General features: G+C 49.4%; 1 protein-coding gene across 2 annotated transcripts; it reads right to left on the reverse strand.

Annotated features, from left to right (window-relative positions):
- Window positions 1-48,445: 48,445 nt before the first annotated feature.
- LOC138498720 (prostate stem cell antigen-like) lies at window positions 48,446-118,055 on the reverse strand. Of its 2 annotated transcripts, none has more exons than XM_069622361.1 (4): window positions 117,916-118,055; window positions 62,103-62,222; window positions 55,875-56,066; window positions 48,446-48,796 (listed from the first exon to the last, which is right to left on the reverse strand). In XM_069622361.1, exons 1-3 carry the CDS (start codon window positions 117,965-117,967, stop codon window positions 55,876-55,878), a joined length of 363 nt encoding a protein of 120 aa, XP_069478462.1. In that variant the 5' UTR covers window positions 117,968-118,055; the 3' UTR covers window positions 48,446-48,796; window position 55,875. The 2 variants fall into 2 exon arrangements, with proteins under 2 accessions (XP_069478462.1, XP_069478463.1); XM_069622362.1 differs by having other exon boundaries at window positions 48,446-48,831.
- Window positions 118,056-144,179: the final 26,124 nt, after the last annotated feature.

Below are 144,179 nucleotides of genomic sequence, written 5' to 3' on the forward strand. Positions count from 1 at the left end.
CACATCACCTTTGAAGATACGGTAGTCGCCCAGTCAAGACCGGCGCCTCTGCGAGAATCAGGTGAGCGTTACAGAACTCAAAGACTACCGCAAAACTCTCGCCCAGGTGCTATGGAAACCTCGGATACTGACCCCCTAGCCCGGTTACTTGGGGAACTAAGGGCAGAAGTGCATGCAGCTCGTCAGGAAACGAATGCTCTAAGAAGGGAACTAATTATTTCCAAGGAGAGAACAGACAATCTTGCTAGACAAGTGCTACAGTCACAAGCCGGACAGACCCCGTTACCCGCATCAGGGGCAAATCTTCCTTCAACATCCTCTATGAATCCAGTGCAGATCAACCTACCTGGGAATGTACCTCTGGCTCCGCCCGAACGATTTTCTGGTGACCCAAAGAGGTTTGCAGTATTTATCAATCAGTGCCGGTTGCACTTCTTATGCCGGCCAGCAGCCTTTCCAACTGATCAAGCAAAAGTAGCTTTTGTACTTTCGTACCTTAGTGGCAATGCGGCAGACTGGTCGATCCCTCTAGTTAATCAAGATGATCCGGTTCTCCATGATTTTCAAGCCTTTCAGCTTAGTATGGAAAAACTGTTCGCAAGACATTCACAGGGGCAGGCCTTGGACAATGAGCTTCTTTCGTTGCGACAGGGTAATCAAGACCTTTTGGCTTATATTGCATCTTTCAATAGACTAATAGTGGAAACTCAATGGCCTGAGGACAAAAGGATTACGCTGTTTTATAGAGGTCTAAGTGGAGAGCTCAAAGACGTTTTAGCCCAAGTAGTGAATCCCCCACAAGACTGTTCGGATTATATAGACTTGGTCGTTCAAATAGATCACAGGCTGCAGAACAGGAAGGCCGATCGTTCCAAGTTTGATGCTCGAGTATTTTCCAAACCGCCAACTCCTTCCAAAGGAGTAGACTCCGGGGAACCCATGCAAATAGGGGGTCTGAAAGGTCCTCTAACACAAAGGGAGCGGGAAAGGAGGAAACAGTTGCAATTATGCCTATATTGCGGAAACTCAGGGCACTTTCTTCGAGACTGTCCGGTGAAACCTGCCAAGAAGGCAGTAGGAGCTGCAGTTACCAAAGTTACAAACTCTGAGCAGGGAAACGACCTCGCCCGACAAGAATAGAGGTCCTCTTGCCGAGCGTGAAAACCAGTTCCGTGACCTCGCATTTCGTGATACCTATGGTCCTCATTAGCCCTGATAATCCAGATTGATTACATGCAATTGAAGCTTACGTCGACAGCGGTGCCATCGGCAATTATGTGGATCATGAAATGGTTTTGAGGATGAATCTAACTCTTTGTCCCAAGGCTGTAAAGGACGTCATTACTACGGTGGATGGTACGGAGATAGCCTCCGGGCCAGTAACGCATACCACTCAAGAGGTGACGCTAGTAAGTCAAGATGGACACCATGAGAAGATCGTGTTCGATGTGATCAAGGCCCCTCAGTTTCAGATTATTCTAGGAATACCTTGGTTAGAGAAACACAATCCTCTGATCGATTGGCGAGCAAGAACGGTCCAGTTTCCAGAATGTGTCTCTACTTGTCACCCTTCACCTGGTGTTGCACTGGCCGCAATTTCTTCAGAGACTCCCCAGTTACCTCCCGAATACCTAGAATACCAAGATGTTTTCCGGAAGGATCAGGCTAACTCTCTACCTCCTCATAGGTCTTATGACTGCCAGATAGACCTGATACCTGGATCTACTCCTCCTTGTAGTAGAATTTATGCCCTCACCGAGCCTGAGAACCTTCACCTTCGACAATACCTGGATCAATACCTGGCAAATGGGTTTATTCGTCCTTCCAAGTCCCCTGCTTCTTCAGCTTTGTTCTTCGTTCCAAAAAAGGAAGGAGACCTTAGAACTTGTATCGATTATCGCTCCCTGAACCAGATCACCGTTAAGAATAGATATCCGTTACCTTTGATCCCTGAACTCCTGGACCAAGTCAGAAAAGCATGCATATATACAAAGCTGGATCTTAGAGGAGCTTACCACTTGGTACGAGTAAAAGAGGGCGATGAATGGAAGACGGCCTTCCGCACCAAGTATGGGCTATTTGAATATCAGGTCATGCCCTTCGGACTTTGCAATGCCCCGGCCGCCTTTCAATATTTTATGAACGATGTCCTCAGAGAGCTCATAGATGTATGTGTTGTTGTTTACATTGACGACATCCTCGTTTATTCTTCATCGGAATCTGAACATCGGAAACACGTGAAAATGGTCCTCGAAAGATTGCGTCAACACAAACTTTTCGCTAAGTTGGAAAAATGTGTTTTCAACGTGACTGAAGTTGAATTCTTGGGATTCATATTATCCCCTGGCGGAGTGCGTATGGATTCAAAGAAGGTCGATGCAGTTCTCAAATGGCCATCACCATCCTCCGTAAAAGGTGTGCAAAGCATGTTAGGCTTCGCTAACTTTTACCGCATGTTTATCCCCGAATTCTCTCGAATAGTCCAGCCCATCACTGCCTTGTTAAAGAAAAACAAACGTTTTGAATGGTCTACCGAGGCGGAACAAGCTTTCCAGGATTTGAAGACTAAATTTATCTCTGCACCAATCTTAAAACACCCTCGCCCCGAACTCCCCTACATCGTGGAAACTGATGCTTCAAGCCTTGCCATGGGGGCAGTTCTATCACAAAAGGACCCGGTAACCAATCAGTTGCATCCCGTGGCATTTTGGTCCCGCAAATTCTCGCCTCCTGAAATCAATTACACGATTACTGACAAGGAACTTCTGGCTATCAAGTCTGCCTTTAAGGCTTGGCGGCATTATCTGCTGGGGGCCCGACACACCGTTACTGTGATTACGGATCACCGAAACCTGCAATATTTGAAGACCGCAAAAGCCCAATCCTCTAGACAACTCCGTTGGGCATTATTCTTTGCCGAGTTTGACTTCATAATTACCTATCGACCTGGTACAAAGAACGGTAAAGCCGATGCCCTTTCTTGGATGGGAGTGGAAGAACACTTGGTCAACCCTAAACCTGTACCAATCATTCCCGAACAAAGAATTCTGGGTGTAATCGCCACAGAATCCATAGAGGAAGTTAAGGATAAAGCCAGGCAACTTGTAACTCCAGCAGACATACAGAATTGGCATCTGCAGGGAAAGGACTTTGCAGTAAAGGACAACTTATTGTATTTCCAAGAACGATTATACCTACCCAGCACAGATTTACAGAAAAAAGTAATCTCTTGTTATCACGACTCTTTAATGGAAGGTCATCCCGGTATAGCCAAGACCTCAGAAAAGATCAAGCGCTACTTCTGGTGGCCGTCTTGGAAAAAAGATATCAGAGACTTTATAATGTCCTGTGGAGTATGCGCCCAAAACAAGAGTCAAAAGGAAAGACCAGCAGGCCTCTTACGCCCTATTGACATCCCACCTCGCCCTTGGCATACGCTTTCTATGGACTTCATCACCGATCTACCTCCATGCTCCGGATACAATACGATTCTAGTAATCGTGGACTTATTCTCCAAGATGGCGCATTTCATTCCGCTCAAAGGCTTGCCAACAGCAGCAACTCTGGCCCGAGAATTTCTCGAAAACATCGTCCGACTGCACGGTTTTCCTTCGGTTCTAATTTCGGATCGAGGTAGTCAATTTATTTCTCATTTTTGGCGAAGTTGCTGTCGGTCGGCTCAAATTGATGTGAGACTATCGACCAGTCACCACCCTCAGACCGACGGACAAACCGAGAGGACCAATCAAACTCTGGAACAGTATTTACGGTGCATGCTGCAACAAACTGAAAAAACTTGGAAAGATATCCTTTGGATAGCCGAGTATGCCTACAATAACTCTGTCCATTCGGGAACTGGGAAAACCCCGTTCTTTCTTTTGTACGGCAGTCACCCTCGCACCTCGGAGTTGGATCCCCTCCAAGATCTTGAAACACCAGCAGTAGACTACCTGCATTCTACAATCACCCAAGCCTTTAAGGAAGCTGTTTCTCACCTTCAAAGGGCTAAAGAACAATACAAGAAAGGAGCAGCTCAACATCGGAAGGAAGCCCCTCACTATCAAGTAGGGGATCAAGTCTGGTTATCCACCAAATATCTATCTCTAAAAGGGCCACGCACATTCAACCCAAGATACCTTGGTCCCTATTCCATCACTACCATAGTAAACCCAGTAGCGGTCAAGTTGGACTTGCCCCCGCACATGAAGATACATCCGGTCTTCCACGTCTCTCTATTAAAACCCGTGCAACCTCAAACCCGACTAACCAAATCTCCAAAATCTATCCTAGTGGATGGAGAACTCGAGTTTGAAGTCAAAAGCATTCTGGACTCCAAGATCTCCAAATCTAAACTATTCTACCTAATTGACTGGAAAGGCTACGGCCCCCAAGAGAGATCCTGGGAACCTGCTGAATATGTCCACGCTCCTCGCCTAATCAAAAGATTTCACCGAACATTTCCTGACAAGCCAAAACCCCCGGAGAAGCCCGGTTTGGGAGGGGCCTTGAGGGGGGGTACTGTCATGATCTCTGCTTCCAAAAGGTCAGGGTTTTCCCAACTCCCTTGGAAGCAGATCCATAACCCAGGTTCCGAGTGCCAACCAGTCCCAATTGGGACCTTTTGGACCCAGTCCTGGCGCCAGTGGCACCAGGCTCATAAATATGCCCAGTCCCAGCGCTGGAAGCGCCGGGCTCATAATGCTTGGGTGGACTTACCTTCAGCAGACCATGCTGCTTACTTGCCTGCCAGTTGAGCCTCTGATCCTCTTCTGTTTGGAACTACTTTTCCTGTTGGGTGGGGCTGGAGCCACTCCCTAGATTCAGAACACTGGAACTCTTCTGGAAGGCAGGAACTCTTTTCTTACCAGGAACTCTTTTCTTACTTAGGCGTGGCTGTGGAAGGAGACACGTAAGCACTACAGGAGGCTATTTAAACCACACCCGGTGGATGAATCTTGCTTTGCGTTATTCTGCAACCTCTGCAGCAGAACGCTCATCGTGTCTTCTGCATCCGGTCCTGGGCCTAAGGAAAAAGGCTTACCTTCCTGAATCCAGTCTTCAGCAACACCTATAAAGACAAGAAAGAACAGGTTAGCATTCCGGCATCTGAAAGGCAAAGGCTTACCATCCTGAATCCAGTCTTCAGCAACACCTATAAAGACAAGAAAGAACAGGTTAGCATTCCGGCATCTGAAAGGCAAAGGCTTACCTACTCTTCGTGCGCTCCGGAGGTCTTCACACTGCATTCCGGCATCTGAAAGACAAAAGTTTACCAACTCTTCGCACGCTCCGGAGGCCTTCAGCGCTGCATCCCGCATCTGAAAGACAAAACAAGGTGCGTTTAAAGACATTGGGGAACTTTAATACTCACGTGCCATTACTCCTTTCCACATCTAATCCAGTGGGTATTCCGGCACCCTGCAGCCGCTCCGAACTCGTACCTGCAAAATAAAAAGACAGTTAGAGCGCATAGTGAAGCAGGCAACAAGCGCTTACTTACGTGCTCCCAGGCGCTTCTATTCATCACACGGGCTCCATCTTCAACTCACTTCAGCCCGCCATCGCCGGAACCCTGCAAAACAAGAGACATCATTACTAAAGACTTTAAAGACATTTGAATGACTCGAAACTTACGGTTCGTGCAGTAAACGACGGACAGCAGTCCTCTGAAGTCAAGAGGCCTGCGCTACCTATCCAGTGAAGAAACTGGTTACAGCACCCTGCCCCGAGGCAGATGGAGAGCTCGGCATTCACTTACCTAAGGTGAGAGCGTTAACCTTTGGGGGTCTACAGGAGAGGAGAAGAGGAAAGAGATAGGGACACCCCAATAACCCCAGTTCATTAACCCCATATTTTCTATCTGCAGACATCTTACTCTACACGTCAGGCATACAGTGCACAGAGGTCCAGCCCAAAGAGCCAACCGGGTGCTACACATCACCTTTGAAGATACGGTAGTCGCCCAGTCAAAACCGGCGCCTCTGCGAGAATCAGGTGAGCGTTACACCAATGGAGATTTTTAGCAAGCAGGAGATGTTTGGAATTTGGTGTTTCCAGGCCCATTTCCCATTTATCAATAAACCTAAATGTGGGAATGCTCTGATCTTTTGGGAGTTTCTTGAATAATGATACCCTGATGAAGCTTCTTCTGTTATTCAGGCATACTATGGCGAGAACAGGCTCCCCTCCTAATTAACATTAAATGGGAAAAACAGCTGTTCACCCTTTCTCTGGATGTTGGTCAAAGTTTGAGCTGGTTTTTTATCATCTTTTATCATGGGATTTGGGTTTCCTTCAGATTGTGTATTGGTATAACATGTTAGAGTATTTCCTTCCAGTGTGGAATGCCACTTAAAACTGGGAGGAATGTAATTTTCAAAAATGGAGAACGGTTCCCATCACCAGTTATTTCTCCTGCAGAGAGGACAGTGATGTCTTGTTTCACCCTATGTCGCCCAATTTTGATCTCCAGATCCGCAGTCCCTTCAATGTGTCAGTCCAGAAATACTAAACACCCCTTGGGTGGAAGGAAATGCATGATTAATTGGTTGGCCGAAGACCAATCGCCTCATTTACAGTGTTAAGAATATATACTCATTAGTTATCACGTAGCTATCAGTTCAACTAGAGTGAGGCCATTTTAAGATGACCAGATTCGCCATTTTGTTTTCTCTCTGCTCTCTCTAACGTTGCCACTTTGCCTCAAGTAAAACTGCTTTGCTGTAGATATTATTTCGCTTCAATGATCCAAGGCTAAGAAACATGTTGAAACATTACACTGGAAAGCCAGACAGAAATGCCCGATTCCCTCCCTCACATATCCTTGAAGGCAGGGAGAAAGGCACTTAATCAGTACACGAATGCCAGCGAGTCTCCTGAAAGAATAGCAATGTATGAAACTAGCATTTGAAGAGTTGAATTATGTTCTTCTTTACGGCCCCCCTTTCTGAGCACAGTGAGGCCCGGAGAGCGGGCTGACCTCTAGAGCGAGAATCAAAACTAAGAGATAGTGAGGCCTGGTATGTGCCAGTCTCGTATGTGCAGCTTGCCCATGAAAACAGAAACGCTGTGTTCTCGCAAATAAAGAATGGTGTCTGTAAAATTGGTGATTGCAAACCGTTACTAAATATGGTGGTCTAAGGTGTCATATTTGTCACAATGGTCAATCATCGCCTCTAATTCAAAGGGAAATGAATTGGGGGCAGCATCGAATGTGTCATACTGTGTCATTGCTGATTGTAATGTGCTCATTTTGTATATATGTAACTGATGTACGTCTCTCACTCTCTTGCGTCCCCCGAGGTCTGTTAGACACACGTCGCGGGGTGTGTGTCATGTCCTCTCGACATACCCATCACCCACACCAACGGGGAAGACACAGCAGGCGGGTTGTACGAGGGGGCAGTTCCACCCCTTTTCGCCCGTTTCCTTGTTGGCGTCTGCCATGGCGCCTCATTCATGCCCGACGGCACTGTGGTCGTCGACTCTGCTCCCGCGTACGGGAGCGATCACGTGATTAGTCATGGGAACTGCTATAGCCAACGCTGACGTCTATGTGTTGTCATCCAGGATGTCCGATATCACGTGACGCCTTTTTTCGGTCATGTGACCAGTCATGTGATTTTGACTCCTTTAAAAGGAACCGAGGAGAAACATTCAGTGCTTCACAGCTGTTTCAACCAGAGAGACCTGTTTGGCCTTACTCCTTGTATTTCTTGCTACCTTTTGGATTTTGACCACGGAACGTTATTTGGATTTGTACTGGATTACCCTTGGATTCGACACATTCTTCTGGAACTTTGGAACTCTTGACCCCCCATCTGATCTTGGATCTTGCTCTGGTTTATTCCTTCTGTTTTGGCGAACTTTTGTGAACCACAAACTTTTTACCATCACGTTCTGGCTTCAGGTATGAGTCGGAGGAACTACAGTATTTTCCAGCCTGCTGTTGGTCTTCCCTTGTCGTCCGTTCAGGTTTCCCACCTGTTCCATCATTCCCCGGGTAAGCTGTATTGGTTATTCTTGATTGCTTACACTGCCATTATTGATCATAGCAATTCTGAACCTAACCTTTGCCTTACAGCACTCAGGGGTCCTTCCGGTGTTCCCGGTATCCAACAGACGACATCACTCATCACCTGTGGCCTCAAAGATTGCTCGGGCAGTGTATTTTATCTGCTCGAGCGGTACTTGGGGACGGAGGTATTCTATAGCTGCACGACCATCAAGGTGGACATCAGGATCAGATCAGAATAGACTGTGAAGCCTATTGGTCGTCCAGCAATGGATACCTCCCCCGGGGACCCCGTGACGGCTTTAATGCAGGCAGTGTCAGCACTCAGGACCGATATGGCAACCGCTACTGCAACACTTCGAGCGGACTTGACCGCAGCCACCACAACTTTACATCATCGTCTCGACACGGTATTAAGTGCACGTCAGCCCCTGCCTGCAGAAGCTGCATTTGATGAAGTTAGTCCTCCTCCTGCTATACCCCCTTCCTTCCCGGCCGCTCCTGTGGTAATTCAAAACCCTTTTCCTTTGGCTGCTCCCGAGAGATACCAGGGCGACCCCAAGAAATATCGCACTTTCATCAATCACTGTAAACTACATTTCATGTGTCGTCCTCAGGCCTTCCCCGATCCTGTGTCAAAGGCAGCATTCCTTCTCTCCCATTTATCCGGGGTAGCCGCCACATGGGCCAATCCATTATTAGAAAACAATCATCCTGCGCTTTATGATTTTGAGTTACTGACCCAAGAGATGGCGAAAGTATTTGATACCAGACACAAAGCACAGTCCAGAGACATGGAACTACTGGATCTCACGCAGGGTCGATCAAGCCTAATAGAGTACATCACCAGATTCAACCAGTTGTCTGCTGAGACTTCCTGGCCGGAAAGTAAAAAGGCTGTGGTATATTACCGGGGTTTGTCCGGGGTCATGAAAGATGCCTTGTCTGTTGTACCTACGCTTCCCACTGTATATACTGATTTGGTAGACCTAACGTTACAACTCGACGCCAGACGAATGGAACGACGCGGGGATGTGTCCTCCTCACTGTCTCTACCATCCACTACCACTACCACTGTCACTCCCGAACCCATGCAGATAGGCGGGATCCGCAGCCCCATCTCACATGTTGAGCGAGAACGCAGGCGAACAGACAATGCCTGTTTTTACTGCGGTCTCCCCGGGCATTTTGTCAAAGAATGTCCTCGCCGTCCAAAGAATAGACAGCAGGGTTTTCAGAAGACTCGCCCCTAAGATCAGAGGGGGGAGCGAGTATTATCCGGAATACCTCTGAACCCACCTTAGGTCCTGTACGTCCCATCATAGTTCAGGCCATTCTGAAACATGCCACAGATTCCCACGCAGTGTCAATAGTAATAGACTCAGGTGCTACAGGCTGCTTCATTGATATAGCACTGGCCCGTTCATTGAACCTTCCTTTGGTCACGAAGAACTGTCCTGAACCAGTCCAGGCGGTAGATGGTTCTTCGCTTACATCTGGTCCGATACTGCAACAGACAGCACCCTTAGAGGTGATTGTCCAGGAAAATCACAAAGAAACAATGTCCTTTGACCTCATTGCCACTCCTCAGTTCGGTGTGATTTTAGGCATTCCTTGGCTAAAACTACACAATCCTCTCATCAATTGGGGGACGGGTCAGGTATCGTTTGAGTCCGAAATATGTCAATACTATTGCCTACTGGCAACACCCCAGTCTTCCAGTCCCGCGGGAATCTTGGGTAGTCTAAATTCCATGGCAATAAGAGACAACGATCATCATGATACACACACGGTAGGGGCTGTCACGGATGGGATACCTGCTGTTTATCACGATTTTTTGGCGGTATTTGATAAGAAGTCTGCAGAAGGCCTGCCACCGCATAGACCTTACGATTGTCCCATCGATCTGGTCCCTGGTGCGTCTATTCCAAAGGGCCGGATCTACTCCCTGACACAAGTAGAAGAGCAATCCTTGCAGGACTATATCCAGCAGGCTTTAAGGTTAGGTCATATTCGTCCATCTACCTCTCCGGCTGCAAGCCCTATTTTTTTTGTTCCGAAAAAAGAAGGGGACCTCCGTCCCTGTGTCGATTATAGGCGCCTGAATGCCGTTACGGTGAAGAACCGTTATCCCATACCACTGATCACTCCTTTACTGGACAAACTCACCCATGCTACCATTTATACCAAACTCGACCTTCGTGGGGCATACAATCTCATCCGCATACGTGACGGTGACGAATGGAAGACTGCATTCTGCTCACGACAAGGTCTATTTGAGTATATGGTCATGCCTTTTGGTCTTTGTAATGCTCCGGCTACTTTTCAACACTTCATGGACGATATTTTCAATGATATACTGAACACTTATGTAGTTGTTTATTTAGACGACATACTGGTGTTCTCCACCTCCCTTGAGGAACACACAAAACATGTCAGGGAAGTACTGTTGCGTTTGCAAAACAACGCTCTTTATGCCAAGCCTGAGAAATGTCTGTTCCACACCAATCAAGTCGAATTCCTGGGGTTTCATATCTCGCCCAAAGGACTTTCCATGAATCAAACCAAGGTTCGGGCGATTGATGACTGGCCGGTTCCGACCAATCTAAAGCAGTTGCAATCGTTCCTGGGGTTTGCGAACTTCTATCGGAGATTCATATCAGGGTTTTCTTCGGTTGTGGCTCCACTCACGGCACTCACTAGTCCTTCTGTTCCTTATGTATGGTCCACGGCACAACAATCTGCTTTTGTTCTATTGAAAACCCTGTTCACCACCGCTCCGGTATTACAGCACCCTGACCCCGACCTTCCTTATATTCTAGAAGCAGACGCTTCATCTTTTGCTTTGGGTGCAGTATTATCACAGATCTGTCCCACCACCAACCGTTTGCATCCAGTAGCGTTCCATTCCCGCAAATTTACGACCACCGAATCCCATTATACGGTCACAGAAAAAGAACTGCTGGCTATTAAGGATGCACTACAGGTCTGGAGACATCACCTTTTAGGTGCCAAACATCAAACCACGGTGTATACTGACCATAAGAATCTCCAAGACCTTGCTTCCTTAAAATGCACAAACAGTCGACAGGTTAGGTGGCATTTGTTCTTTGCCGCATATGATTTTGTGGTCAAACATAGGCCCGGTGTTGGTCACGGTAAAGCCGATGCCCTGTCCCGTTCACCTGGGGGGGAGACACTTCCTTGTTTTCCGGACACCCTGTTAGGAAACAACCATGTAATCTGTCTATGCACACCGACTCCTTCTTTGCTGTCTGATATTCGCCAATGGGTCTCTCAGTATCCACAATCATTGGCAGAGTGGGATCCGGTTATACAAGATGGGCTGCCTTTTGTTCATGGTGGTAAACTTTTTCTACCCACAAGTGAGACCCAAAACCAGGCGCTGACCTGGTCCCACGACGCTGCCATCAACGGCCACCCCGGTCAACTACGCACTTTGGACCTTCTTAAGCGATGGTGCTGGTGGCCCACGATGAAGCGTGACGTGTGTGACTATGTCAATACTTGTGCCGTGTGTGCCCAGGGTAAATCGCGCAGGGGGCGGCCCTTGGGTCTTCTTCATCCTCTCCCCATTCCTCCACGACCTTGGCATACGGTCTCCATGGACTTAGTCACTGATCTTCCTCGCACCCAGGGGTTTGACACTATTTGGGTCGTAGTCGACTCGTATACCAAGTTTGCACGTTTCATACCTTGTAAAGGGATTCCTTCTGCCCCAGTCCTGGCCAAACATTTTTTCAAACATGTATTCTGTCTTTTTGGTTTACCCCATGTGTTGGTCTCTGATCGTGGGTCCCAGTTCACTTCCCGTTTTTGGAGGGCCCTTACCACTCTGTTGGGCATTGATGCCCGGTTTTCCTCTTCGTACCACCCAGAGAGTGATGGGCAGACGGAAAGGGCCAACCAAACGCTGGAGCAGTATCTACGTTGCTTGACGCTGCAATATCAGGATACATGGCTCAATTTACTACAGCTTGCGGAGTTTGCCTACAACAATGCTCTGCACTCCTCTACTGGTCACTCCCCGTTTTTTTCCCTTTACGGTCAACATCCACGTACCCTTCCCATTCCCGATTTTTCCTCTTCCAGCACCCCCGCCGCATCTGCTTGTGCCCGAGACATTGTTTCTGTTCACGCTCAGACTTTGGTCCATTTACAGGAGGCTCAAGCTTCCATGAAGGCGGCTGCCGATAAAAAGAGAGCGATTCCACCCGTTTACAAAGTAGGGGATAGGGTGTGGCTTTCCACTCGTCATCTACATATCCCTGGCTGCCGCAAACTGTTGCCACGTTTTGTGGGTCCTTATAGGGTGGTCAAGGTGCTGAACCCGGTGGCGTTGCGTCTGGCGGTGCCATCTGCCTGGCGGATCCACCCGGTTTTCCATATTTCCCTTCTTAAACCTTGCCCTGGTTCCACTCGCTTGGGTTCGCCTCCTGCTCCTGTTTCTGTCTCTTCACCCGATGTTTATGAGGTCCGGGCTATCTTGGGTTCCCGTATCCACAGGGGTGTTCTGCAGTATTTAGTGGACTGGTTGGGTTATGGCCCTGAAGATCGGTCATGGGTTGCTTCCCGGGATGTACATGCTCCCCGTTTGTTGGCCCGTTTTCATAGTGACAATCCTACGAGCCCACGTGGTCGTGGGCCTTTGGGGGGGGGCTCTGTCATGTCCTCTCGACATACCCATCACCCACACCAACGGGGAAGACACAGCAGGCGGGTTGTACGAGGGGGCAGTTCCACCCCTTTTCGCCCGTTTCCTTGTTGGCGTCTGCCATGGCGCCTCATTCATGCCCGACGGCACTGTGGTCGTCGACTCTGCTCCCGCGTACGGGAGCGATCACGTGATTAGTCATGGGAACTGCTATAGCCAACGCTGACGTCTATGTGTTGTCATCCAGGATGTCCGATATCACGTGACGCCTTTTTTCGGTCATGTGACCAGTCATGTGATTTTGACTCCTTTAAAAGGAACCGAGGAGAAACATTCAGTGCTTCACAGCTGTTTCAACCAGAGAGACCTGTTTGGCCTTACTCCTTGTATTTCTTGCTACCTTTTGGATTTTGACCACGGAACGTTATTTGGATTTGTACTGGATTACCCTTGGATTCGACACATTCTTCTGGAACTTTGGAACTCTTGACCCCCCATCTGATCTTGGATCTTGCTCTGGTTTATTCCTTCTGTTTTGGCGAACTTTTGTGAACCACGAACTTTTTACCATCACGTTCTGGCTTCAGGTATGAGTCGGAGGAACTACAGTATTTTCCAGCCTGCTGTTGGTCTTCCCTTGTCGTCCGTTCAGGTTTCCCACCTGTTCCATCATTCCCCGGGTAAGCTGTATTGGTTATTCTTGATTGCTTACACTGCCATTATTGATCATAGCAATTCTGAACCTAACCTTTGCCTTACAGCACTCAGGGGTCCTTCCGGTGTTCCCGGTATCCAACAGACGACATCACTCATCACCTGTGGCCTCAAAGATTGCTCGGGCAGTGTATTTTATCTGCTCGAGCGGTACTTGGGGACGGAGGTATTCTATAGCTGCACGACCATCAAGGTGGACATCAGGATCAGATCAGAATAGTGTGGGACCATTTGGCCAACTGGGACTATTTTATATTGCAATAAACCCTAGATTTTGGGTACAGAACCTTGTGTCTGGCGTATCCATTCGTGTGTGGTGATTGTGTCTTGTTGCCACATCCGAGGGTCCCTCAGGGGCCCTTCAATATGGCGCCCGAATAGGGACCCTCCCCCACTTGTTCTATCATGTACATTGGAAAATAAGGAAGGCGGTAAGAACGGTGAGGACGGGAGTGATCGAGCCGGGATCAAGAGGTGTTCGGGGTGCCCCTGCGAAAGCAATGAGAGACTCCTTTGCAGATCTGCACACAGCTGATCCCTGATCGACGTCCCTGGCCAGCGAACAAGGGGGCGAGGGTCCCGAAACGAGGCATAGCCGAGATACGCAGACACAACGTCATTGGTTGCGTCAGTATACGGACGAATTGTGTCTTGAAAAGACAAATTGACTAATCAGGTGAGTCGTGCCCCGATTCGTAAGTAATCCTGATATTGGTTGAGAGTTGATTTTGCAAAATCAAACACCCAGAGTAAGTTTGATTAGCCAAGGATAAGGTTAAAACATGCCTGGGGTATTGTCCACCTTAGCAGGATTTTTCCGCTGCGGCGAAAAATCTTTGGAAACTGGCCAAGTAGCGCCTCCGGGGGGGAACGCCGGCTTATGATATGTATATAAAGTATGGTATGGGAGCGATAATGTTTTGTGAAACTTGGCATAAGCAAACCAGAAAGCAGACAGACCTTCAGTGGCCGAGGAATGGGAGTTTTGAGATGGACCGGATAGATAACCTGGGGCACTCGATATCCTTAGGGACCGGAGGAGGGAAGCAATGCTCCAATTTAGAAGTAGAGAGAAACATGCGCGCAGGCATAAGTCAAAAACAGAGAAAGCTGAGTAGAAGGAGGAGGAGGAGTGGAGTAATAGTTTGAGAAAGACAAGGCAGCGCGATGAATTAAACATAGAAAAAATATATCCACAAAGAGAGCTACACTCATCAGACGAATTAATATACAAAGTTTTAACTGAAACAAAACAGGGCCCGAGGAGTGAGACTAAAAAGACTACGTCAGTAGCTGCCGCTCAACCCCCTCCCGTTGCTCAGCCCCTCCCAACCCCAGCACAGCCACAGGCTACATCAGTAACTGCACTGCCTATTAGCCAGCCAGCCCCAAGTGTTTTGCAATTACCACAGCCCCAACAGATATCTCCCACTCTCACTGCCCCCTCCGCACTTCCCCACCAAGAGGGTGCTACTGTTCTGACCATCCCTCCCATGAGTGGAATTGAGCAAAATGAATGCATGAGAGTGACTCACAGCGCGATCAGCAAGGAGAGAAAGCGTGAGCTGCAAGAACAGGCAGAAATGTATATAGACGAGAATGATGGGGCATCCACGCTAGCGTCACTATATGACTTCAGAAGGAACAATGAAAGACAGGTATTGTTGGAATGCATGGGGGAATATTTGTCGGGACAATGGAAAAAATCAATTGGGAAGTTACCACCGCAACGACTGTTGGATTTAAATGCATTAGCCCGTTGTAGAGGGAGAGATGAGGAAGTAGAAGAACATGTGAAGTGACTGTTTGAAATAAAGAATGAACTGGATGAAGAATATTCTGAAGTATTCGCCTCACCGGGGAATAGGAGAAAATATATTGAGAGAGACAGGAAGAGAGCGTCAGGACTGTATATGCAGAAATCCTTGCCGCCACCGGGACAGATAGGTGATAGACAAAGACTGCAGGTGTGTGTGCAGGAAACAATGAGATGGATGTCAAGCCCTAGGACTTCGGTAGGGGAAATAAATGAGATATGTAATGAGTACCCTTTGCAAATAAGAAGAGAAGCCCTGCGAACGATAGTAGGGGTGTTACTCCAGCAGGTAGCAGGACACAACAGGGGAATGGGAAATGCACAAAGCAGGGGAAATTCGAATATGCATGGAGGACCTTTGGGATTAAACCAATGTGCATATTGCAGATAGGAAGGACACTGGCAGGCACAATGTCCGCATTTGCAAATTAGAGGCAGATATAGTCAGAGAAGGCCTCACAGAGGGCACATGCGAACAAATGGTCACAACAGAAATCAGATGTAACAACACCAAAGTAATCAAGAGAATGGTGCACAGAATCAAGGTCAGGCTCTGAATCAAATTACTCCTACTCAAAGTCAAAATCAGCAGAGTATACAAACTGGAAATAGAGGAAGAGGGGGGAACATTTTTGATACTCAGACAGGTGCATACTATAATAACAGTGGTGATTACACATCAGATGATGTGTTGTTACCCCAATAGGACAGCCCAGGACAGGGGTCGGAACCAGTGTCAATTCCTGTGAATCAGAAAGGACCCTACGTAGAGATGAAAATCGGGAATGAAGAGCATAGATTCCTCATAGACACGGGGGCACAAAAGTGCTCGATAGATCATCATATGGTTCCAGACATAACTCTGTCAGGGCGACAGAATATCTCAGTAGGGTTTGCAGGTACCCCAGTAATAAACCCCGAGTCCAAATCAGTAGCAGTGACAATAGGGCCTTTTACTGAACATTGTCCATTTCTTTTAACAGAGCATTGTGGGGAAAATCTTTTATGATTAAATCTATTGAAAAAGCTAAGCACAGTTATCCATTGTACACCAGATGGGGTATTTTTGACTATTTCTCCCCAGACTAGGCCGACTTCTGAATTTGTGACGAAACCTTTAACAGGGGAATTGAGTGAGGTACCAACTTGCATTTGGGCCGTGAATGACAATGATGTGGGATGCTTGAAAATAGAGCCAGTACAAATTGCGTTAAAAGAAGGAGTAACGCTACCGCGTATTCCGCAGTATAAAATTTCAGCAGAAGGAGAAAAAGGATTGAAAAGTATTGTTTCTGATTTGGTAAAATTGGGAGTGATTGAAGAAATTACAGGTAGTGTATGTAACAGCCCCATTCTTCCAATGTACAAGAAAGGGGGTAATGAGGTACCGTACCATTTCATAATTGATCTCCGTGCACTGAACAAAGTAGTAGATCCCCAATTCCCATTAGTGCCAGACGTCACTACGATTTTGACAATGATCCCTGCTTCGGCAGAATACTTTAGTGTTATCGATTTGAAGAATGCTTTCTTCAGCATTCCAGTAAATAAAGAAAGCAGGTATTTATTTGCTTTCACTCTAGGAGGACGATCATTCACATTTACACGCATTCCACAAGGCTATACTGAAAGTTCGAGCATATACAGTAGGGCATTGAAAGAACAGCTAGACATGTTAGAATTACCAGCAGACTGTGTGTTGTTACAATACATTGACAATTTACTAATCGCTGCTGACACGGAAGAGATATGTAAAAAAGGTACTGTTCTATTATTGACTCATCTGGCTACGCATGGACATAAAGCAAGCCTAAAGAAATTCCAGTACTGTCAGAAGGAAGTAGCTTATTTGGCTTACCTACTTTCAAAGGAAGGGAGAAGATTAACACCAGAGAGGATAGAGAGCATTTCTGGTATGCCTATTCCAACGACACAAAAAGGAGTGAGAGATAGGTATGGCTTCATATTGCCGTCAATGGATTATAAACTTCGCTTTGATTGTGAAACCAATGGTGGAATTGACAAAAAAGGATGCTGTGATGCCTTTGCAGTGAAATGAAGAATGTCAGAAAGCATTTGATTCGCTAAAAACCCTTTTGGGTTCTGCTCCAGTTTTGGGCACACCGAATTATGAAAAGGTTTTTAGGCTATTTGTGCATGAGAACGAAGGATGCGCGTTGTCTGTTTTAACACAGGAACAAGGTGGAAGAAATAGGCTGTGCGGTTATTTTTCTTCTGCGCTGGACCCTGTAGCGCGCGCACTACCACAAAGTTTACGAGCTGTTGCAGCGGCTGCTGAGTCAGTAAAACAAACAGAAGGGATGGTATTGGGGCACACTTTCATTTTAATGGTGCCACATGCCATAGATGTTCTACTCAATAGAACGCAGACGCAACACCTCACTTCTGCTAGATTGACTAGATGTGAAATTGTATTGTTCGCGCCCCACATCCAAATTATGAGGTGTAGCGCTTTGAATCCAGAAGAATTAATGCCAACGCCAGGGGAAAACATTGGTGGGACTGAATTGCCTCCCCATGATTGCTTAATGGTTACTAAGAAAGAAACAAAAGGGAGAATTGATCTAAGTGATATACCCCTAAAAGAACCAGAAGGGGAACTCTTTTGTGACGGCTCCTGTTTTAAACTACCTGACGGCACATCAACTGCCGCATACGCTGTTACGACATTAAAAAGTGTTGTGCAGAGTAAAAGAATTCCTTATAACTCTGCCCAAGCAGCAGAGATAATTGCTTTAACAAGAGCTTGTGAAATTTCGGAGAACTTGAGCGTGAATATCTATACTGATAGCCAGTACGCCTTTGGCCTATTTAATAATTTTGGCCGATTATGGGCCGAGAGAGGTTTCTTAACATCCCATGGGGCTAGAATTCAACATGGCCCTCTGATTATATGATTACTCTCTGCACTTACGTGTGCAAAGCACCTGGCAATTGTGAAATGCGAGGCACATAAAAAGGTGACATGTAAAGTGGGAGAAGGAAACACATTTGCAGACAAAATTTCGAAACAGACTGCCACTGATTTGAATACAAAAATGTTGACAGTACAATCGGAGGAAGTGCCCTGCATGATAGAGAATGGAATTTTAACTGTTAAAGAGATGCAGGCGAAAGCTACCGCCGATGACATACAGGGATGGGCCAAGGGCTCTGCAGAACTGGACTTGGAGGGTTGTTGGGTGGACAAGAAAAGCGGGAATTGGATGCTGCCAAATGCTTATGTAAATGCAATGGTTACAATGCCCTCATTCTGACTCAGGCGCGGACCTTTAACGCCTGATTACAAGGTTCCCTTTGCGGGATGGCTTTTAACGGCTGCTTTTTTGCAGCCGTTAAAATCTATGCCGCAAAGGGACCTTGGCGATAATTACGGCACTGTAATTTACGGTGCCGTAATTATCGCATTTCCCCATTCCCATTATGCCCTATGGAGCGAAAATGGTAATGGGAAGGGTAAAATGGGAAATGGGGATTTACCGCCCCACTCACCTTGGAATGGGGCGGTAATCCGCCAACCACCATGGCGTAAACATAGTTTACGCCATGGTGGTAAGGGTACGACCAAGGCGGTAACTTACCGCCTGGGTCGTAATGAGGGCCAATGGCTCACAGTCCCACACACATCTGTGCGAAGAAAATAGTCCAACATTTAGCCACAGTCTGGGAAAGTCCACTCATAAAAAAGAATGCCGAGAGGCAAGTACAAAACTGCATTTCATGCCTACAGCACAATGTGGGAAAGGGAATGGTGACTCCAACAGGACGTTTTGAACCTCCCTCTATGCCATTCGAAGTGATTCACTTTGACTTCATAGAAATGGAGAGATGACAAAATCTGAAGTATGTTTTGGTGATCATATGTGCATTCAGCAAATAGGTGGAAGCATATCCATTGAAAGACTGCACAGCCATGAGCACGGCGAAAGTAATGCTAAAAGAGCATTTCTCTCGCTTCGGTCTGCCCCGTTTCATATGGTCAGACAATTGTCCGCATTTTGTAGGTGCAGTGATAATGCAGATTTGTGCAGGATTACAGATCGATAAACGATTCCATTGTTCGAGACATCCCATGTCGGACAGTCTTATTGAACACCACAACGGAATCTTGAAGTCCAAAATCAGTAAGATCTGTGCAGGCAGCAAATTAAGTTGGGTAGATGCATTACCAATAGCGTTACTGTGTATGCGAACATCAGTGCAGGCCAAAACTGGGCTCTCCCCATATGAAATCATAATGGGGAGACCAGCGAATGTGTGGTGCACACCTCAGCCGAAGAGAATGAGAGAGCATTTATTGTAATCTGTTAGTAAAAAAACTGTGTTTGATTCATCAGCAGGTGCAGGAGGCATTACCGGTGTGTCTGGCCCAGGACATGCATTGGGGCCAGGAACCTGGGTGCTGATCAGAAACTACGAACGGAAAACTTTGCTGGCACCCAGGTGGTGTGGGCAATACCAAATACTCCTGACCACGCAGACAGCGATACGCGTGGGTGGACGGAAGGCGTGGATTCATGCCACGGACGACAAGAAAGTCCCATCGCCATTTGACACGTCAACTGATCGGGACAAAGACCAGAAAGAGACAGCAGCAGTTCCAGAAACGAAAAATGCCATTGCCAGTCCCTTGCCACAGAAGCTGCCTAATCCTGAAACAAAGCCTGATGAGATTGCCATAAAAGCGGAAGGGCAAAGAGTGCCTCAACGTTGTCCAGCAGATGCTGCACCCCTGCTAGCGGACATCAAGCGCATACCTCTGTGGCGCCCACCATCTTCTGTTGCGCCACAGCCTGCATTGTCGCCTGGGCACCCATCATCATCTGCCATTGTGCCGCAGGCTGACTCCAAGCTTGAGACGGGAATTGCACCCGCACTATTTTTCGATCACACAATACCAGGAGCAAATCGGTACAACCTGCGGAACAGAAAAAAGGAGTGATCACATTTTCATCTCTTTGTGATTTTCTTGCCTCTGTTTCCTATTTTCGGATGAAGTGGGAACCGGAAGCCTAGAGGAGGGTGGCATAAGAGTTGTGCAAGTCAGACAGCTCACCAAACGGAACTCCTCGGTGCTAAATCCATGTGTCAGGAACCCGAGCGAACAAGCGGGGCGCACGTGGTACAAAGGCAGCTGCTCTGAAATTTTAGAGCAATGAGCCAAAAAAATGCACGGAGGCCTTGCCAAATGAATTAGCAATCCAGGCAGATAGCAAACTGGCATAGAAAGACTGTAGACATTGACTGAACTCTTTCAACATCCTGAGAAGCACATGAACATAAGATATTCACGACGAGCACAGCAGAAGAAGAAGGACGAGAGAAGAATGTCGGAACCAGCAAATGCCCCCTCCTGCACCAATGCTGATAGCGAGTTAAACGCAGTACATAGTAAGGTTAAAAAAGGACATGGTCGAAAGAATTGTATGTTGGGTCTAACCATAATAATGTGCATAATGAATATATTATCCCCAATATTGACCATATCAGTATTATGGTACCTAGAAGAAACGCACCCTCTTGAAGTACTTTTGCCTATTGTGAACATTTCCACAACGGAAAGCCCAGTCCATGTGATTTCCTATACCTTGTCACCAATGGAAGAGAAACATAGGGAAGGATATGGGAACAACACATTGCTATTAATAATGAATATGACACACTCAATCCTAAGAAAAAACAATTGTTGGGTTGTGCCCACGTGTCGCAGCATGGTGGTCAGGGAATAGGATGGTATGTACAGCCCCTGCCCTTAACTTCTGCATGTTATGCTTCTCTAAGTGCCTTATGCTATGGGAAATGGAACGAAAGTGAAACTGGTCAACTAGATAAAACAAACATGAATGAATTTGAGGAAGTGATTATGAAACCGGTGGGTTGCTCCATATTCCATAAAAGACGATTAATTACACCAGCAATAATGCCACAGGATAGATTGTCTGTACCTTATAAAACTTCTGTGATCACGTTCCACATGAAACCACAGGGGAATAAGGATGCGGAACCCCCTTCATATACAGTGAATTATAACCCTCATTCTGTCCCATTCTGTTTAAAGAAAAAGGGTCCTTTCCAGGTAGGAACATTTACCAGATGCAGGACATAGCATTCCTTGATAAAGAAGTGGAACCAATATATGTGGGAGATCCTGTGTATTTCATATGTGGAGAAAAAGCATATCCTTGGTTACCTAGGAACTGGGGAGGCACGTGTTATATGGGATTTCTGTTTCCTGGGGTGTTTCTTTTAAAAACATCAGATATAACCAGATTGACCAGGTCATGACCTCGCCGCAAAATTGAAGACGGGTTGATTGTAGGGGACCTAGAAAAATCATTCATACCATTTTGGGGCCAGGCGATAAACTCTTATAACATAAGACTACTGTCTAGGATATTGGAAGAAACAATAAATGGAACCACTGATATATTATATAATATGACTCTTGAAGAGAAAGGAATTAGATTGATGCCACTGCAAAATAGAATGGCCCTTGATATAATCTTAGTTGATCGCAGTGGTGTTTGCAAAATCGTGGGATCAGCGCGTTGCGTATTTGTAAGTGACTCCTCCCCCACGATTTTTGAGGCGATAAGAAAATTGCATCTATTAAGCTTGGATCTCCGCCCCCCTGAAGGAGGCTGGGGATTGAACATAAGCTCCTGGTTTTGGGAAGTGTTACGATCCTGGGGATGGAAGCTATTTGCAATCCTAGTAGCAATCCTAGGAATATTTGTGACATGTTGTTGTTGCATACATTGTCTCCCTATAGTATGTACTGAAATTAGTGAAGAATGTGTACAAATGATGGAACGAAAAAACATTACTAAATCAAGCACTCACAATAGTAATGAATTTGAAACCATTAAATAATTCATGGCAATCGACATTGATAATAATAAGGAGGAGACAACAAGTGTATATGAGTCAGAATTTGAATCAGATTCCGAATCTGATCCAAATACTTGGTCGGAGGAGGATGCAATGTATGGATGAGGCATTTGGCACACGGCCAAGAGGAGGGTTTGTCAGTCCAGAAATACTAAACACCCCTTGGGCAGAAGGAAATACATGATTAATTGGTTGGCCGAAAACCAATCACCTCATTTACAGTGTTAAGAATATATACTCATTAGTTATCACGTAGCTGTCAGTTCAACTAGAGTGAGGCCATTTTAAGATAACCAGAATCGCCATTTTGTTTTCTCTCTGCTCTCTCTAACGTTGCCACTTTGCCTCATGTAAAACTGCTTTGCTGTAGATATTATTTTGCTTAAATGATCCAAGGCTAAGAAACATGTTGAAACATTACACTGGAAAGCCAGACAGAAATGCCCATTTCCCTCCCTCACATATCCTTGAAGGCAGGGAGAAAGGCATTTTAATCAGTACGCGAATGCCAGCGAGTCTCCTGAAAGAATAGCAATGTATGAAACTAGCATTTGAAGAGTTGAATTATGTTCTTCTTTACGGCCCCCCTTTCTGAGCACAGTGAGGCCCCAGAGAGCAGGCTGACCTCTAGAGCGAGAATTGAAACTAAGAGATAGTGAGGCCAGCGAGTCTCCTGAAAGAATAGCAATGTATGAAACTAGCATTTGAAGAGTTGAATTATGTTCTTCTTTACGGCCCCCCTTTCTGAGCACAGTGAGGCCCCAGAGAGCAGGCTGACCTCTAGAGCGAGAATTGAAACTAAGAGATAGTGAGGCCTGGTATGTGCCAGTCTCGTATGCGCAGCTTGCCCATGAAAACAGAAACGCTGTGTTCTTGCAAATAAAGAATGGTGTCTGTAAAATTGGAGATTGCAAACCGTTACTAAATATGGTGGTCTAAGGTGTCATATTTGTCACAATGGTCAATCATCGCCTCTAATTCAAAGGGAAATGAATTGGGGGCGGCATCGAATGTATCATACTGTGTCATTGCTGATTGTAAGGTGCTCCTTTTGTATATATGTAACTGATGTACGTCTCTCAATCTCTTGCGTCCCCCGAGGTCTGGTAGACACACGTTGTCGGGGTGGTTATCCCGGGGTCGGCTGAGCCGTCTGCGGACCTCCGGGCTGGGAGGTCCCAACTCCTCCCGTGTTCCCCAAAAATGAGTATGAGACACACACAAGAAGCAAGGCGGTTCTGCTGTTTATTAAAACAACGGCAGGGGTGGGTCTAGGATCGTACGCGTCCGTCCAGACTCTCAAAATTCATTGGGCTCGCAGGCCCTTTATGCCGCAGTATGACGCGCTACTTGCGTCACCTGGGAAAGTTAGCGAAAAAACTATTGCCACTCCGGATTGGTCCCTTGAGTGGTAGTGTTAGTATAGTATACATATAGAGAGCAATATTAGTGGTTAAGGATGAGTCAGGTGGTATACTTGGGTTGTCCCTTCTATTAGATAGTTGAAAATTGTTACACAAAGACCCCTAATGATTGGCTAATGTTAGTGGGGTCAGTGATGAGTGCCCCCAGGTTCTGATTGGTCCTCCCACGAGCCCCCCAGTCTGGGACCATCGTTGTTCTCAGCTCGCGGTGTACCTGTCACTAGCAACAATGTGTAACTATGTGTTTGTGCAGACAATGTGCGGGTTTGCTGATAGGCCTGAGAGCAGGCCATTCCCATCGCTGTAGGTGTCCATCTAGTCATATCACTGTTGCAACCTGTGTCCCAGACGTGGGATCCAGGCAACTTCTTCCTCGTGGGTCTGGCACTTTGTCAGGTCGGCTTGGTCACGTGTGGAGAGACCGTAGCTGGGGCTGAATTCTGTACATTTAAAGTTGTATTTTGCTTCTGTGTGCTTGGCTTTGCTTACAGGTGTGACCTTGGCACCGGCTGGTAGCATACGAGTTGCAACATCGCCCCCTTGGCTGTGAGCTCTCGCTGGGCTCGTTCTGCATGATCAGCACTTGTACTCTCGCTCATACAGTGTTCATGGCGGTTCTTGCTTGCGGCCTACTTGGGCCTGGTTCATGGGTGGGGATGTGTAATGCACAGCACCTGTGTTGTGGTTTGACATGGCTTCATAGGCAGTATTACGTCTTCTTTATATTCTCATCACGATGCGAGGGGTGGGAGATGCATCAGCAAGCGTATACGCGAGTGCTTTATGCGTCTTGCGTTTCTGCATTACTAAAAAACCCATGTGAAAAATAATAAAGATGCGCGTCAGTGGGTGTATCCGTCACCTACGTCATAGCACTGAATATATTCTTCGTGTAGGTTGGTGCGTGAGTGACCAGTGTGCATGGTGGCACGTGTGTTCTTGGCAGTTGGCTAGGTCGTTTTGGCATCTCTAACGATGTGGGTGCTTGTTGTTAAGATCTTAGTCGAGTTCATCCATGCCGCAGGTGTCGGCTTGAGTAGGTCAGGCTGGTGGGCATATCCTTATGTTCTTGAACCAGGGTATTATGTCATTTGGTAGATAGACAAATTCATCTCGTGGTGGGTGTCTGGGCCGCGATCCTCGAGGCCATGGTCGCGAGGAGATTGGGGGGAGCTTTTTCTCCCATTCTCACACTTCAGTCCCCCCTCTGGTCAACTTGTCGACCACAAACATATCCTTTTCTTTATCTCCTCTAACTCTCCATATTTTAGTTACTTCTCCCAGGTGTCCATAGTAGTTGACATGGTCTCAAATGACTAGTACATATAGACACAGCTCCCTCCCGGTTTGTAGTATACCCATCTTCCAATATAGCTCCTCGGGTTTCTTGGGTTCTCAAGCTTTACAGATGGTGGGTCTAAGTGATTGGTGATGATCTGTTTGTGCAGTTTCTCTCTTTCCTTTATTATCACGTCGGTGTGCTGGTCATCATCAGTTGGCATCAAGGGGTGCATGCCAACCATTTCGATCATTTCGTCTGTAGTGCGTGCCTTCCTGGCCTTCCAGAACCTTATTACAATCAATACAGCTGCAGCCAGTATTATGCATCCAACTATTACCTTCAGCCCGTCTGACAGCCATAATGGCATCCATGACCATAATAATGAAAAACAGCTATTATCCTTCTTTACTCCTTTACTTTCTCCCATCATCTTTGAGTGCATCTGGGCCAGTTGTGATACTGCTTCAGTAAGTGTACCATTATCTGCATCGTTAGCAGGAATAAATGTGCAGCATTATTGTCCTATTTTTGCACAAACTCCTCCTTCCATTGCTGTGAGAAGATCCAGTACATATCTGTTCTGTAGTGCTACCATTCTTACCGCTCGCAGCTCCTCTTTTATGGCATTGAATCCGTTTACTGTTGAATTAATCGTCATCATTAGTTCCCATCGGGTGATCTGGAGCCATTTAGCGTTTGCATAAGCTTGTAGTGCTGGGTGTATTATTGACGAGAAGAACATTGCAGCCCTGCTGAATAAACTATGTTCTGGTGGAATAGAAGTGAGTGCTGTTTCCGACCTTCCCGACAGGTAGTTTCCTGCCAGGGGTTCTCCTTGTCTCTTTATCCTTGTTAGGACGTTATTGTTGTTGTTGTTCTCTCCCTCCTGTGATTGTACGGATCTCCTCTTTCTCTTGTTTCCTTCATCCATTTTGTGGAAATTGGCCATGTTCACATGTTTTTGGGGCACCACTAGTGATGGTACGTGGATGTGTACCATTGTGCATATACCATTCCACAACGGAGGCAAGGTGTGATATGCCTTATCTCTGCAGGCCCAATAGTGATCCATTATTACTGCCGTTCCAGCACCCCCCTCTGGTAGCTCTAACACGCTTCCACAGTTGGTGTTATATCCCACCTCCACATCTCCTCTGTGTTGGTAGCATAACTTGGGCGCGGTCAGCGGTAGTATGCTTATTGGGTCTTCATCCTTCTCCATCCATGTCAGCATGGGTACGTATTTGCCCCATGTCGTCCAACATCTGTCGTTGTGTTCCTGTATGGTGGTAATATTTTCTCTTGTTATCATGTTGCTACCGACCACTCCAATTTCCCATTCATTGTTCATGTATACCTTCCCTGTTATTGTTGTCAGTGGCCTTTCCCAACATCCTTGTATACCAGGGACTTCAGTGGCGTACCAATCACATGGTAGGTATTGTAGTGTTATCTTCTTCGTTTCTCCCTTTTCAGGGCCACTCGTCATGTATCTGAATGCTTCAGCGTGTAAGCTGCTTTATGGTAACTCAAATATGACTTGAGGAAATTGTTTTCGTATGGGTATGTGTCTCTTGTTTCCCACTGCATTCTCACCACCGTTCCTTGAAATCGTCCTCTCGTTTGAAATTGTACCAGATATACTATACATCGGGCCGTCTTTTCCTGTATTTCTGTGGCGACGAATGTCCGTGAAGCGCTCATGGCGTATGGGATCAATGAGCACACATAACAGCTATCTTCTGTTGTCTGCTTACCAATTTGGGTCATGTGCTGGTACCACGTGTTGTTTGAGACGTGTGCTGAATCTGTTATGTAATTATCAATACCCTTGTTATCAGTATATGTGCTGCGTTTAACTCTACTTCCCTTATCCGTAGGGTTGCTAGTACCACCTGACGTCATACCTGTTGCAGCCGTGGAAGGGGGCATGTTAGTTTTGGGTGCAGCCATAATATTGATAGCATAACTTTTCTGCCATACAGAGGCAGCCAGCAGACCAGTGATGACCAATACTCCTATCATTTTTATTACAAGAGCTAGTCTCACCGGCATTTTGCTCTTACCTTGCTGCAGTCCGGCAGCTTATTCTTGAGACGTTAAAGGTGCCCGCCTGAAAATCCTCAATACGCTTGTTATTATTGTTAGTCGTTGTTATTAAGCTCTCCCTAACAAGTAATCATTCAGTGCCCAGGCGAAGAGCTGTTCCCACGCTAATCTTAGTGATCTATCTCTTAGAGCCGGTAAGTGCTCGTGAAGATGGGGAAATTATTGTTCTATGGCCAAAACAAATGCGGTGTAATACACGCGTACCCTTCTTCTTTTTAGGTACTTTGGTCTTCTTATATGATATACAAATTGGTGTGATAGGGCTTCAGGGGTGTTACCATCCGTGGGCAGCATCTACTCCTGGGCAGAGCACACTGTTAGTTACTTATTTTCTAAACAATACAATTATACACAGTACCTGCATGTGCGAGAGAAAAAATAGAGAAAACATACAAGTGTTTTATATGTGTGTGCAATACCCAAGTTTGTTTTACAACGTCCTTCAATCGGGGGTGACCTTATAGGGGAGGGGGCTGGGGCTCAATCGGGCAGAAGTGTGTTTACTTTGAGATCTCGTGACCATGGGATGGGCTGTGGGCAAGCGTCCAATGTCTATGGCAGTAGTTGCTTCTGGGGAATCTGGGGGGTGATCAGGTGTAGTGACACTATTGTCATTAGCTGTGGTCGATGTCTCCTTCTCTGTAGCCGATGCTGTTGATGTCGTTGTTCTTCCAATGGCCCTGTCGTTAACGCTAGGGCGGGTCTGGAGTTTGCAGATCTTTACGTCGTGTAGGTGATTGCAGGCACGCTTATCCTGCAATTTCACCGCTCTGGTAGCTACCTCTTCTACCAAATGAGGACCAGTAAAGCATGGGCCGTTCCACTTTCTATTAAAGTTGCGGAGTAGCACATGGTCACCTTTAGCAATAGTGCATAGTCCTTCCTTTCCCAGTTCCCTGTTGGTGTCTTCATGTGGAGAACTCTTCGACCCGCCCCGCGTGCGCTCGAGCTGTTGAGATACAAACGCTACACTAGTAATCAAAGAAGACACATATTGATGCATTTCGTCACCAAGAACAGTTGCAGTGTTTTCATGGTCCGTGAATGCTCTTGATGTAGGCGTTAGAGGAAGGCGCATTTGACGTCCTGTCACCACCTCGTGGGGAGTGAGGTGGTGGTCAGACCCTGGCCTATTCCTTAGCTCAAATAGAGCCAGCGGAAGACAGTACAACCAGCTCTTCTTGGTTGTCTGCTGAATTTTTGCGATTTCTTCTTTCAATAGGCCATTCAGGCGTTCACATAAACCGTTGGCCTGCGGGTGGTATGCACATGCACATTTATGTTTAATACCCAGCAAGGATGTGATGTGCTGAAACATTTCATTAGCAAAGTGTGGGCCGTTATCTGACCGCAGCACTTCGCACACACCCCACCTGGGGAAGACCTCTCTCACTAAAAATGTAGCTGCTCTGAACGCATCCGCGTGTGAGCAGGGTCCGGCCTCGATCCACCTGGAGAATGGACATACCACTACAATCATATACCTATGTCCTTGACATACATTGATCATATCAACATAGTCAATATGAATGTGTAGGAAGGGTCCCTCTGGCCGGGGTATAGTACCTTTTATCACTTGCAGCGTTTGACCGGCCGTAAACTGTTGGCATGTGAGGCAATTGCTGATGAAATTTGTTACATGAGAATTTAACTTGGGGCAGAACCATTCGTCCCTAATTCATGCTGCAATTACTTCCTTTCCTGTATGTGCTGTTGGAGTTGGGCCAGGGCGGTGTTCAACAGTGCCAATGACATGACCACCTTTCCGGTGTTATTTTGACGCCACAGTGTGTCAGTTGGGGACATCGTACATCCTCTTTATACCCATAGTTCCTTTTCTGTCATTGGTGCGGCTGCCTGTAATCCCATTATCTGTGTTGCGGGGAGATGGGTGTACCCTTCTTTCATCATCATCTGTTTTGCCATTCCCCCCCTCTCCCTCTCTCTGACTCTGGGGGGTTCCATATTTCCCCAAAGTATGCCGCATGCTTGGCATGGCGTCTGCTGTTTCATTCCCTTTCGAGATATGGTGGTCTCCATTAGTGTGTGACGGGCATTTAACAAAAGCTATCTCTTGGGGATCATTAATTACCTCAATTAATTCTGCTAACAAAAGAGCATGTTGCACTGGGGTGCCATCAGCTCTCCTAAACCCTCTTCTCTGCCATTTTATCAGCCCCGAGTGGACGGTTGACCTGACATATGCGCTATCAGAATATATAGTAACTCTTTTGTCAACGCTTTCCTTCAACGCCAAGATCAGTGCAACCAATTCCGCTGCTTGAGCCGAATAATGCTGTGGTAACTGCACGCATTTCACCGGGACATACATCAAATCTTCTGTCATTTTTACAACTGCTGCCCCAGTTCTCCTTATCCCATCACTTTGGTCTATTGTTGATGACCCATCAATGTACAAAATCTCTCCACCCTTAAGTGCATCTTCTTTAACTTTTCTAGTGCATGAGTACGTTTCGATAGTCTGTGTACAATCGTGAGCACAATCACCTTCCGCTATAAATCTGGCTGGGTTAACTGTACTGCATCTGACAATTGACAATTCGGGTCTACACAAGATGATCTCATAACCTGACGCCCTCTGTGTGGTTAGTGCAAATAGCGCATGTTCCACAAATAGTGTGGTGGGGCACCCCATTGTAATCGATAATGATTTCTCCACCTCAAATGCAGCTGCGGTGAGACTCTGTTCGCAAGGGAAATGTCCTAGCATGACAGGGTCCAAGTGACCGCTGTAGAATGCTATTGGCTTGTGTGCCATGCCGGTTTTCTGAGTCAATACTGCTTTCATTACTGCTGAGTCGCAATGCAAAAAGATAAAGAACTGTCGTTCATAATCTGGGGTGGCTAGTACCGGAGCAGTGGATATGGCGTGTTTCAACTCGTCAAATGCCTCCTTCATTTCCCTTGTCCATCCCAATGTTTTGTCCCCTTTGTGTGCTTCTCTTTGTGTGCTTCTCTCAATGCCTCAAGTAGGGGTCCTATGTATGAGCTGTAGTCAAAAACCCATGCTCTACAGTAGTTGCATAATCCCAGGAACTGCTGCAGCTCCCTCACCGTTTGTGGTTGTGGCGTGTTGGATATAGCTTGTGCTCTTTGTGGTGCAATCTTTCTTCCGTGCTGGGATATTAGTTGACCAATGTATAGTACCTGTTCCTGACAGTACTGTAACTTTTCTTTGTCTACCTTGTAACCCTTTTCAGCCAACACTGTCAGCATTTTCATTGAGTCCTCCCTGCACCTTTTCTCGGTTGTGCTGCAAATTATTATATCGTCAACATATTGCAGCACCGTACTTTCTAATTCAATGTTTCCCAAGTCCATCTGTATTATGAAAATTGAGGGTGACTCGCGGTACCCTTGTGGTAACCTGGTGTGTTTCCATTTTGTGTTCCTGTATGTGAAGCTTGTCAAGTCTTGTGAATCTGGGTTCAGGGGCATTGAGAAAAAGGCATTTTTGAGGTCAATCACGGTGAACCGTGAGGCCTCTGTCAGAATTCCACATAATATTGTGGCTGGGTTTGCTGCTATGGGGTATTCTGCCTCTACAATGTTATTCAAGGGTCTGAGGTCCTGGATAAAACGCCAAGACCCTCCTTTAGCTTTGCGCACTGGGTACACGGCCGTGTTACATGGTGATTCTGATGGTACCAATATGCCATTATTTATCAGGGCCGTTATGGTTTCGTATATGCCCTCATCTGCCTCTTTTGATAGTGGGTATTGTTTCACTCTAGGTAGTATTGCACCCTTTTTCAGCTTTATTCTTACTCCTCCGATATTCTTTATGCAGCCCACGTCATAGGGACTGGTGGTCCACAGTGATGCTGGAACCTTAGCCATATCTTCCTCGTAGAATGGAACTGGGGTAGATGCGGGTGCCTCGAGTGCCCTGGCCATTTTCTGTGCCACTTGCTTATATGTCACTCTTAGCTATATATCTACACTCATCATAAATACCATCTCACCTTCTTCCCTGTCTTCTGAAAAGAGCTCTTCATCGGACACCTGGGTGAGCCTGCATCCCTCAGCCAGTGTTATCACTGCCCTCCATGCTCTCCCTTCCCGGTCTTGGGCATGTACTGTGATATAATCAGCAGTTGCTATAATACTCTCGATGCTCACCGAAATCACTTTCCCTTCTGGTTCATTGGCTGGTGTCTCAGGCCTGAACAAATATGCTACTGGCCTCCTCCAGATCTTTCCTTCTATTCCTGGCATCCAGGCAAATGCCATGTCTGTTCCCTACTGGAACAGTTCGCCATCCACCGGCTCGGCTCAAGCTACTGTCTGGCCACAGTACGCTTGCAGTATGTGTCGTGCAGTAAGCATGTTTATTCCTGGTGTGGAGCAAATTATGCCATTCTCCATGAAGGAGATTGTCATATTTAATCTGCTCATTATGTCCCTCCCAAGTATGTTCACTGGCGACTCCCTTGAATACAGGAGAGGGACAGACATGTCATAATCTCCAATAGATAAGGAGATGTTATCAGTAAAGGGAACCAACCCCCTAGCCCCAGAAAATCCTTGGGTGTTCATGGCCTCACCTGACATTTTGAATCTACCCTCCCTTATGCAAGACCTGGTTGCCCCAGTGTCAACAAGGAATGATAATTCTTTGTCACCTATCGTTACCTCAATGTCTGGTTCCTCCGCACTGTTAGATGTTATCGACAGGATGGGACACACCAAGGACGTCTGTGGGCTGTCCTATTGTGGGTATAATGACTGACCGCTTCCTGTGTAAGGGTTGTGTCCCAGGATAGTCACCCTTCCCAACTGTGTTTGTTGTAGCTGTGTATCGGTGGGGGTTAACTTATGGTCCTGTATTTGAGTGAGCTGTTGCAGTGGCTGCACTTGGTGTTGTTGTGTTAGTGCCACCTGTTGTTGCGGTAGTGAATATGTCTGCAACTATTGTTGTGTTGCTAATTGCTGCTGTGTGATGCTCTGTTGTAGTCCCTGTGGTTGTTGGTATCCCTGGTGCTCCCTCAAAGGCCCTTGTTGTCCTTGTTCCCCCCATGCTGGTGGGGAGGGTCTCATTCTACACGTACGCGACATGTGTCCTAACATCCCACAAACCCAACATACAGGTGGTTCCCTGGTCTGCCAGGTGAAACTTCCTGCATTATCTTGGTACCCTGGTTGCCCATTGGGGTAGAAACTCCGTAATCCTCCCCCTTGCTGTTGTGCAGGTTGGCCATATCCCCTCCCCCTCATCATTCCTCCCCTTCCCCTGATGTTGTTATAATGTCCATTTCCTGGTACCATATACCCTCCTCCTATGTTAGCCGTGTATGGTGGGGGTGGTGGCATCTGTTGTGTTATAAGTCGTGGTGATTGTGGTAGTGGTGCTATTTGTAGTTGTGAGGGATCCTGTGTGGCCACTACTTGCGTGGGGTTTGGTGTCACTGTTGTTGGTGTAGTTATTAGTGCTCCTTCCATGGTGTACTTAGTCAGTTTTTTCTGCACTAATTTAGCCTCTTCCGCTTTTCTATCTTCTTCTTTTTGTTTCATCTTTTCTTGCCACATCCTACAATGGTTTACTATTGTTAATTGTATTTCCGGCCAGGCCTTGGCTTCCATCCCCACTATCTTCTTCAATTGTTTTTGTACTGTCTCCGGAAGCCCTTGTATTAGTATGTGGTAAAATATTGCCGGTGTCTTGTCCCATTGCTCTCTAGTTTCCATGCGCCACTTCTCCTGAATCTCCTGGATATAATCAACAGGATCTTCGTTCTCACGCATCTTGCGTGATGTTATTGCTCCTATATCTGCGGTGTCTGGGTATTGTACCCTCAGAGCTTGCCATAATGCATGCCTGCAATTTGCAAATGACGCCCCGTCATGTGATGTGTTCGTTATTGTAACCCCGGGGAATCCCACCCTCTTCCAGATGTCATCTGTCGCATCCCGTAATATTGATATTAATAGGCCCTTCACGTCTCCTACTGCTAGTTTCTGTCCTGCAGTGTGCTTTTCCATCTCGTATATCCATTTTCCCGCTCCTCCACTTAGTGATGGGAGCCTGCACTTTATATTTTCCTTATCGGCATGCTTCCAAGGGACGTATTGTGGTCTAACCCCCCCTCTCCAATAGCGGCATTAGATTGTGCCCCATCTGTCCCCCCAGTTGTCGCGGTGTGGAGTCCGTATACCCCTCCTCTTCTTCTGTGTCAACTAGATCATCTGTCATGTCCATATTACCGCTGCTTGTTGTAGCTTCCCCTTCATTTCTTCCCCTTCTCTTATTATTTTCTTTATTTAATGCAGGTGTGTGTGTCCGTTCTTCCTGCCTACGTCCGGGGAGATCTCTAAGCCTGCCGGCATAGGGGGTGTGTTCAGGAGCGGGTGTGGGCGGGCATGTTGGGCGGAATGATGCGGGTGTAACTGTACGCGTTTGCCCTCCTGCCACTTCTCGTTCTTTCTCCTCACTTCCCTCCATTTCTTCCTTCTTTCTGCATGCCCATGGTGATTTCCGGTTGGTGCGGGTGATGTACAATTTGTCTAAGCTTTCCCTACCGCCCCTTCTTCCTTCTCCCCCCATTCCTTCTTCTTCTTCGCTGCAGAATTCATCCAGGAGCGACAACCCCCAATCTGTCCTTTTCCCCCTAATCGTCACCGTTTTTAAGTCTATTAAATCCGTTCCTTCCTCTTCTCCTTTACCAATTGCTCCCCTTTGCGCTGATGTTGTGGCTACTTCTGCATCCCGACGTACATATGTCCTTACCCCACTCCCCCATTTCCTCTCTCTTCTTTCCTCTTCCCTCTTCTCCACTATTTCCCCACCTATTTCCTCTCTTCTTTTTCAATTCCTCCATCACCTCATTACTCACCTTCTCTAATATCCTTTCTTCCTCTCTCCTCCTTTCCCATCTCTCTCTCTCCCTTTCTAATGTGCTTTCTATTACTTTACCTTCCTCGTATTTCCTGGTGCTCTCGGAGAGTATTTTCTTCTTCCATATTTCCATTTCCTTTTCTTTCTCTTCTTCCTCTCTTTTCCTGTCACGCTGCGCTGCTCGAGATACCCTTTCTGCTATTGCCTTCATTCTCTCAGCTTCCCTCTTCCGTTCTACAGTTTGTTCCCTCATTTTCTCTAACTCATCCTTACTTTCCTTCCTTTCCCGCCTTCTTCCTCGTTCCTCTTTCTCGAGCTGTTTGATCAGTGCATTTTGCTCATTCCTTAATTCTGCCAATCGTTCCTCCAACCTCTCCTCCTCTTCTCGTGACAGCTCCCCTTCTCTCCTTTTAGCTTCCTCCCCTCTTATTATACTGCTACCCTCATCGTCCTTGTTCATTCTCCGTACTACCTCCTTTTCTTCTCCCGTTAGTGTCCCTCGCAATTTTAACAGCACCTGCGCTGCTACCCACTCGTCGTGTCCTATGTTTGGGATGGGTTCTTCACTGTTCTTCCCTTCCTTTGCGTGCACCTTCGTACAAGTTGGGCCTACCGTACTTATCAACTCCTCCCTCCCCTGTGTAGCTACCTGTAGCTGTATATGGTGGTGGGCTGTACGCGGGGTTTGAATATCCCTCAGCTGCCGTTAGTTGTTGCCTTACTGCTTCTCGTAGTTCCGTCACAGGATATAGCCCCCCTACTTCCTTCTTCACTACTTTCGCTAGGGGCATGTCGTCGGTCCTTTCCTTCTTTACTTCTATTTCATTTGCGATGCCAAGCTTTTCGTCCCCCTCTCGGTCTCTTCCCGCGCACTGTGCGCTATCAACCTCCTTTTCCCCGTTTCCCTCTTCCTCCTTAATCTTCTTCCCCTCCTTCGTTTCCTCCACAGTGAACATCCCGGTTGGTCCTGGTCGGGACCCCTGGAACATCCTCCATAAGTTAAACACCTCAACGTGATGTGCCAACTTCTTCCCCTTGTACGTGTTATGTATGTGTGTCAGTAGTGAGTGTTGGACGTACGGGTCGAAACTGCCGTTAGGCGGCCAGGGTGTCGTCATTTTGTTGTCTGTCCCTTGTGCCCATTCTATGATGTATTTGATCAGTTTTTCCCTATGGGGCGATAGTGTTTTACACATATGCTGGAGTGGGGGAGTGAGGGTATTCCCCCACCCTCCCAATTCTAACCCGTATGACATGGTTACACTGTGTTTTTAGCTCCCTTCAGTATAGTTGTCGTTACCTGGCCCCGTAGTTTGGGGACTTGCGACCGTCCGCTAAAAGAAAACAGCCAAATATAACAATTGAAAATATACTGTCTTTTCCGGTGTTTGTTTTTCTTCCTTAATACTGTTACGGCCCCCCGGGGCCACGTCGCACGAAGCCCCCTGCGGCTGCTTGTCCTGTGTGACATGCTTATACAGCCGTCCCACTTTTCTTCTCCCCTCCTCCTTCCACCTCACTCGGCGTGGCCGGCGTTCTCCGTGCATGGTCACTTCCCCCTCTCCACCTGTCCCGTATTTGGTGTGGCCGGTGACCTCCGTGCTCACCCCCTGCCCTCTATTCACTTCCCTATCACCCTTCAACAATGCTGTGTGGTCAAGGTATCCTATGAAAGCCCTACGGGTGACGTCAACAACCTCTTCCAACAACTACCGTTAAGATATTTACACTTCAAGAGAGCGCGTAATAAGTTTTAACTGTTTGTCCCCATTATCCCAATAGCTGCCTGGAACAAGGTAACCAACAATACACTCGTATAATCGGACTGCGCACGCTGCATCGCCTCACGTGTGACACGCCCCTCAACGGGAGGGCTTAACCAGCCAATTATCTTCTGTACTAGGCAACAAGCTAGCTACCACCTACAGGAAAACGTCATCTATTTATCGAGCTTCATTGCTCGATCAATAGGGATCCTCATCTACTCATTGATCAACAACCGACAATTCGTAGGAAACCCACACACACACCCCCCTTACAGGTGGCCACGACCTAGGCCAATCAGTGTCTATGAACAACCGCACGTGGTGCTTTCTTGCTCCACCCACCCTTTTCCGTGACGTGGTAGCAGACGGCTCTAGCGCCTGTCCCGCTACCACTCACTTCACCGTCAACACTAATTGATCAAATCTTTGCCGCACACCTTAGTAACACCTCCCGCCGCCCTTATTACAACTCCTCCCCCCTCCCTCACAATCTCAAATTGCTTGTTGGGTGTGACATACTCACCAAGTTCTCTTGATGCGGGGCCCCACGACTGCGTGCACCCCTCCAAGCGGCTCTCCACCTCCCCTCGTCTGGACCATGTCTGGACACTCGCCAACCGCGGGCGGGATACTTCTCAACCGGCTCCCGAGGGCCAATATCCGGATTGCGCTGTCCGGTCTTCTCGCAGTTCTGCGATGGTCCTGTAGTCCTCAAAAAGGGGGCAGCGGCAGAGGGGGCCCGCACTGCTGGGGCTCCTCGCAACGAGAGGCCTTGGAAAAATAAAAAAAATAAAAAGAAATGAAAGGGTAGATCGTAAACAGATCTCAGCAGTGCCTCCAACTTGTCGGGGTGGTTATCCCGGGGTCGGCTGAGCCGTCTGCGGACCTCCGGGCTGGGAGGCCCCAACTCCTCCCGTGTTCCCCAAAAATGAGTATGAGACACACACAAGAAGCAAGGCGGTTCTGCTGTTTATTAAAACAACGGCAGGGGTGGGTCTAGGATCATACACGTCCGTCCAGACTCTCAAAATTCGTGGGGCTCGCAGGCCCTTTTTGCCACAGTATGACGCGCTACTTGCGTCACCTGGGAAAGTTAGCGAAAAAACCTATTGCCACTCTGGATTGGTCCCTCGAGTGGTAGGGTTAGTATAGTATACATATTGAGAGCAATATTAGTGGTTAAGGATGAGTCAGGTGGTATACTTGGGTTGTCCCTTCTATTAGATAGTTGAAAATTGTTACACGAAGACCTCAAATGATTGGCCAATGTTAGTGGCGTCAGTGATGAGTGCCCCCAGGTTTTCATTGGGCCTCCCGCGAGCCCCCCAGTCTGGGACCATCGTTGTTCCCAGCTCGCGGTGTACCTGTCACTAGCAACAATGTGTAACTATGTGTTTGTGCAGACAATGTGCGGGTTTGCTCATAGGCCTGAGAGCAGGCCATTCCAATTGCTGTAGGTGTCCGTCTAGTCATTTCACTGTTGCAACCTGTGTCCCAGACGTGGGATCCAGGAGACTTCTTCCTTGTGGGTCTGGCACTTTGTCAGGTCGGCTTGGCCATGTGTGGAGAGACCGTAGCTGGGGCGGAATTCTGCACATTTAAAGTTGTATTTTGCTTCTCTGTGCTTGGCTTTGCTTACAGGTGTGACCTTGGAGCCGGCTGGTAGCATACGTGTTGCAACATCGCCCCCTTGGCTGTGAGCTCTCGCTGGGCTTGTTCTGCGTGATCAGCACTTGTACTCTCGCTCATACAGTGTTCATGGCGGTTCTTGCTTGCGGCTTCTTGGGCCTGGTTCATGGGTGGGGATGTGTAATGCACAGTACATGTGTTGCTGTTTGACATGGCTTCATAGGCAGTATTACGTCTTCTTTATATTCTCATCACGATGCGAGGGGTGGGGGAAGCGTCAGCAAGCATATATGCGAGTGCTTTATGCGTCTTGCGTTTCTGCATTACTAAAAAACCTATGTGAAAAATAATAAAGATGCGCGTCAGTGGGTGTATCCGTCACCTATGTCATAGCACTGAATATATTCTTCGTGTAGGTTGGTGCGCGAGTGACCAGTGTGCATGGTGGCACGTGTGTTCTTGGCAATTGGCTAGGTCGTTATGGCATCTCTAACGATGTGGGTGCTTGTTGTTAAGGTCTTAGTCGAGTTCATCCATGCCGCAGGTGTCGGCTTGAGTAGGACAGGCTGGTGGGCATATCCTTATGTTCTTGTACCAGGTATTTTGTCATCTGGTAGATAGACAAATTAATCTCGTGGTGGGTGTCTGGGCTGCGATCCTCTAGGCCATGGTCGCGAGGAGATTGGGGGAGCTTTTTCTCCCATTCTCCCACTTCAACATCACGGGGCGTGGGACCATTTGGCCAACTGGGACTATTTTGTATTGCAATAAACCCTAGATTTTGGGAACAGAACCTCGTGTCTGGCGTATCCATTTGTGTGTGGTGAGTGTGCCTTGTTTCCACATCCGAGGGTCCCTCAGGGGCCCATTCAGATGGAAAAATCCTTTCCATTGAAGTTTTGGAGTTGTCCAGGAAGTGGTGTGAGGGGAATTTGGTGGCTCTCCCCCCTTCATGAATTTATTTGATCAAAGGCCTTTTTGTACAGGAGGGTTGTTTGGCATCCAGTATCCACCGGCGCTGATAATGCACATTGACTCTGCACCTTGACGGAGGCTAACAATCTTCCTTTTCTCTCCTGAAGGGGACAAAGCAAAATCTGCATTTTGTGCCAGTTTGGCAGTTAATTATTTTATATTAAACTCTGCCACTGTGTGATCTGGGACAGTTTTCAGTGTCCGGGAATCTGTAAACATTATTTTGCACCCAGCAAAAAGCGGGCTGGAGAAGTACCTTTTTTTCCTCTGATTCTTTGCTACCCCCCTTTTCCTGGAGACAGTTACCCAAACCTATTTTGGGGGGAGGATCCCTCATTGCTTTCAGGGTCATCTGGGTGACACTGTTGGGGTTTAAGAATGTATTGTTCGGGGTCAGTCTGTATACATACCCAGTCTAAATGAGGGTCTTTTGGGACCAACTATTCCTCGGGAGGGATCCCTCCATCCCTGAAAGAGACGATTTGCTTCCCTGAATTCTCCAGGGATTCTACCCCTTCAAACAGGATGATGCAGACTTCCTCCCCAAAGCGGGTTCTCTTTTGCTCTTGATTTCTCCTATGTACCCTCTGTTCACTAGGTTCCAGGTTGTCAGGGGTAGAAGATTTGTGTTCAGGTTCAGAGTTTTCCTCGGGTTTTGTTCTGGTGAGAAAGGAAGCTTTCTCTAGCCGCCTTATAGGTGGACCATCTTTGGTGATCTTGATCCCCCAGCCCTGCAAAGAAGCTGTAGAATTTCGGGGAGAATGACCATTTGATGAACTCCATGGAATTTTGATAATTCTTGATACCAAATGAAGTCATCATTTGGTCATACAGTTCTGGCATTCTTGTGGTAGGGAGTCATAACACTCTTTATGCCCTTTATCTGCTGAATTGGGTCATTTACAAGGATTCTCTTCTGTTTGGCAGACTTTCTTTTCCGCTGCACCTGAGCCCACTCGCCCTCTGACTCAAAGCTGCTAATATTGGTGGTCCAATCCCTGTCCTCTGTGCGCTCTCTACCTCTCTGAGACTGGGAATCCCTCCCAGAATGACGGGGTTTGGTCTCTTCTTCCCTGTGGTGCTGTGGGCTCTCAGGGTCACTTTGCTTGTGCTCCCCTTTTCGCACAGAGGAGTTCTCATCTTCCTCATCCCTTCTTATGGGTAAGGTGGAGAATTCCCCCCCTCCTCCCTGAATGTGTGAAGGTTTTTAAAATACTCTTTTGACTCCTGGACTTTTCTGTCTGCAAAGTAGACCAAGCGGTCCCATTGTAACTTTAGTTTCTACCAGTCTAACTCCCTGATCTTTTTTCATCATAGGAGCCCTCCTGGTCAGAAGTTCATCCTATGGTATTTTTAAATTTGGGTAGAGATGAATACCCATCAATATCTGATAAGGACTGGCCTTCCGGCTCATTTGGACAAGGGCCTGGGTGAGTCCAGCTGCCTCATGTTTCCCTGTTCTTGAAAACTGGCAGGCATCACGTTTGGAGGACCCTGTGCATATAAGGTGGTGAGATGGCTTGAGGTCCCTGGAAAAGAGGTCATCACTCAGTGATCGGGGGATGCCTTTCCAAACTCTAACTGGTTGGAGTACCTTAAAGCCTGTTTGTATTTGGCTATTTCCTTTTCCAATCTCTCAGATTTGTTTTTCTCCCAGCCCCTATCTCTTGGTGATATAGAGAGGCCTTCGTTTTCAACTCTGATACCAGTGCTTGAGTAGCTTCTAGCACTTTAATTTGTGCCAATACTTGGTCAATGAGTCCCTTGTTCTCCTCACAAAGGGACTCATTTTCCTTTTGTGAGGCTTTTATTGTGGGTCATTTACAAACATCTTCTTTTGCAGGAGACTAATCTGCTACCTTTGTGCACTTTGGCCTGTGAATCGCCTTTCCAAATAGTGCATTTTTATCAGAACCACAAACATCGATTTTCCCAATGTGTTCCCACTCTCTGCCACTGGCCTTGAATTCAGAGGTGCCAAGTCTAATTGATGTTTGGAGGGTGGGGGTTGCTGGGAGAAAAAGTATTATAACCAGATCAGCAATCACTGTGTGTCTTGAATTGTTCATTTTATGTATTGGTGGGTGATTTGAAAAGGAAGCTGTGGGAAACTGTGACTGTATATCTCAGTATTATTTCTGTGTTGGTGCTATTACAAAGTCATTTTTGTTCTTGTGTTCCCACAGCATTGGTGGCTGATATTAGTCAGTCATATTTGGTTTAAATAAATGTATAAATATATATTCTTACTACACACCGGCCTGGTTCCTAGTTCATTTTGGCACGGGTATTTCTTGGGTTGGGTGCGAGATGGATTGGAGGCCTTAAAGTGAACCTTACCAAACTAATAGTGATTTATTGTGTGCCACATTCATTGGGGGGGAGGAACTCCCAGAGTTGAGTGTGACCACGTAATAAACTGCAAACCAAGATACTGGCTAAAATCCTTTCGAAGATAGCACTTCTGGTTCATGGACATCAAGTTGGCTTTGTCCCTAGGAGGTTTGTAGCAGATACTATGAGAAAACCATTGCTAACGTAAGAACGAGGATGTCGGGGTGCCGATCCAGTGGATGCTGTCTCCCTCAATGCCAAAAAGGCTTTTCATAGTATTGAGTAAGGATATTTATTCGCTACCATGAAGATGATGGGATTAAGACCACATTTCATACAGTGGTTGAAATTGATTTATGTGGATCCTACTGCCAGTGCCCTCACCCGCTGCTTTGTATCAGAAAAATGTGAGCTTCATGGGGGGCCAGACAAGACTGTCCACTTTCTCGGTTGTTGTTTATTATTGCTTTGGAGCCCTGGCTATCTTGCTGAGGAAGAGCAGTGACATTTGAGAAGTTAGATATGGAGGGCATTTGGGCAAGTTCTCTCTATACAGGGATGACCTTTCAGCAGTTTTGCAAGATTCTGAATCAAGCATTGCTTCTCTAATGGATGTGATTGAATCTTTCTCCAAAATCTCAGTTTATAAAGTAAATTGGAGTGAATTGGACATTTGGCCTGTCTCTTCTTCCTGAATGAAACACATGTTTGATATATTGAACTTTATATGGGGTCCCACTAAGATGAAACACCTTGGAATGTGGATCTCCTCAGGGGTGAATGAACTGATGCAGATGAATGTTTCCATACTGTTACCCAATAATAAGACAGACTTGGATCGATGGTCCCTTTTAAAACTCTCATTGTAGGGGAATCAACTGCATGTTGACTTGAATGTGAAACCCACAGTGATTTATATCCTCTCTATGCTCCCTCTCAGAATAGATGCCTTGATGCAAAGATTCTTGTTGGATGGTAAACTCCTAGATTAGTACTTTGGAAGCGACAACGGCCAATGCGATTGTGAGGCATGAACGTACCGAACATTTCAAATTAATACTTGCCATTTTCTGTGAGGCATTTACACAGGATAACAAGATCTGAAACCGACCTGTGGGTAGAAACTTAATTGAAAGTACACAACCCAAGGCGTTGATAACCACAATGTTTAAGAACACATGAAACAGAAACCCCATCACAGAATTCTTACATGATTGCTGGTGTGTGCTATTGCACTATGCCCCCACATAGTCCCAGAAGCGTCGATATGGCATAACCCCATCTTTACAATGAATGGAAGAAGTATATTTTGGCTGAATTGGTACTTGTTTGGAATCCGTCATATGAAAGATCGACTTGAAGATGATAGACAGATCCCTTATGCATAATTGTGTGGACAACACGACTGGCAGGACTGCACCTACACAGAATACTGTCGATTAAGAGGAATTCTAGTAGATCAAATTGGTCAGACACCCAATCTGTTTCACCGGAATGAATCTGTGTAACGAATGATCTTTGTGCGACCGCTATCCATCCAGCGGCTTCATTTTATAGGATGTCAGTGGCCACTATAAGAAAGATACAGAACTTCTAATGATTGGGGCTAGAAAATTGGGAGAAAACCTGGGTCCCGGATGCCAGAAGAGGTGTTACAACAACACACGACTGTCATCTATGGATTGGGGCCTGATAGCCTCTCAGATTAAGCTGTTATACACGGCATACTGGACACTGGAACGGATGCATGAAAAACACCTCAGTGATAATTACACACGTTGGAAATGTAAACAAAATGAGGAAATCTGAGACACATGATCTGGTGTTGTTGTAAGACTAAAGAGTTCTAGACAGGGGGGTCGGCAGACGCAGAGCCAGGCTTAACATTTTGTGGGTGCTGGATGGCAGTTTTGAAAGCTGGTATTGAGTGGGGCCACTAAAGAAATTGTGCTGTTGATCCCCTCTTCCTTTGAGCCCAGGAGACTGAATAGCTATTTCAACTTCCTTTGGCCCATTCTATGCATCTTTCACACCAATCCAGAGGCTTATTAGTTTCACAAAAAGGCTAATCATTGGGGGTGAGGGTCATCTAAAAGCTGAGCCCAGCAGATAAGCCTTCAGCTTCATGATAGGGCAGTGGTCTTCAAAGGTGTCCGGACATTTCGTCGAAAAAAAAAGGTCGACAGGACAAATGGTCGACACCATTTGGTCGAAAACCAAATGGTCGAATTTTTTTTTAATTTTTTATTTATATATATATTTTTTAGGTTTTCGTTTAGGAAGAAAAGGGTTTTTTAGAAAAAAAAGGGGTTGGGGGAACCCCCCCCAAAAAAAAGTGAAAATACAAAAAAAAAAAAAATTCGACCATTTGGTTTTCGACCAAATGGTGTCGACCATTTGTCCTGTCCACCTTTTTTTTCGACCAAATGTCTGGTAACCGTCTTCAAACATGTGTATGCCAACCGTCCCTTGAAGAAACATTTTTACAGGTGCCCCACCCACCCATCTCTGGTCATGGGGATAGCAGGCATGTGGTAAGGGAGGCAAGTGGTATTTCAAGCAACCCATTACCCAGGGATTGGATGTGGGGGACGGCATGCCAAGATGCACCTTCACCTGCTCTAATGCATACCACTAAACCTATTTAGTCTTGAAGGGGAGGAAAAGCTTGGATGTTTTTGAGCGGTATTCTATTGAGGTCCAAATAACATTTGTTTTAATAGAAGGGTGGAAATGCGTACCAAGATGGACAACACCACGACAAGTGAATAGTATACTTCTGCGGCAGGAGGCTTGAGGAGTGGTCGAAGCCAGCTCTTCCAACCAGTTGTCTCAGATTGTTTAATTGCACAGCAGGGAACAGGCTCACTCTGAACATGTCTTTTTCGTTTTGGATTCTTAACTTGCACTGCCTTCTTTTCTTCATCACTCGTTTTCACATGTTCACACTCTCCACTATCTGTAAATTCTTCACACTCCCTCCTCTTTTCTTTCAGTCCCTCCCCTGTTCTGTCACCCTTACCTCTCTCCCTCCTTCGGATGTCCTGTGTGTACTCACTCCTTCACACTCCCTTTTAGGTGTTCTCATATTCCCTCTTGCATCTATAATCAATGTAATCCTTCATTCCCTTATTATTTTGTGTCCTCTGTATTTGTCCCTCATTTGTGTTCGTTCTATATCACTTCTTTTCCTCCGTCCTGACTTTACATTGTGTTCAGTTTCTTCCCTTTATGCCTACTATTCTCTTTGCTCTCCCTCTCATTCAGGGTCCCGGTTCCCCCTCACTTCCATTCTGTCTCTTCAAACACTCTTTCTTTGGTTCAGCACTGAAGTTGCCTCATGGCCATGTCATCCAAGAGTAGGTTATCCAGTCCTGGTGTATCCTTCTCAGAAAGCCAAACTCCCAGTATGCAAAAGCCTAGACTGGATGACTGTAAAGGACCAGAGGGCAGTGTCTGTACCTCTGCTCTCCGTTTGGTAGAGGAGAGGAATGGAGGACCCCAGCCAAGATTCTCTATTGTGGTAGCAATGGACGAGCAATCAAGGCCTAGCTTCTGAGGAGGTGATGCAGGCTGGTTCTTCAGTACAGTTTAGTCCCCGAACCCCCACAAAGGAATGTCCATACACTCTATTACTGAAAACACAGTCTTTATATAATTAATATTCAAAGGAATGTACACTATCACAAAAAAGCACTTTGTACTCAGAAATCAACAATGGTAAATATATACAATTCTAAAGTGGTACCACCAATATTATCAGATCTCATTAAAGTGCATCAACTATACTATTAGAATGTCACACAGATCAATAACAAGGAAACCAGTGATAGAGATAGGAAGGGAAGCAAGATGGTTGACACATTTGGCAGAATACTGGCCCTGTTACCTAGACACAGTTCTGTGTGGAGATCCCCCCACCTGGGCAACCTATAAAATAAAGATATAGCACAAGCCCAGTCCATATATTGCTTAATAGTCTTATTCTCTCCTATAATGTTTTTACCCCCCAATGTACCTGGTGGAGTAGAGTTCTTTGAAGATGCATCGAGGGATCCTTCTTGAGTGACTCCCTTTAAAGAAGGAGCCACGGATCGCCGAGAGGCGTCGAAGAATGTAAACTTGGCATCGACGACGTTGATGAGAGGTTTGAGGGTGCCGAGACCACGACGTCGATCCAGGCGGTGCTCGTTGGCGGCGTCCTGCGAGGATGAGGTGTGCGGGGCACCTCAGCAATTGATTGTTCAGGACCGCAAAGAGTTTCTGAAGAACTGTGGCCCAGCAAGGGCATCGAGTCTTTGAAGTCTTTGTGGCCTCCAGGTGGTGGGAAACCCACCGGCGGATTCTCCTCGGCGCGTCTGCGGCCTTGACTTTCTCTGGCAGGACAAAGCGGTCGACGTTGCAGACAAGGGAGTCCTTCGATTCAAATGTTCTTAGGCAAAGGAGCGGGCGGCTCCGGTCGTCGGCGGCACGGCGTCAAGCGGTCCCCTCTTCTGGGGCAACACAACTTCGACGGGCCTCCAGAAGTTACACAACCTTGCGAACCCTGGTCGACGGCAATGGACTTCGACAGTGGCGAAGTCCGGGTGCTTCACTTCGTTCTCCTCAGCGGTCCCGTCTTGGGTCGGCAGTCTTTCGAGGGTCTGACTTCCAGGGATCTTCGGCGAAATTCAGTGGTGCTCGATGGTCCCTCGGAGCACGGGAAGAGGGCGCCTTACCAGGTCCTCTCTCGGATCAGTCTTTGACGAATTCGGCAGCTTTCAGATCAGGTCGAAGCAAATGCAACAGCAAGTTTTCTTCTTCCAGTTGGCCATCGAGGATCAGCAGTTCCAGTTACTCTTCAAGTGTAGACACAGCTTCCGAACAATTTCCAGTGGTGAGAGGTCCCCAGATATACTATTGTGTCTCTCATCCACACTGCTGGGTCACACTCAGCAGCCAATCATCCAGAAGGGCATTCATGCAGTCAGTCAGCCAATCAGGCACAAAGTGCATTCAGGCCATCCTCCTCCCTCTCAGACACTGACAACAAGAAATGTGGATTGGGACAAGTATCCAGCCATTCAACACTACACGCTGCATTCAGGCCAGTTTCAGGCAGGGCTGTCTCAGTCTTTGTCTCTCATACCAGAAACCAGACAGCCACAACAAGAAGTGCATATTGGTCACACACTCCATTCACCCAGGTCCCACCCACAGGGCGTACCCACAACATACAGTCACTGGGAAGGCTCCAGCCAGTCTGGACTGGACTTCACAACAACACCATATATGGAACGTCCACCCAACAGCCAGTCAGGGGAAAGGGACAGAGTCAGGGTTTCCCGGGACTTTGGGAAAAAAAGCTAACAGGCAATAGAAAGCAAGAGACCACAGGGGCCATCTTGTTTTCCATCAGGAATCAACTGATTCCAATGGCAGGGCCTGGGTATCCCAAAATGGAGGATACTCGGAGCACCTTTCAATTCAGCATGGAGCTGCCACCAGCCCATACCCTGCTCTGCGGGCCACCCACAGGTGCCCAAAAACATACACTAGGAGCACAGGGTTGTACCCCCACCCATGGGTGCCATACGGGTATCCCATGGGTCTGTACACCAAACCAAAAATAGGAAGAGCTGCACTGCCAGGAGTCCCACATGGACTCCTGGGCAGAAACCAATACAGAACACAATGAAAAATGACTACATGACAAGGACAGGGAGGCCATGTTCCTCCAATGCATTTCCAGCATCACAATGACCCAGTTATATAGCACATGTGTACATTCTATAGCTCTGTGCCTCTCCTTCTCTCTCTCTCTCTCCCTCTCTAGCATATCTGTCCTGCTATATGCCTCTTTCTCTCTTTCCCTTCCCCTCTATCTCCCCCTCGCCCTTCCCTCCACTCAACCTCTTGGTTCCCTCACACTCACATTCTCTTGCTGTGTGTGCACTCTTACTCATTTCCCACCTTTTTAGTTTCACGTGTCCCTCTGTGCTTCTCTCTCTCTGTCTCTCTCAGTCCTTTCTTAGTCTGGCTCTATGTATCCCATGATCTCTCGTCCTGTCTCTCTTTCCCTCTGTCTCGATCTCTCTCGCCCCTTACATGCATGTGGTTGTTGCGCTTCTCTCTTTTGGATCTGTTTCTCCCTTCAGCGCTGTATGTGCTACTGATTCATATATGGTGCCTCTGTCCTTTAGCTGTTATCCTACTCTGCTCTTTCACCTCCTCCCATCCCCTTTCCAGTTTGCTTTCTCTGCCTTCGTTTTTTTGTTCTCTGTGTAATAGCCACAGATGTCCCAGCACACCCCTTTCCGGGGACTCTGCTGTGGACTTCAGTAACCAAGAAATAAACACAGCCTTAAACTTTCTTTTAGGCTATGCTTACTTCCATTCTTGTGCCCATTCACTGGAGGTAATGTGCTCAGAGCCTCAGTTGAAATGCAGATAGGCCTAAATGGTTTAGGTGGTGCTTCATGCTGTGGGATTTGTGCCCCCTTGAGAAGGTGCCATCCTGAGCCACCCAGGGGAGCGAGCCCCATACTTCGAAGACCACTGGGGGGTCTATTGATGCCCAGAAAGCTTCTGTCCTCTGCCACTGTGTTTGCTGCTGCCACAGGGCTGTCACATTAATGATGAAGTTCTCAAAGGTGAGATATTTGATAATCTCTTGCTGTCGGAGCGGGCTACGCATCACATCAGAGTGACCCATTCTGCCTCAAAGTGGGAGGGCTTCAGCCCTTCGAAGCCTAACACTGGTACTGCCCGTGGGTGTTGGAGAAGCTGAATTTGGTAATGGTATTGCGCTTAATACGCAGAGGTTTCTAAGCACAGACACAGGGATCAAACCTGAGTTGCTCCATGTCGTCATGCTTCCAAGGTGAGCACGTTGTCCCTGAGCTATCCTTCCGAGACTTAATGTATCACTGAATGCTTCCCTATTCATTCTAGATGATGACAAACCAATGCAGGGTTTCAGTCATGCTGGTAAATCTTGGATGCGCGCTGGTGAAGAAAATGATCCTATGTGCCTGGAAATCACCACATTGCTTGTGCATAGAGGAGTGGATCAAGGATTTACTGACCCTTTCAGACTTCAAGAGGGTCATTTACGAGAATAGAGATGAGTTGGAGAAGTTTCAGGAGATCTGGGGTCCTTTTCTGGATCTATATGGATAATCCCGATGCAGACAAGTCCCATGTACTATACACCCCTCATGACATGCATGTCCTAAATGAAATGATTGTTAGTTTGAGATCTATGTCGGATGCAATGCACCCTTTCTTATCAGTGCCTTCCCCCCCCTTTTCCCCTTTCACTTCTTCAGAGAAAACATGGATTTCTGACGCTTGCTTTAGAGTTAGCTTTTGATGTAGGATACTAATTAGTGTATCTACTGTTTTGGTCATTGAGTTGTTATACTTGAGTATTGAGATTATGTACAATATTTTTTGTTGTTAAATTTCGAAAAAAGAAGACTTATGGAAAAAAAAACAATAGTCTGTCTTGCATTTACCTCGACTGGAACCTATAGAAACTCACTCACACTTGTATATAAATGACTGCATAGAATTTCTTTTTTCAAACTTTAGAAAACATATGCCCAGTTAAGTGTTTGCAGACTATAGTTTCTACAGGTGTGTAAGTGACAGGGTTAGAAGATTAAGACATCCCAAGGCTGCAGGACTCCACTTCTTCCGTGGGTGCATCTAAGAGGCCCTGCAGAGAAAGTGATATTTGGAGTTGGAGCCTCCACTTCTTGCGGGTGTATAAAGTAGTCGAGCTCAATACCTTTAGAAAGCACCAGTGGATGGCTGCAAACCTTAATTCATAGCTGTTATTCTGGCGATGTGATATGACACCCCCCCATTGCACCCAAGCATTGAGGCACAGAACATCACCAGTAATTTATTGCAGGCATTCTTGAGATAGAATAAGAGACATACAGAGAGAAGAAACGTATTACGTGTTTTTATTTAACAGTCATTGAATGACAGCAATTATTTATCAATCTGTATATACGATGCCAGTAGAGTGAGAGGAAGACAGTGATTATTTAATATCTTAATAACAGGCCGTCTTTACTTATCTACATTGATTGATTTAATAAATAATATACAGCCACACATTATGTACCATTATTCATTCTATCGCTGAGTCAGGAGCGATATTTCTAGGCTCAGGAAATCACGGTCGAGTTATGCATCCAGTGTTTCCTTCTTGGAGGCTCCATCTAGTGGGTGGTATTCCTAAGAACGTGTGGGGGTCTTGGAAGGAGCAGGGGTGACTGAAACGCTTCATCCACCGCTAGAAAGAGAACACAACAGAGACACGTTGTCCCACTGCAGAGGATGACAATAGCAAACATAGGCAGAGTCACGTGGCTGCAACTAATGGCACATTGAGAGTCTTCTGCCCAATAACAGACATCCACATCCCACCCTCTGTCATAGCTAAGCCACTGTATTTATCCCCCATCCACCCGCTGTTCCCCCCACACATACATATGATCTGTCATTCCCACCAACCAACCTTCTGTTGTTGTGCACCCCCACCAATACACTCACTGACCTACAACATGGCATTCCCACAACCACTGACATACCCCAACCCACCCTCAGTTATTCTCCTGGTTGAGGAGGTAAACATCCACCATAGTAGTGGAGGAAGACCACAAGGATGAAGATGAGAGAGCGCTATGTGACGTGGGTCTGTGGAAGAACCCAAAGGTGTTCCCTTGAGTCCCTGAGGTAAAAGGGAGTCTTCAAGGAGAGGTTGACCTCTGTGGAAGTCAGGTGTGTGTATCCGGCAAAGAGGGTGAAAGGCTTTGAGATGTACAATCACACCGCTTTGGAGGGGGGCTGAACACGATGCACCTGGGGGGTCATTGGATAGGAGCTGTGAGTGCAACACAAGCAGCAATGTTCATAGAAGTGTGAAAAGATGTGTCCTTAATGAAGCCTCTGTGAGGGCATGCTTAGTGTAAGTTTGTTACTCAAGTCCGGATGATGAGAATACAAGCTGCAGGTAAGTTCTCACTTAAGTTCTTAGAAAGACCTAGAAGACATCCACTGGCTCCCACTCTCACAGGCAATCAGCTCTCAACTGACATTCAGAAAACACACAGGGTACTCACACATGAACTTTCCACACATTCGACCCGGGCGGTACGGGATTACCGGTACCGGTAAGGGCACCGGTACCGGTAATCCCTTACCGCCCTATTACGAGTTCATTTTGCGGGTCCTCCCTTAACGCCTTTTGGTAGACAAAGGACCAGAGGTGCTTAGGAAAAAAAGGGTGTTAGAGCACGCAGAGGAAGATGCTGTGTGGTTCGATAGCAAAATCTTCCTCATAGAGAAGGGAAGGGAATGAGGCCAGTGATAAACGTGAGGGAACTCAACAAGTGGGTGATGTGCCACAATTCCAGAATGGAAGGGGTGCACCTGCAGTGAGATAGGCATCAGAGAGGAGATTGGATGGCAAGACTGGATCTAGAGGATGAACACGTGACAGCACCAATGTGTGTGCGAGACAGAGACTTCCAGAAGTTCAAGTGGGTAGGATAGATGCAGCACTTCACGTGCCTCCCGCATGGGCGCACAGGGGCTGTGTGGGGTTTCACGAAGATCATGCGGCTCACAGTGATATGGTCGGGGTCGAGAGGTGCCAGACTACTTTATCGGGATGACCGTTTGTTCATGGTGGAAAGTAGGGAGTTGGTTCTGAGAACGTGTTAAAGGAGATGAACATCCAACAACGCAGCGGAATCCCATGATGGAGGCAAATGCGCAGTTAGTGTTGCAAGAGGACGGCTCAGTGGTGGGTGGGAGAGGATTGGAGTAGCATTCGGAAACAGCTGATATGAGAAGCCAAATGAATAGGTCAGTTTGCCAAGTTATAAGGTGTGTGAAGAGTAAAATAAAATGAAAGGGGCAAAAACAGGCCATTGTGGACCCCCATTGGGAGAGAGGCGGCCACACCCAGCCTATCGAGATGATCAGATGGCCAGCATTGTGGTAGAAGCCTCTGGGCTTAATTCAACAACCAGCCCTAGTTTTTACCATCTTCCCGGACTAGCCTGTAAGCACACATGTGACCCCAAACCCAGAGGAAGGGGTCTAGTGCGTTAAGAAGTAGAAGAGTGGAGACTATGGAACCTAGAGCAAGAATGAAGTATGAGGACACTTAAATCCCCAGACTGTGAGTGACTGAGAATTGATGGTGTCTTGGAAAGGGATTCAAGATTGAAAATATCAAAACGCAGTGGCTTTCTCGTTGGAACTACAACACAAGGCCATCCTGACTGTGTTAACACTTTTTGGAATTGACATCTGATTGTGGGGTGCATTTAAAGGCCCCAAACAGAAGTCCCTTTCACATGACTAAAAAAGATTTTAAACACTGGAACAAAAACGGCCTTGCCTTTGTTGTTGTTTTTCAAGTAAAATTAAAGAGCCATTTGGAAAGGGGCCTACCTGTCATTACCAATGGATAAGCAGCATTTTAATTTACAAAAAATTGCAGATTCAAATATCCCTGTCACATGGAAAACAGGATTTTTACATATTGAAAACAAAAATGGCCTGCACAGGTGTGTGCAAATAAAAACGGTATTAAAAAGTAAAAGTGAAAAAAATATCACTGCTCACAGAAAAATGTCAGGAAAACAAAACATGATGTGCGGGTTGACCAAAAGAAATGCATATTATGTTTCACCTACAAAACTCCAGGTACATTTGAAGAACCACTTTGTCTTTATGGTAAATATCAGCCCAAGGCAGTCCCTTTTGCTGGCTGTGGGCAAAACATCACAAGGAAAACTCCCACTCTCAGCCTGGATGTCACATCTCCCATCTTATGACAAACCGCAATAAAATGTCCTGCTAAAGGTGTCGAAAATCAGTGTTCTCCAGACCTGCCGGTTCTGAAAGCATTGACTTCAAGAAAAAGACAACCTTGGCTGGAGCATGTCTTATATGTGTGAAAGTGGGGGCACTCACTTCAAAGAGCAAGCTTCCAACACAAAGGAGACTGATAAAGGCACAGGCTGACACAGTGAAAACAAATGGCTGGAAGGCAGGAGTCAGGGCCATTTGTCCCACATGAAGATTCACAATTCATTTAAAAGGACTATTATCATTTAGGCCTTTTTCTCAGCCATCATAAGGCGGATGGATTTAATCTATGTACCATTTGTTTAATGTAATTTCCAGGCGATTTTGGTGATATAAAATGCATCTTTATTCCTGTGACTCCTGGAACTGTAATGGGCAGTTAAACTAGGTTTCTGGCTGATCTGAACATGTTCCAAATGTGAGAGTTGGTGAGGGGGTGGAAAATGAAATTAGGGATATGCATATTAAAGTACATATGCATAACTGTTGTGCTTTTTATGGAAAGGGCAGAAAGGTGCCACATGGCCGTGCTACATGATACGGATTTGGTGGTCGGCTTATCTATGATTAGCTGAAACATAAAATATGTTTACTATGGTAGTTCCTAGTAAAATTATGAAGTTGTGATATATAACTAGTTTGTGCCAAAAAGTTGAAAGGCGAACAAAGGGGCGATTACAAATGGGAATTGCCATATGTTGCTCCAGACCCTCCTCACTTGGATGCTGGGTTTGGGAGGAGAGAGAAGGGTAAGTGTCCAATCCTAGTGACAGCAATTATTGCAGGGAACTTCCCCAAGATTGTAAAATTGGTGGTCATCGCTGCTATATAAGGGGACTGCAGTAGGACAGGGTACAGAAAAAAGGAGACACACAGGGACAGACAGAGAGGAGAGACAGACCATCGGGAAGGCTGAAACATACCATCTGACAGCTGTAAGGAGACGCCAGAGGAGATTGCTGAGAGCACATCTGGGTGGAGCTGTCTTTTCCTAGGATGGCCTCAAAGCTGACTGGGTCCTATGGTGGAGAGGGGCGGCCATCTTTGAGAGTGGAGTGACCAGACCCCTGCCCTATCTTTCCAGACATTTCTGAGATGCAGCCGGCTTTCTTGAACCTTAAACAGAGGCTTGCTATGTAAGTAGAACTGAGCTCTGGGAAACCAAAAGGTGGTGGAGTCTGCTTGCCTTGAATCCTTTCACTTCAGAGTGGTTGGGAAAAAATGTGTAGATTCTTAGCTTATTTAACCAGTAATATTAATTTAATTAATTCTCCATTTGGCAGAACACTACAGGGTGAATTTTGTTAAAATTAGAAATTAACAAAGCTCACTTTCCAGTGTGCGCTGATAAGTATAGCCTATGAATTAATTGGGTAATCCTCGTTGTCCAGCTGAACCCGACTTCTTAAGGAAGGGGCATGTCTTTGTTCTTAAATCATTCCAACCTTTTTATCTAACTTTCCCCAACAAAGGTCTTTCAGTAAGGGGGGGGTCTGAAATCCAAAATCCCCCAAATAATTCCAATTTTTCTGACTTCTCAACATAGACATAAGCAAGGGGCGGGGGGTCTGAAAAACAAAGCGATAAATCACCCTGTGTTTATTTTAAACCAAAAGTGTGGACAAAATCATCATTACCAAGCTTGAAATTCTACTGCTCGCCTTTTAAGCCTGCAGGAAAATTACAATCACACAACATTGCACAATAATTGCCTTTGTGACTGATCAGTGTAATTATTTTGTGAATTGAAATTTGCAGAAAGGGAAGACTTGTGATTGTGTTCTTTTTAATTTCACTTTTGTGATTTATTTATGCTGAGAGAAGTTGATTGTGTTGTGCCACGGATAAAGTGTTTTTTGACATTTTCGTGCTAATTTCTGTTACTTTTAATTTAAATAAATACCAATATATTTCCCGTACACCGACCTGGTTCTTGGCTCATTGTTAGCTCAGGGGTGAGGGATCCAAGGGGAATGATATGTGTCTGAGATAGGGCTAGAAAAAGAATCTGTTAAACAGTTTGTTGCATAACCACGTATGTGGTGGGGACGCCCCGTGTTCATGGTGGCTTCTCAATAAACTGAAAAAGATCTATAATTTGTTATGAATTACTGACTGGTTTATCCAGTAACTGTGACATGCAGGGCACAGGGGTATCTGATGAAAGATACCACAATTGATTGCTTTATAACTTTATGCCCTATTTGTTAGGGGTGTTTAGACTGACCCCACATCCCATTTTGAATACATTTGGAAAAATACACTTAGGGAATAGATTATAATATGTATATATAATGTTGGTGTGCAAGGGAGCTGGAATTTCTATTAACCATGTTGTAATTCCTCTAATACCTATGTTGAACCTATATACATTTCTATATGGTGCTGATCCTACATGGCTCCTCAATATGGCCCAGATGATAGGTCCCAGCTCAGCCCAGGTGGTAAATTGAATATTGAGGTAGAGAGAGGAAAACAAAGAGAGGGGGCAGTCAGGCTTCCCGCATCTTAGAGATTGCGGAGAAGTAGCTGAGAGTGAGAAGGAGAAAGAGCAGGGTCAAGCGGGTGCAAATATGGATTGGAGGGACATGCATAGATTGTGAGGATGAGAGCAGAGGACGAGAGGAGGAGAGTTTTCAAGTTTGAGTTTTTCATTTCAAACCACCTTCTCATGGGTACTCTTTGTGGTCATTTTAAGCACGCCTTACCATCAAACGTTGCACTTGAAGTGCATGGCAGTGTTTTACCAAAGCAGTCTTCCGAGAAATAATAACTTAATTGGGGCTGTAAATTCACTGCTGGTGTAATAAAAATGTCATAACCAGGTTTGCCTTCAGCAACTCAGATTATAAGCACTATGCGTGTCTTTCACTGAAGTCATGTAAAAAACAAGCACTGGCAAAGCCAACAGTTTTGGGTTGTGTATAAGTATTAGGCATATGCCAGGTATAGCTATTAAATGTCCAGGTAATTGCACCATTTTGCACCTGTTACCATCAATGCCTAGTTAATACTATTACGGCAATACCTGGCAAGTACCTTTTCCATGCCTACACAAAAGCCCAATTTCATGGTGTTGCCAATGCTTCTTTTCACTCAGCAAGTATCACTGCTACAGCAAATTGCTCTATGCTGCTACTCCCCCTTCCGAATCTGAGCCGTGTATGGCCGAATACCTCTGGACCATATTACCTTATTATAGGAAAAACGTGTTTCCCACTTCATTGAATTGTTTACCATGAGAATACTCAAAGTAAAATGGACTTCCGTGAATGTGCTTCTAATGCACACTTTCTCTCTGTGCAATGCCACGGGTGCCGCTGTAACATGCCATGCCTAGCAGTAAAAGTGGAGAGGGGAGTAGGTCTGCCACCATCGCCATACCTTACAACACTACTTTCAGTGGGAGATTGTTTACTTCTGATGCCAGGGGAGACTTTCTCTCTGTTCAATGCCACGGGTGCCGCTGTAACATGCCATGCCTAGCAGTAAAAGTGGAGAGGGGAGTAGGTCTGCCACCATCGCCATACCTTACAACACTACTTTCAGTGGGAGATTGTTTACTTCTGATGCCAGGGGAGACTTTCTCTCTGTTCAATGCCACGGGTGCCGCTGTAACATGCCATGCCTAGCAGTAAAAGTGGAGAGGGGAGTAGGTCTGCCACCATCGCCATACCTTACAACACTACTTTCAGTGGGAGATTGTTTACTTCTGATGCCAGGGGAGACTTTCTCTCTGTGCAATGCCACGGTTGCCGCTGTAACATCCCATGCCTAGCAGGAAAAGTGGAGAGGGGAGTAGGTCTGCCACCCTCGCCATACCTTACAACACTACTTTCAGTGGGAGATTGTTTACTTCTGATGCCAGGGGAGACTTTCTCTCTGTGCAATGCCACGGTTGCCGCTGTAACATGCCATGCCTAGCAGTAAAAGTGGAGAGGGGAGTAGGTCTGCCACCCTCGCCATACCTTACAACACTACTTTGAGTGGGAAATTGCTTACTTCTGATGCCAGGGGGACCCCTACTTGCTGTGAGACGCAGAGGTGCTGCAATGGACCAGTGGCGGGGGCAGCTTTTGGTGCCAGGAAGGAGTTGTGGGGGCGGATAAGAAGGTGCCAGAGGGAGGCTGTCTGCCATGCCGCCTCTGACTCCACCACTGAGTGGCACCCCATGAGCGCCATGCCTCTGCCCCCGCCCGTCAGGAAATGGGGGGGCAGGGTTTCCCTATTCCCTAGAGTACAGCCCTGAGCAGGATGAGTCCTGATCACTGTGAGACTCCGAGCTGTAGATCTTATTGTCCGGCTTGTATCCTATGGCCATCAGTGATAGTGGAGCAGGTCCTACCATCCCATCCTTACCTTATAGGCCGGCCCTGAGCAGGATGGGTCCTGGTCACTGTGAGACTCACAGCTCTACGTGTGATTGTCCGGCGTGTACCCTAGGGCCATCAGTGAGAGTGGAGCAAGTCCTACGAGCCCCTCCTTACCTTATAGGCCGGCCCTGAGCAGGAGGGCGCAGGCCCCCGCTGCCAGGGTGAGCATGGTGTAGCTGACCCTTGCACTGGTCCCACCGTTGCACAGGTCTGTGCTGCAGCAGTGGATAGAGGTCGGGACACCTGACACCGTGCCCGTGCTTTCCTTACAGGCCACTTTGCAGTTCTTGGCGACGGCTGTTACTCCTGTAAATGAAGACATGAAGGGTTAAAGGCGAGTGCTTGCAGACTCCATGGATCACAGCCCTCTATGCCGCAAAGATGCGCAGGAACCTAGACTTTCATGTCAGACGAGGCCACCTCTCTATCACAGAATGTATTTCAGAGGTTTCCCTTTCCTGCCCTGACCACGTCTCCTGGTTCTGTGTATTTTCTTGCATAATTTGAGAGAGGAAAGCTCCCCCATGTGCCCTCATTGTGTAAGGATGTGATCTGAGAGGGAACCCATTCAGACAGATCTGTGGAAGGCCACAGAGTCTAAATGCTGCCATCCATGTGCTGGCTGATAGGTTTAATTGGATTGTTTATCAAAATAGTGGATACAAAGTTTTAAATGTGCACTTACACACCCTATGTTATACTGTTACAAATATAATGCTTTTTTGTATTCACATGAAGAAGCAGGAATACATGGTTTCAAAATGCTGCCATAATTACACAGTGGGGAACATGTTGAGAATGATAGCTCCTAGTAACTGGGATGTGGCATGTTAGCACTTTATGAACCTTAGAAAATCTGCTTGCATGAGTTCCTTTGTATTCTCTGGAAGGGCAGAAAACCAAATAGTTTCTAGTTTCACATAAATCAACAGCGGTGACTGGTGAATTTTGAAAGTGGGAGAGTGGGGAGGGGAGGAATATTTTCTGAAATTGGTGCAGGCAAACACAGCGGGAGAGCCCATAACTCAATGTTATTTATTTATTTATTTATTTATTAATAATATACTTTCAGCCAGTGGCTTTGTATATACTACATAAAATTGCAAACATACACATCAACATGATAAAATTCCATGTCAAACTAATAAAATCCTTTGACAATTTACATACGGATTATCATGCAATTTAAGTAACTCATAAACTATTAGCAGCGCCTACTTACACATTTAAAATCAAGGTGACAATACTAAAACATAATTCAATCTTTCTATTTTATCCTAAAATTTAAAAACCATCTGCATATTCAAATAAAATGTCACCATATGGTACATAAAATTGGTGTCGTCGCCTTTCATAAAAGTTGACCATTTTTCAAAACTATCATCGCAATCAATTGCATTATCTTAAGATTTTAAGCACATTGTGCACATCTTGTTTAAACGTTCACAGCAAGCGGGTGTTTCAAAGTCTCTATCACATTACACCCACATAAACGACAACGTTTATCAGTGCCTGATCTCCCGTGCCTTCCACCTATTTCTTCCAATGTGTCAGTCACAAACGTTGAATTTCAATAATAGATCATTTCCAAATATATATGCATTAGGGTAAGCTACAATATACTTAGGATTAGTCGGCCGGGACAGCCAGTATTGACAATATGAACCACTAACTTTCTTAGTCGATAATTCGACACTATGGGACTCACGGCTGTACTCTTGCATCTTCTTTTGAAGCCAGAATTTCAACTTATTTTGTGATGCATTATTTAGACATCTATCATACCGGATGTCCATTTGTTATGCTGTTTAATACTTTTCCCCATTATTCCAATAGTGGCATACCTATTCAGTTTTAGATATGCTTGAATATAGGTCACAATAACTGTATCGTTATCTAGCAGCATCATGCTTTTTAGGTACGTAACCATTTCCTTCCTACATTCTAAAACAGCGCCTCTCCGTTCAAATTCAAGATAGATATACTAAATTGTTAAGTTCAGAGGCCTTCTGAAGAGTTTCCTCCTAAGCAACTACTACCTCAAATAACTCATTTTTAGGAGGACTTGCTGGATCTCCAGCCAAGAAGTCAGTTACAAAAAATTGGGTAAAATCCTTGTTTTCCGGTGCAGTTTCATGCAGGCGTAAAGCTATGGAATCAGCCTTCTTTCATTCCTGTGTTAAAGCAGGCGTGGTTATATGGGCTACCATAATAAATGCTCTCTACAAAGCATAACTTTCAGCCAGCATTTTTATTTGTATTCAAAACTGAGACATCAATGAAAGACTAAAGGCAATTTCACACATTCTTACTCATTCATTTTCCAATCCTTTTTGTAAAAGTCATAAAGTGCATGCAAGGGTCCAACAGCACGTATGTGCTAACATTGGGGTCCCCTGGGACAGTTACCACTATTAACAAAATGACCCCTCTGTACTTTCATCAATACTCAACTTGCACAGGCCGCCACCTGTCGGCAAGTTCCTACCCTGGATGTTATTCTTACGACTACTTCCTCCGTCAGTGGACTGATCACATGGGTACCCTTCGAACTATATTGGTAGCCCCATGCAGCCTGGGAGATAGTCCCGAATTCCATTTGCTTGTTTATCTCCATGATACTTTTATAGACTCATTGATTTATTAATAATAATAATAATGCATTTCTTATATAACGCTACAGACCGATATGTCTCAGAGCGCTGAAATAACAGAAGACATTATCCTCCAACAGAGTGGTACTCTTTCAGATGACATCGAAGCCTGTCAAGTGCCCAATGCCCTTCTGAAACGTAGCACCACCAAGAACCTTACTAGCAGAAAATACTGGAAACAAGCAACCATGGTAATTTAGAGATTTATCTGTAGTGGAATGTATTTGGCTTCTTTCAAAATCACCCAAACAAAATTCTCAACAATATAAACAAAAAATAGTTAACAGACTGAAAGAGGTTACATGGCAGGTAGGAACTTCTCTTTAGGTAAGAACTTCTCTTTAGGTAATGACCGTCTGAATGAGCTTACATGGCAGATAGGAACTTCTCTTTAGGTAAGAACTTCTCTTTAGGTAATGACCGACTGAATGAGCTTACATGGCAGGTAGGATCTTCTCTTTAGGTAATGACCGACTGAAAGAGCTTACATGGCAGATAGGAACTTCTCTTTAGGTAGGAACTTCTCTTTAGGTAATGACCGACTGAAAGAGCTTACATGGCAGGTAGGATCTTCTCTTTAGGTAGGAACTTCTCTTTAGGTAATGACCGTCTGAATGAGCTTACATGGCAGATAGGAACTTCTCTTTAGGTAATGACCGTCTGAATGAGCTTACATGGCAGATAGGAACTTCTCTTTAGGTAATGACCGACTGAAAGAGCTTACATGGCAGATAGGAACTTCTCTTTAGGTAATGACCGTCTGAATGAGCTTACATGGCAGATAGGAACTTCTCTTTAGGTAATGACCGACTGAAAGAGCTTACAAGGCAGATAGGATCTTCTCTTTAGGTAATGACCGACTGAAAGACCTTACATGGCAGGTAGGAACTTCTCTTTAGGTAGGAATTTCTCTTTAGGTAATGACAGACTGAAAGAGCTTACAAGGCAGATAGGATCTTCTCTTTAGGTAATGACCGACTCAAAGACATTACATGGCAGGTAGGAACTTCTCTTTAGGTAGCAACTTCTCTTTAGGTAATGACCGACTGAAACAGCTTACATGTCAGGTAGGATCTTCTCTTTATTTAATGACCGACTGAAAGAGCTTCTATGGCAGGTAGGATCTTCTCTTTAGGTAATGAGAGATTGAAAGAGCTTATATGTCAGGTAGGATCTTCTCTTTAGGTAATGGCCGACTGAAAGAGCTTACATGGCAGGTAGGATCTTCTCTTTAGGTAATGACCGACTGAAAGAGCTTACATGGCAGGTAGGATCTTCTCTTTAGGTAATGACCGACTGAAAGAGCTTACAGAAGCAGAGATATGTATCTTAATTAGCGGGGTCTCAGTTGGTATGGCAGTGTGTACTTGCTCTCCGCAACAGCCGATAGAAGGAGCCCTGTGAATCATTTTGCTGCTTCTAGACAGTTGTTTAAGGTGTTGGGTGTTAGAAGTCTTGTACTCGACGTCTGTTTCTTGCATTATTTCAGGACCTTTGGGTTTGCATGTGTGTGTGTGTGCGTGCTGTAGGGAGGGAGACTGGGAGTTGGGTTGCACGCTTCAGTGTATAACTTACAGCCAAAGGCATGCTGTTTGTCCCCAATGTGTGTGCTGTGGCACTGCTGTTACACCCACATCTTTGTTGGTTAGGTGGTGGCTGCTATTTGAGGTTAACTTTAAGGTACCTTAATAAAAATACAAAATAAGGTTCTATCCTGTGTGTCTATGTGGTGGATTTTTCAAGGTAATGCTATAAGCTAGTGTTATGCTTGCAGATGGCTGCTGTTCTGAGACTGTGTGTCTGTGGTTAGCTACTCAGCTGATGGCTGTTTAGGTGGCTCGGTTGATAGCATAATTGCATAGACTGTTAATTTAAATGCCTATATGTGTGCTTTACGTATTGTAGTTGCTGGTTATTGTGTGTGTAACTTGTAGGGGCTGCTTTTTGTGGACCTGCAGTTGTGCACCATCCTGTGTTGCGTATAGTTATTTATTGCTGTCACTTTTGTTTGTTTTCAATGCATTATCACAGATTTGCATTTATCTTAGGGTTGCTTCTGCTTGTATGTACTTGTGCTTTCGGGTTAACTACTGTTGAATCCTCTTTGTATGCCGATGATGTAGGGGGATTCAGTCATGGCTTGTGTATTCTATGAAGTAGGGTGTTGTTGCTGTCATGTTTGTAACATGGCTCTTGTTCATGAGGTTGGATTTTGAGAGTGGCATACTGGCATTGCCCTTTGGCCGGATGAAGTGACACCAACACATACTCTATCCGTACTGATAATGTGTGTTAATAGGAATTGCAGATCCACAGGCTGCACCCTGCTCCACCTTCTGACAAGCAATACAGAAAAGCGGCATGGGCAGGGCTCCTGTAAACTCTGGTTTGGACTGACTGGTGTTTCCCAGCGGCCCTGTTCACTGTGGGCCTGGTGGAACTGGACGGGAAAGCACTGTTTGGTGCAGGCAGCTGAGGCTTTTAAAAGTCCATTGGCATAGGGGCTGCATCAGATAATGGACTCATATTGCTGGGATGTTTCTGAAATCTACCTCTTTGGCCTTTGCAATGCAAATCGAGGTTTCAATGTCATGAGTACTTTACAGCTGGGATGGGGGACTTGGATGTATTTGCAGGCTGTAGACATCTGGGAGCACTGGATCCAAATGTGTTCTTTGATATGTTTCTTACTGTTCTTCAGATATTACACTCATGTTTTGTCCCACTATGATTGAAGATCTGCTTTGAGAGATCATGAACTTATTTAAAACATTCCTTTTTAATCCATATATATTTACAAAATGCTTAATATACACGAACTTTGGTTAATGGTATTCAACTTTTCCTTTGGGGGACTCGCCCAATCCCCTTATAGAAGGGTTAGGATCACACGCTCCGCTCTCCCGATTGGAGAAATATGGGGCTGCTTTGACAACATTTTCCAGGGCCACTTTTGGTTCCCAGTCCACCCCTGATTACATTGGGCCCTGGAAACACCCAGGAAATCATGCTGGTGTGCTAATAGCTAGACTTGAGAGTTGTTGCTTAATTAGAAGAAGTTACAAATATATTCTTGTAAGACAATCCAGAGAATGGGTAAATCTTTGCATGATTGCAGGAACATACACATATGTCCCATTAAGAATTCAGGGGATGACTTCTCGAGCAGTAAAACAGTCTCTTTGCTCTGACGTCATGCTGGATGCAACATGTCTTCTATGTTATGTACATCTGAAACCCATGTTGTGTTATACATGTGCTGGTTCCTTCAGGATGTGCAGAAGGTCGACTATGGGCTGGGGGGGTAATTCTTGGGTAGGGCGTTGCATTCCATCATGACCTGAAGGTGAGCGTGAACTATTCAAATGTGTTGACATTGAACCTGACGTCAATATCATGGTAGATAGCATTAGCCAGTGAGTTGCATTATAGCACCCCCGCCCCTTCCCCCCACCCTCCGATCGATCCCAATTTGGGCCAGGTTTTAGATTTAGTTGTACAGTCTTTCTGACCAAGGATGTTCAGCCTTTGGGTCTCGCCATTTGAAAGAATAGAGTGTGCCATCTTCAGCCCGTCACAAATATGGTGAGAAGTGGGTGCCTACATACCTATCCTCAAGTATAGCGCTTAGAAATGCAGACATTGTTAATGATAAAGACTGTGTGCACCATTGTTAGTGATCTCTTACCTACTGAAGTAGCTTGCACTGTCATACAGTAGGCACTTGCTGATGAGCAGTTGGTGGTTGTGGTCCTACAGTTAGCAAGGTTAGTTGTTGCTTCACATGTGTAGCACTTCAACGAATGTGCTGTGAAGGAAAAGAAAAAGAAACAGATTGTAAGAAATCCTCTTTGGTCCATGAGCTGAATTGTAAAACGCCTGCATAGGCAGCTACCCCAGCAGCTACCCTGGCATCTACCCGACAGCTATCCCGGCAACTAGCCGGGCCACTAGCCCAGCATCTAGCCCGACACTTAGCCCGGCAGCTACCCCAGTAGCTACCCCGGCATCTAGCTTGCAGCTAGCCCGGTTTCTAGCCCAGCAGAATGCCCGGCAGGCCTGCACGGCATCTAGCCTGGCATCTAGCCCAGCAGCTGACCCAGCAGCTATCCCAGATTCTAGTTTGGTAGCTAGCTCGGCAGCTAGTCCGGCAGCTAGCCCGGCATCCCAGAATGCGAGATCCGGCTCCCTTCATGGCTCTCATTTGCTAATCGATTTCAATGAGAGACCTGGCCAATATTTGAATTTGATGAGAAACACAAATGTCTACTCAGTTTGAAAAGAGGTTTGTGGGTGAAAATCTAATAGCAAGGAAAGCTAAGCCAGCAGACCCTACAACCTCAAGAGGGGCCGACACACACAAGATTTCCCCCATGTTGGCAAAGGACGTGGGTGAGATGAAAACCACCCTGGATGACCTCCCAATAGAGAGAGCGGGGTATTAAGAGTCGCATCTATAACCTACACATCTTGGGAGTCAGTGAGAGACTTGTATGGCTGATATGAATCAAGCATTCCATCCGGATGGGTGATAAGACCAGACAGATAACTGAAAATAACTACAAAAAAGTGGAAGGTCTCATGTCAACCACAGAAGATATGCTTGGGGAGGCAAGGTGGAAGGGGAGGGTCTCAGGTGGAAGGGGAAGGTGTCATGTCAACCAGAGTAGATACCCTTGGGGAGGCCAGGTGGAAGGGGAAGGTGTCATGACAACCAGAGAAGATATCCTTGGGGAGGCCAGGTGGGGGGGGGGCTCATGTCAACCACAGAAGATATCCTTGGGGAGGCCAGGTGGAAGGGGAAGGGCTCATGTCAACCACAGAAGATATCCTTGGGGAGGCCAGGTGGAAGGGGAAGGTCTCATGTCAACCACAGAAGATATCCTTGGGGAAGCCAGGTGGAAAGGGAAGGGCTCATGTCAACCACAGAAGATATCCTTGGGGATGGCAGGTGGAGGGGGAAGGTCTCATGTCAACCACAGAAGATATCCTTGGGGAGGCCAGGTGGAAGGGGAAGGTCCCATGTCAACCACAGAAGATTTCCTTGGGGAGGCCAGGTGGAAGGGGAAGGTCTCATGTCATCCACAGAAGATATCCTTGAGGAGGCCAGGTGGAAGGGGAAGGTCTCATGTCAACCACAGAAGATATGCTTGGGGAGGCCAGGTGGAGGGGGGAGGTCCCATGTCAACCACAGACGATATGCTTGGGGATGGCAGGTGGAAGGGGAAGGGCTCATGTCAACCACAGAAGATATCCTTGGGGAAGCCAGGTGGAGGGGGAAGGGCTCATGTCAACCACAGAAGATATCCTTGGGGAGGCCAGGTGGAGGGGGAGGGTCTCATGTCAACCACAGAAGATATCCTTGGGGAAGCCAGGTGGAAGGGGAAGGTCTCATGTCAACCACAGAAGATATCCTTGGGGAGGTCAGGTGGTAGGGAAAGGTCCCATGTCAACCACAGAAGATATGCGTGGGGAGGCCAGGTGGAAGGGGAAGGTCTCATGTCAACCACAGAAGATATCCTTGGGGAAGCCAGGTGGAAAGGGAAGGGCTCATGTCAACCACAGAAGATATCCTTGGGGATGGCAGGTGGAGGGGGAAGGTCTCATGTCAACCACAGAAGATATCCTTGGGGAGGCCAGGTGGAAGGGGAAGGTCCCATGTCAACCACAGAAGATTTCCTTGGGGAGGCCAGGTGGAAGGGGAAGGTCTCATGTCATCCACAGAAGATATCCTTGAGGAGGCCAGGTGGAAGGGGAAGGTCTCATGTCAACCACAGAAGATATGCTTGGGGAGGCCAGGTGGAGGGGGGAGGTCCCATGTCAACCACAGACGATATGCTTGGGGATGGCAGGTGGAAGGGGAAGGGCTCATGTCAACCACAGAAGATATCCTTGGGGAAGCCAGGTGGAGGGGGAAGGGCTCATGTCAACCACAGAAGATATCCTTGGGGAGGCCAGGTGGAGGGGGAGGGTCTCATGTCAACCACAGAAGATATGCGTGGGGAGGCCAGGTGGAGGGGGAAGGTCTCATGTCAACCACAGAAGATATCCTTGGGGAGGTCAGGTGGTAGGGAAAGGTCCCATGTCAACCACAGAAGATATGCGTGGGGAGGCCAGGTGGAAGGGGAAGGTGTCATGTCAACCACAGAAGATATGCGTGGGGAGGCCAGGTGGAAGGGGAAGGTGTCATGTCAACCACAGAAGATATGCGTGAGGAGGCCAGGTGGAAGGGGAAGGGCTCATGTCAACCACAGAAGATATCCTTGGGGAAGCCAGGTGGAAGGGGAAGGTGTCATGTCAACCACAGAAGATATGCGTGGGGACGCCAGGTGGAGGGGGAAGGTCTCATGTCAACCACAGAAGATATCCTTGGGGAGGTCAGGCGGTAGGGAAAGGTCCCATGTCAACCACAGAAGATATCCTTGGGGAGGCCAGGTGGAAGGGGAAGGGCTCATGTCAACCACAGAAGATATCCTTGAGGAGGCCAGGTGGAAGGGGAAGGTCTCATGTCAACCACAGAAGATATGCTTGGGAGGCCAGGTGGAGGGGGGAGGTCCCATGTCAACCACAGACAATATGCTTGGGGATGGCAGGTGGAAGGGGAAGGGCTCATGTCAACCACAGAAGATATCCTTGGGGAAGCCAGGTGGAGGGGGAAGGGCTCATGTCAACCACAGAAGATATGCTTGGGGAGGCCAGGTGGAGGGGGAAGGTCTCATGTCAACCACAGAAGATATCCTTGGGGAGGCCAGGTGGAAGGGGAAGGTGTCATGTCAACCAAAGAGGATATCCTTGGGGAGGCCAGGTGGAAGGGGAAAGGCTCATGTCAACCACAGAAGATATCCTTGGGGAGGCCAGGTGGAGGGGGAAGGTGTCATGTCAACCACAGAAGATATCCTTGGGGAGGCCAGGTGGAGGGGGAAGGTCCCACGTCAACCACTGAAGATATCCTTGGGGAGGCCAGGTGGAGGGGGAAGGTCTCATGTCATCCACAGAAGATATGCTTGGGGCGGCCAGGTGGAGGGGGAAGGTCCCACGTCAACCACAGAAGATATCCTTGGGGAGGCCAGGTGGAGGGGGAAGGTCTCATGTCATCCACAGAAGATATCCTTGGGGAGGCCAGGTGGAGGGGGAAGGGCTCATGTCAACCACAGAAGATATCCTTGGGGAGGCTAGGTGGAAGGGGAAGGTCTCATGTCAACCACAGAAGATATCCTTGGGGAGGCCAGGTGGAGGGGGAAGGTCTCATGTCAACCACAGAAGATATCCTTGGGGAGGCCAGGTGGAGGGGGAAGGTCCCACGTCAATCACAGAAGATATCCTTGGGGAGGCCAGGTGGAGGGGGAAGGTCTCATGTCATCCACAGAAGATATCCTTGGGGAGGCCAGGTGGAGGGGGAATGGCTCATGTCAACCACAGAAGATATCCTTGGGGAGGCCAGGTGGAGGGGGAAGGTCCCATGTCAACCACAGAAGATATCCTTGGGGAGGCCAGGTGGAAGGGGAAAGGCTCATGTCAACCACAGAAGATATCCTTGGGGAGGCCAGGTGGAGGGGGAAGGTCTCATGTCAACCACAGAAGATATCCTTGGGGAGGCCAGGTAGAAGGGGAGGATCTCATGGCCAACAGCTTCTTCTTTACAGGGACGTCCTCAAGAATGTGGGTGAGAAGAGTAGGCGTCTGGAGAGGGGGGGTGTTGCAAGGGAGCTGAACTTGAGAGGCGCCTCAGTTAAGCTCACGGCTCCAAAGCTATTCTAGCTTGGGGGTGCGGGGCATCAGCTGGTGATAAACAAGCCGTAGAGTGGGGTGCGATGCTGGAGGGACACAGGCTGACCAGTCACCCGCAGCATTAGATGCCCTGCCTTTGTGATATTATTTCATGCTTGCACATTATAAGTGAGTGACATTTGGTAAGTGGCGGGCATCGTGCTAGCTCTACGTCCACTGTGGCCAAGTAATTTGCTACAGCACTGTGGGAAGGGGTGGTGCAGTGTGACAGGGGATGCAGGCCTTTAGCACCCCCATCTTTCTATACCGCAGACTCCAGTATTGATGCCTCATGTGCCTCACCCCGTCTGTGTATTGGGGTTCAAACTCAGCTGAGATGTGACTTTTGGGTTACTCCGTCCCTCTTGGGAGCTGCAATGTTTGACATGCGGTGCCCTTTTGTTTATTGAGGTTGGAGATCTCAACACATGTTGGCAGTTAATATGGTGCCAGACCCCAGGATGTGTGTAAGAGTTAGTGGCACACGGTCTGTAGCTCATGGCGGGGCTTGAGGTGGGACTGTCATGTTGGCAGATAGGGTACACTGGCATCACTGTGATAGGGACCTCCTCAGACTCGTGCCACGCTATTAAAAGGGGTGCCACACTGGGGCTGGGAACATGAGGTCAAACTGAACTGCATGGGTGAGGCCTCTGCAGGGGATACGGCTGCAGGGTATGCAAGGAGATCCTGCTATAAGACTGAAGCCCCTGGTGGTGAGGGCTCAGGATGGGTCCCCATTATCAATTGTGGCACCAATTATTCCTCAAGTAATCCTAATATGAAATCCCTTTATAATCATATTGCCACGGCATGGCAGCTCCTGCGGCTTTAACTTAGTGTCATTATGACATTTGATCTGATTATTTAAATAATAATTAAGCTCCCCTCAGCTCAGGGTAGGTATTTGCTCTGCACCCTGTGATTGGCTGGCCCTGCTCATACAGGCTGATTCTATTATGCCATTGTGTTCCCCCATATATACAGAGTGCGTGCGAACCAGGTTACCCATGAGTTCCATATGCCATGGTTACAAACACTATAGTGCTCTCTGTGTGGTAGTGTGCATGGCCAGTGTATGGAAGCGGCCTGCCCCAACATGGGCGCAAATCATAAGCGTAGTACGGTGAACATGTCAATCATGCTGCATGCGCCAAGCTGTGGCCCAGCACTGTGTTATAGAGGCATGCCTGTACACACACGCACAATCACCATGAAGGCATGCACTGTCCCCACTCCTCAGAGCGATGGAGGGGTTGGAGGGGCGGAGGGGGGGCTCGTGTCTTGTGACTTGTGTCCAGGTGTCCTTTTGTTTTTTACTCAACTCAGGAAAATATCTGACTTCTTTTGGGGCAGCGCAGACTTGGAAAAGATATGCAACACTAAGAGCGGACACAACTGGCCATCGAAGCCTCACTCTCTGCAGAAGCACACAAGCCTGCAGGCTCTTATATGGGCTTGGAATGGATGAGATTGCAGAGGCCACTGGACCGTGCTGGTGTACCACATTAAAGAGGGTGTGTGTATCTTCATGCTTATAGCTCAACTCCAAAGATCCAAGGTCTGGGTTTGTGTAAACACAGGGCCCCTCTGAGCTGTACTGGAATGTGGTTACATTTGTTGTCAAGACTATTCTTTTACTTTGTGTCTCTAGTGTTAAAGAACCCTATTGCTGTCATCAAATATTTCTTTGGAGAGGGTTGAGGGCGTTGGGCTTTCAAGTGTAGAGTTTTGCTTCGTCTATGTTTAGGGTGGGATTTTAACTGCTGCCACTGGTTCCGTATATTAAGGGGTACTCCTGATTTTGCGGGCGAGGCGGAAGTGTAATGTCACACTTCAGGAGGGGAGGGTCTGGTGAGAGAAAGGCGACTTCTGTGTATTTCGATGCTGTAAACCTGTTTGATTGGGGAGGTTCACTTGGGGGCCCTCGGGTTGGACTTGCTGATTTAATATGGAATGCAACGGGTCTTAACGACTACAAAAAATATAAAAAACGCCAGAGATAAAAAGCTTGGGGGATAACGGTGGGTTTCTGCTAGAGTTTTGCTAAACCCCAAAGGCGAAGCGGCATTGGAAGAAGCACTGGGATGGTCAAGAGGGTGTTTCATACATTAAATGATTCCAGTTTGAGGGGTGTTACCCCAGTGAGTCATAAGAATCTTTCTGTATCCGTGTGGCCTTCTGCTCATGACGGCTGAAGATGTGTGGCGCTGCCCCCCCACACCCCTTGGAGGAGACGGGGCTGATCTCTACAAAGGGATGCCTGGTGGGGTTGCCTGTAGCCCATTAATCCGGGCTGTCAAGGGGCGTGGCCTAATGGGCCGACAGCCAACACCCCCAAACCTCCCAGGAGGTAGGCCATGCCCTCTTCATGAGGCCCAATCCCCATGCCCTGTAGGCCATGGTCTCGTCACGAGCCCCAATCCCCCCGCAGGTAGGCCATGCCCTCTTCATGAGCCCCAATCCCCATGCCCTGTAGGCCATGCCCTCTTCATGAGCCCCAATACCCACGCCCTGTAGGTCATGCCCTCTTCATGAGGCCCAATCCCCACGCAGGTAGGCCATGCCCTCTTCATGAGCCCCAATCCGCATGCCCTGTAAACCATGCCCTCCTCATGAGCCCCAATTCCCCCACAGGTAGGCCATGCCCTCTCCATGAGCCCCAATCCCCACGCCCTGTAGGTCATGCCCTCTTCATGAGGCCCAATCCCCATGCAGGTAGGCCATGCCCTCTTCATGAGCCCCAATCCCCATGCCCTGTAGGCCATGCCCTCTTCATGAAGCCCAATCCCCATGCCCTGTAGGCCATGCCCTCTTCATGAGCCCCAATACCCACGCCCTTTAGGTCATGCCCTCTTCATGAGGCCCAATCCCCAAGCCCTGTAGGCCATGCCCTCTTCATGAGCCCCAATCCCCACGCCCTGTAGGCCATGCCCTCTTCATGAGGCCCAATCCCCATGCCCTGTAGGCCATGCCCTCTTCATGAGGCCCAATCCCCACGCCGTGTAGGTCATGCCCTCTTCATGAGGCCCAATCCCCATGCCCTGTAGGCCATGCACTCTTCATGAGCCCCAATACCCATGCCCTGTAGGTCATGCCCTCTTCATGAGCCCCAATCCCCCAGCATGTAGACCATGCCCTCTTCATGAGCCCCATCCCCCTCCCCCCAGGTAGGCCATGCCCTCTTCATGAGCCCCAATCCCCCAGCAGGTAGGCCATGCCCTCTTCATGAGCCCCAATCCCCCAGCAGGTAGGCCATGCCCTCTTCATGAGCCCCATTCCCCCCCTCAGGTAGGCCATGCCCTCTTCATGAGCCCCAATCCCCAGGCCCTGTAGGCCATGCCCTCTTCATGAGCCCCAATCCGCCTGCAGGTAGGCCATGCCCTCTTCATGAGCCCCATTCCCCCCCCAGGTAGGCCATGCCCTCTTCATGAGCCCCAATCCCCCCCCCCAGGTAGGCCATGCCCTCTTCATGAGCCCCAATCCCCCAGCAGGTAGGCCACGCCCTCTTCATGAGCCCCAATCCCCCAGCAGGTAGGCCATGCCCTCTTCATGAGCCCCATTCCCCCCCCCCCCAGGTAGGCCATGCCCTCTTCATGAGCCCCAATCCCCAGGCCCTGTAGGCCATGCCCTCTTCATGAGCCCCAATTCGCCTGCAGGTAGGCCATGCCCTGTTCATGAGCCCCATCCCCCCCCCCAGGTAGGCCATGCCCTCTTCATGAGCCCTATTCCCCCCCAGGTAGGCCATGCCCTCTTCATGAGCCCCAATCCCCAGGCCCTGTAGGCAATGCCCTCTTCATGAGCCCCAATCCGCCTGCAGGTAGGCCATGCCCTCTTCATGAGCCCCATCCCCCCCAGGTAGGCCATGCCCTCTTCATGAGCCCCAATCCCCTCCCCCCCCAGGTAGGCCATGCCCTCTTCATGAGCCCCAATCCCCCAGCAGGTAGGCCATGCCCTCTTCATGAACCCCAATCCCCCAGCAGGTAGGCCATGCCCTCTTCATGAGCCCCAATCCCCCAGCAGGTAGGCCCTGCCCTCTTCATGAGCCCCAATCCCCCTGCAGGTAGGTCATGCCCACTTCATGAGTCCCAATCCCCACGCCCTGTAGGCCATGCCCTCTTCATGAGGCCCAATCCCCATGCCCTGTAGGCCATGCACTCTTCATGAGCCCCAATCCCCCCACAGGTAGGCCATGCCCTCTTCATGAGCCCCAATCCCCACGCCCTGTAGGCCATGCCCTTTTCATGAGCCCCAATCCCCCCACAGTCAGGCCATGCCCTCTTCATGAGCCCCAATCCCCCCACAGGTAGGCCATGCCCTCTTCATGAGCCCCAATCCCCCCACAGTCAGGTCATGCCCTCTTCATGAGCCCCAAACCCCCTACAGGTAGGCCATGCCCTCTTCATGAGCCCCAATCCCCACGCCCTGTAGGCCATGCCCTCTTCATGAGCCCCAATCCCCCCGCAGGTAGGCCATGCCCTCTTCATGAGCCCCACGCCCCATGCCCTGTAGGCTATGTGTTAGGCAGAATCCAACCAACCAACAAATACAGTGATTCAAATATACACTTACTCAAGGTTTCTTGGTAAAAGAATATACATTTATTTACTCACTCAGTTAGAAAACATTACACTAGCACAAGCAGCTCAATATCACACACTAATAAACCACAAAAAATACAACCGGTAAGTAAATGAACAAGTTTAGCTCCCCTGAAGTGGGAGCAAAATGGCACTTCAGATACTTAATAAAGGGGTAAAAAGACAAGGTTATAAGAAAAGGCAGCACAAATACATTCATAGGCAGGGTAAAGGGTTTCAGTTAACTACAACCAGCAATTCTTCTCATAGGCCTGGGCCAAAGTCAATGGCTCAGAGTCTTTGTATAGGATAGCACAGTTCTGGTAGTAAACGGTTAAGTGTTTGCCACAGAGTTTAAAGGTATTTGGTTAGTGTAAAGACCGGAGGGGGGTCTGCACTTCCACTCTCTATATGGTAGAGGGGAGGCACAGAGACCCCTGCCAAGATTCTCTATTATTGGAACGTGGTTGAGCAATCAACGCATAGCTTCTCAGGAGGTGATGCGAGCTGGTTCTTAAGTGCAGTGTAGTCCCTGAGCACCCAGGAAGGAATGCCCACACACTGTATCGCTTACAACAGAGTCTTTATATAATTAATATTCAAGGTCATATTCACGATCATGATAACTCACTTTGTACTCCGAAAATCAACAATGGTAAATATGTACAATTCTATAGTGGTACCACTAACGTTATTAGATCTCATTAAAGTGCATACGGTCAGAATGACACACAGATCAAAATAAAGAGGAAACTAGCAGTAGAGAGAGGAAGGAAAGCAAGATGGTTCAGCAATTGGCAGAATCCTGGTCCCACTACCTAGACACAGTTCTGTGTGGAGATCCCCCCACCTGGGCAACTTGCAGAAGAAAGATACAAGCCCAGTCCATATATTGTTCAAACTAGACTTTCCAATAGTTCTGCAACCCCAAAGTACCTGGCGTTGTAGCATTCCTTGTCGGGGAAATCGACAACCCTTCTTGAGTGCCCTCCCTTTAAAGCAAGAGTCACGGGTCATCGAACGTCCGACGGAGAACAGGTCGAGCTACGACGGTGAAGTGGCCGCATCGTTCCTAGCGGTGCTCGTTGACTGTGAAGTGTAAACATTCTGCAAGGAAGAGGCTTGCGGGGCACCTCGATGTCAATAGTTCTGGACCGCAAAGAGTTGAAGAACTGTGGCCCAGCAAGGGCATCGAGTCGTCGGCGTCTCTGTGGTCTTTGGGTGGCAGGAAACCCACCAGTGGATGCTCCTCGGCGCGTCGATGGTCAGGCCTTCTCCGGCAAGATACAGCGGCGACGATGCGTACGAGAGCGTCCTTGGATCAATTAAGTTCTTAGGCAACGTGAGCACGGCGGCGACAGTGGCGGACAGCAGTCCAGGCATTCTCCTTGGTGTTCCGCAGCAAACCCGTATCGGGTCGGCAGCCTGTCGAAGGTCTGTCTACCAGGGAGCTTAGGCAAAGATCAGCTGTGCACGATGGTCCTTCGTAGCTCGGGAAGAGGGAACCTTACCAGTTCCTCTGTGGGTCAGTTCTTGAGGCACAGCAGCTTTCAGATTGCAAAGGAGAGCAACAGCAATTCTTCTCGTCCAGCAGGGCTCAAGGGTAAGCTTCAGTTACTCCAGTTACTCATCGTAGTGGACTTCAGCTTCCGAACAGGATTCTTAGCAGTGAGAGGTCCCCAGATATACTGTTGATCTCCCATTCATTCCCCTGGGTCACACTCAAGCATCCAATCGAGAAGGCTCCAGCCAGTCTGGTCGGCACTTCCCCACACTACCATATACGGAACTTCCACCCAACATCCAGTCAAGGGGAAGGGACAGAGGCAGGGCTTCCTGGGACTTCGGGAAGATCAAGGTAACAGGTGATGGAAGGCAAGAGGCCATGGGGGCCATTTTGTCTCCATCAGGAATCTACTGATTCCAATGACAGGGCCTGGGCATCTCAAAATGGAGGACGCTCAGGGCACCAGTCATTTCAGCACGGAGCTGCCACCAGCCTGTACCCTCGTCTGTGGGTCACACATAGGTGCCCAAAAACATACACTAGGGGCACAGGGTTGTACCCCTACCCATGGGTGCCATAAGGGTATCCCACGGGTCTGTTCACCAAACCAAAAGAGAGAGAGCTGCACCGCCAGGAGTCCCACATGAACTCCTGCACGGAAAACACAACAGAACACATGATAAAAACAGTAAAGGACAAGGATACGGAGGCCCTGTCCCTCCGATGCATTTCCAGCATCACAACTAGGTGAAAAGTGTGAAGAATGTTTAGGGAAGGACAAGTCTTCGAAGTTGAGGAAAGATTCACGCACTCGATGGCCGAAAATAGTTCCGGACTGCATTTGCACAGTACCTTTTAAATGAAGAAAGCTGTAGCTGAGGCAGTTGTTCCTGGCAGTTTCTGCAGATCTCGCTGTTCCTGAGCTTCAGTTGTGGGGACAAGAAGGAGGGTGTCGGGAGGTTCCTGCACTTTCCAGGGATGAGGCCAAAAGATGTAGCAAGACGTTAGTTTAAGGTGTGAGTGCCTTAAAGTCCACGAGCTGGTTTCCTTCCCTCTGTCTATCCCGTTTTCAACAGCACTCTGATGAAAATTCGACCAGATGTGGAAGGTGTCCAGGTGGCTTGGAGTTGGTTGTTCCCACCAAACTCAAGGGAAGAAGTTAACCTTGAAGGGCTTCTCTGTCAATGGAGTTTCAGGCAATTCAGACCTGCAGCAGGGCTTCACCGGTCGTCCAGGAGTTGCAGCAGTCCTCTTCCTTCCTCTCCTCTTCGGTTCTTTCGTTCCAGTGGTCGACTCTGCTTTCCAAGTCCCAGAGACCTGCTTTTAAACAGTTTTCCCCCATTTATTACAGCCTGGCTGTCACTCACACAGTAGGGTGGCTGTCCTTGCCGGACAGCTAGCCGGTCAATCACGCCAGAATGCATTCAGGTCTCCAAGGAAACTAAGCACAGGAAGTTTCGGGCACCTCCCTCACATCCTGTTCACCCCAGAACTCAGGCGCCAGAGGAGGGTTTCAGCACTGAAGCCTGCTGAAGGCCAACGAACAAAGAGACCAAACCTGGTTTGGCGCATAGAAACAAACACAAGAAGGACCTTTCCTAAAAGAAATGGTGAAAAAGTCAACCAGAGTCTGTTTTTACAGATAGGTCTTGGGCGCCATATTGAAAAACATGGCTAATCCGATTTTTAGCTACCGTTGTTCGCGGTCGGGAAAAATCATGGTAGTTTGATCTAAACCACTGCCACCAGCCATTTAAAGTAGGAAAGGGTAACATTTGACTGTTACATGAGTGTTTTGACTCAGAGGAAGCTAGGCAACCCCTCCAGCACTCTATAGGAAGATAGTGTGTGCTGGGTCAGTAAATTTAAAGAGACTAGTAAAGTCAATTTAACTTTACATGCTCTGGGAGACAGTAGTCAGTCCTAGATAGGGTGTTTAAACCTTGGGAAGTCTGAAAGACATCCCTGTGCCACTGCACTGAAGGTGCTGTGTGACACACAGAAAAATATGATGCCTATGGAGTTGTTTTAAAATTCCATAACCAAAGACCACAAAAGTAAAACACATACCAAAATACATGGAAGAGTGGAAAAAAAGGCTCTCACTCTTCCCAGGTAGAAAAATCAAATCCTAGAAATCCAGCAAAGTTGCCGGGGGTCTCAAAAGGTAAGGGAAATTAGCACATTTTGAGAATCCTCCCTAACACTCGTCCCCCCCCAGACTAAGGGAGAGGAGGATTTAATCCACTCCTGGATGGATCTCCTTACTCCATTCGATCAAACATCCTGGAGATACCATCAGCATTCTGGTGGTGACACCCATACCTGTGTTCAATGGTAAAATCAAACCCTTGCAGGATGATTGACCATCTCAGTAGTTTAGGGTTTTCCCCTTTCATTTGCATCAACAATCTCAAGGGTTGGTGGTCAGTCTGAATCACAAAAGTAGATCCATACAAGTATGGTCTAAACCTCTTCAGTGACCACACAACAACAAAGTATTCACGCTCAATGGTTGCCCACCTTGTTTCTGGTTCCTTCAGCGTCCTGCTAATGAAGCAAATGGGGTGCTCCCTACCATTCTCATCTATTTGACTAAGGACTGCACCTATACCTGTATTTGAATCATCTGTCTGCACAATGAAGGTTTGGTTATAGTCAGGAGCTCTTAGGACTGGAGCTTGACAAAGGGCTTTCTTTAGGCCTTCAAATGCTTGAGTGCACTCCTCATTCCAACTGACCTTTTTAGGAATTTGGGTGAGTAGACCACATTCAAGGAAGAAGCTATGGTCCCATAGTTCTCTATGAAGTTCCTATAGTAACCAGTGAGGCCTAAGAAGGCTCTTACTTGTATTTGAGTAGTAGGGGTGGCCCAGTTTTGTACAGCTTGTACTTTGCTAGGCAATGGCCTGATTTCACCTCCTCCTACCTCATGTCTAAGGTAGACCACTTTACTCTGACCAATTTGACATTTACTAGCTTTTATGGTCAGATGGGCCTGCTCAAGAGCCTGCAAAACATATCCTAAGCGGTGAACATGTTCTTTCCAAGTAGGGCTGAACACTGCAATGTCATCCAAGTATGCCATGCAGAAGTCCTCCATCCCATTCAGAGCTTGATTAACCACCCTTTGGAATGTAGCAGGTGCATTCTTTAGTCAAAAAGGCATTACCTTAAACTCAGGAAAATATCTGACTTCTTTTGGGGCAGCGCAGACTTGGAAACGATATGCAACACTAAGAGCGGACACAACTGGCCATCGAAGCCTCACTCTCTGCAGAAGCACACAAGCCTGCAGGCTCTTATATGGGCTTGGAATGGATGAGATTGCAGAGGCCACTGGACCGTGCTGGTGTACCACATTAAAGAGGGTGTGTGTATCTTCATGCTTATAGCTCAACTCCAAAGATCCAAGGTCTGGGTTTGTGTAAACACAGGGCCCCTCTGAGCTGTACTGGAATGTGGTTACATTTGTTGTCAAGACTATTCTTTTACTTTGTGTCTCTAGTGTTAAAGAACCCTATTGCTGTCATCAAATATTTCTTTGGAGAGGGTTGAGGGCGTTGGGCTTTCAAGTGTAGAGTTTTGCTTCGTCTATGTTTAGGGTGGGATTTTAACTGCTGCCACTGGTTCCGTATATTAAGGGGTACTCCTGATTTTGCGGGCGAGGCGGAAGTGTAATGTCACACTTCAGGAGGGGAGGGTCTGGTGAGAGAAAGGCGACTTCTGTGTATTTCGATGCTGTAAACCTGTTTGATTGGGGAGGTTCACTTGGGGGCCCTCGGGTTGGACTTGCTGATTTAATATGGAATGCAACGGGTCTTAACGACTACAAAAAATATAAAAAACGCCAGAGATAAAAAGCTTGGGGGATAACGGTGGGTTTCTGCTAGAGTTTTGCTAAACCCCAAAGGCGAAGCGGCATTGGAAGAAGCACTGGGATGGTCAAGAGGGTGTTTCATACATTAAATGATTCCAGTTTGAGGGGTGTTACCCCAGTGAGTCATAAGAATCTTTCTGTATCCGTGTGGCCTTCTGCTCATGACGGCTGAAGATGTGTGGCGCTGCCCCCCCACACCCCTTGGAGGAGACGGGGCTGATCTCTACAAAGGGATGCCTGGTGGGGTTGCCTGTAGCCCATTAATCCGGGCTGTCAAGGGGCGTGGCCTAATGGGCCGACAGCCAACACCCCCAAACCTCCCAGGAGGTAGGCCATGCCCTCTTCATGAGGCCCAATCCCCATGCCCTGTAGGCCATGGTCTCGTCACGAGCCCCAATCCCCCCGCAGGTAGGCCATGCCCTCTTCATGAGCCCCAATCCCCATGCCCTGTAGGCCATGCCCTCTTCATGAGCCCCAATACCCACGCCCTGTAGGTCATGCCCTCTTCATGAGGCCCAATCCCCACGCAGGTAGGCCATGCCCTCTTCATGAGCCCCAATCCGCATGCCCTGTAAACCATGCCCTCCTCATGAGCCCCAATTCCCCCACAGGTAGGCCATGCCCTCTCCATGAGCCCCAATCCCCACGCCCTGTAGGTCATGCCCTCTTCATGAGGCCCAATCCCCATGCAGGTAGGCCATGCCCTCTTCATGAGCCCCAATCCCCATGCCCTGTAGGCCATGCCCTCTTCATGAAGCCCAATCCCCATGCCCTGTAGGCCATGCCCTCTTCATGAGCCCCAATACCCACGCCCTTTAGGTCATGCCCTCTTCATGAGGCCCAATCCCCAAGCCCTGTAGGCCATGCCCTCTTCATGAGCCCCAATCCCCACGCCCTGTAGGCCATGCCCTCTTCATGAGGCCCAATCCCCATGCCCTGTAGGCCATGCCCTCTTCATGAGGCCCAATCCCCACGCCGTGTAGGTCATGCCCTCTTCATGAGGCCCAATCCCCATGCCCTGTAGGCCATGCACTCTTCATGAGCCCCAATACCCATGCCCTGTAGGTCATGCCCTCTTCATGAGCCCCAATCCCCCAGCATGTAGACCATGCCCTCTTCATGAGCCCCATCCCCCTCCCCCCAGGTAGGCCATGCCCTCTTCATGAGCCCCAATCCCCCAGCAGGTAGGCCATGCCCTCTTCATGAGCCCCAATCCCCCAGCAGGTAGGCCATGCCCTCTTCATGAGCCCCATTCCCCCCCTCAGGTAGGCCATGCCCTCTTCATGAGCCCCAATCCCCAGGCCCTGTAGGCCATGCCCTCTTCATGAGCCCCAATCCGCCTGCAGGTAGGCCATGCCCTCTTCATGAGCCCCATTCCCCCCCCAGGTAGGCCATGCCCTCTTCATGAGCCCCAATCCCCCCCCCCAGGTAGGCCATGCCCTCTTCATGAGCCCCAATCCCCCAGCAGGTAGGCCACGCCCTCTTCATGAGCCCCAATCCCCCAGCAGGTAGGCCATGCCCTCTTCATGAGCCCCATTCCCCCCCCCCCAGGTAGGCCATGCCCTCTTCATGAGCCCCAATCCCCAGGCCCTGTAGGCCATGCCCTCTTCATGAGCCCCAATTCGCCTGCAGGTAGGCCATGCCCTGTTCATGAGCCCCATCCCCCCCCCAGGTAGGCCATGCCCTCTTCATGAGCCCTATTCCCCCCCAGGTAGGCCATGCCCTCTTCATGAGCCCCAATCCCCAGGCCCTGTAGGCAATGCCCTCTTCATGAGCCCCAATCCGCCTGCAGGTAGGCCATGCCCTCTTCATGAGCCCCATCCCCCCCAGGTAGGCCATGCCCTCTTCATGAGCCCCAATCCCCTCCCCCCCCAGGTAGGCCATGCCCTCTTCATGAGCCCCAATCCCCCAGCAGGTAGGCCATGCCCTCTTCATGAACCCCAATCCCCCAGCAGGTAGGCCATGCCCTCTTCATGAGCCCCAATCCCCCAGCAGGTAGGCCCTGCCCTCTTCATGAGCCCCAATCCCCCTGCAGGTAGGTCATGCCCACTTCATGAGTCCCAATCCCCACGCCCTGTAGGCCATGCCCTCTTCATGAGGCCCAATCCCCATGCCCTGTAGGCCATGCACTCTTCATGAGCCCCAATCCCCCCACAGGTAGGCCATGCCCTCTTCATGAGCCCCAATCCCCACGCCCTGTAGGCCATGCCCTTTTCATGAGCCCCAATCCCCCCACAGTCAGGCCATGCCCTCTTCATGAGCCCCAATCCCCCCACAGGTAGGCCATGCCCTCTTCATGAGCCCCAATCCCCCCACAGTCAGGTCATGCCCTCTTCATGAGCCCCAAACCCCCTACAGGTAGGCCATGCCCTCTTCATGAGCCCCAATCCCCACGCCCTGTAGGCCATGCCCTCTTCATGAGCCCCAATCCCCCCGCAGGTAGGCCATGCCCTCTTCATGAGCCCCACGCCCCATGCCCTGTAGGCTATGTGTTAGGCAGAATCCAACCAACCAACAAATACAGTGATTCAAATATACACTTACTCAAGGTTTCTTGGTAAAAGAATATACATTTATTTACTCACTCAGTTAGAAAACATTACACTAGCACAAGCAGCTCAATATCACACACTAATAAACCACAAAAAATACAACCGGTAAGTAAATGAACAAGTTTAGCTCCCCTGAAGTGGGAGCAAAATGGCACTTCAGATACTTAATAAAGGGGTAAAAAGACAAGGTTATAAGAAAAGGCAGCACAAATACATTCATAGGCAGGGTAAAGGGTTTCAGTTAACTACAACCAGCAATTCTTCTCATAGGCCTGGGCCAAAGTCAATGGCTCAGAGTCTTTGTATAGGATAGCACAGTTCTGGTAGTAAACGGTTAAGTGTTTGCCACAGAGTTTAAAGGTATTTGGTTAGTGTAAAGACCGGAGGGGGGTCTGCACTTCCACTCTCTATATGGTAGAGGGGAGGCACAGAGACCCCTGCCAAGATTCTCTATTATTGGAACGTGGTTGAGCAATCAACGCATAGCTTCTCAGGAGGTGATGCGAGCTGGTTCTTAAGTGCAGTGTAGTCCCTGAGCACCCAGGAAGGAATGCCCACACACTGTATCGCTTACAACAGAGTCTTTATATAATTAATATTCAAGGTCATATTCACGATCATGATAACTCACTTTGTACTCCGAAAATCAACAATGGTAAATATGTACAATTCTATAGTGGTACCACTAACGTTATTAGATCTCATTAAAGTGCATACGGTCAGAATGACACACAGATCAAAATAAAGAGGAAACTAGCAGTAGAGAGAGGAAGGAAAGCAAGATGGTTCAGCAATTGGCAGAATCCTGGTCCCACTACCTAGACACAGTTCTGTGTGGAGATCCCCCCACCTGGGCAACTTGCAGAAGAAAGATACAAGCCCAGTCCATATATTGTTCAAACTAGACTTTCCAATAGTTCTGCAACCCCAAAGTACCTGGCGTTGTAGCATTCCTTGTCGGGGAAATCGACAACCCTTCTTGAGTGCCCTCCCTTTAAAGCAAGAGTCACGGGTCATCGAACGTCCGACGGAGAACAGGTCGAGCTACGACGGTGAAGTGGCCGCATCGTTCCTAGCGGTGCTCGTTGACTGTGAAGTGTAAACATTCTGCAAGGAAGAGGCTTGCGGGGCACCTCGATGTCAATAGTTCTGGACCGCAAAGAGTTGAAGAACTGTGGCCCAGCAAGGGCATCGAGTCGTCGGCGTCTCTGTGGTCTTTGGGTGGCAGGAAACCCACCAGTGGATGCTCCTCGGCGCGTCGATGGTCAGGCCTTCTCCGGCAAGATACAGCGGCGACGATGCGTACGAGAGCGTCCTTGGATCAATTAAGTTCTTAGGCAACGTGAGCACGGCGGCGACAGTGGCGGACAGCAGTCCAGGCATTCTCCTTGGTGTTCCGCAGCAAACCCGTATCGGGTCGGCAGCCTGTCGAAGGTCTGTCTACCAGGGAGCTTAGGCAAAGATCAGCTGTGCACGATGGTCCTTCGTAGCTCGGGAAGAGGGAACCTTACCAGTTCCTCTGTGGGTCAGTTCTTGAGGCACAGCAGCTTTCAGATTGCAAAGGAGAGCAACAGCAATTCTTCTCGTCCAGCAGGGCTCAAGGGTAAGCTTCAGTTACTCCAGTTACTCATCGTAGTGGACTTCAGCTTCCGAACAGGATTCTTAGCAGTGAGAGGTCCCCAGATATACTGTTGATCTCCCATTCATTCCCCTGGGTCACACTCAAGCATCCAATCGAGAAGGCTCCAGCCAGTCTGGTCGGCACTTCCCCACACTACCATATACGGAACTTCCACCCAACATCCAGTCAAGGGGAAGGGACAGAGGCAGGGCTTCCTGGGACTTCGGGAAGATCAAGGTAACAGGTGATGGAAGGCAAGAGGCCATGGGGGCCATTTTGTCTCCATCAGGAATCTACTGATTCCAATGACAGGGCCTGGGCATCTCAAAATGGAGGACGCTCAGGGCACCAGTCATTTCAGCACGGAGCTGCCACCAGCCTGTACCCTCGTCTGTGGGTCACACATAGGTGCCCAAAAACATACACTAGGGGCACAGGGTTGTACCCCTACCCATGGGTGCCATAAGGGTATCCCACGGGTCTGTTCACCAAACCAAAAGAGAGAGAGCTGCACCGCCAGGAGTCCCACATGAACTCCTGCACGGAAAACACAACAGAACACATGATAAAAACAGTAAAGGACAAGGATACGGAGGCCCTGTCCCTCCGATGCATTTCCAGCATCACAACTAGGTGAAAAGTGTGAAGAATGTTTAGGGAAGGACAAGTCTTCGAAGTTGAGGAAAGATTCACGCACTCGATGGCCGAAAATAGTTCCGGACTGCATTTGCACAGTACCTTTTAAATGAAGAAAGCTGTAGCTGAGGCAGTTGTTCCTGGCAGTTTCTGCAGATCTCGCTGTTCCTGAGCTTCAGTTGTGGGGACAAGAAGGAGGGTGTCGGGAGGTTCCTGCACTTTCCAGGGATGAGGCCAAAAGATGTAGCAAGACGTTAGTTTAAGGTGTGAGTGCCTTAAAGTCCACGAGCTGGTTTCCTTCCCTCTGTCTATCCCGTTTTCAACAGCACTCTGATGAAAATTCGACCAGATGTGGAAGGTGTCCAGGTGGCTTGGAGTTGGTTGTTCCCACCAAACTCAAGGGAAGAAGTTAACCTTGAAGGGCTTCTCTGTCAATGGAGTTTCAGGCAATTCAGACCTGCAGCAGGGCTTCACCGGTCGTCCAGGAGTTGCAGCAGTCCTCTTCCTTCCTCTCCTCTTCGGTTCTTTCGTTCCAGTGGTCGACTCTGCTTTCCAAGTCCCAGAGACCTGCTTTTAAACAGTTTTCCCCCATTTATTACAGCCTGGCTGTCACTCACACAGTAGGGTGGCTGTCCTTGCCGGACAGCTAGCCGGTCAATCACGCCAGAATGCATTCAGGTCTCCAAGGAAACTAAGCACAGGAAGTTTCGGGCACCTCCCTCACATCCTGTTCACCCCAGAACTCAGGCGCCAGAGGAGGGTTTCAGCACTGAAGCCTGCTGAAGGCCAACGAACAAAGAGACCAAACCTGGTTTGGCGCATAGAAACAAACACAAGAAGGACCTTTCCTAAAAGAAATGGTGAAAAAGTCAACCAGAGTCTGTTTTTACAGATAGGTCTTGGGCGCCATATTGAAAAACATGGCTAATCCGATTTTTAGCTACCGTTGTTCGCGGTCGGGAAAAATCATGGTAGTTTGATCTAAACCACTGCCACCAGCCATTTAAAGTAGGAAAGGGTAACATTTGACTGTTACATGAGTGTTTTGACTCAGAGGAAGCTAGGCAACCCCTCCAGCACTCTATAGGAAGATAGTGTGTGCTGGGTCAGTAAATTTAAAGAGACTAGTAAAGTCAATTTAACTTTACATGCTCTGGGAGACAGTAGTCAGTCCTAGATAGGGTGTTTAAACCTTGGGAAGTCTGAAAGACATCCCTGTGCCACTGCACTGAAGGTGCTGTGTGACACACAGAAAAATATGATGCCTATGGAGTTGTTTTAAAATTCCATAACCAAAGACCACAAAAGTAAAACACATACCAAAATACATGGAAGAGTGGAAAAAAAGGCTCTCACTCTTCCCAGGTAGAAAAATCAAATCCTAGAAATCCAGCAAAGTTGCCGGGGGTCTCAAAAGGTAAGGGAAATTAGCACATTTTGAGAATCCTCCCTAACACTCGTCCCCCCCCAGACTAAGGGAGAGGAGGATTTAATCCACTCCTGGATGGATCTCCTTACTCCATTCGATCAAACATCCTGGAGATACCATCAGCATTCTGGTGGTGACACCCATACCTGTGTTCAATGGTAAAATCAAACCCTTGCAGGATGATTGACCATCTCAGTAGTTTAGGGTTTTCCCCTTTCATTTGCATCAACAATCTCAAGGGTTGGTGGTCAGTCTGAATCACAAAAGTAGATCCATACAAGTATGGTCTAAACTTCTTCAGTGACCACACAACAACAAAGTATTCACGCTCAATGGTTGCCCACCTTGTTTCTGGTTCCTTCAGCGTCCTGCTAATGAAGCAAATGGGGTGCTCCCTACCATTCTCATCTATTTGACTAAGGACTGCACCTATACCTGTATTTGAATCATCTGTCTGCACAATGAAGGTTTGGTTATAGTCAGGAGCTCTTAGGACTGGAGCTTGACAAAGGGCTTTCTTTAGGCCTTCAAATGCTTGAGTGCACTCCTCATTCCAACTGACCTTTTTAGGAATTTGGGTGAGTAGACCACATTCAAGGAAGAAGCTATGGTCCCATAGTTCTCTATGAAGTTCCTATAGTAACCAGTGAGGCCTAAGAAGGCTCTTACTTGTATTTGAGTAGTAGGGGTGGCCCAGTTTTGTACAGCTTGTACTTTGCTAGGCAATGGCCTGATTTCACCTCCTCCTACCTCATGTCTAAGGTAGACCACTTTACTCTGACCAATTTGACATTTACTAGCTTTTATGGTCAGATGGGCCTGCTCAAGAGCCTGCAAAACATATCCTAAGCGGTGAACATGTTCTTTCCAAGTAGGGCTGAACACTGCAATGCCATCCAAGTATGCCATGCAGAAGTCCTCCATCCCATTCAGAGCTTGATTAACCACCCTTTGGAATGTAGCAGGTGCATTCTTTAGTCAAAAAGGCATTACCTTAAACTGGTAGACCTGGTAGGGGCCTGCTGGGGTTGAGTTTGCAGTTTTCTCCTCGGCATGGTCTGTCAGTGCTATTTGCCAATAGCCTGAAGTGAGATCAAATGTACTGAGGTACTTGGCTGAACCAAGTTTATCCACCAGTTCATCTGTCCTTGGTAAAGGGTGAGCATCAGTCTTGGTGACTGCATTAAGGGCTCTATAGTCCACACAGAATCTCAACTCTTTGGATCCTGCCTTTGGTACTAGAACAACTGGACTAGACCATGGACAGGTAGAATGCTCTATTACCCCGAGATCAAGCACCTTGTTGACCTCCTCCTTTATGTGGGATTTTACATAATCTAACATCCTGTAAACTCTGCTTTTAACAGGTAAACCACCAGTTTGAATATCATACTGGCCCCAAGGGGTCAGGTCTGGTGATAGTCAAATCAGGGAGGCAAACTGATTTAACAGAAACTTGCACTCCTCCTGTTGTTCAGGTGTCAAATTAGAGGAGAGATTAACTCCTTCTATTTTCTCATCTAAAGGCTGGCCTCTTAGTAGGTCAGGCAGAGGTTCACTCTCCTCCTCCTCTTGGGCTGAAGCTAGAAGCAAAGCTCCCACATCTGGTCTTGAGATATTAGCCTTTAGGCGGTTGGTGTGAAAGACTCTGGAAGCCTCCTTAGGATTGCCTAAGTCCACCAGATAGTTGACCTCTCCAGGTTTGCGCACAACCTTGAAGGGTCCTATCCATTTGTCCTGTAAGGCTCTCTGCCTTGTAGGTACCATGACTAGAACTAGCTATTCTTCAGAAAACTCAATGATGTTGGCCTTCTGGTCATGCCAATGCTTCACCAGAGTCTGTCCTGCTTTCAAGTTATCTGATGCTTCTGACATCATGTGTGACATTCTCCTCTGGAGACCTATCACATAGTCAGTGACTCTCACTGGCTTGTGAGAAAGAACACTCTCCAATCCCTCCTTAAGTAGGGCCAAGGGGCCTCTAACTGGATGGCCATAAATAAGTTCAAAGGGACTAAATCCAACTCCCTCCTGAGGGGCTTCTGTATAAGCAAAGAGAACGCATGGCAGTAGAAGGTCCCACTTTCTCCTAATGGGTTCCACTAAAGTACCTATCATGTTCTTCATTGTACGGTTGAACCTCTCTACCAATCCATTTGTCTGAGGATGGTAGGCAGGTGAGAACTTATAAGTTACTCCACAGCTTTTCCACATGGCCTGCATGTAGAGGGACATAAAATTGGATCCCCTGTCAGAGATAATGTCCTTAGGAAAACCTACTCTGGTAAAAATACCAAGTAGGGCCTTAGCCACAACCTGAGCTGTAACAGTTCTCATATGTATGGCTTCAGGATACCCAGTAGCATGGTCTACTACAATCAGGATAAACCTGTTTCCTGAAAATGTTGGTGGGTATAAGGGACCAACAATGTCGATTCCTACCCTCTCAAAAGGGACTCCCACCACTGGGAGAGGCACCAAAGGTGACAAATTCTTGGCTCAACTCTTGCCAGAGGTTTGGCAATTGTGACAGCTCCTACAGTACTCATCTACATCAGACCCCAACTTAGGCCAGTATCAATACAAAGAGAGACTTTCCTTGGTCTTCTTAAAACTTAAGTGACCCGCCAAAGGTATCTCATGGGCTAACTGTAGGAACTGGGGTCTGCTTTCAAGAGGCACTGCAAGTCTTCTGTAGTCCCCCGGGGATAGACTCAGTCGGTTCAAAGTAGAAGAGGCCATCTTCCCAGTACAACCTATGCTTCCCTGGCTCTTGCCCATCCAGCTGGTAAGCTGCCTTTTGGCAAAGACCTTCAAGAGTAGGCCACTCTCGTTGACCTCTGCTGAAGTCTGCCCTACAGGGTCCACCTTCTGCCAGTAAAGACTGCAGCTCAGGATGGTCTGCAGGATCCAGATCTACAACAGGAGGACGGTCCTCTTCCAGCTCTGATTCCTCAGCAGCTGATTCAACCACACAAGGTTGTCCACATACTCAGCCTCAGCTGGTGGAGGAGTCACAGGTGTGACTTTGGACAGTCCCCTAGGGGATGCCCTTGTTGGTAGCACAGTAGTGCTGGCTGGTTTCTTCCTGGAGGTTTTAGGTTTCCCCTTTTCCTGCTTCTTCTTAGAAATGGCAGTCAGTAAGTCCTGTGGACTGGGAGTTATATGTTCTTCTATAATCTTCTCTTGAGAGCCCCTTAAGGTACTCTCTCTGGCCTTCCTAGTCCGCTCCTGTTTCCTTTTTCTGGGAGGCCTGGGGGTGCTTGATACAACTCCAATAGTTTTTAAGTCATTCCCCAGTAGGACCCTCCCAGGTACTTCACTCTGCACACTTACAGGTATCTTGACAGTCATGTCATTGCACTGGATGAGAGCTGGTAACTGTGGAAGCTTTTGGACAGGCCTCCAGCAAGCTTAGTTAGGAATTTGGGTGCCTTAGCAACATCCTCAACCTTGAAAAATGATTCATCAACTACAGTTATGCTGGCCCCAGTGTCTCTATTGGCAGGGATCTCCTGACCATTCCCAAGAACACTGTCTTTGTAATACTCTTTAGTATTTTCTGGAATGGAATTGTAGATATCTAAGTTTTGTTGTTCGCACAGACCCAGGAATACTAAAGAAACACTGGTTGAGACTTTCATGGGTTACTCGGCCAGTAAGTGAAAGTTTCCATTTGCCATTGATACTTCATCCTCTGGGGAGAAGGATAAGGAGATAGTGTGGATCCCTGAAGGTTTACCCTTACATCTGGGATCCCCTTTCACATGGTCAGTTGACCACAAACATAACATTTTCCAAATGTCTTTATGAATGGGGGTTTGTTCTAACCTCCTTCTGGTTTGGCACACTAGCCTGATTCGGTTTCCCTTGTGGCTTACCCTTGTTATGTCTGTGGCCCTCTTTTAGAGTGGAAGTATTAGAGTTCTCCTTGTTGTCTTTCTTGTGCTGCTTTCCCTCCTCCTTCTTCTTAGTTACCCCAGAATCCTTGTGAGTAGCCCTGTTGGCAACCCACAAGTCAGCAGCCCTTGCTAACCTCTTTGGATCAATTTCCTTAGAGTCAGCCAAGTGCTGTCTCAGCTCAGGAGAGCAGGCATCATAAATAGACTCTAACATAAACAGATTTATCATACCTTCATAAGTGTTAACTCTGTAACCCTTAACCCATCCATCTAAGTTTTTCAAACATTCAGTCACCCAGGTAGCCCAAGGGGTACCGTCATGCTTTTAGAGGGTTCTAAACCTCTTAAGAAACTGAGAAGGGGTCTTCCCAAATCTAGCTATCAAAGCTAGCATCACAGTTTCATACTCCTTTCCGTCTATATTCCCCAACCCCATTACCACATCAGTTGCAACAGGGGGTAGCCTACAAAAAAGCCAAGGAATCAACTGATTCCCTGCAATGTCTTGATTTTCATGGTTATATTCAAAAGCAGCCAACCAATCCAAAATATCAAGCTTAACCTTATATTTACTTACTACATCTTTGGGCGTGTGTGGCCTCTTAGGGCTGGAAGACCTAGAAGACTCTGGGAGAGAACCAGTTTCAAGAGACAACTTTTTCATTTCAGGTGCATGATTCAACTCCATTTCTCTGAGTTTAAGTTCTTGATGTTTGCTTTCAGTTTGAGCTTGGCTTCTTTTAATCTCTAACTCAAGTCTCATTATTTCTAAAGAGACAAATTCGGGACATAGATTTGGACCTGGCAGGGTCCCTGTGGTCAAAGTTTGAGGCCTATAAGCAGGTGGAGGTAAAACAGGGCCTATATTGTGAGACTCTTCTGCCTCATCTCACTCATCCATAACATTTGAGTTACCCTCAGAAACATTATCATCCTCATCAACATTTTCCAAATATCCTGCAGGTGTGGGGGTTTCAGACCCACTCCTCAGACTTTGGTATTCTAACAACTTTTCTATCAATTCAACCTTCTTGCCTTTTACAGTGAGATTCCTAGCTTTGCACATATCTCTCAATTGATCAACAGTTAAGGTCACTAGGGTCTCCTGTCTGTAGCTAGTGTTGCTTAGCCGTTTTAGGGTTATTTGATCAAAGGTAAGAGCAGTAGTCTAAATGTAACAATTATACTTTATCCTCACCACTGTACACCAGTGTTAGGCAGAATCCTGTGCCGTACCCTTTGGGTACACTACACACAATTAAGACTACAAGTGTAAATCCAATTTCACATTTGGTACAAGCCTGTACTACACAGTAATGTGGTAGCAATGGCTGAGCAGCCAGACTTATCTCAAGAGTAAAGTGAGCAGTAGATCAAGTTACACAAAGGACCAACAAATACAGTGATTCAAATATACATTTACTCAAGGTTTCTTGGTAAAAGAATATACATTTATTTACTCAGTCATTTAGAAAACATTACACTAGCACAAGCAGCTCAATATCACACACTAATAAACCACAAAAATCCAACCGGTAAGTAAATGAACAAGTTTTAGCTCCTCTGAAGTGGGAGCAAAATGGCACTTCAGATACTTAATAAAGGGGTAAAAGGACAAGGTTATAAGAAAAGACAGCACAGATACATTCATAGGCAGGGCAAAGGGTTTCAGTTAACTACAACCATTAATTCCTCTCATAGGCCTGGGCCAAAGTCAATGGTTCGGAGTCTTTGTATAGGATAGCACAGTTCTGGTAGTAAACGGTTAAGTCTTTGCCACATAGTTTAGAAGAATTTGCTAGGCGAAAAGTTTGACAAATGTTTAGGGAAGGACAAGTCTTCGAAGTTGGGGAAAGTTCCACAAACTTTTGCGATGGCTGAAAAGATTTCCGGACCGCGTTTGCACAGTACCTTTTGAATGAAGAAAGCTGTAGCTGAGGCAGTTGTTCCTGGCAGTTCCTGCAGATCTTGCAGACAAGAAGGAGGACGTCGGGAGGTTCCTTCACTGCCCAGAGATGAGGCCAAAAGCTGTAGCAAGACGTTGGTTTAAGGTGTGAGTGCCTTAAAGTCCACGAGCTGGTTTCCTTCCCTCTGGATATTCGGTTTTCAACAGCACTATGATGAAAATTCGACCAGATGGGGGCGGTGTCCAGGTGGCTTGCGAGTTGGTTGTTCCCATCAAACTCAAGGGAAGAAGTTAACCTTGAAGGGCTTCCCTGTCGTCGGAGTATCAGGCAATTCGGACCTGCAGCAGGGCTTCACCGGTCGTCCAGGAGTTGCAGCAGTCCTCTTCCTTCCTCTCCTCTTCGGTTCTTTCATTCCAGTGATTGACTCTGCTTTCCAAGTCCCAGAGACCTGCTTTTAAACAATTTCCCCCCATTCATTCCAGCCTGGCTGTCACTCACACAGTAGGGTGGCTGTCCTTGCCGGACAGCCAGCCGGCCACTCACGCCAGAGTGCATTCAGGTCTCCTAGGAGACTAAGCACAGGGAGTTTCAAGCACCTCCCTCACATCCTGTCCACCCCAGACACCCTGGCTCCAGAGGAGGGCTTCAGCACTGAAGCACGCCAAAGGCCAATGAACAAAGGGACCAAACCTGGTTTGGCATGAAGAGACAAACACAAGAAGGACATTTCCTAAAGGAAATGGCGAAAAAAGTCTACCAGAGTCTGTTTTTACAGATAGTTCTTGGGCGCCATATTGAAAAACATGGCTGACCCGATTTTTACCTACCATTGTTTGCGGTCGGGAAAAGTCATGGTATGATATGATATGATATGGCATTTATAACGCGCCTATACACAAGTGTTTCAAGGCGCGACGAGGCAAGGGGGGGACAAAGGGAGGACCGACAACGATCTTACTGGGCCAGGTGTTATTCAGATCGTGCAAGTGCATGGGTAGGGGGGAAAAAAGGAAGAGTGCAAGGGGGAAAAGGGAGAGGGGAAAGTGCAGTACATGGGAAGTGGAATAAATAAGAACACATGAAAAAACAACAGGCATGTGCAAGAAAGTGCGGATAAAGTGCTGAAAAGGGGACTGAAGGGATACAGAAAAAACAGTCCCCAAGTGCAGGGGTTACCAGGGAAGCAGTGCAGGTGGGCAGTTGACAGGGCCTGGGCCAGATATCAGAAGGGTGGCCAGGTAACCTGTGCAATTTCAGTCAGGAGTTCAGCAAGGGATGGGAGGAGAGAAAGCAGAAGCAAAGAGGAAGGTTTTGAGGTGTTTCCGGAACCGGAGGTGGTTCTCCTCGAGTTTCAGGGAGGCAGGAAGGCTGTTCCAGAGAGAGGCCCCTGCCGAAGAGAGTGATCTGCCACCAACTCGTTGCTTGGAGAAGCGACTGACCCTGAGGGAGTTGGAGGCAGATGAGCGAAGAGCTTGTGAAGGAAGGTATTTAGGAAGAGAGAGTTGAAGGTATTTCGGCCCCAGACCCCAGAAGGCCTTGTGTACAATGCAGATGGTTTTGAATTTAATCCTCGCAGCCACTGGGAGCCAGTGCAGAGATTTCAGTCCGGGAGAGATATGATCCCTGGGCTTGAGGCCAAGGAAAATTCTTGCAGTCCTGTTCTGGATAAGTTGCAGAGGGCGGAGAGTGGAGGCGGGAAGATGTAGACAGAGGCTGTTAAAGTAGTCCAGCTTGGAGAGGACCAGGGCTCTGGAGACAGTGAGCTTCTGGGGGAAGGATAGGAAAGGAAGAATACCTCTAAGGAGGTGTAGCTGGTAGTGTGACCTCTTAGAGACGTCCGAGATATGAGGGGAGAAGGAGAGTGTAGAGTCGAAGATGACCCCAAGGTTTTTTGCCTTGCGGTCGGGAGGGGAGGAGGGCCAAGGGAGGCCGGCCAGAGAGCTTCAGGAAAGGAGGGAGTGGGTGTGCCGATGAGTAGAATCTCAGTTTTACTGGCATTAAGGCATAGGTCGTTGGCGGCACACCAATCCTGGATGGCAGATGTGGGATGTTTCAACCCACGCATCCAAGCCATACAACATCATTGTGCATTACTGACATGGGAAACCTCATAATGGCCGCCGGAAAGCATGCTGCTGGCCAGAAATCACCAGAAAGTGCGCAGTGAGAACCTGACACAGACAGGCTGCCATCTTCTTTTGCCTCTGTCAGTGTTAATACAGGACACCATTGCCAGCCCCATCCTTTGGCTGCCCACAGAACAAAAGCAGACAAAGGAATACAGAGCTGTTCAACAATTCATTTTCTTGATTGTCAAAATTGCTAAAATCATGGGCATGAAACCACCAAAAAAATCCAACTTCTGGTTGGGCGTTCTACATTACTCTACTGCAGAATCCACATCAATACAATTTTAGCAAGGATCATATGCTATCAAGTAAAATCCCCTTTTTGAAATGTATTAATGTAAGGCAGCTGTCAAAAATGGGTGCAATACCATTGCCCACCACTGACTGGCGCTAGCCATCTAAATTCTGACAGGAGACTTGTATTTCAGGAGCTAAACAGTGAACCTGAGTTAGCTGCGACTTCAAAGGCTTGCTTGTCCATGAGAAGTCTTCACACCTGGTCATCTCAGCAAGAAGGCAGGAAATCACAAGGTTCTGTTAATCAAATGGAGAGTGGCACCCTGGACTGATGCCCTGCTAGCAGGAAAAAACAGACAAAGGATTCCTTCAGCTGAATAGGGTATGCTGATTTTGGGTGTGAATGTCAACACTGCTCTGGGGGAAGGCAAGACATCTGATCTCTGAGTCAAGCCAAGTTTCTAGGGGCGGGGACAAACCAATGGGTGTACTGCAGTGGAGGCAAATGTATGTTTTATTAAATTGCTTATAAAATATTGTATCAAGTTGACAGAAATGTACAATTTGGGGATTCTTAATATGAAAAATGCACCCACGATTTGAGGCTAAGCTGGACGTTGTGGGATGTTCTGAGGCCAAGCCCTGTAATTATTAATATTGTAACGTCTGTGTTTATGCTAGGGACCTCAAAACTTACTGTAATATGCACAGAGAGGGTGTGTACCTCCGTGTCAGATTTGATGAAAAACCAATATGGCAAAACCCACTAAAAGTGCAAAATGTTGTCATTTCTGAACCCAAGTTCGTAGAAACATGTGGCTTGAACCGAACGGTACCTTAAGCAATCTGTCATGCAATTTAGGTAATATTAACAAGTTGTGTATCTTGTAATTATGTGTTTTATGAAAAAGAAGATATGTTGTAGGGACACAAAGGGGAGTGTCCTTTCCTGGAGCCCTAAAGATGATAACAGATGACTCATTCTGACTCACAATTCCCTTCTCCAGTCAGGTCACAGTAAATCCTTTAACCTATCAGGATCCTCAGAGGGTTGGGCATAGAAAGTCAGCCTTCCAACCCAAAAGACATAAAAAGAACCACTGAGACCCAGATAGGGACATTCATTTTCCACTCTTTAATCGATTCCTGCGCAGCACGCTGCCTGACCATATCCATAACTTAGACTCCAGATAGACTCCAGAACTTGAAGCAGAGAGGCCTGAACCAAAAGCTGAATCCTTCTCAGCAGGCCTCAGAATCCAGCAACCTAACTAAACTATTCAACAGCCGGGCAAGCTCTTTTGATTCTGGCTAGAACCCTGTGCCAGAACCATATCCAGACCGCTGTGCCGTGCCGATAGCAGACCCAGACCAGACCACTGTGCAGGGCCGATAGCAGACCCAGACCAGACCGCTGTGAGCATAACCAGTGCCAGAGACTGTCCGGAGAGAGGACTGCAGCCCAAACCTGACCAGATCTGTGACGAGGTCCGTTCCAGTCCAAAACTAGGAGTGAGTATCCAGCCAAGAACTGTGCATAGTCATATCTTAGTCTAAAGTAATCTCATCCCATCCATTTCAACCTAATTAGACTGCATAGAAACCGTGTGTCCATTCTGTGATTTCAAAGCTGCAAAAGTGTCATCTGTCATTCTGAAATCTTGACTTCATTTCTGAAAATCTACCTCCACAAAAATGTCAGTGGCCCTCATTACGACCCTTGCGGAAAGGGGTTTACGCCGGCATAATGCATGGCGTACCTTTCCGCCTTACTACGAGTTCCCGTAGCGCCATGGTGCTTTTTTCGCCTGCTTTTTCCGCGCGGAAAAATCCATGGCGCTACGGGACTTGTTGTTAATTACGCCACCGTAATTTACGGTGGCGTAATTAACGCCTTCCCCACTCCCATTATACCCTATGGGGCAAAAATGGGAATGGGGAAGGGTAAATGGGGATTGGGGACTTACCGCCCCGCCAAGGTCGGAATGGGGCGGTAAGTCCGCCAACCCCCATGGCGGAGTTGGCAGCTTTGCGCCATGGACCATGGTGCAAATTGCACCATGGTTCTCCGCCAGGGTCGTAAGTAGGGCCAGTATCTTTTGGACCGTATGTCCTAGAAGCGAGATTGAACTGTCATTTTAAAGCTAAGAACCTGAGCTTTCCAACAAACCCAAAACGACCTTCCAACTCCTTATTTTTTTACCGTAATCACGATCGACGCACTCAGAAAAAGTGAAGCGAATTGCAATTTAACTCAATTTCACCACTTGTAAAATAGCTGCTTCTTGCTTTCCACTGCTGAAATTCGTTTTCAACCTGATAATCATTCCTGATTCATTGCTAGTGTTGACCTGAACTAATTCAAAGTAGCTATCACCTACCCTGAATCTCCGATAGGGAATTAAAACCATTTTTAGCATATGTTTCACTTCCTTGCAATCACATTTAAAAGTATTTGGCCTGTGTTTTAAAATCATCCCTGTTTCTCTTAGCTTGCAGGGGGGAACGGGAACTGAACTGCTTCTGATTGTATTCCTGAAAACCTCTGTGCCCTCATTTCCATCGCTACATATTGCATAGGGGGGGAGGAGTTGTCACAAAGGAAAAAGTGATCAGATTATCTCTTGTAGAAACCATATCCAGTTTATTTCCGTGCTGCATTCTTTCCATCATTGCTTTTCCTTGAAACCATACAAAGTATTTTCTGCTACCTTATCCTTTCTATTCCAACTCCTAAGTAATTAAGGAATTGTGCTACTGTAATATTATCCATTGTTGATCACTGTTCATACTCATAAGTGTGCTATCAAATATTAATGTATTCATAAAAGTGTGATATACATACATATTGTTTAATTTTTCCAATAAACCTTTTAATTTGCAAAACAAACCTACTTCTTGGCTCAGTGAGGTCCGGGGGATTCAAAGAAAGGGTTGTTATGTAAGGGTTTATCATACAGATTTAAGAACTTGACATAACAATATATAAATAAGGGCTTCCATTGGGCATCCCAGACTAGGCATTGACTTAGTTGGATTGCTGAATTGAAGTCACTTACACAGACAGACAGTCAGAGATGAGGGAGGGAGAGGAGGAGGCCTCGGGTAGCCTGAAAATGAGCTGGGTGTCATCAGCATAGCACTGAAAGTTGGGGCAGAGAGTGGCGATGCGGTGGGCAAGGAGTGCCAGGTGTTGGTTGAACAGCCAGGGAGAGAGGTTAGCCCCTGGGGGACACCACAGGTAGAGAAAAAGATGTCAGAGAGGAAGGACCCAAGTTGGACCTGGGAGGGTCAGTCGGAGAGGAAAGAAGTCAGCCACGCCAGAGCCAGACCAGTGATACCCAGGTTGTCACAGAGACAGTTGAGAAGGATGGCACGATTGACCGTGTCAAAGGCAGAAGAGAGATCAAGTAGGATAAGAACGCAAGGGGTGTTAGAGTCGAGGTTGGAGAGCAGGTCTTCACGGATGTTCTGGAGAGCAGTTTCCATGCTTCTGGCAGCTCTGAAGCCAGACTGATGGTCATGAAGACAACCAACAGATTCAGTGTGGAGATTGAATTGGGAGATGGCCAGTTTCTCCAGGAGCTTGCCCAGGAAGGGAGTTATGGAGATTGGACGATAGTTAGCCGGCCAGGAGGGGTCGGCAGAGAGTTTCTTAAGAAGAGGGTGCACAAGGGAGTGCTTCAGGGGGGAAGGGAAGACTCCACTAGCGAAGGAGTGATTGCAGAAATCTGCCAGGGCAGGAGCTAGGGAGTCGATGTGATCCTTAGTAGTTTTGGAGGAACATGGGTGAACCTGTTTTGACGAGACTTTCATAGGTCGGACTTGTCTAGAAACCTTGTCTGGAGAGAAAAGGGGAAAGGTAGAGAAGGAGGGAGGAGGGGTGGCAGCAGAAGGGCCAGAGGAAGAGCAGGGAATAGTGGGAGGGGGGTGAGAGGAGGAGAGTGAGGACAGGATGTCCTGAGTTTTATAAATTAAGTGAGAGGCCAATGCCGTGCATAGGGCCTGGGAAGGGACAGGAGAGGTAGAGACTGCGGCAGGATTGGCTAGTTCCCTGCAGATTTTAAAGAGTTCAGCGAGCTGTTAGATGCCGCAGAGATGCGGTTTTGAATATGAGCTCTCTTCTTGGTGAGGATGGAGAGCCGGTATTGTCTTTGCAGCAGGCGGCAGGCCAGTTTGTCAGAGGATGAACTTGAAGCACGCCATTTCCTCTCGGCAACCCTGCACTTCCGTTTTAGGCTGATGAGGTCTGAGTCGTACCAGGAGTTGCACTTGGCTTTGGGCTTCAAGCGGATTCTCATGACAGGGGAAAGGATGTCAAGAGTATCAGATATAGCAGAGTGGAGAGTGAAGAGGGCTGCGTCAGGGTGAGAGTCAGCCAGGGGAGGGGAGGGGGTGAGAAGGTGGCAGCGATAGCCTCAACTGAGACACGCTTCATGGGTCGGGTGACCGAGAAGGTGGGTGGTAGATATGGAGGTGGCTTCGCCTGCGGGGTAGGGAGGGTGAGGTGGGAGGAAAGGAGAAAGTGGTCCCTCCAGGAGAGAGGAGTGGAAAGAGGGATAGAGAGGGGAAGGGCTGAAGAGATCAGAACATCGAGAGTGTGCCCTGCAGAGTGAGTCGGGCCAGAGGGGAGAATAGTGAGGGAGAGTCGCAGAGGTCGTGAAAGAGTTCAGATGGGGGGCAGGAGGCATCCAGCTGGATGTTGAAGTCTCTGAGGAGGAGGAATTGAGTGGTTGAGGCCAGGAGTGAAGAGGAGAGGTCCGCCCACTCAGAGAGGATGGAAGAAACCTGACCAGGTGGCCGATAGATAGTAGCCACAGTAAGGGAATGGCGAGGCGAGAGAGAGACCCTGCAGACGAGGCATTGAAAAGAGGAGTAGGCCTGCGTAGGAATGATAGAGGCAGGAATCCACTCAGGGAAGATAAGGGCTACGCTCCACCAGATCTGTTGGGCCTGGGCGCGGAGAGGATCTTGTAGCCATCAGGTAGGAACATGTCAAAGCTGGTGACAGAGCAGGACGTAAACCATGTCTCACTGAGACCGAGGACATGGAGGTTGAGTTCTTCAAGAAGGCAGCAGATGTCAGAGGAGTGTTTGACAGCGGATCGGTAGTTAAGAGTGGCAATGTGGAGAAGGTTGCCCTCCTTGAAGGACTTCCGGGGAGGGGTACAGATCAGAGGTACGCCCTGCAGAGGTGTAGAAAGCGCCAGAGAGGGGGCAGAGTGGGAGGGGGTAGGCAAGGTAGCCAAGGAAGTGGGGAGGGGAAAGCAGGAGAAGAAAGGAAGTTGATGAGGCGCGGAAAGCATCTATCAAAGAGATGAAGGTTGGCCTGAGGGCCTTGGACCAAGACGGTTCCATTAGAGTAGACATTAATGATGACCTTAGAGGAAAGGAAGGAGGCCAGGAGGGCATCCCAGCGAGTACCACCATTAATGGGAGAAGAGGAGAAAGGCGAGAGAACAGAGACCATATGAGGGGTCCATAGATCTGGAGAAGGAACGACAAAGAGGATGTCGGTGAGAGTTTCCTTGGAGGAGGCACTGATGTAGGTGTCAGCGATAGGGAGGTCTGGGTTGGAGACCAGGATGTCCTTTTTAAACTTTTTCCTACCAGACTTAGTGAGGAGAGCAGAATAGTCAATAGTGAAACAGTTTGAAAAGATGGGGGAGACAGAGAGCACCATAGAGTAGGTGGGAGAGGAGGGGGTCCAGGAGTAGGCAGACAAGACAGCGAGAGGCAAGTGAGCAGGAGAGTGGCACAGGACGGTACTTAAGCGGTGAGCGCAGGAGAGGCCCAGGTAATATTAAGATAGGAAGGAAGGACAACCTAAATTTGAGAATCCTAAAGAGGGAGAAAAAGGCCTAGGTTTCACAGAGCAACTTTAAATATGGTGACAGTGCATGTTAAACAGGTAGAGAAACCCACCTAAATTTGAGAATCCTAAAGAGGGAGAAAAAGGCCTAGGTTTCACAGAGCAACTTTAAATACGATGACAGTACACAGTAGAAACAGTGAGATCACAGCTGACTTAGTTGGTCACACCAGGTGGACACAGTGGACAGAGGGCCCAGACCAATGTGCAAGTCTGATCTAAACCACTGCCACCAGCCATTTAAAGTAGGAAAGGGTAACATTTGACTGTTACATGAGTGTTTTGACTCAGGGAAAGCTAGGCAACCCCTCCAGCACTCTATAGGAAGATAGTGTGTGCTGGGTCAGTAAATTTAAAGAGACTAGTAAAGTCAACTTAAATTTACATGCTCTGGGAGACAGTAGTCAGTCCCAGAGAAGGTATTTAAACCTTGGGAAGTCTGAAAGACCTCCCTGTGCCACTGCACTGAAGGTGCTGTGTGACACACAGAAAACGATGATGCCTATGGAGTTGTTTTAAAACTCCATAGCCAAAGAACACAAAAGTAAAACACACATCAAAATACATGGAAAAGTGGGAAAAAAGGCTCACACTATTACCAGGTAAAAAATCAAATCCCAGAAATCCAGCAAAATTGCTGGGGGTCTCAAAAGGTAAGGGAAATTAGCACATTTCTCGAATTCTCCCTAACATGTAATATGTCTCTTCAAGTCCACTTGTCTACAGCATAGTGCTGCAGAGGGGGTAGTGTTCTCTGTTTCCGGCACAGAGCGTCACCTCTGCCACCACCTGTCACCTCCTGTTTCCCACACCTCTATGCTGAGAGCAGGGACACTTGCACTTCTGGTGAAGGCATGGCACTGCCCCGTGGTGCTTTCCTTGCCACATTATTTTCCTAATCAGACCTTCCTTCAATTGCTAGCAGTGGCAGGTAGGTCAGCAGGGAGGGTGGGAGACAGCATGATGCCCCGGCTTCTGTTATCTTCTAGGGCCTTGTGCCTCGGATTGCAAAGCTAAGGAAGCAGGTAGGCATAGCAGAGGAGCTACCGCTCTGTGCTTGCTGTTGCTGCCTGGCACCACTAAAAAGGACATAGAAGCTGCAGAGCCAGGCCATGTGTTGCTATCTCATTTCTATTAGACAATGGGGGCATGGGATGGATGGGGGGCAATGATGCAGCCTTCTTTTCCCATGCAACAGCATTGAACAGTCTGGCTGTGGGAGAAGAAGAGTGCAGCACTCCCTATGCTCTGTCCCTGGCACCGCAGAGTCTGGCTGTGAGAGAAGAGGAGTGCAGCGCTCCCTATGCTCTGTCCCTGCAGAGTCTGGCTGTGGGAGAAGTGGAGTGCAGAGCTCCCTATGCTCTGTCCCTGGCATTGCAGAGTCTGGTTGTGAGAGAAGAGTACTGCAGCGCTCCCTATGCTCTGTCCCTGCACTGCGAGTCTGGCTGTTGGAGAAGAGGAGTGCAGTGCCCCCATGCTCTGTCCCTGGCACTGCAGATTCTGGCTGCTGGAGAAGAGGAGTGCAGCGCTCCCTATGCTCTGTCCCTGGCACCGCAGAGTCTGGCTGTGGGAGAAGTGGAGTGCAGCGCTCCCTATGCTCTGTCCCTGGCATTGCAGAGTCTGGTTGTGAGAGAAGAGTTCTGCAGTGCTCCCTATGCTCTGTCCCTGCACTGCCGAGTCTGGCTGTGGGAGAAGAGGAGTGCAGGGCCACCATGCTCTGGCCCTGGCACTGCAGAGTATGGCTGCGGGAGAAGAGGAGTGCAGCGTCCCTTATGCTGTGTCCTTGGCACTGAAAAGTCTGGCTGTGGGAGAAGAGGAGTGCAGTGCTCCCTATGTTCTGTCCCTGGCACTGCAGAGTCTGGCTGCATGAGAAGAGGAGTGCAGCACTCCCTATGCTCTGTGCCTGGCACTGCAGAGTCTGGCTGCAGGAGAAGAGGAGTGCGGCGCTCCCTATGCTCTGTCCCTGGCACTCAGAGTCTGGCTGTGGGAGAAGAGGAGTGCAGCTCTCCCTATGCTCTGTCCCTGGCACTGCAGAGTCTGGCTGCGGGAGAAGAGGAGTGCAGCGCTCCCTATGTTCTGTCCCTGGCACTGCAGAGTCTGGCTGCAGGAGAAGAGGAGTGCAGCACTCCCTATGCTCTGTGCCTGGCACTGCAGAGTATGGCTGCGGGAGAAGAGGAGGGCAGCGCTCCCTATGCTCTGTCCCTGGCACTGCAGAGTCTGGCTGGGGGAGAAAAGGAGTGCAGCACTCCCTTTGCTCTGTCCCTGGCACTGCAGAGTCTGGCGTGGGACGAGATGAGTGCAGTGCCCCCTATGCTCTGTCCCTGGCACTGCAGAGTCTGGCTGTGGGAGAAGAGGAGTGTAGTGCTCCCTTTGCTCTGTCCCTGGCACTGCAGAGTCTTGAGAAGAGGAGTGCAGCGCCCCCTATTCTCTGTCCCTGGAACTGCAGAGTCTGGCTGCAGGAGAAGAGGAGTGCAGCGCCCTGTATGTTGTGTCCCTGGCACTGCAAAGTCTGGAGAAGAGGAGTGCAGTGCCCCCTGTGCTATGTCCCTGGCACTGCAGAGTCTGGCTGGGGGAGAAGATGAGTGCAGTGCTTCCTATGCTCTGTCCTTGGCACTGCAGAGTCTGGATGTGGGAGAAGAGGGGTGCAGCGCTCCCTATGCTCTGTCCCTGGCACTGAACAGTCTGGAGAAGAGGAGTGCAGCGCCCCCTATGCTCTGTCCCTGGAACTGCAGAGTCTGGCTGCAGGAGAAGAGGAGTGCAGCACCCCCTATGCTCTGTCCCTGGCACTGCAGAGTCTGGCTGCGGGAGAAGAGGAGTGCAGCGCTCCCTATGTTCTGTCCCTGGCACTGCAGAGTCTGGCTGCAGGAGAAGAGGAGTGCAGCACTCCCTATGCTCTGTGCCTGGCACTGCAGAGTCTGGCTGCGGGAGAAGAGGAGGGCAGCGCTCCCTATGCTCTGTCCCTGGCACTGCAGAGTCTGGCTGGGGAGAAAAGGAGTGCAGCACTCCCTATGCTCTGTGCCTGGCACTGCAGTCTGGCTGTGGGAGAAGAGGAGTGTAGTGCTCCCTATGCTCTGTCCCTGGCACTGCAAAGTCTTGAGAAGAGGAGTGCAGCGCCCCCTATTCTCTGTCCCTGGAACTGCAGAGTCTGGCTGCAGGAGAAGAGGAATGCAGCGCCCCGTATGCTCTGTCCCTGGCACTGCAAAGTCTGGAGAAGAGGAGTGCAGTGCCCCCTGTGCTCTGTCCCTGGCACTGCAGAGTCTGGCTGGGGGAGAAGATGAGTGCAGTGCTTCCTATGCTCTGTCCCTGGCACTGCAGAGTCTGGCTGTGGGAGAAGAGGGGTGCAGCGCTCCCTATGCTCTGTCCCTGGCACTGCACAGTCTGGAGAAGAGTAGTGCAGTGCCCCCTATGCTCTTTCCCTGGCACTGCACAGTCTGGAGAAGAGGAGTGCAGCACCCCCTATGCTCTGTCCCTGGCACCGCAGAGTCTGGAGAAGAGGAGTACAGTGCCTCCTGTGCTCTGTCCTGGGACTGCAGTGTCTGGCTGCAGGAGAAGAGGAGTGCAGCGCCCCATGCTCTGTCCCTGGCACTGCAGAGCCTGGCTACGGTAGAAGAGGAGTGCAGCACCCCCTATGCTTTGCCCCTGGCAATGCAAAGTCTGGCTGCGGGAGGAGAGGATTGTAACGCTCCCTATGCTCTCTCCCTGGCACTGCAGAGCCAGGTTGCAGGAGAAGAGGATTGCAGCTCTCCCTATGCTCTGTCCCAGGCACTGCAGAGTCTGGCTGCAGGAAAAGTGCAGCACCCCCCGTGCTCTCTCCCTGGCACTGCAGAGTCTAGCTGCGGGAGAAGAGGAATGCAGCACCCCCTGTGCTCTGTCCCTGGCACTGCATAGTCTTGCTGCAGCAGAAGAGGAGTGGAGCACTCCCTATGCTCTGTCCTTGCCAGCACAGAGTCTGGCTGCGGGAGAAGAGAAGTGCAGCACTCCCTTTTATTTGTACCTGGCACTGCAGAGTCTGGCTGCAGGAGAAGAGGAGTGCAGCACTCCCTGTGCTCTGTCCATGGCACTGCAGAGTCTGGCTGAGCGGGGAGAGGAGTGCAGCACTCCCTGTGCTCTGTCCCTGGCACTGCAGAGTCTTGCTATGGGAGAAGAGGAGTGCAGCGCCCCCTGTGTTCTCTCCCTTGCACTGCAGAGTCTGCCTGGGAGAAGAGGAGTGCAGCACTCTCTGTGCTCTGTCCCTGGCACTGCAGAGTCTGGCTGCGGGAGAAGAGGAGTTCAGCACCCCCTATGCTCTGTCCCTGGCACTGTAGAGGCTGACTGCGGAAGAAGAGGAATGCAGCGCCCCCTGTGCTCTGTCCCTGGCACTGCAGAGTCTGGCTGCGGGAGCAGAGAGGTGCAGCTCCCCCTATGCTCTGTCCCTGGCACTGCAGAGAATGGCTGGGGGAGAGGAGGAGTGCAGCACTCCATATGCTCTGTGCCTGGTACTGCAGAGTCTGGCTGCGGGAGAAGAGAATGCAGCGCTCCCTATTCTCTGTCCCAGGCACTGCAGAATCTGCCTGTGGGAGAAGAAGAGTGCAGCACTCCCTATGCTCTGTCCCTGGCACTGCAGAGTCTGGCTGCAGGAGAAGAGGAGTGCAGCACTCCCTATGCTCTGTGCCTGGCACTGCAGAGTCTGGCTGCTGGAGAGAGGAGTGCAGTGCTCCCTATGCTCTGTCCCCAGCACTGCAGAGGCTGACTGTGGGAGAAGAGGAGTGCAGCGCTCCCTGTGCTCTGTCTCTGCACTGCAGAGTCTGGCTGGAGGAGAAGTGGAGTTCAGCACTTCCTATGCTCTGTCCCTGGCACTGCAGAGTCTGGCTGCGGGAGAAGAAGAGTGCAGCATCCCCTCTGCTCTGTCCCTGGCACTGCAGAGTCTGGCTGCGGGAGAAGAGCGGTGCAGCGCCCCCTATGTTGTGTCCCTGGCACTGCAGAGTCTGGCTGTGCGAGGAGAGGAGTGCAGCACTCCCTGTGCTCTGTCCCAGGCACTGCAGAGTCTGGCTGTGGGAGAAGAGGAGTTCAGCGCCCCCTGTGCTCTGACCCTGGCACTGCACAGTCTGGCTAGTAGAAGAGAAGTGCAGCGCCACCTATGCTCTGTCCCTGGCACTGCCGAGTCTGGATGCGGGAGGAGAGGATTGCAGCACCCCCTATTCTCTGTTCGTGGCAATGCAGAGTCTGGCTACAGGAGAAGAAGAGTGCATCACCCCCTGTGCTCTGTCCCTGGCACTGCAGAGTCTGGCTGGGAGAAGAGGAGTGCAGCACTCTCTGTGCTCTGTCCCTGGCACTGTAGAGTCTGGCTGTGGGAGAAGAGAAGTGCAGTGCTCCATGTGCTCTGTCCCTGGCACTGCAGAGCCAGGTTGCAGGAGAAGAGGATTGCAGCGCTCCCTATGCTCTTTCCCAGGCACTGCATAGTCTGGCTGCAGGAGAAGTGCAGCACCCCCTGTGCTCTCTCCCTGGCACTGCAGAGTCTGGCTGCTGGAGAAGAGGAGTGCAGCACCCCCTGTGCTCTGTCCCTGGCACTGCATATTCTTGCTGCAGCAGAAGAGGAGTGGAGCACTCCCTATGCTCTGTCCTTGTCAGCACAGAGTCTGGCTGCTGGAGAAGAGAAGTGCAGCACTCCCTATACTCTGTACCTGGCACTGCAGAGTCTGGCTGCAGGAGAAGAGTAGTGCAGCACTCCCTGTGCTCTGGCCCGGGCACTGCAGAGTCTGGCTGCGCGATGCAGAGTCTGGCTGCAGGAGCAGAGAAGTGCAGCTCCCCCTATGCTCTGTCCCTGGCACTGCAGAGTCTGGCTGCGGGAGAAGAGGAGTGCAGCGCTCCCTATGTTCTGTCCCTGGCACTGCAGAGTCTGGCTGCAGGAGAAGAGGAGTGCAGCACTCCCTATGCTCTGTGCCTGGCACTGCAGAGTCTGGCTGCGGGAGAAGAGGAGGGCAGCGCTCCCTATGCTCTGTCCCTGGCACTGCAGAGTCTGGCTGGGGAGAAAAGGAGTGCAGCACTCCCTATGCTCTGTGCCTGGCACTGCAGAGTCTGGCTGTGGGAGAAGAGGAGTGTAGTGCTCCCTATGCTCTGTCCCTGGCACTGCAAAGTCTTGAGAAGAGGAGTGCAGCGCCCCCTATTCTCTGTCCCTGGAACTGCAGAGTCTGGCTGCAGGAGAAGAGGAATGCAGCGCCCCGTATGCTCTGTCCCTGGCACTGCAAAGTCTGGAGAAGAGGAGTGCAGTGCCCCCTGTGCTCTGTCCCTGGCACTGCAGAGTCTGGCTGGGGGAGAAGATGAGTGCAGTGCTTCCTATGCTCTGTCCCTGGCACTGCAGAGTCTGGCTGTGGGAGAAGAGGGGTGCAGCGCTCCCTATGCTCTGTCCCTGGCACTGCACAGTCTGGAGAAGAGTAGTGCAGTGCCCCCTATGCTCTTTCCCTGGCACTGCACAGTCTGGAGAAGAGGAGTGCAGCACCCCCTATGCTCTGTCCCTGGCACCGCAGAGTCTGGAGAAGAGGAGTACAGTGCCTCCTGTGCTCTGTCCTGGGACTGCAGTGTCTGGCTGCAGGAGAAGAGGAGTGCAGCGCCCCATGCTCTGTCCCTGGCACTGCAGAGCCTGGCTACGGTAGAAGAGGAGTGCAGCACCCCCTATGCTTTGCCCCTGGCAATGCAAAGTCTGGCTGCGGGAGGAGAGGATTGTAACGCTCCCTATGCTCTCTCCCTGGCACTGCAGAGCCAGGTTGCAGGAGAAGAGGATTGCAGCTCTCCCTATGCTCTGTCCCAGGCACTGCAGAGTCTGGCTGCAGGAAAAGTGCAGCACCCCCCGTGCTCTCTCCCTGGCACTGCAGAGTCTAGCTGCGGGAGAAGAGGAATGCAGCACCCCCTGTGCTCTGTCCCTGGCACTGCATAGTCTTGCTGCAGCAGAAGAGGAGTGGAGCACTCCCTATGCTCTGTCCTTGTCGGCACAGAGTCTGGCTGCGGGAGAAGAGAAGTGCAGCACTCCCTATAATCTGTACCTGGCACTGCAGAGTCTGGCTGCAGGAGAAGAGGAGTGCAGCACTCCCTGTGCTCTGTCCATGGCACTGCAGAGTCTGGCTGAGCGGGGAGAGGAGTGCAGCACTCCCTGTGCTCTGTCCCTGGCACTGCAGAGTCTTGCTGTGGGAGAAGAGGAGTGCAGCGCCCCCTGTGTTCTCTCCCTTGCACTGCAGAGTCTGCCTGGGAGAAGAGGAGTGCAGCACTCTCTGTGCTCTGTCCCTGGCACTGCAGAGTCTGGCTGCGGGAGAAGAGGAGTTCAGCACCCCCTATGCTCTGTCCCTGGCACTGTAGAGGCTGACTGCGGGAGAAGAGGAATGCAGCGCCCCCTGTGCTCTGTCCCTGGCACTGCAGAGTCTGGCTGCGGGAGAAGAGAAGTGCAGCGCTCCCTATTCTCTGTCCCAGGCACTGCAGAATCTGCCTGTGGGAGAAGAAGAGTGCAGCACTCCCTATGCTCTGTCCCTGGCACTGTAGAGTCTGGCTGCAGGAGAAGAGGAGTGCAGCACTCCCTATGCTCTGTGCCTGGCACTGCAGAGTCTGGCTGCTGGAGAGAGGAGTGCAGTGCTCCCTATGCTCTGTCCCCAGCACTGCAGAGGCTGGCTGTGGGAGAAGAGGAGTGCAGCGCTCCCTGTGCTCTGTCTCTGCACTGCAGAGTCTGGCTGGAGGAGAAGTGGAGTTCAGCACTTCCTATGCTCTGTCCCTGGCACTGCAGAGTCTGGCTGCGGGAGAAGAAGAGTGCAGCATCCCCTCTGCTCTGTCCCTGGCACTGCAGAGTCTGTCTGCGGGAGAAGAGCGGTGCAGCGCCCCCTATGTTGTGTCCCTGGCACTGCAGAGTCTGGCTGTGCGAGGAGAGGAGTGCAGCACTCCCTGTGCTCTGTCCCAGGCACTGCAGAGTCTGGCTGTGGGAGAAGAGGAGTTCAGCGCCCCCTGTGCTCTGACCCTGGCACTGCACAGTCTGGCTAGTAGAAGAGAAGTGCAGCGCCACCTATGCTCTGTCCCTGGCACTGCCGAGTCTGGATGCGGGAGGAGAGGATTGCAGCACCCCCTATTCTCTGTTCGTGGCAATGCAGAGTCTGGCTACAGGAGAAGAAGAGTGCATCACCCCCTGTGCTCTGTCCCTGGCACTGCAGAGTCTGGCTGGGAGAAGAGGAGTGCAGCACTCTCTGTGCTCTGTCCCTGGCACTGTAGAGTCTGGCTGTGGGAGAAGAGAAGTGCAGTGCTCCATGTGCTCTGTCCCTGGCACTGCAGAGCCAGGTTGCAGGAGAAGAGGATTGCAGCGCTCCCTATGCTCTGTCCCAGGCACTGCATAGTCTGGCTGCAGGAGAAGTGCAGCACCCCCTGTGCTCTCTCCCTGGCACTGCAGAGTCTGGCTGCTGGAGAAGAGGAGTGCAGCACCCCCTGTGCTCTGTCCCTGGCACTGCATATTCTTGCTGCAGCAGAAGAGGAGTGGAGCACTCCCTATGCTCTGTCCTTGTCAGCACAGAGTCTGGCTGCTGGAGAAGAGAAGTGCAGCACTCCCTATACTCTGTACCTGGCACTGCAGAGTCTGGCTGCAGGAGAAGAGTAGTGCAGCACTCCCTGTGCTCTGGCCCGGGCACTGCAGAGTCTGGCTGCGCGATGCAGAGTCTGGCTGCAGGAGCAGAGAAGTGCAGATCCCCCTATGTTCTGTCCCTGGCACTGCAGAGTATGGCTGGGGGAGAGGAGGAGTGCAGCACCCCCTGTGCTCTGTCCCTGGCACTGCAGAGTCTGGCTGCAGGAGAATAGGAGTGCAGCACTCCCTATGCTCTGTGCCTGGTACTGCAGAGTCTGGCTGCAGGAGAAGAGAAGTGCAGCGCTCCCTATTCTCTGTCCCAGGCACTGCAGAGTTTGGCTGTGGGAGAAGAGGAGTGCAGCACTCCATATGCTCTGTCCCTGACACTGCAGAGTCTGGCTGCAGGAGAAGAGGAGTGCAGCACTCCCTATGCTCTGTGCCTGGCACTGCAGAGTCTGGCTGCGGGAGAAGAGAAGTGCATCACCCCCTATGCTCTGTCCGTGGCACTGCAGAGTCTGGCTGTGCGTGGAGAGGAGTGCAGCACTCCCTGTGCTCTGTCCCAGGCACTGCAGAGTCTGGCTGTGGGAGAAGAGGAGTTCAGCGCCCCCTGTGCTCTGACCCTGGCACTGCACAGTCTGGCTAGTAGAAGAGAAGTGCAGCGCCACCTATGCTCTGTCCCTGGCACTGCCGAGTCTGGATGCGGGAGGAGAGGATTGCAGCACCCCCTATTCTCTGTTCGTGGCAATGCAGAGTCTGGCTACAGGAGAAGAAGAGTGCATCACCCCCTGTGCTCTGTCCCTGGCACTGCAGAGTCTGGCTGGGAGAAGAGGAGTGCAGCACTCTATGTGCTCTGTCCCTGGCACTGTAGAGTCTGGCTGTGGGAGAAGAGAAGTGCAGTGCTCCATGTGCTCTGTCCCTGGCACTGCAGAGCCAGGTTGCAGGAGAAGAGGATTGCAGCGCTCCCTATGCTCTGTCCCAGGCACTGCATAGTCTGGCTGCAGGAGAAGTGCAGCACCCCCTGTGCTCTCTCCCTGGCACTGCAGAGTCTGGCTGCTGGAGAAGAGGAGTGCAGCACCCCCTGTGCTCTGTCCCTGGCACTGCATATTCTTGCTGCAGCAGAAGAGGAGTGGAGCACTCCCTATGCTCTGTCCTTGTCAGCACAGAGTCTGGCTGCTGGAGAAGAGAAGTGCAGCACTCCCTATACTCTGTACCTGGCACTGCAGAGTCTGGCTGCAGGAGAAGAGTAGTGCAGCACTCCCTGTGCTCTGGCCCGGGCACTGCAGAGTCTGGCTGCGCGATGCAGAGTCTGGCTGCAGGAGCAGAGAAGTGCAGCTCCCCCTATGCTCTGTCCCTGGCACTGCAGAGTATGGCTGGGGGAGAGGAGGAGTGCAGCACCCCCTATGCTCTGTCCCTGGCACTGCAGAGTCTGGCTGCAGGAGAATAGGAGTGCAGCACTCCCTATGCTCTGTGCCTGGTACTGCAGAGTCTGGCTGCAGGAGAAGAGAAGTGCAGCACTCCCTATTCTCTGTCCCAGGCACTGCAGAGTTTGGCTGTGGGAGAAGAGGAGTGCAGCACTCCCTATGCTCTGTCCCTGACACTGCAGAGTCTGGCTGCAGGAGAAGAGGAGTGCAGCACTCCCTATGCTCTGTGCCTGGCACTGCAGAGTCTGGCTGCGGGAGAAGAGAAGTGCATCACCCCCTATGCTCTGTCCGTGGCACTGCAGAGTCTGGCTGTGCGTGGAGAGGAGTGCAGCACTCCCTGTGCTATGTCCCTGGCACTGCAGAGTCTGGCTGTGGGAGAAGAGGAGTGCAGCGCCCCCTGAGCTCTGTCCCTGGCACTGCACAGTCTGACTGGTAGAAGAGAAGTGCAGCGCCACCTATGCTCTGTCCCTTGCACTGCCGAGTCTGGATGCGGGAGGAGAGGATTGCAGCACCCCCTATGCTCTGTTCATGGCAATGCAGAGTCTGGCTACAGGAGAAGAAGAGTGCATCACCCCCTGTGCTCTGTCCCTGGCACTGTAGAGGCTGACTGCGGGAGAAGAGGGGTGCAGCACCCCCTGTGCTCTGTCCCTGGCACTGCAGAGTCTGGCTGGGTTAAGAGGAGTGCAGCACTCTCTGTGCTCTGTCCCTGCCACTGCAGAGCCTGGCTGCGGGAGAAGAGGAGTGCAGCACCCCCTATGCTCTGTCCATGGCACTGTAGAGGCTGACTGCGGGAGAAGAGGAGTGCAGCGCCCCCTGTGCTCTTTCCCTGGCACTGCAGAGTCTGGCTGCGGGAGGAGAGGAGTGCCGCACCCCCTGTGCTCTGTCCCTGGCACTGCAGAGTCTGGCTGCGGTAGAAGAGGAGTGTAGCATCCCCTGTGTTCTGTCCCTGGCACTGTAGAGTCTGGCTACGGGAGGAGAGGAGTGCAGCACCCCCTGTATTCTGTCCCTGGCACTGCAAAGTCTGGCTGCGGTAGAAGAGGAGTGCAGCACCACCTAAGCTCTGTCCATGGCACTACAGAGTCTGGCTGCGGGAGTAGAGGAGTGCAGAGCCCCCTATGGTCTGTCCCTGGCACTGCAGTCTGGCTATGGGAGGAGAGGAGTGCAACGCTCCCTATGCTCTGTCCCTGGTACTGCAGAGTCTGGCTTCAGGAGGAGAGGAGTGCAGCGCTCCCTGTGGTCTGTCCCTGGCACTGCAGGGTCTGCCTGTGGGGGAAGAGGAGTGCAGCACTCCCTGTGCTTTGTCCACGGCACTGCATAGTCTAGCTGCGGGAGAAGAGGAGTGCAGCACGCCCTATGCTCTGTCCCTGGCACTGCAGAGTCTTGGTGCAGGAGAAGAGGAGTGCAGTGCTCCCTATGCTCTGTCCCTGGCACTGCAGAGTCTGGCTGTGGGATGAGATGAGTGCAGTGCCCCCTATGCTCTGTCCCTGGCACTGCAGAGTCTGGCTGTGGGAGAAGAGGAGTGCAGTGCTCCATCTGCTCTGTCCCTGGCACTGCATAGTCTGGCTGCGGGCGAAGAGGAGTGCAGCACTCCCTGTGCTCTGTCCATGGCACTGCAGAGTCTGGCTGTGGGAGACAAGGAGTGCAGCACCCCCTATACTCTGTCCCTGGCACTGCAGAGTCTGGCTGCGGGAGAAGAGGAGTGCAGCACTCCCTATGCTCTGTCCCTGGCACTGCAGAGTCTGGCTGAGGGAGAAGAGCGGTGCAGCGCCCCCTATTTTGTGTCCCTGGCACTGCAGAGTCTGGCTGTGCGAGGAGAGGGGTGCAGCACTCCCTGTGCTCTGTCCCTGGCACTGCAGAGTCTGGCTGTGGGAGAAGAGGAGTGCAGCGCCCCCTGTGCTCTGACCCTGGCACTGCACAGTCTGGCTAGTAGAAGAGAAGTGCAGCGCCACCTGTGCTCTGTCCCTGGCACTGCCGAGTCTGGATGCGGGAGGAGAGGATTGCAACACCCCCTATGCTCTGTTCGTGGCAATGCAGAGTCTGGCTACAGGAGAAGAAGGGTGCATCACCCCCTGTGCTCTGTCCCTGGCACTGCAGAGTCTGGCTGGGAGAAGAGGAGTGCAGCACTCTGTGTGCTCTGTCCCTGGCACTGTAGAGTCTGGCTGTGGGAGAAGAGAAGTGCAGTGCTCCATGTGCTCTGTACCTGGCACTGCAGAGCCAGGTTGCAGGAGAAGAGGATTGCAGCGCTCCCTATGCTCTGTCCCAGGCACTGCATAGTCTGGCTGCAGGAGAAGTGCAGCACCCCCTGTGCTCTCTCCCTGGCACTGCAGAGTCTGGCTGCCGGAGAAGAGGAGTGCAGCACCCCCTGTGCTCTGTCCCTGGCACTGCATAGTCTTGCTACAGCAGAAGAGGAGTGGAGCACTCCCTATGCTCTGTCCTTGTCAGCACAGAGTCTGGCTGCTGGAGAAGAGAAGTGCAGCACTCCCTATACTCTGTACCTGGCACTGCAGAGTCTGGCTGCAGGAGAAGAGGAGTGCAGCACTCCCTGTGCTCTGTCCCTGGCACTGCAGAGTCTGACTGCGCGATGCAGAGTCTGGCTGCAGGAGCAGAGAAGTGCAGCTCCCCCTATGCTCTGTCCCTGGCACGGCAGAGTATGGCTGGGGGAGAGGAGGAGTGCAGCACCCCCTATGCTCTGTCCCTGGCACTGCAGAGTCTGGCTGCAGGAGAATAGGAGTGCAGCACTCCCTATGCTCTGTGCCTGGTACTGCAGAGTCTGGCTGCAGGAGAAGAGAAGTGCAGCGCTCCCTATTCTCTGTCCCAGGCACTGCAGAGTTTGGCTGTGGGAGAAGAGGAGTGCAGCACTCCCTATGCTCTGTCCCTGGCACTGCAGAGTCTGGCTGCAGGAGAAGAGGAGTGCAGCACTCCCTATGCTCTGTGCCTGGCACTGCAGAGTCTGGCTGCGGGAGAAGAGAAGTGCATCACCCCCTATGCTCTGTCCGTGGCACTGCAGAGTCTGGCTGTGCATGGAGAGGAGTGCAGCACTCCCTGTGCTCTGTCCCTGGCACTGCAGAGTCTGGCTGTGGGAGAAGAGGAGTGCAGCGCCCCCTGTGCTCTGTCCCAGGCACTGCACAGTCTGACTGGTAGAAGAGAAGTGTAGCGCCACCTATGCTCTGTCCCTGGCACTGCTGAGTCTGGATGCGGGAGGAGAGGATTGCAGCACCCCCTATGCTCTGTTCATGGCAATGCAGAGTCTGGCTACAGGAGAAGAAGAGTGCATCACCCCCTGTGCTCTGTCCCTGGCACTGCAGAGTCTGGCTGCGGGAGAAGAGGAGTGCAGCACCCCCTATGCTCTGTCTATGGCACTGTTGAGGCTGACTGTGGGAGAAGAGGCGTGCAGCGCCCCCTGTGCTCTGTCCCTGGCACTGCAGAGTCTAGCTGCGGGAGCAGAGGAGTGCCGCACCCCCTGTGCTCTGTCCCTGGCACTGCAGAGTCTGGCTGCGGTAGAAGAGGAGTGTAGCATCCTCTGTGTTCTGTCCCTGGCACTGTAGAGTCTGGCTACGGGAGGAGAGGAGTGCAGCACCCCCTGTATTCTGTCCCTGGCACTGCAAAGTCTAGTTGCGGTAGAAGAGGAGTGCAGCACCCCCTAAGCTCTGTCCATGGCACTGCAGAGTCTGGCTGCGGGAGAAGAGGAGTGCAGAGCCCCCTATGGTCTGTCCCTGGCACTGCAGAGTCTGGCTATGGGAGGAGAGGAGTGCAACGCTCCCTATGCTCTGTCCCTGGTACTGCAGAGTCTGGCTTCGGGAGGAGAGAGTGCAGCGCTCCCTGTGCTCTGTCCCTGGCACTGCAGAGTCTGGCTGCGGTAGAAGAGGAGTGTAGCATCCCCTGTGTTCTGTCCCTGGCACTGTAGAGTCTGGCTGGGTTAAGAGGAGTGCAGCACTCTCTGTGCTCTGTCCCTGCCACTGCAGAGCCTGGCTGCGGGAGAAGAGGAGTGCAGCACCCCCTATGCTCTGTCCATGGCACTGTAGAGGCTGACTGCGGGAGAAGAGGAGTGCAGCGCCCCCTGTGCTCTTTCCCTGGCACTGCAGAGTCTGGCTGCGGGAGGAGAGGAGTGCCGCACCCCCTGTGCTCTGTCCCTGGCACTGCAGAGTCTGGCTGCGGTAGAAGAGGAGTGTAGCATCCCCTGTGTTCTGTCCCTGGCACTGTAGAGTCTGGCTACGGGAGGAGAGGAGTGCAGCACCCCCTGTATTCTGTCCCTGGCACTGCAAAGTCTGGCTGCGGTAGAAGAGGAGTGCAGCACCACCTAAGCTCTGTCCATGGCACTACAGAGTCTGGCTGCGGGAGTAGAGGAGTGCAGAGCCCCCTATGGTCTGTCCCTGGCACTGCAGTCTGGCTATGGGAGGAGAGGAGTGCAACGCTCCCTATGCTCTGTCCCTGGTACTGCAGAGTCTGGCTTCAGGAGGAGAGGAGTGCAGCGCTCCCTGTGGTCTGTCCCTGGCACTGCAGGGTCTGCCTGTGGGGGAAGAGGAGTGCAGCACTCCCTGTGCTTTGTCCACGGCACTGCATAGTCTAGCTGCGGGAGAAGAGGAGTGCAGCACGCCCTATGCTCTGTCCCTGGCACTGCAGAGTCTTGGTGCAGGAGAAGAGGAGTGCAGTGCTCCCTATGCTCTGTCCCTGGCACTGCAGAGTCTGGCTGTGGGATGAGATGAGTGCAGTGCCCCCTATGCTCTGTCCCTGGCACTGCAGAGTCTGGCTGTGGGAGAAGAGGAGTGCAGTGCTCCATCTGCTCTGTCCCTGGCACTGCATAGTCTGGCTGCGGGCGAAGAGGAGTGCAGCACTCCCTGTGCTCTGTCCATGGCACTGCAGAGTCTGGCTGTGGGAGACAAGGAGTGCAGCACCCCCTATACTCTGTCCCTGGCACTGCAGAGTCTGGCTGCGGGAGAAGAGGAGTGCAGCACTCCCTATGCTCTGTCCCTGGCACTGCAGAGTCTGGCTGAGGGAGAAGAGCGGTGCAGCGCCCCCTATTTTGTGTCCCTGGCACTGCAGAGTCTGGCTGTGCGAGGAGAGGGGTGCAGCACTCCCTGTGCTCTGTCCCTGGCACTGCAGAGTCTGGCTGTGGGAGAAGAGGAGTGCAGCGCCCCCTGTGCTCTGACCCTGGCACTGCACAGTCTGGCTAGTAGAAGAGAAGTGCAGCGCCACCTGTGCTCTGTCCCTGGCACTGCCGAGTCTGGATGCGGGAGGAGAGGATTGCAACACCCCCTATGCTCTGTTCGTGGCAATGCAGAGTCTGGCTACAGGAGAAGAAGGGTGCATCACCCCCTGTGCTCTGTCCCTGGCACTGCAGAGTCTGGCTGGGAGAAGAGGAGTGCAGCACTCTGTGTGCTCTGTCCCTGGCACTGTAGAGTCTGGCTGTGGGAGAAGAGAAGTGCAGTGCTCCATGTGCTCTGTACCTGGCACTGCAGAGCCAGGTTGCAGGAGAAGAGGATTGCAGCGCTCCCTATGCTCTGTCCCAGGCACTGCATAGTCTGGCTGCAGGAGAAGTGCAGCACCCCCTGTGCTCTCTCCCTGGCACTGCAGAGTCTGGCTGCCGGAGAAGAGGAGTGCAGCACCCCCTGTGCTCTGTCCCTGGCACTGCATAGTCTTGCTACAGCAGAAGAGGAGTGGAGCACTCCCTATGCTCTGTCCTTGTCAGCACAGAGTCTGGCTGCTGGAGAAGAGAAGTGCAGCACTCCCTATACTCTGTACCTGGCACTGCAGAGTCTGGCTGCAGGAGAAGAGGAGTGCAGCACTCCCTGTGCTCTGTCCCTGGCACTGCAGAGTCTGACTGCGCGATGCAGAGTCTGGCTGCAGGAGCAGAGAAGTGCAGCTCCCCCTATGCTCTGTCCCTGGCACGGCAGAGTATGGCTGGGGGAGAGGAGGAGTGCAGCACCCCCTATGCTCTGTCCCTGGCACTGCAGAGTCTGGCTGCAGGAGAATAGGAGTGCAGCACTCCCTATGCTCTGTGCCTGGTACTGCAGAGTCTGGCTGCAGGAGAAGAGAAGTGCAGCGCTCCCTATTCTCTGTCCCAGGCACTGCAGAGTTTGGCTGTGGGAGAAGAGGAGTGCAGCACTCCCTATGCTCTGTCCCTGGCACTGCAGAGTCTGGCTGCAGGAGAAGAGGAGTGCAGCACTCCCTATGCTCTGTGCCTGGCACTGCAGAGTCTGGCTGCGGGAGAAGAGAAGTGCATCACCCCCTATGCTCTGTCCGTGGCACTGCAGAGTCTGGCTGTGCATGGAGAGGAGTGCAGCACTCCCTGTGCTCTGTCCCTGGCACTGCAGAGTCTGGCTGTGGGAGAAGAGGAGTGCAGCGCCCCCTGTGCTCTGTCCCAGGCACTGCACAGTCTGACTGGTAGAAGAGAAGTGTAGCGCCACCTATGCTCTGTCCCTGGCACTGCTGAGTCTGGATGCGGGAGGAGAGGATTGCAGCACCCCCTATGCTCTGTTCATGGCAATGCAGAGTCTGGCTACAGGAGAAGAAGAGTGCATCACCCCCTGTGCTCTGTCCCTGGCACTGCAGAGTCTGGCTGCGGGAGAAGAGGAGTGCAGCACCCCCTATGCTCTGTCTATGGCACTGTTGAGGCTGACTGTGGGAGAAGAGGCGTGCAGCGCCCCCTGTGCTCTGTCCCTGGCACTGCAGAGTCTAGCTGCGGGAGCAGAGGAGTGCCGCACCCCCTGTGCTCTGTCCCTGGCACTGCAGAGTCTGGCTGCGGTAGAAGAGGAGTGTAGCATCCCCTGTGTTCTGTCCCTGGCACTGTAGAGTCTGGCTACGGGAGGAGAGGAGTGCAGCACCCCCTGTATTCTGTCCCTGGCACTGCAAAGTCTAGTTGCGGTAGAAGAGGAGTGCAGCACCCCCTAAGCTCTGTCCATGGCACTGCAGAGTCTGGCTGCGGGAGAAGAGGAGTGCAGAGCCCCCTATGGTCTGTCCCTGGCACTGCAGAGTCTGGCTATGGGAGGAGAGGAGTGCAACGCTCCCTATGCTCTGTCCCTGGTACTGCAGAGTCTGGCTTCGGGAGGAGAGAGTGCAGCGCTCCCTGTGCTCTGTCCCTGGCACTGCAGGGTCTGCCTGTGGGGGAAGAGGAGTGCAGCACTCCCTGTGCTTTGTCCACGGCACTGTATAGTCTAGCTGCGGGAGAAGTGGAGTGCAGCACGCCCTATGCTCTGTCCCTGGCACTGCAGAGTCTTGGTGCAGGAGAAGAGGAGTGCAGCGCTCCCTATGCTCTGTCCCTGGCACTGCAGAGTCTGGCTGTGGGATGAGATGAGTGCAGTGCCCCCTATGCTCTGTCCCTGGCACTGCAGAGTCTGGCTGCGGGAGAAGAGGAGTGCAGTGCTCCATCTGCTCTGTCCCTGGCAATGCATAGTCTGGCTGCGGGCAAAGAGGAGTGCAGCACTCCGTGTGCTCTGTCCATGGCACTGCAGAGTCTGGCTGTGGGAGACAAGGAGTGCAGCACCCCCTATACTCTGTCCCTGGCACTGCAGAGTCTGGCTGTGGGAGAAGAGGAGTGCAGCACTCCCTATGCTCTGTCCCTGGCACTGCAGAGTCTGGCTGTGGGAGAAGAGGAGTGTAGCGCTCCCTATGCTCTGTCCCTGGCACTGTAGAGTCTGGCTGTGGGAGAAGAGAAGTGCAGTGCTCCATGTGCTCTGTCCCTAGCACTGTAGAGTCTGGTTGCGGGAGAAGAGGAGTGCAGCGCTCCCTGTGCTCTGTGCCTGGCACTGCAGAGTCTGGCTGCGGGAGAAGAGAAGTGCATCACCCCCTATGCTCTGTCCGTGGCACTGCAGAGTCTGGCTGTGCATGGAGAGGAGTGCAGCACTCCCTGTGCTCTGTCCCTGGCACTGCAGAGTCTGGCTGTGGGAGGAGATGAGTGCAGTGCCCCCTATGCACTGTCCCTGGCACTGCAGAGTCTGGCTGCGGGAGAAGAGGAGTGCAGTGCTCCATCTGCTCTGTCCCTGGCACTGCAGAGTCTGGCTGCAGGAGAATAGGAGTGCAGCACTCCCTATGCTCTGTGCCTGGTACTGCAGAGTCTGGCTGCAGGAGAAGAGAAGTGCAGTGCTCCCTATTCTCTGTCCCAGGCACTGCAGAGTTTGGCTGTGGGAGAAGAGGAGTGCAGCACTCCCTGTGCTGTGTCAATGGTGCTGCATAGTCTGGCTGTGGGAGACAAGGAGTGCAGCACCCCCTATGCTCTGTCCCTGGCACTGCAGAGTCTGGCTGTGGGAGGAGAGGAGTTCAGCGCTCCCTATGCTCTGTCCCTGGCACTGCAGAGTCTGGCTGAGGGAGAAGAGAGTGTAGCGCTCCCTATGCTCTGTCCCTGGAACCGCAGAGTCTGGCTGTGGGAGGAGAAGAGTGCAGTGCCCCCATGCTCTGTCCCTGGCACTGCAGAGTCTGGCTGCGGGAGAAGAGGAGTGCAGTGCTCCATGTGCTCTGTCCCTGGCACTGCAGAGTCTGGCTACGGGTGAAGAGGAGTGCAGCGCTCCCTGTGCTCTGTCCATGGCACTGCAGAGTCTGGCTGTGGGAGACAAGGAGTGCAGCACCCCCTATACTCTGTCCCTGGCACTGCAGACTCTGGCTGCAGGAGAAGAGGAGTGCAGCACTCCCTATGCTCTGTCCCTGGCACTGCAGAGTCTGGCTGTGGAAGAAGAGGAGTGTAGCGCTCCCTATGCTCTGTCCCTGGCACTGCAGAGTCTGGCTGCAGGAGGAGATGAGTGCAGTGCCCCTATGCTCTGTCCCTGGCACTCCAGAGTCTGCCTACGGGAGAAGCGGAGTGCAGCCCTCCATGTGCTCTGTCCCTGGCACTGCAGAGTCTGGCTGCGGGAGAAGAGGAGTGTAGCGCTCCCTGTGCTCTGTCCATGGCACTGCAGAGTCTGGTTGTGAGAGACAAGGAGTGCAGCACTTCCTGTGCTCTGTCCCTTGCTCTGCAGAGTCTGACTGTGGGAGACAAGGAGTGCAGCGCCCCCTATGCTCTGTCCCTGGCACTGCAGAGTCTTTCTGCGGGAGAAGAGGAGTGCATCGCTCCCTGTGCTCTGTCCTTGGCACTGCAGAGTCTGGCTGTGAGAGACAAGGAGTGCAGCGCCACCTATGCTCTGTCCCTGGCACTGCAGAGTCTGGCTGCGGGACAAGAGGAGTGCAGCGCTCCCTGTGCTCTGTCCCTTGCACTTCAGAGTCTCTGGCTGCGGGAGAAGAACAGTGCAGCACTCCCTGTGCTCTGGCCCTTGTACTTCAGAGTCTCTGGCTGCGGGAGACGAGTAGTGTAGCACCCCCTATATTCTGTCCCATAGGAACTCCATTGCAATACTTGGCATTTGGGTGCATAGCCAGGAACCTGAAAGGAATACAATGGTAATTGGATGAGTACAAGGGATGTTGACAGCAACACCTGACAGGGTGAGCACCTGAAACGTTGGCGGCAATAACTGGAAATAGTGCCAGTAATTGAGTTTTTAATGGGAATAATGTGAGTTCCTGTATTTGACTCTGATTCCTGGCAGTGGGAAACAGGATTATCTTACCCTCACCTGGTGAGATTGCTCTGAGATTTAAGTGTGTCCACCATTTATCATGTATCTGTAGTTACACAAACAAGATTGTGGCATTGCCGTCATTTAAATAATTCAGTCACACTTAGCAACCCCACAGACACACCTTACACTTCTATTGAAGCGCTCTCTCCCACCTACTACATGATCCCCATCTACCACACAAGCCTCTAGCCCCCCAGCCAGACAAACGTAGCATATTACAGACACAACCTTAGCACCACTCAAACGACCCCTCCTCCCCACTTACACATCCCTCCAATGCTCAACGATTACACCACCATGATCACACATTGCACCCCGCTCAGAGAAACCCTGCAAGTACCACCATAATTCATGTGTAAAGAGTTCCCAACTCTCTATCAAGTAGGAAGATGGATGCGGGGAAAGGTCCTGGCTAAAGAACTCATCCCCCGCTGTAGATAACATTTTCATAGCAATGATAAATCTTCCTTTTGCTTTTACTGGTGGATTATTTTTCCACACTCACAGAATCTTTAACTCTTTTTATGGGTGTCATTTTTTATTGTCTTTTAAAAGTTATCCTCTTTGACAACTTTTTGGCAATAAGTCCCTATTGTGTTGCTGGGTTGCCCTAGGGGCTCCCCTTTTAACTTTCTCTCGCTAACCTTGAGATAACTACAGTTCCCAAGGGTAGAAAGGATCTTTGGATCCCTTTTACATTTTATTTGGTGAGACCAGCAACCCCACCTTATGTGCAGTACAGGGAAAATACTGAGTATCCCTTTTCTCATCTTAAATGTAACATGTATGTTACAAGGCATAGAGCAGCATCCAGCCACGGGGAAAACCTTGCCTAGAGCCTTCCCTATGATCCTTGCTGCAAAAGTCCTTCCAGTGTCCTGTCTTCTGTCTTCTTGATGAAGGAATTCAGCAACTGGGTTTTTGGCTGCAGGTCCTGAAGTTCTCCTGCTGCAAAATCTTCTTCTGTGCTGAGGTACTGTGATGGCTTGGGTATTTACTTACCTTAAGTCTCTTGTGATTTCTGTGTAGTTTTGGGGTGTTTTCTGTAATTGGGAGTCCTCTCGTCCAGTGCACCCAGGCCCACTGCTAGAATCCTGCTAGGGTGTCTTCTGTGAAGCCCCTGGACCCTCAACTAACTCTAGAGCAAAACACTTGTTCTAACAGTCTTCCTCAGGAACTCTGACTTTTGCTACTTAAGAACCTATCCTGACCTGCCTGTTGGACACTGGACCCTAGTGACCACCTGTCTGCCACTGAGAACACTCATGCTCCAAGAATAAGGCAAAGACTTTTAAAGGATTGGTCCTTTTGCCTAGAAAAGAGAATAAGTGTTTAAAAGATACTTACTTGCAAAAGAAGTTGGTTGGTAACTGAAACTCTGAGAGTGAACAGTTACAAAAGTTATAACTTACCTTAGAAATGTTCTGCCATTCTGAAAAGTATATGTCAGGTTAGTACTTACCTTAGACATGGTCTGCCGTTCTGAAAAGTATATGTCAGGTTATTACTAACCTTAGAGATGGTTTGTTGATCTGAAAAGTAGATATATGTTTGTTTTACTTACCTTAGGCATGTTTTGAAATTCTGAAAAGTATATTAAACCTCTTTCTTTCCTTAGAAACTGTTTTACCATTCTGGGGGAGAATTTTCATATGCAATTGTTGAGGTGGTTAAAGTGCATGTTTATGCAATGACACCAGGTTCGACTGTGACAGATTTTGGCAGCAACGCCATTGTGTTGCTCAAAGTGTATTTACTGTCATCAAATTAAAGTGAATTAGAACTAAACTCAAAACAGATGATTTAAATAAAATTGAATGGACATTTAAAGCATTGTACAACAGTTTGTAACACTGATCCTTATGCTTGTGCAGTCTTGTGCCCTGCATGTGTTATGGCACGGGCAGCCCCCCACAGAGCGACCCACGGTGTATACACCAGTGACAGACTTACCTATGCCAAGAAGGAGTGCAGAAGCCAGGAGAGCGCAGAGGAGGACCTTCATCTTTGCTGGAGGGGGAGAGAGGCTGTGTCTGATGGCTGATGTCTCTGTGAGTGTGTCCTCCAGCAATGTCTCTGCGGGTTGCCTTCGCCTGGTGCTGGTGTGGCATCCTGCTGTGACCGCTTTATAAAGCATCACAGTGTTGTGGGGACGCTTGTTGTGCAGTCACATGTGCACCAAGGAGACAGAGTTTATGCGGGTGTTGCAAAGAAACAATACCTCTCTGGGTGCACACAGCATTGCTACCCCCTGCAAGAGAAGCATAATGGGGGCTGGGGGGGGGGCGATTGCAGGCGCAGGTGTAATCCCAGCCCTAACGACTGCACGTGGCGTCTGCCGTGAATACAAAAGAACCCCACATTCCTAAATTGAAAACTAACGATAAGCGCAGGGTGAACCCAGGAGAAGGAACAACTGTTTCAATTTTATGGCGTGTAAATTGCCAACTTAGTTTGGTGAAAACGCAGACACTGTGTGGTGCATTTATGTTACACTCATTCATTATAACCGCAGAGGATTGCTATAGTCACACTTGAATTACTGAGCGTTCAATTCGGCTGATCTCCAGAGCAGTTACCCACACAGACAGCAGTGATCGAAACTGTAAGGTCAGAAGTCCCAGCGTCACTTCAGGAGGAGGTCCACGGAATGTTTGCATTTATCCTGACTGGGCAACCCAACTTCCCCCTGATGAAACCTCATTAAAAGCGCCATCAGGGATGCAAATCCTCCCTGTGAGACTGGATTGTGACGCAAATATATTTGGGGGTGGGTTTAAGCAAATAATGAATGTAGGGAGTTATGGGGGGGGCCTCGGAGAGGACCCCCCCACATATATTTGCAGTAAAACCTTCCAGCAAAAAAAGAAAGTCAATGATTCGTTGAGATAAATTTGTACAAATCCTATAGAGCTGCCTGATGGACATGGGGGGGTGGGGGGGGGTTATCCTACCAGGATTACTTGTAGGACCAATACCGTCTACAATCCGAGTCCAACGGCCTAATGTTGTGACCGGCGAGAGTGAGCGTGAAACAGCAGGCGGTGTTATGGCTTCTGCCTACTTCAGAAATTGGGGGGCAACATCGCCACAATGAGGGATGGCCTGGATCCTTGAATGGTGTCTGGAATCAGACCCGAATCCAGACCAGAAGCAAAAACACGGAAAGATGGCATTGAAAGTTTGCATCACCAAAAGATTGATTACACGCAAACACGTGATGGAGTGCTCAATTGGCCCTATGCTCCTCAGCTCCTATTTACCATTAGGGTTTACAACCAAACCTTGTTAACGAATGGGCGGATCCCAACAAACGACGAACACAAAAACCCAAGTAGAGTCATACACAACCTCTGCTAGACTGATATATCTCCATAAACTCCTGAAAGCTCATTTTGGTCCATGTAGCAGAGAGGGATGTTTGCATTTGCCTACTAGAGGTGACACAAGCTTGGTCAGTTGCAATCATAATGTGTCATGCAGTTACTCATCTTGATATGGAAAAATGGTCGTTCTTGAACCCATCCCATCATGGCCGCCACCTCATCCTCCTTTAGTGCGACAATCATAATGTGTCCTGCAGTTACTCATCTAGATATGGAAAGATGGTCCTTCTTGAACCCATCCCATCATGGCCGCCACCTCAGCCTCTTTTAGAGCGACAATCATGTGTCCTGCAGTTACTCATCTTGATATGGAAAGATGGTCGTTCTTGAACCCATCCCATCATGGCCGCCACCTCAGCCTCTTTTAGAGCGACAATAATAAAGTGTCCTGCAGTTACTCATCTTGATATGGAAAGATGGTCGTTCTTGAACCCATCCCATCATGGCCGCCACCTCAGCCTCTTTTAGAGCGACAATCATAATGTGTCCTGCCAGTTACTCATCTTGATATGGAAAGATGGTCGTTCTTGAACCCATCCCATCATGGCCGCCACCTCAGCCTCCTTTAGAGCGACAATCATAATGTGTCCTGCAGTTACTCATCTTGATATGGAAAGATGGTCCTTCTTGAACCCATCCCATCATGGCCGCCCCCTCAGCCTCTTTTTGAGCGACAATCATAATGTGTCCTGCAGTTACTCATCCTGATATGGAAAGATGGTCGTTCTTGAACCCATCCCATCATGTTCGCCACCTCAGCCTCTTTTAGAGCGACAATCATAATGTGTCCTGCAGTTACTCATCGTGATATGGAAAGATGGTCGTTCTTGAACCCCTCCCATCATGGCCGCCACCTCAGCCTCTTTTTGAGCGACAATCATAATGTGTCCTGCAGTTACTCATCTTGATATGGGAAGATGGTCGTTCTTGAACCCATCCCATCATGGTCGCCACCTCAGCCTCTTTTAGAGCGACAATCATAATGTGTCCTGCAGTTACACATCTTGATATGGAAAGATGGTCGTTCTTGAACCCATCCCATCATGGTCGCCACCTCAGCCTCTTTTAGAGCGACAATCATAATGTGTCCTGCAGTTACTCATCTTGATATGGAAAGATGGTCCTTCTTGAACCCATCCCATCATGGCCGCTACCTCATCCTCTTTTAGAGCGACAAGCATAATGTGTCCTGCAGTTACTCATCTTGATATGGAAAGATGGTCGTTTTTGAACCCATCCCATCATGGCCGCCACCTCAGCCTCTTTTTGAGCGACAATCATAATGTGTCCTGCAGTTACTCATCTTGATATGGGAAGATGGTCGTTCTTGAACCCATCCCATCATGGTCGCCACCTCAGCCTCTTTTAGAGCGACAATCATAATGTGTCCTGCAGTTACACATCTTGATATGGAAAGATGGTCGTTCTTGAACCCATCTCATCATGGTCGCCACCTCAGCCTCTTTTAGAGCGACAATCATAATGTGTCCTGCAGTTACTCATCTTGATATGGAAAGATGGTCGTTCTTGAACCCATCCCATCATGGTCGCCACCTCAGCCTTTTTTAGAGCGACAATAATAATGTGTCCTGCAGTTACTCATCTTGATATGGAAAGAAGGTCCTTCTTGAATTCATCCCATCATGGCCGCCACCTCAGCCTCTTTTAGAGCGGTCCCCATCACTGACTTGGCTGCTCACCTTGCCTAATTCCATAGAGTCATGTCCTAGGCCTTAGATCCTTACATTGGCTCAGAAGCGATATTGCCTCTCTTGAATTAATTCTAAAGATATACACACGTATTTACTCCCCCCAAATATTAAAATATCTTTCATTTTGTATGACCATGTAATAAATCACCAAACAGTGAAACTGAGAACATGAGTATCAATGTGCATCGCAACCCGTGGCACATTCCTGGGAGAGAGGCCCAGTGTATGCTGCGCGGGCCCCAGTGACCTCAGAAACTCCTGCATACGTTGAAAGCCCGCCATGCCTGCATTCACATAGCAGGGTGACACTCAGGAAGCAAGTGATGCAGCACTCAGGGAGCACACCGTAGCCTTCATTAACTTGGAGAGTCCAGTGCTTGGCGTCGATCTGCAGGAGTTTAGGGAAGTGAATGTATTTCCATTCACCTGTATCAGATATCCGTAGGAGCAGAAGTGTTAACCTCTCCAAGACCAGGTCTAACCGGACTGGAGGCAGAGTGGCCCTTGTCTCCCCTGAATGGGTCCCTACTACCATCATACCCACTCAATCCTAGTCTACCTTGGAATGTCTTGTCTTTAAGCTCTGTGTCTCTCCTACTCTCTTGCTCACTCTCGCTACTATCTACAGGACTCTTGGGCCGATCACTCCCTTCCTCTCAGAGTGGGCCAACCTCGTCTCCTCTCTTCTGACCTCTACCTCTAAGCTTCTCCTCCTCAGGGATTTCAATATTCATCTGATTCTCCTGACGTATCCACGCTACTCTTCCGCAACCTCTGCGATTCTCGATCCCACACCATTCTTGCATCTGGACAAACCCACTCAGCCGGGCACACTTTGGATGTGCTCATCTCAGCTGATATCACCTTCTCTAACCCTCTGACTACTCCTCTCTCCTGGTCTGACCACTCTCTCCTTTCCTCCCATCTTGAGCTCCTGGGCTTCCTGGCTAAGCCTCTGCCTTCTCTGCCAATCTCCTTCTCTGTCATTCCTCGACGGATGAAGCGAGTATCAGTAGCTGCTTTTGCTGCCTCCTTTACTCCCCACATTCCTTTTATTCACTCCCACACTGACTCAGCCCTTACTAACCTTCACCTCCCCATCTTCAACACCCTTGACATCCTTGCCCCTGCCATGAGGATCCGCATGAAACCCACCTCCAAGTGCAACACCTGGTCAGATTCCGATCTAGCATCGCTGAAACGCAAGTGCAAAGTTGCTGAACGAAAGTGGTTGGCTTCTAGCACATCCTCTGACAAACTGGCCTGTTGCCTGCTCCAAAGGCAATACTGACTCTCCATCTGCTCCAGGAAATAGGCCAATATCCAAACCTGCATCGCTAGGGCCTCAAATAATAGGGCTGAACATTTCAAAATCTTTAAGAAACTTGCCAATCCTACTGCAGTCTCCACTTCCACCCCCTTCTTGGGCAAACTCCTGGAGAAGTTGGTCATCTCCCAATTTAACCATCACACTGAATCTTTTGGCTATTTCCATGATCACCAGTCTGTATTCAGAGCAGCCAGGGGCATGTAAACTGCTCCCCTGAACACCCGTGATAACCTGCTCTCAAATGATGACTCCAGCACTCTTTATGCCTTTATCCTCCTCGATCTATCCTCTGCCATTGACACGGTTGTAAAGATACCTGGTGGGGGGTGTCTGTACTTCTGCTCTCTATATGGTAGAGGAGAGGCACAGAGGACCCCAGCCAAGATTCTCTATAAGGTAGCAATGGACGAGCAATAAAGGCCTAGCTTCTCAGGAGGTGATGCAGCCTGGTTCTTAAGTACAGTGTAGCCCCCGGACCCTCACAAAGGAATGCCCACACACTGTATTACTGAAAACACAATCTTTATATAATTAATATTCAAAGGTATGTACACGATCACAATAGCGCACTTTGTACTCGGAAATCAACAATGGTAAATATATACAATTCTAAAGTGGTACCACCAATATTATCAGATCCCATTAAAGTGCATTAACTATACTGTTAGAATGTTACACAGATCAATAACAAGGAAAACAGCAATAGAGATAGGAAGGAACGCAAGATGGTTATGATATGATATGATATGATATGATATGACATTTGTAACGCGCCTATACACAAGTGTTTCAAGGCGCGACGAGGCAGGGAGGGGGGAACAAGGGGAAGACAGACAACGATCCTACTAGGCCAGGTGTCATTCAGACCGCGCAAGTGCAGGGGTAGGGGGAAGGGAAAAGTGCAAGGGGAAGGGGAGGGGGGAAGTGCAGTACAAGTCAGTAGAATAAGTAAATAAATAGGGCCAGCTGGTGGCAAGTGCAAGGTAAGTGCGGGAAAGTACTGGGAAAGGGGGGGCTGTAGGGATACAGAGACAGTCCCTCAGTGCAGGGGTTGCCAGGGAGGCAGTGCAAGAGGAGAGTGGCTGGGACCAGGACCGAGGTCGGTGAGAGTGGCCCAGTTGCAGATTCGGTGCAGATTCAGTCGAGACTTTAGCAGGGGAGAGGGAGAGAGAAAGCAGAAGTAAAGAGGAAGGTTTTGAGGTGCTTCCGGAACCGGAGATGGTTCTCCTCAAGTTTCAGGGAGGCAGGAAGGCTGTTCCAGAGGGAGGCCCCTGCCACGGCGAGAGATCGACACCCGACTCGTTGCTTTGAGAAGCGGCTGACCCTGAGGGAGTTGGAGATGGATGAGCGAAGGGCTCGGGAAGGAAGATATTTAGGAAGAGCGAGTTGAAGGTATTTAGGCCCCAGGCCCCAGAAGGCCTTGTGGACAATGCAGAGGGTTTTGAACTTAATCCTCGCAGCCTCTGGGAGCCAGTGTAGAGATTTCAGTCCTGGAGAGATACGGTCCCTGGGCTTGAGGCCAAGGACAAGTCTCGCAGTTCTGTTCTGGATGAGTTGCAGGGGGCGGAGAGTGGAGGCAGGCAGATTAAGATAGAGGCTTTTACAGTAGTCCAGCTTCGAGAGAACCAGGGCTCGGGAGACAGTGAGCTTCTGGGGGAAGGAGAGGAAGGGAATAATACCTCTGAGGAGGTGCAGCTGGTAGTGTGACTTCTTAGAGACGTCAGATATATGAGGAGAGAAGGAGAGTGTGGAGTCGAAGATGACCCCGAGGTTTTTTGCCTTGCAGGTAGGAGCAGGAGGAGGGCCAAGCGAGGATGGCCAGAGAGCTACAGGGAAGGAGGGAGTGGGTGTGCCGATGAGTAGAATCTCATTCTTACTAGCATTAAGGCAGAGGTCATTGGCGGCACACCATTCCTGGATGGCAGACAGACAGTCAGAGATGAGGGAAGGAAAGGAAAGGTTGAAACAATAGGCAGATTTCTGGCCCCTACCACTAGACACAGTTCTGTGTGGAGATCCCCCCACCTGGGCAACCTGTAAAATAAAGATATAGCACAAGCCCAGTCCATATATTGCTCAATAGTCTTGTTCTCTCCTATAATGTTTTTACCCCCCCCCCAATGTACCTGGTGGAGTAGAGTTCTTCGAAGAAGCGTCGACGGATCCTTCTTGAAAGACCCCCTTTCAAGCAGGAGTCATGGATCGTCGAGAGGCGTCGAAGGAAGTGAACTTGGCATTGACGGCTTCGCTGAGAAGTTCGAGGGTGCCGGGACCATGTCGTCGATCCAGGCGTTGCTCGTCGGCGACGTCCTGCGAGGATGAGGTGTGCGAGGCGCCTCAGTGATTGATTGTTCAGGACCGCAAAGAGTTTCGGAAGAACGGTGGCCCAGCAAGGGCGACGAGTCATTGAAGTCTTTGTGGTCTCTGGATGGTGGGGAACCCACCGGCGGATTCTCCTCGGCACGTCGGCGGCCTTGACTCTCTGTCTAATGTTCTTAGGCAAAGGAGCGGGCGGCTCGGGTCATCGGCGGCCCGGCGTCAAGTGGTCCCCTCTTCTGGGGCAACACAACTTCGACGAGCCTCCAGCGGTTACACAAACCTGCAAACCATGGTCGACGGCGATGAACTTCGACAGCGGCGAAGTCCGGGTGCTTCACTTCGTTCTCCTCGGCTGTCCCATCTCGGGTAGGCAGCCTTTCGAAGGTCTGACTTCCAGGGAGCTTCGGCGAAGGTTAGCGGTGCTCAATGGACCCTTGGAGCATGGGAAGAGGGCGCCTTACCAGGTCCTCTCCGGGTCAGTCCTCGACGAATTTGGCAGCTTTCAGATCAGGTCGAAAACAAGGTAACATGCAATAGAAAGCAAGAGGCCACAGGGGCCATCTTGTTTTCTATCAGGAGTCAACTGATTCCAGTGGCAGGGCCGGGGTATCCCAAAATGGAGGATACTCAGAGCATCTGTCGAATTCAGCATGGAGCTGCCACCAGCCCATACCCTTCTCTGTGGGCCACCCACAGGTTCCCAAAAACATACACTAGGGGCACAGGGTTATACTCCCACCCATGGTTGCCGGAAGGGTATCCCATGGGTCTGTTCACCAAACAAAAAAAGAGAGAGCTGCACCGCCAGGAGTCCCACATGAACTCCTGCACGGGAAACACAACAGAACTCACGATAAAAAGGCAGTAAAGGACAAGGATACGGAGGCCCTGTCCCTGCTATGCATTTACAGCATCACAATCTAGTACGTCAGCGCATACATGGGACCTGCATCACAGAGAGTATGTAGGCATGATGGCCAGTGGGCACCAGTGCATGAGTATCCGGATAGTTCATTCATCACGGCAGGTGGATGCATTTAGTATCCTGGGGTTGTCCTCTTGAGTTAGTGTTGGGAAGACTCATTCACCACAGCAAGTGCCTGGACACAAGCATCTATGAGTCCTGGAAGATTACTAATGGGGCTCTCCCTTCATCACAGCAGGTGGATGCATTCAGGATCCTTGGGTGTCCTCATGAGTTAGCGTTGGGAAGACTCATTCACCACAGCAAGTGCCGGGACACAAGCATCTATGAGTGCTGGAAGATTACTAATGGGGCTCTCCCTTCATCACAGCAGGTAGATGCATTCAGGATCCTTGGGGTGCCCTCATGAGTTAGCGTTGGGAAGACTCATTCAACACAGTAAGTGCCTGGACACAAGCACCTATGAGTCCTGGAAGATTACTAATGGGGCTCTCCCTTCATCACAGCAGGTGGATGCATTAAGGATCCTGGGGTTGTCCTCTTGAGTTAGTGTTGGGAAGCCTCATTCACCACAGCAAGTGCCTGGACACAAGCATCTATGAGTCCTGGAAGATTACTAATGGGGCTCTCCCTTCATCACAGCAGGTAGATGCATTCAGGATCCTTGGGGTGTCCTCATGAGTTAGCGTTGGGAAGACTCATTCAACACAGTAAGTGCCTGGACACAAGCATCTATGAGTCCTGGAATATTACTAATGGGGCTCTCCCTTCATCACAGCAGGTGGATGAATTCAGCATACTGGGGTTGTCCTCATGAGTTAGCGTTGGGAAGACTCATTCACCATAACAAGTGCCTGGACACAAGCATCTATGAGTCCTGGAAGATTATTAATGGGGCTCTCCCTTCATCACAGCAGGTGGATGCATTCAGTATCCTGGGGTTGTCCTCATGAGTTAGCGTTGGGAAGACTCATTCACCACAGTAAGTGGCTGGACACAAGCATCTATGAGTCCTGGAAGATTACTAATGGGACTCTCCCTCATCAGGGCAGGTGGATGCATTCATGACCCTGGGGTTGCCTCTTGAGTTAGTGTTGGGAAGACTCATTCACCACAGCAAGTGCCTGGACACAAGCATCTATGAGTCCTGGAAGATTACTCATGGGGCTCTCCCCTCATCGCAGCAGGTAGATGCATTCAGGATCCTTGGGGTGCCCTCATGAGTTAGCGTTGGGAAGACTCATTCACCACAGTAAGTGGCTGGACACAAGCGTCTATGAGTCCTGGAAGATTACTAATGGGGCTCTCCCTTCATCACAGCAGGTGGATGCATTCAGGATCCTGGGGTTGTCCTCTTGAGTTAGTGTTGGGAAGCCTCATTCACCACAGCAAGTGCCTGGACACAAGCATCTATGAGTCCTGGAAGATTACTAATGGGGCTCTCCCTTCATCACAGCAGGTAGATGCATTCAGGATCCTTGGGGTGTCCTCATGAGTTAGCGTTGGGAAGACTCATTCAACACAGTAAGTGCCTGGACACAAGCATCTATGAGTCCTGGAATATTACTAATGGGGCTCTCCCTTCATCACAGCAGGTGGATGAATTCAGCATACTGGGGTTGTCCTCATGAGTTAGCGTTGGGGAGACTCATTCACCATAACAAGTGCCTGGACACAAGCATCTATGAGTCCTGGAAGATTATTAATGGGGCTCTCCCTTCATCACAGCAGGTGGATGCATTCAGTATCCTGGGGTTGTCCTCATGAGTTAGCGTTGGGAAGACTCATTCACCACAGTAAGTGGCTGGACACAAGCATCTATGAGTCCTGGAAGATTACTAATGGGACTCTCCCTCATCAGGGCAGGTGGATGCATTCATGACCCTGGGGTTGCCTCTTGAGTTAGTGTTGGGAAGACTCATTCACCACAGCAAGTGCCTGGACACAAGCATCTATGAGTCCTGGAAGATTACTCATGGGGCTCTCCCCTCATCGCAGCAGGTGGCTGTATTCAGTATCCTGGGGTTGGCCTCATGAGTTAGCATTGGGAAGACTCATTCACCACAGTAAGTGGCTGGACACAAGCGTCTATGAGTCCTGGAAGATTACTAATGGGACTCCCCCTCATTAGAGCAGGTGGATGCATTCACCATCCTGGGGTTGTTCTCTTGAGTTAGTGTTGGGAAGACTCATTCACCACAGTTAGTGCCTGGACACAAGCATCTATGAGTCCTGGAAGATTACTAATGGGGCTCTCCCTTCATCACAGCAGGTGGATGCCTTCAGTATCCTGGGGTTGTCCTCATGAGTTAGCGTTGGGAAGACCCATTCACCACAGCAAGTGCCTGGACACAAGCATCTATGAGTCCTGGAAGATTACTCATGGGGCTCTCCCCTCATCACAGCAGGTGGCTGTATTCAGTATCCTGGGGTTGTCCTCATGAGTTAGCGTTGGGAAGACTCATTCACCACAGCAAGTGCCTGGACACAAACATCTATGAGTCCTGGATGATTACTAATGGGGCTCTCCCTTCATCACAGCAGGTGGATGCATTCAGGATCCTTGGGGTGTCCTCATAGGTTAGCGTTGGGAAGACTCATTCAACACAGCAAGGGCCTGGACACAAGCATCTATGAGTCCTGGAAGATTACTAATGGGACTCTCCCTCATCAGGGCAGGTGGATGCATTCATGACCCTGGGGTTGTCTCTTGAGTTAGTGTTGGGAAGACTCATTCACCACAGCAAGTGCCTGGACACAAGCATCTATGAGTCCTGGAAGATTACTCATGGGGCTCTCCCCTCATCACAGCAGGTGGCTGTATTTAGTATCCTGGGGTTGTCCTCATGAGTTAGCGTTGAGAAGACTCATTCAACACAGCAAGTGCCTGGACACAAGCATCTATGAGTCCTGGAAGATTACTAATGGGGCTCTCCATCATCACAGCAGGTGGATGCATTCAGGATCCTGGGGTTGTCCTCTTGAGTTAGCGTTGGGAAGACTCATTCACCACAGTAAGTGCCTAGACACAAGCATCTATGAGTCCTGGAAGATTACTAATGGGGCTCTCCCTTCATCACAGCAGGTGGATGAATTCAGCATACTGGGGTTGTCCTCATGAGTTAGCGTTGGGAAGACTCATTCACCATAGCAAGTGCCTGGACACAAGCATCTATGAGTCCTGGAAGATTATTAATGGGGCACTCCCTTCATCACAGCAGGTGGATGCATTCAGTATCCTGGGGTTGTCCTCATGAGTTAGCGTTGGGAAGACTCATTCACCACTGTAAGTGGCTGGACACAAGCATCTATGAGTCCTGGAAGATTACTAATGGGACTCTCCCTCATCAGGGCAGGTGGATGCATTCATGACCCTGGGGTTGTCTCTTGAGTTAGTGTTGGGAAGACTCATTCACCACAGCAAGTGCCTGGACACAAGCATCTATGAGTCCTGGAAGATTACTCATGGGGCTCTCCCCTCATCACAGCAGGTGGCTGTATTCAGTATCCTGGGGTTGTCCTCATGAGTTAGTATTGGGAAGACTGATTCACCACATTAAGTGGCTGGACACAAGCGTCTATGAGTCCTGGAAGATTACTAATGGGACTCCCCCTCATTAGAGCAGGTGGATGCATTCATGACCCTGGGGTTGTCTCTTCAGTTAGTGTTGGGAAGACTCATTCACCACAGCAAGTGACTGGACACAAGCATCTATGAGTCCTGGAAGATTACTAATGGGGCTCTCCCTTCATCACAGCGGGTGGATGCATTCAGGATCCTGAGGTTGTCCTCTTGAGTTAGTGTTGGGAAGACTCATTCACCACAGCAAGTGACTGGACACAAGCATCTATGAATCCTGGAAGATTACTAATGGGGCTCTCCCTTCATCACGGCAGGTGGATTCATTGAGCGTCTTGGGGTGTCCTCATGAGTTAGCGTTGGGAAGACTCATTCACCACAGCAAGTGCCTGGACACAAGCATCTATGAGTCCTGGAAGATTACTAATGGGGCTCTCCCTTCATCACAGCAGGTGGATGCATTCAGGATCCTTGGGGTGTCCTCATGAGTTAGCGTTGGGAAGACTCATTCAACACAGCAAGTGCCTGGACACAAGCATCTATGAGTCCTGGAAGATTACTAATGGGGCTCTCCCTTCATCACAGCAGGTGGATGCATTCAGGATCCTTGGGTGTCCTCATGAGTTAGTGTTGGGAAGACTCATTCAACACAGCAAGTGCCTGGACACAAGCATCTATGAGTCCTGGAGGATTACTAATAGGGCTCTCCCTTCATCACAGCAGGTGGATGCATTCAGTATCCTGGGGTGTCCTCATGAGTTAGCGTTGGGAAGACTCATTCACCACAGTAAATGCCTGGACACAAGCATCTCTGAGTCCTGGAAGATTACTAATGGGGCTCTCCCTTCATCACAGCAGGTGGATGCATTCAGGATCCTTGGGTGTCCTCATGAGTTAGTGTTGGGAAGACTCATTCAACACAGCAAGTGCCTGGACACAAGCATCTATGAGTCCTGGAAGATTACTAATAGGGCTCTCCCTTCATCACAGCAGGTGGATGCATTCAGTATCCTGGGGTGTGCTCATGAGTTAGCATTGGGAAGACTCATTCACCACAGAAAATGCCTGGACACAAGCATCTATGAGTCCTGGAAGATTACTAATGGGGCTTTCCCCTCATCACAGCAGGTGGATGCATTCACCATCCTGGGGTTGTTCTCTTGAGTTAGTGTTGGGAAGACTCATTCACCACAGCAAGTGCCTGGACACAAGCATCTATGAGTCCTGGAAGATTACTAATGGGGCTCTCCCTTCATCACAGCAGGTGGATGCATTCAGGATCCTTGGGGTGTCCTCATAGGTTAGCGTTGGGCAGACTCATTCACCACAGTAAGTGCCTGGACCCAAGCATCTATGAGTCCTGGAAGATTATTAATGGGCTCTCCCTTCATCACGGCAGGTGGATGCATTGAGTGTCTTGCGGTGTCCTCATGAGTTAGCGTTGGGAAGACTCATTCACCAGAGCAAGTGCCTGGACACAAGCATCTATGAGTCCTGGAAGATCACTAATGGGGCTCTCCCCTCATCACAGCAGGTGGATACATTCACCATGCTGGGGTTGTTCTCTTGAGTTAGTGTTGGGAAGACTCATTCACCACAGCAAGTGCCTGGACACAAACATCTATGAGTCCTGGAAGATTACTAATGGGGCTCTCCCTTCATCACAGCAGGTGGATGCATTCAGGATCCTTGGGGTGTCCTCATAGGTCAGCGTTGGAAAGACTCATTCAACACAGCAAGTGCCTGGACACAAGCATCTATGAGTCCTGGAAGATTACTAATGGGACTCTCCCTCATCAGGGCAGGTGGATGCATTCATGACCCTGGGGTTGTCTCTTGAGTTAGTGTTGGGAAGACTCATTCACCACAGCAAGTGCCTGGACACAAGCATCTATGAGTCCTGGAAGATTACTCATGGGGCTCTCCCCTCATCACAGCAGGTGGCTGTATTCAGTATCCTGGGGTTGTCCTCATGAGTTAGCGTTGGGAAGACTCATTCACCACAGCAAGTGCCTGGACACAAATATCTATGAGTCCTGGACGATTACTAATGGGGCTCTCCCTTCATCACAGCAGGTGGATGCATTCAGGATCCTTGGGGTGTCCTCATAGGTTAACGTTGGGAAGACTCATTCAACACAGCAAGTGCCTGGACACAAGCATCTATGAGTCCTGGAAGATTACTAATGGGACTCTCCCTCATCAGGGCAGGTGGATGCAGTCATGACCCTGGGGTTGTCTGTTGAGTTAGTGTTGGGAAGACTCATTCACCACAGCAAGTGCCTGGACACAAGCATCTATGAGTCCTGGAAGATTACTCATGGGGCTCTCCCCTCATCACAGCAGGTGGCTGTATTCAGTATCCTGGGGTTGTCCTCATGAGTTAGCGTTGGGAAGACTCATTCACCACAGCAAGTGCCTGGACACAAGCATCTATGAGTCCTGGAAGATTATTAATGGGGCTCTCCCTTCATCACAGCAGGTGGATGCATTCAGTATCCTGGGGTTGTCCTCATGAGTTAGCGTTGGGAAGACTCATTCACCACTGTAAGTGGCTGGACACAAGCATCTATGAGTCCTGGAAGATTACTAATGGGACTCTCCCTCATCAGGGCAGGTGGATGCATTCATGACCCTGGGGTTGTCTCTTGAGTTAGTGTTGGGAAGACTCATTCACCACAGCAAGTGCCTGGACACAAGCATCTATGAGTCCTGGAAGATTACTCATGGGGCTCTCCCCTCATCACAGCAGGTGGATGCATTCACCATCCTGGGGTTGTTCTCTTGAGTTAGTGTTGGGAAGACTCATTCACCACAGCAAGTGCCTGGACACAAGCATCTATGAGTCCTGGAAGATTACTAATGGGGCTCTCCCTTCATCACAGCAGGTGGATGCATTCAGGATCCTTGGGGTGTCCTCATAGGTTAGCGTTGGGCAGACTCATTCACCACAGTAAGTGCCTGGACCCAAGCATCTATGAGTCCTGGAAGATTATTAATGGGCTCTCCCTTCATCACGGCAGGTGGATGCATTGAGTGTCTTGCGGTGTCCTCATGAGTTAGCGTTGGGAAGACTCATTCACCAGAGCAAGTGCCTGGACACAAGCATCTATGAGTCCTGGAAGATCACTAATGGGGCTCTCCCCTCATCACAGCAGGTGGATACATTCACCATGCTGGGGTTGTTCTCTTGAGTTAGTGTTGGGAAGACTCATTCACCACAGCAAGTGCCTGGACACAAACATCTATGAGTCCTGGAAGATTACTAATGGGGCTCTCCCTTCATCACAGCAGGTGGATGCATTCAGGATCCTTGGGGTGTCCTCATAGGTCAGCGTTGGAAAGACTCATTCAACACAGCAAGTGCCTGGACACAAGCATCTATGAGTCCTGGAAGATTACTAATGGGACTCTCCCTCATCAGGGCAGGTGGATGCATTCATGACCCTGGGGTTGTCTCTTGAGTTAGTGTTGGGAAGACTCATTCACCACAGCAAGTGCCTGGACACAAGCATCTATGAGTCCTGGAAGATTACTCATGGGGCTCTCCCCTCATCACAGCAGGTGGCTGTATTCAGTATCCTGGGGTTGTCCTCATGAGTTAGCGTTGGGAAGACTCATTCACCACAGCAAGTGCCTGGACACAAATATCTATGAGTCCTGGACGATTACTAATGGGGCTCTCCCTTCATCACAGCAGGTGGATGCATTCAGGATCCTTGGGGTGTCCTCATAGGTTAACGTTGGGAAGACTCATTCAACACAGCAAGGGCCTGGACACAAGCATCTATGAGTCCTGGAAGATTACTAATGGGACTCTCCCTCATCAGGGCAGGTGGATGCAGTCATGACCCTGGGGTTGTCTGTTGAGTTAGTGTTGGGAAGACTCATTCACCACAGCAAGTGCCTGGACACAAGCATCTATGAGTCCTGGAAGATTACTCATGGGGCTCTCCCCTCATCACAGCAGGTGGCTGTATTCAGTATCCTGGGGTTGTCCTCATGAGTTAGCGTTGGGAAGACTCATTCACCACAGCAAGTGCCTGGACACAAGCATCTATGAGTCCTGGAAGATTATTAATGGGGCTCTCCCTTCATCACAGCAGGTGGATGCATTCAGTATCCTGGGGTTGTCCTCATGAGTTAGCGTTGGGAAGACTCATTCACCACTGTAAGTGGCTGGACACAAGCATCTATGAGTCCTGGAAGATTACTAATGGGACTCTCCCTCATCAGGGCAGGTGGATGCATTCATGACCCTGGGGTTGTCTCTTGAGTTAGTGTTGGGAAGACTCATTCACCACAGCAAGTGCCTGGACACAAGCATCTATGAGTCCTGGAAGATTACTCATGGGGCTCTCCCCTCATCACAGCAGGTGGCTGTATTCAGTATCCTGGGGTTGTCCTCATGAGTTAGTATTGGGAAGACTCATTCACCACAGTAAGTGGCTGGACACAAGCATCTATGAGTCCTGGAAGATTACTAATGGGACTCTCCATCATCACAGCAGGTGGATGCCTTCAGTATCCTGGGTTGTCCTCATGAGTTAGCGTTGGGAAGACTCATTCACCACAGCAAGTGCCTGGACACAAGCATCTATGAGTCCTGGAAGATTATTAATGGGGCTCTCCCTTCATCACAGCAGGTGGATGCATTCAGTATCCTGGGGTTGTCCTCATGAGTTAGTATTGGGAAGACTCATTCACCACAGCAAGTGCCTGGACACAAGCATCTATGAGTCCTGGACAATTACTAATGGGGCTCTCCCTTCATCACAGCGGGTGGATGCATTCAGGATCCTGAGGTTGTCCTCTTGAGTTAGTGTTGTGAAGACTCATTCACCACAGCAAGTGACTGGACACAAGCATCTATGAGTCCTGGAAGATTACTAATGGGGCTCTCCCTTCATCACGGCAGGTGGATGCATTGAGCGTCTTGGGGTGTCCTCATGAGTTAGCGTTGGGAAGACTCATTCACCACAGCAAATGTCTGGACACAAGCATCTATGAGTCCTGGAATATTACTAATGGGGCTCTCCCTTCATCACAGCAGGTGGATGCATTCAGGATCCTTGGGGTGTCCTCATGAGTTAGCGTTGGGAAGACTCATTCAACACAGCAAGTGCCTGGACACAAGCATCTATGAGTCATGGAAGATTACTAATGGGGCTCTCCCTTCATCACAGCAGGTGGATGCATTCAGGATCCTTGGGTGTCCTCATGAGTTAGTGTTGGGAAGACTCATTCAACAAAGCAAGTGCCTGGACACAAGCATCTATGAGTCCTGGAGGATTATTAATAGGGCTCTCCCTTCATCACAGCAGGTGGATGCATTCAGTATCCTGGGGTGTCCTCATGAGTTAGCGTTGGGAAGACTCATTCACCACAGTAAATGCCTGGACACAAGCATCTCTGAGTCCTGGAAGATTACTAATGGGGCTCTCCCTTCATCACAGCAGGTGGATGCATTCAGGATCCTTGGGTGTCCTCATGAGTTAGTGTTGGGAAGACTCATTCAACACAGCAAGTGCCTGGACACAAGCATCTATGAGTCCTGGAAGATTACTAATAGGGCTCTCCCTTCATCACAGCAGGTGGATGCATTCAGTATCCTGGGGTGTCCTCAGGAGTTAGCGTTGGGAAGACTCATTCACCACAGTAAATGCCTGGACACAAGCATCTATGAGTCCTGGAAGATTACTAATGGGGCTTTCCCCTCATCACAGCAGGTGGATGCATTCAGGATCCTTGGGGTGTCCTCATAGGTTAGCGTTGGGCAGACTCATTCACCACAGTAAGTGCCAGGACCCAAGCATCTATGAGTCTTGGAAGATTACTAATGGGCTCTCCCTTCATCACGGCAGGTGGATGCATTGAGTGTCTTGCGGTGTCCTCATGAGTTAGCGTTGGGAAGACTCATTCACCACAGTAAGTGCCTGGACACAAGCATCTATGAGTCCTGGAAGATTACTAATGGGGCTCTCCCTTCATCACAGCAGGTGGATGCATTCAGGATCCTTGGGTGTCCTCATGAGTTAGTGTTGGGAAGACTCATTCAACACAGCAAGTGCCTGGACACAAGCATCTATGAGTCCTGGAAGATTACTAATAGGGCTCTCCCTTCATCACAGCAGGTGGATGCATTCAGTATCCTGGGGTGTCCTCAGGAGTTAGCGTTGGGAAGACTCATTCACCACAGTAAATGCCTGGACACAAGCATCTATGAGTCCTGGAAGATTACTAATGGGGCTTTCCCCTCATCACAGCAGGTGGATGCATTCACCATCCTGGGGTTGTTCTCTTGAGTTAGTGTTGGGAAGACTCATTCACCACAGCAAGTGCCTGGACACAAGCATCTATGAGTCATGGAAGATTACTAATGGGGCTCTCCCTTCATCACAGCAGGTGGATGCATTCAGGATCCTTGGGGTGTCCTCATAGGTTAGCGTTGGGCAGACTCATTCACCACAGTAAGTGCCTGGACCCAAGCATCTATGAGTCTTGGAAGATTACTAATGGGCTCTCCCTTCATCACGGCAGGTGGATGCATTGAGTGTCTTGCGGTGTCCTCATGAGTTAGCGTTGGGAAGACTCATTCACCACAGTAAGTGCCTGGACACAAGCATCTATGAGTCCTGGAAGATTACTAATGGGGCTCTCCCTTCATTACAGCAGGTGGATGCATTCAGGATCCTTGGGGTGTCCTCATGAGTTAGCGTTGGGAAGACTCCTTCAACACAACAAGTGCCTGGACACAAGCATCTATGAGTCCTGGAAGATTACTAATGGGGCTCTCCCTTCATCACAGTAGGTGGATGCATTCAGGATCCTTGGGGTGTCCTCATGAGTTAGCGTTGGGAAGACTCATTCACCACAACAAGTGCCTGGACACAAGCATCTATGAGTCCTGGAAGATTACTAATGGGGCTCTCCCTTCATCACAGCAGGTGGATGCATTCAGGATCCTTGGGGTGTCCTCATGAGGTAGCGTTGGGAAGACTCATTCAACACAACAAGTGCCTGGACACAAGCATCTATGAGTCCTGGAAGATTACTAATGGGGCTCTCCCTTCATCACAGCAGGTGGATGCAGTCAGGATCCTTGGGGTGTCCTCATGAGTTAGCGTTGGGAAGACTCATTCACCACAGCAAGTGCCTGGACACAAGCATTTATGAGTCCTGGAAGATTACTAATGGGGCTCTCCCTTCATCACAGCAGGTGGATGCATTCAGTATCCTGGGGTTGTCCTCATGAGTTAGCGTTGGGAAGACTCATTCACCACAGTAAGTGGCTGGACACAAGCATCTATGAGTCCTGGAAGATTACTAATGGGGCTCTCCCTTCATGACAGCAGGTGGATGCATTCAGTATCCTGGGTTGTCCTCATGATTTAGCGTTGGGAAGACTCATTCACCACAGTAAGTGCCTGGACACAAGCATCTCTGAGTCCTGGACCATTACTAATGGGGCTCTCCCTTCATCACAGCGGGTGGATGCATTCAAGATCCTGAGGTTGTCCTCTTGAGTTAGTGTTGTGAAGACTCATTCACCACAGCAAGTGACTGGACACAAGCATCTATGAGTCCTGGAAGATTACTAATGGGGCTCTCCCTTCATCACGGCAGGTGGATGCATTGAGCGTCTTGGGGTGTCCTCATGAGTTAGCGTTGGGAAGACTCATTCACCACAGCAAGTGCCTGGACACAAGCATCTATGAGTCCTGGAATATTACTAATGGGGCTCTCCATCATCACAGCAGGTGGATGCATTCAGGATCCTGGGGTTGTCCTCTTGAGTTAGCGTTGGGAAGACTCATTCACCACAGTAAGTGCCTAGACACAAGCATCTATGAGTCCTGGAAGATTACTAATGGGGCTCTCCCTTCATCACAGCAGGTGGATGAATTCAGCATACTGGGGTTGTCCTCATGAGTTAGCGTTGGGAAGACTCATTCACCATAGCAAGTGCCTGGACACAAGCATCTATGAGTCCTGGAAGATTATTAATGGGGCACTCCCTTCATCACAGCAGGTGGATGCATTCAGTATCCTGGGGTTGTCCTCATGAGTTAGCGTTGGGAAGACTCATTCACCACTGTAAGTGGCTGGACACAAGCATCTATGAGTCCTGGAAGATTACTAATGGGACTCTCCCTCATCAGGGCAGGTGGATGCATTCATGACCCTGGGGTTGTCTCTTGAGTTAGTGTTGGGAAGACTCATTCACCACAGCAAGTGCCTGGACACAAGCATCTATGAGTCCTGGAAGATTACTCATGGGGCTCTCCCCTCATCACAGCAGGTGGCTGTATTCAGTATCCTGGGGTTGTCCTCATGAGTTAGTATTGGGAAGACTGATTCACCACATTAAGTGGCTGGACACAAGCGTCTATGAGTCCTGGAAGATTACTAATGGGACTCCCCCTCATTAGAGCAGGTGGATGCATTCATGACCCTGGGGTTGTCTCTTCAGTTAGTGTTGGGAAGACTCATTCACCACAGCAAGTGACTGGACACAAGCATCTATGAGTCCTGGAAGATTACTAATGGGGCTCTCCCTTCATCACAGCGGGTGGATGCATTCAGGATCCTGAGGTTGTCCTCTTGAGTTAGTGTTGGGAAGACTCATTCACCACAGCAAGTGACTGGACACAAGCATCTATGAATCCTGGAAGATTACTAATGGGGCTCTCCCTTCATCACGGCAGGTGGATTCATTGAGCGTCTTGGGGTGTCCTCATGAGTTAGCGTTGGGAAGACTCATTCACCACAGCAAGTGCCTGGACACAAGCATCTATGAGTCCTGGAAGATTACTAATGGGGCTCTCCCTTCATCACAGCAGGTGGATGCATTCAGGATCCTTGGGGTGTCCTCATGAGTTAGCGTTGGGAAGACTCATTCAACACAGCAAGTGCCTGGACACAAGCATCTATGAGTCCTGGAAGATTACTAATGGGGCTCTCCCTTCATCACAGCAGGTGGATGCATTCAGGATCCTTGGGTGTCCTCATGAGTTAGTGTTGGGAAGACTCATTCAACACAGCAAGTGCCTGGACACAAGCATCTATGAGTCCTGGAGGATTACTAATAGGGCTCTCCCTTCATCACAGCAGGTGGATGCATTCAGTATCCTGGGGTGTCCTCATGAGTTAGCGTTGGGAAGACTCATTCACCACAGTAAATGCCTGGACACAAGCATCTCTGAGTCCTGGAAGATTACTAATGGGGCTCTCCCTTCATCACAGCAGGTGGATGCATTCAGGATCCTTGGGTGTCCTCATGAGTTAGTGTTGGGAAGACTCATTCAACACAGCAAGTGCCTGGACACAAGCATCTATGAGTCCTGGAAGATTACTAATAGGGCTCTCCCTTCATCACAGCAGGTGGATGCATTCAGTATCCTGGGGTGTGCTCATGAGTTAGCATTGGGAAGACTCATTCACCACAGAAAATGCCTGGACACAAGCATCTATGAGTCCTGGAAGATTACTAATGGGGCTTTCCCCTCATCACAGCAGGTGGATGCATTCACCATCCTGGGGTTGTTCTCTTGAGTTAGTGTTGGGAAGACTCATTCACCACAGCAAGTGCCTGGACACAAGCATCTATGAGTCCTGGAAGATTACTAATGGGGCTCTCCCTTCATCACAGCAGGTGGATGCATTCAGGATCCTTGGGGTGTCCTCATAGGTTAGCGTTGGGCAGACTCATTCACCACAGTAAGTGCCTGGACCCAAGCATCTATGAGTCCTGGAAGATTATTAATGGGCTCTCCCTTCATCACGGCAGGTGGATGCATTGAGTGTCTTGCGGTGTCCTCATGAGTTAGCGTTGGGAAGACTCATTCACCAGAGCAAGTGCCTGGACACAAGCATCTATGAGTCCTGGAAGATCACTAATGGGGCTCTCCCCTCATCACAGCAGGTGGATACATTCACCATGCTGGGGTTGTTCTCTTGAGTTAGTGTTGGGAAGACTCATTCACCACAGCAAGTGCCTGGACACAAACATCTATGAGTCCTGGAAGATTACTAATGGGGCTCTCCCTTCATCACAGCAGGTGGATGCATTCAGGATCCTTGGGGTGTCCTCATAGGTCAGCGTTGGAAAGACTCATTCAACACAGCAAGTGCCTGGACACAAGCATCTATGAGTCCTGGAAGATTACTAATGGGACTCTCCCTCATCAGGGCAGGTGGATGCATTCATGACCCTGGGGTTGTCTCTTGAGTTAGTGTTGGGAAGACTCATTCACCACAGCAAGTGCCTGGACACAAGCATCTATGAGTCCTGGAAGATTACTCATGGGGCTCTCCCCTCATCACAGCAGGTGGCTGTATTCAGTATCCTGGGGTTGTCCTCATGAGTTAGCGTTGGGAAGACTCATTCACCACAGCAAGTGCCTGGACACAAATATCTATGAGTCCTGGACGATTACTAATGGGGCTCTCCCTTCATCACAGCAGGTGGATGCATTCAGGATCCTTGGGGTGTCCTCATAGGTTAACGTTGGGAAGACTCATTCAACACAGCAAGTGCCTGGACACAAGCATCTATGAGTCCTGGAAGATTACTAATGGGACTCTCCCTCATCAGGGCAGGTGGATGCAGTCATGACCCTGGGGTTGTCTGTTGAGTTAGTGTTGGGAAGACTCATTCACCACAGCAAGTGCCTGGACACAAGCATCTATGAGTCCTGGAAGATTACTCATGGGGCTCTCCCCTCATCACAGCAGGTGGCTGTATTCAGTATCCTGGGGTTGTCCTCATGAGTTAGCGTTGGGAAGACTCATTCACCACAGCAAGTGCCTGGACACAAGCATCTATGAGTCCTGGAAGATTATTAATGGGGCTCTCCCTTCATCACAGCAGGTGGATGCATTCAGTATCCTGGGGTTGTCCTCATGAGTTAGCGTTGGGAAGACTCATTCACCACTGTAAGTGGCTGGACACAAGCATCTATGAGTCCTGGAAGATTACTAATGGGACTCTCCCTCATCAGGGCAGGTGGATGCATTCATGACCCTGGGGTTGTCTCTTGAGTTAGTGTTGGGAAGACTCATTCACCACAGCAAGTGCCTGGACACAAGCATCTATGAGTCCTGGAAGATTACTCATGGGGCTCTCCCCTCATCACAGCAGGTGGATGCATTCACCATCCTGGGGTTGTTCTCTTGAGTTAGTGTTGGGAAGACTCATTCACCACAGCAAGTGCCTGGACACAAGCATCTATGAGTCCTGGAAGATTACTAATGGGGCTCTCCCTTCATCACAGCAGGTGGATGCATTCAGGATCCTTGGGGTGTCCTCATAGGTTAGCGTTGGGCAGACTCATTCACCACAGTAAGTGCCTGGACCCAAGCATCTATGAGTCCTGGAAGATTATTAATGGGCTCTCCCTTCATCACGGCAGGTGGATGCATTGAGTGTCTTGCGGTGTCCTCATGAGTTAGCGTTGGGAAGACTCATTCACCAGAGCAAGTGCCTGGACACAAGCATCTATGAGTCCTGGAAGATCACTAATGGGGCTCTCCCCTCATCACAGCAGGTGGATACATTCACCATGCTGGGGTTGTTCTCTTGAGTTAGTGTTGGGAAGACTCATTCACCACAGCAAGTGCCTGGACACAAACATCTATGAGTCCTGGAAGATTACTAATGGGGCTCTCCCTTCATCACAGCAGGTGGATGCATTCAGGATCCTTGGGGTGTCCTCATAGGTCAGCGTTGGAAAGACTCATTCAACACAGCAAGTGCCTGGACACAAGCATCTATGAGTCCTGGAAGATTACTAATGGGACTCTCCCTCATCAGGGCAGGTGGATGCATTCATGACCCTGGGGTTGTCTCTTGAGTTAGTGTTGGGAAGACTCATTCACCACAGCAAGTGCCTGGACACAAGCATCTATGAGTCCTGGAAGATTACTCATGGGGCTCTCCCCTCATCACAGCAGGTGGCTGTATTCAGTATCCTGGGGTTGTCCTCATGAGTTAGCGTTGGGAAGACTCATTCACCACAGCAAGTGCCTGGACACAAATATCTATGAGTCCTGGACGATTACTAATGGGGCTCTCCCTTCATCACAGCAGGTGGATGCATTCAGGATCCTTGGGGTGTCCTCATAGGTTAACGTTGGGAAGACTCATTCAACACAGCAAGGGCCTGGACACAAGCATCTATGAGTCCTGGAAGATTACTAATGGGACTCTCCCTCATCAGGGCAGGTGGATGCAGTCATGACCCTGGGGTTGTCTGTTGAGTTAGTGTTGGGAAGACTCATTCACCACAGCAAGTGCCTGGACACAAGCATCTATGAGTCCTGGAAGATTACTCATGGGGCTCTCCCCTCATCACAGCAGGTGGCTGTATTCAGTATCCTGGGGTTGTCCTCATGAGTTAGCGTTGGGAAGACTCATTCACCACAGCAAGTGCCTGGACACAAGCATCTATGAGTCCTGGAAGATTATTAATGGGGCTCTCCCTTCATCACAGCAGGTGGATGCATTCAGTATCCTGGGGTTGTCCTCATGAGTTAGCGTTGGGAAGACTCATTCACCACTGTAAGTGGCTGGACACAAGCATCTATGAGTCCTGGAAGATTACTAATGGGACTCTCCCTCATCAGGGCAGGTGGATGCATTCATGACCCTGGGGTTGTCTCTTGAGTTAGTGTTGGGAAGACTCATTCACCACAGCAAGTGCCTGGACACAAGCATCTATGAGTCCTGGAAGATTACTCATGGGGCTCTCCCCTCATCACAGCAGGTGGCTGTATTCAGTATCCTGGGGTTGTCCTCATGAGTTAGTATTGGGAAGACTCATTCACCACAGTAAGTGGCTGGACACAAGCATCTATGAGTCCTGGAAGATTACTAATGGGACTCTCCATCATCACAGCAGGTGGATGCCTTCAGTATCCTGGGTTGTCCTCATGAGTTAGCGTTGGGAAGACTCATTCACCACAGCAAGTGCCTGGACACAAGCATCTATGAGTCCTGGAAGATTATTAATGGGGCTCTCCCTTCATCACAGCAGGTGGATGCATTCAGTATCCTGGGGTTGTCCTCATGAGTTAGCGTTGGGAAGACTCATTCACCACTGTAAGTGGCTGGACACAAGCATCTATGAGTCCTGGAAGATTACTAATGGGACTCTCCCTCATCAGGGCAGGTGGATGCATTCATGACCCTGGGGTTGTCTCTTGAGTTAGTGTTGGGAAGACTCATTCACCACAGCAAGTGCCTGGACACAAGCATCTATGAGTCCTGGACAATTACTAATGGGGCTCTCCCTTCATCACAGCGGGTGGATGCATTCAGGATCCTGAGGTTGTCCTCTTGAGTTAGTGTTGTGAAGACTCATTCACCACAGCAAGTGACTGGACACAAGCATCTATGAGTCCTGGAAGATTACTAATGGGGCTCTCCCTTCATCACGGCAGGTGGATGCATTGAGCGTCTTGGGGTGTCCTCATGAGTTAGCGTTGGGAAGACTCATTCACCACAGCAAATGTCTGGACACAAGCATCTATGAGTCCTGGAATATTACTAATGGGGCTCTCCCTTCATCACAGCAGGTGGATGCATTCAGGATCCTTGGGGTGTCCTCATGAGTTAGCGTTGGGAAGACTCATTCAACACAGCAAGTGCCTGGACACAAGCATCTATGAGTCATGGAAGATTACTAATGGGGCTCTCCCTTCATCACAGCAGGTGGATGCATTCAGGATCCTTGGGTGTCCTCATGAGTTAGTGTTGGGAAGACTCATTCAACAAAGCAAGTGCCTGGACACAAGCATCTATGAGTCCTGGAGGATTATTAATAGGGCTCTCCCTTCATCACAGCAGGTGGATGCATTCAGTATCCTGGGGTGTCCTCATGAGTTAGCGTTGGGAAGACTCATTCACCACAGTAAATGCCTGGACACAAGCATCTCTGAGTCCTGGAAGATTACTAATGGGGCTCTCCCTTCATCACAGCAGGTGGATGCATTCAGGATCCTTGGGTGTCCTCATGAGTTAGTGTTGGGAAGACTCATTCAACACAGCAAGTGCCTGGACACAAGCATCTATGAGTCCTGGAAGATTACTAATAGGGCTCTCCCTTCATCACAGCAGGTGGATGCATTCAGTATCCTGGGGTGTCCTCAGGAGTTAGCGTTGGGAAGACTCATTCACCACAGTAAATGCCTGGAAACAAGCATCTATGAGTCCTGGAAGATTACTAATGGGGCTTTCCCCTCATCACAGCAGGTGGATGCATTCAGGATCCTTGGGGTGTCCTCATAGGTTAGCGTTGGGCAGACTCATTCACCACAGTAAGTGCCAGGACCCAAGCATCTATGAGTCTTGGAAGATTACTAATGGGCTCTCCCTTCATCACGGCAGGTGGATGCATTGAGTGTCTTGCGGTGTCCTCATGAGTTAGCGTTGGGAAGACTCATTCACCACAGTAAGTGCCTGGACACAAGCATCTATGAGTCCTGGAAGATTACTAATGGGGCTCTCCCTTCATCACAGCAGGTGGATGCATTCAGGATCCTTGGGTGTCCTCATGAGTTAGTGTTGGGAAGACTCATTCAACACAGCAAGTGCCTGGACACAAGCATCTATGAGTCCTGGAAGATTACTAATAGGGCTCTCCCTTCATCACAGCAGGTGGATGCATTCAGTATCCTGGGGTGTCCTCAGGAGTTAGCGTTGGGAAGACTCATTCACCACAGTAAATGCCTGGACACAAGCATCTATGAGTCCTGGAAGATTACTAATGGGGCTTTCCCCTCATCACAGCAGGTGGATGCATTCACCATCCTGGGGTTGTTCTCTTGAGTTAGTGTTGGGAAGACTCATTCACCACAGCAAGTGCCTGGACACAAGCATCTATGAGTCATGGAAGATTACTAATGGGGCTCTCCCTTCATCACAGCAGGTGGATGCATTCAGGATCCTTGGGGTGTCCTCATA

The sequence above is a fragment of the Ambystoma mexicanum genome, chromosome 5q, assembly GCF_040938575.1.
Source record: "Ambystoma mexicanum isolate Mex_15411 chromosome 5q, UKY_AmexF1_1, whole genome shotgun sequence".
NCBI lineage: Eukaryota > Metazoa > Chordata > Amphibia > Caudata > Ambystomatidae > Ambystoma > Ambystoma mexicanum.

Bases quoted from the DNA above. Each gene is read 5' to 3' on its own strand.
- LOC138498720 (XM_069622361.1), bottom strand. From the start codon at position 117,967: ATGAAGGTCCTCCTCTGCGCTCTCCTGGCTTCTGCACTCCTTCTTGGC. The intron at 62,223-117,915 runs GTAAGTCTGTCA...TTTCCTTCACAG, and splicing joins TGCACTCCTTCTTGGCATAG to CACATTCGTTGAAGTGCTAC. The intron at 56,067-62,102 runs GTAAGAGATCAC...CTTCATTTACAG, and splicing joins AGTGCAAGCTACTTCAGTAG to GAGTAACAGCCGTCGCCAAG.